The following is a 115650-nucleotide window of genomic DNA, read 5'->3' as shown; positions in this document are numbered from 1 at the left end:
AAATGAAAGGCTTTATAATTGAATATAGATGATGCATATTGTTCTTTTCACTTCTCTTTAGGACATTCAGGACATAAAAGTTAAGTGTAATATAGATGGCACAAACTCAGTTAACATACCATCTATAAGCAAGTGGATAACAATAAAGAAATGGGACTTCTTCAAAGACAACATCAATGTTCAAAGAACATATACCTCCCTTCCACAAAGGAGATGTGAAGTTAAACACAAAGCCCAAGTGAAAGAGCATAAAAACTGAACCTTTTGCATTCATAGGAGACATGGGTTTGGATCCAGTCGAATAGAATTGAACTTAAAGCTACCAATGGCAAATACAAACTTTTCAGTCCTTTTTACAGTGGATTAATGCATGCAAGCATTATGATGACATAAGCTAACTATTTGATATTTATCGGACGCTTTATTAAGCTAATTAGCATTTGAGAAAGCTAATAAGTTTAGTTGTTGAAGTCGCTAGGAGATAGATAATAGCAATCATGGCTTGAGCCTCACCTCCTATAATTAAGATAAAATTGCAAGGAACTTTGCTCATCTTCTTCTCAAAAAGTAGTTATTTATATCTTAATGCTAAACTTGGTTCTCTAACATTTATCCTACCTAATAAACTTTTCTAAGATCTTTGTAAAAAAAACCCAAATTGTTGTCTTACACTAGTCATAAATTAACTAGATTGTTTGACTTGTTAATTAGCATGCCAATTGGAGCCAATTTGCTAAGAGTTAAATTTCATATGGTTGTAGAGAATAACACAAAATTGTATCTTACCCTCACTAATTATAATCAACATCTTCTGCTGCAAAATCTAGCTTAATAATTGATAAGTTGACTTCTTTTCAAAAAAATTGATAGCTTCACACATATGGCATTCAATTTCTACAAATTTGCCGAACAATCATCATTTTACATAACGACAATTATTCGCTCCACATACTAGTGGAACGAAGTAGGATTTGAATGAAGCCATTGGGTGCAACTAAATAACTTTACTAGTGGTTTTTGGTACAAAAAGTTTTGCAAGCTTTACAGCTACATCTATCATTTTTTGCCACTAGCTTAAGTTCAGAGCTTCTAATAGTCATGCATGAATAAATACTTTATTTTGAATTGCATCACAACTGCCCATGGTTGCTTAAAAAAAATATTGTTACAAGTAAACTTCATCCAAATTGAAGCAAAAGCCCAATATTTCCAAGGCATCAACATTCTTGATCACAAAATGTTACTAAAGTTTAAAGGTGATCAAGGACACGAAAAAATCCTTTTACCCACTAATAAGCAAGGCATCCCAATTTCTTTCTCTTCTGATGTTCGCACCGTCAAATCACCGTCAAGTCAACATCGGACGGTCGAGATGATCCCCATCACAAGCCAGGGCTTATCCTCCGCTTCTTTTCCTCTCCACCACCTTCGCGACCGCGCTTTCGGGCTCTCCGTAGAACCTCCCAGAAACCAGCAGCTAATTCTCCCCTACTTCCCTTTTTTATATATATTCCCGCCATACCTCTCACATTTTCTCCGCCAAATTCCCTGAACGCCGCCGCCGGAAGAAGAGCAAGCGAGCAAGATCCTCACCGGATTCCGGCCATGGCGGCCTCGCTCTCAGCCCACTACCACCTGCTCAGCCTCGTCCCCCTGCCTTCCAAGAGCTCCGGGAGGAGCCCCTCCGTGGCGGCGCTCTCGTTCCCCGTCTCGCCTAATGGCCGGAGATCGCCGAGCGCCCTAAGGGCCCTCAGGTGGTCGGAAACCCTAGGGAGGAGCTATCGCTTCGTCTCGAAGAGGAAGGGGAGGTCTGGGAGCGGTTCGAGGTCGGTCGTCATCCGATGTGATGCGTCCAAGGATGGGAGGGTAATTTGTCTCCTCGTTGTTGCACTTTTTTTTTTGTAGCGATATTTGTTGAGTTGTTGAGTAGTTGCTGCTTAATGTCGACCAATTTGGGCTCTTTGCCTTGTAGATTTTTCTTATCTTGTTTCGTTTCATCTTAATTCGTTATCAAAGAAGGAACTTTGATTATCGAATGAGTCTTTTTCTATGTGATTTTGCTTTCTGGATTTTTTTTCTTTTTTGTTTTTCTGGGTGTCATGTTACGTAGCTTTATCCAAAGAGAGATGGAAGTACTTAATTGTGTAAAGCGTACATATTTAACGAGAACAGTGCGAATTCATTGAAGCTCTGCTTAGATATGTGAATGATAGCATCATTTGGAGCTCTAACTATCTATGATTAATTTTTCTTTGACGATGAGAGAGTAACTAGCAAGATATGGCAATGAGTCTTTAATAGCTAAAATGAAATAGTACTTGGTAACTAGAATAGCAGAAGGAATCAAACTGAACCTGTGTTGCCTAGACTAGTATAACTGGCATCACCTTATATCATTTTCCATGCTGCTATTAGTACCTCATTATTGTAATTAGTTCTTCTGAATGAAGAGTTCTGATTCTGTTTGAGCAAATTGAATACCAAGATGCTATGACCATGAACAAAATGGTTCAGATTTTTGTCTGGCATGATTATCGTGATGTGCATAAGAAATGCTAGGAACACAGTTATGATAGGTGGTCCACACCTGGTGTCAGTAACGCATCCACACCTTCATCTGTAGTGATACATGCAGTTTTCTTCTGGACTTGTATATGTTTGAGGTTCTGGGTTTTATTGGAAAGAATCCTGAGACATATAAACCAAATCTCATATAATATACCTTCTCCTTTGATAAGATATCCTGAGAAATTTACAAAACTTTAGATGCATGATAGACAGAATGTTTGGCATCAATTTAATGTTAACTTAGATGCATATTCGGCATTAATCTGTAGCCATGCTTATTTTATTATTTAACCATGCCATATTTTTTGGTACACGATTTTCTCTTGATTGTTTTATTCTGAGCAACATGTATTAAAACTTAATATGCTACAATTATGATATGAAATTACATGTACAAGCCATGCAAACACTGCATGCAAATTATTATAGCTTGCTATTTGCTCTATATTTTTTAAGTTAAAAATATTTTGACACCTTTGTTAGTGTTTGAAACAGACAAATATTTTTGACACCCTTGCTAGGGTTCAAAACAATCAAACTTAACCAAGATAAAAAATTATGTAATGGTTTATGCTTTAAAAGGGCGTTGCCTAATTATGGTCCTAGCGACCCAGGGTCCTGGGAGGGGCAAGCTGGGGATAGTCGGCATTTTTTTTTTTTTGGGCACAAAGTGTCTGCCTTAGGACTTGAACTTGTGCCATTGCTCTTGTCAGCCCAAATTATTTTATCAGTGCACCAAGCAATGACCCTTGTGTTTATGCATAATATACAATATTAATTTTTCTCTCAAAGCATGCACATAGATTAGTACATAGGCATTGCACACTGATACACATGCACACATGCATATACATAAAGATAATATGTTAGATTCATGATTTCCTTCTGAGAGTGTAATGATTGAATTTACATGTTTATTTTCATTTTAGATTACTCAACAAGAATTTACAGAAATGGCTTGGCAAGGAATTGTTTCATCACCTGAAGTTGCAAAAGAGAGCAAGCATCAGATTGTGGAGACAGAACATTTGATGAAGGCTTTGTTGGAGCAGAAGAATGGGCTTGCTCGTCGCATCTTTTCCAAGGCTGGAATTGATAACTCCCGGCTTCTTGATGCTACTGAAAAGTTCATCCAGAGGCAGCCAAAGGTTGTATAATCTGATATTTTGAGGTTGTCGCGATACTTATTTTCCATGTGTCCTATGTTCTTGGCGAACGAGGATCCATGAAGCTGAACCCAAATAGTTGGGAAAAAGCTAGAAGGCTGTCAACCACAGAAGAGGGTTTTTTTCTCTTGGTTGTCAACCAGAGTCCTTTTTGTTGCGATTATGTTTCCCTGTTTTCTTCTTTCCTTATATGAACGTAGTGCTGGAAATAGTTTCCCATATCTGACATGATTATGTTTTGTTGAAACTGTGAGTCTGGCAGATTTCAGGAGATCTGTGCCAAAATTCCCCATTGTTTTGGATTTTTAGCTTCTAGTCTACCAATTTTGGTCAACATGACCTGATCTGGTAGACCCTAAACTATTTTAAATATTAAGCCTCCTGATTTCTACCCAACCTGTGCAAGCTACAGTTATATAACTAAAACTTTGTCAGGCACCTATGTGTACCCCTATGTCTAATTTATCTTTTTTCACTTTATCTACATTTCCTTTCTCTTAACTACTTTGTTATACCTTGTGTGGTAGTTGGTACTTCATATCACTGAGTTAATAATGTTTCTATTATTTAGCACAATTACAATACTTTATATCGGTAAAACACTGCAGTGGAAAGACCAAGTTTCATCAATTCAGAGATAGCAACAAATGATGTTTCTTCAGACTTGGATTTGAACTCTTGTTTGGGTTATATCTAGTGTGTGATGGAAAGTAGTGCTGATGAATGGAATTGGAGGGAATAATGCTTAAACTTAAGAACCACTTGATATATCAATTTAGTTATTGAGATGTTTTTCTGATGATGTAGGAGGAGGGAGAGTTAGCTGTTGGGTTATCTATTGTATAAAAAGATGGGATAGCCTTGAATAAGTTTGACATCACATTTCTTAGTTCAGATGAGGCCTCTGGGTTTTGACCAAGCTGATACAAGAAGTATTTCATTGAAAGAACACTCACTTAGATTTCCGTTTCTCTGTCATGTATATTTTTGAAGGGTTATAGAAAGCATAATAGTATATATAGGTTCACAAGATCTAAATTTTTCGCTACTCTAATTGACATAGACTATGCTGAAATTTTTCATATAGCTTTATCGCTGGTATTGGTCCAGAAATCATCATATCCTGGCTCAGTTTCTTGCTGACATTATTGAAACCATGCAATCTTGTTGCCTTATGTCTTGCTCAGCACTATTTGTTCTCTTCATCATTGCAATAACTATATCAGTACAACGAAGTTTTCATGCAAATGAATCTTGTCAAGATGAAGATGAATTGTCCGTCTTTATGTTTGCTAGTGTGTGACTTTGCTTTCTGTCCTAATATTTGTTGCCATCTTTCCCACCTTTTCCTGAGTGTGCTACTGTGAGTGTTTAAGTTTATTGCGAGCAAACAATTCATAGATTTATTGGTTGTATAGATTATTTATTTTGATGTGTCTTTTCTTTAATTGAGCTGTTTGAAGTCTGTTTGCTTGGTTATATACTTCTTTTAGTGGATTTATGCATTCATTGCAGTCCCTTTTTTACTTTTTCCTAAGTTTCGACATTTGGTATTACTTGTCTCATGAATCACCGCATATCATCTGCAAATGACATGCACCATGGATCAACCTTAGAATGCTATAATACTTAAAGCATCATTGGGCTGCAGCCTGTCTTATAGCTACTATAATTAATCATCACTTTATCATCAACCATATGGTTGGTTTCATCCCAATTTTCAGTTCACAATTTTGTGTACAATCCCTTTTGCAATTTCTTACGTAGAGATCATGGAGGGAGCCAGTTTAATTTTGACAGAGAAAAAAAATGCCATCACATATGTTTATTAAATACTCATTTTTTAAGCCAATTATATAATTTTTTATTATATATAAACATATTTTTCATATATTGGTAGAGTTCTTCTAGATATTCATCACTTCTTAAGTAACCTTATTCTCATGGAGTTGTCTAACCATTGCAGGTCCTGGGTGAGACGGCTGGGTCCATGTTAGGACGAGACCTTGAAGCTTTAATTCAGAGAGCCAGGGAGTACAAAAAAGAGTATGGGGACTCATTTGTGTCAGTTGAGCATCTAGTGCTTGGTTATGCTGATGATCGGCGTTTTGGGAGACAACTATTTAAGGATTTTCAAATTTCACTTCAAACCTTGCAATCTGCTATAAAAGCTATAAGAGGAAACCAGACTGTTATTGACCAAGGTATAATGAAAGAGCTTGTTTTTTCTATGAAAATTGTTGCAGTCTCCACTGTTGTGTTGTACTATTTCACAGTAAACCTTTTTCGAATCCTTTTTTTTTTTTTTTAACTGTGGAAGAATGTCATCTTTCCCTGGAAATTTCAAATGTTATGATCTTTTCATGACTGCAAGTACTAGCTGCGTCATTGTTGACTAAATCTTTTGCCCTCAATACGTACATGATATTTTGGGATATCTCAACCTAGATAAAGCTGCCTTATCCCATTCGTAGGGCTCATGCATATTGATTAGTCTATTTGATATATCGATAAATTTTTTTTTTGCAGTTGACTTTCTTTTTGGCACTTTGCTGCATGATTAATCTTTAAAATTTAGGCTTTTTATTGGTGCAATAGTTGTTTAGGTGTCATAATTTTTGTTTGGACTGCATACCTGTATAGTTGAAATGCTACTCTACTGTACATGCATGCACGCAACAACACTCCCACAACAAGCAGGCATGCAGCAGTTACTCTCTCTCTCTCTCTCTCTCTATCCATTCTGTGTATGCGCTTTAAACAAAACTGAGATTTATCATTGTTATTTATTCTTTGACATGTTAGACTATATCTAATAAACCACTTGGATAAGTTGCAACAGATCCAGAGGGCAAGTATGAAGCCTTGGAGAAGTACGGGAAGGATTTGACTGCTATGGCACGTGAAGGGAAACTTGATCCAGTTATAGGGAGAGATGATGAAATCCGTAGATGCATACAAATTCTATCAAGGAGAACAAAGAACAATCCTGTATTAATTGGTGAACCTGGTGTTGGAAAAACTGCCATATCAGAAGGGTAATCGTATATTATGTGTTCATAAGGAAAAGTAATTATATCTTCTTCATGGTATTTTTTTCAAGTTTATGTTCTATATAATTGCCCTGATGCGTTATTTTTGACAGGCTTGCCCAGAGAATTGTGCAAGGTGACGTTCCTCAGGCATTGATGAACCGAAGGGTAGGCATTTAAGAAACCCAAATCAGTGAAGTATTCTTTATGGCTTCCAATATTTGCTCTAGAAACTACAAACATTGCTTTTTACTTGAAGTAAGACTAGGCATATTACTTTGTGAATTCACATGTGTGATAACAAGCCTTCTGGCTGCACACAAGTTTGCTCTGCCTATTGCTAATGCTGGTTATTAGGAATTCTGGTTAACCTGCTCCAGTGTTAGCATTATGTGTCATGAGTTGCACATTAGCCCAAAGTTTGTCAAGGCTATTTGATTAGAGGTTTTCTCTACAATTCGCTTAACATATCGTCTGAAAGTTTGCTTAATATGAGTTATCCAAAGGTTTGCAAGAGTTTACTGTTTTAGGTATTATGGAATTTAAAAGTTTTGGGGCATTGCTGGTTCAAGAGATCTCTTGAGAGATCGCTGTTGGCAGGATCGTTCCCGGCTGACATGCTAAACAGACTGAATTTTGCAATATCTTCTTTATGCTAGCCCTATACAATGTCACCATGTTTCTGGTAATGGGCTTGATAATCATGATATTTTGATGACGTCAATGTGAAACGGGATCGCATATACCGAATGCAATACATTCATATCATTAATGTCTAAGTTATGGAATGGTTTATGTTTTAAATGAAACTTGCTAACAAATTTTATGCATTGACTATTAACTTTCAAGATGTGAACTTTGCAGCTAACATTTTTGTACTTATCAAATAAATACCAGAAGCTGCATATAATACCAATCTTATATGGATATGATTCAGTAATGACAGCAAAATCGAAGTCTCATTCATGGTTGAACTGTTGGATTTTTTTTTTTCATAACTTATATGTACATTTCAACTTGTGCACAGCTAATTTCCCTTGATATGGGTGCACTCATTGCTGGGGCAAAATATCGGGGAGAATTCGAAGACAGACTGAAAGCTGTATTGAAAGAAGTGACTGAATCAGATGGTCAGATAATCCTATTCATCGATGAGATCCACACTGTTGTTGGAGCAGGTGTGATTTATGCCTATAATAAGTGATTCTTTATGCACAGTATGCATGGTTTTTTAAGAAATTTTATTTTTTCATAGCTGTTCTTTTTTTAAATTTGCACTCTGATTGTGTTAGGTATATGAAATGAGAGTTAACTCAGTTATAAATGTTTTACTCTGGGCTCATCAAATTTAATGACTAATAATTGTTTATGTACCTATTAATGTGGGATTGACAAAGATATCTCTTGCATATAGATGCATTTCCATTGTGTATGTACCTCTCTAGAAAATGTTTAATAGAATGGTAGACCAAGGGAAATTCATTGTTTGGAAAAGCTACTTTTTTTTTTTTTTGATAACATCATGATGGCAAAATTCTTAGTTCTTTTACATCTTTCTATATCACATGGCTAAAAGTAGCTGTTCCTTAGTTTATAGTGTCCCGTGATTGCTAATGTTTCAACTATATTAGGCATTTTTTTTGGAGAGTGGTGGAATATAGACTTGCAGGAAAGCACGTGAAGTTGAGAATTTGGCAGGTTAATACATATGCTAACATATTTTTTTAAATATAAATAACTTATAATGGATTCATTATTTTGTTAATTAAAATAAATTTTAAGTCTTCATGGCCTTATCTAATTTGCTTTGCTCTACATGATGGTTGGTTCATCGCTATGATCAAATAGTTGAAATTAGTGTCATCAAATCCCTTTATATTACTTACATCTAACTACTTGGATCTATGAGTTATTTGGTTTTCTCCTTCCCTTTTTAATTCTTTACCAGAATATAACACTCCGGATATGGTATAATGGTAGACTTACACCATATGATCGTATATGATACATTTTTGACAATATTGAAGCTAAAATCTTTTGATTTTTACCATCAGGTTTAGATCTGATTTATGACCTTGTACTGCCTTATAGACATATGAAGTATTTGTTATACTGCCATGGGCATCCTCATTCATCCTAATGGTAATTTTTATATTCATTAAATTTTACTCTATATGCTAACTAATGCTCCAAGCATTTCTATTTCAGGTGCCACGAATGGTGCAATGGATGCAGGCAATCTGCTGAAACCAATGCTTGGTCGGGGGGAGTTGCGCTGTATTGGTGCAACAACCCTTGATGAATATCGTAAATATATTGAGAAAGATCCAGCTTTGGAACGTCGGTTTCAGCAAGTTTATGTTGATCAGCCTACGGTTGAAGACACAATCTCTATACTGCGTGGATTGCGTGAAAGATATGAGCTGCACCATGGAGTCCGTATATCTGACGGTGCACTTGTGGAGGCTGCAATTCTTTCAGATCGTTATATCAGCGGGCGCTTTTTGCCTGATAAAGGTAAACTTCTGATTAAAAAGCCTCTTTTATTCCCTTAAATGAGGATGCAGGGGCACCTGTTTGCATGCTCAAAAAAAATAATATTTTTATGGACTTTGAAGAACAAACTTTATCGTTTAATGAAATGCTGAATTCTGAGATGTTTGTCTTGGCTGCAGCTATTGATTTAGTTGATGAGGCTGCTGCTAAGTTGAAGATGGAGATTACATCCAAGCCAACTGCTCTGGATGAGATTAATCGTTCTGTACTGAAGCTAGAGATGGAGCGTCTATCTTTAACTAATGATACAGACAAAGCTTCAAAAGATAGATTGAGCCGCCTTGAAGCCGAATTGGCACTCTTGAAAAAGAAGCAGGCTGAACTTACTGAGCAGTGGGAGCATGAAAAGTCAGTAATGACGCGTATTCAGTCTATAAAAGAAGAGGTACAGAGAGTTATTTCCTATTATTGTGGAATCTATTCTATAATAGATTTTGATGCATATACAGTAGCTTGTATTATTGTCAGTTTTTGTTGTTGAAATTAACCATGCATATCATCTAATTTGTCATGTTGTATACTGCCGAGATAGCCTGGTTGAGACTGGTAAGTTAATATGGGACTAACTATATAAGAAATTTACTTGAAAGAACTGTACCAACTCTTGCTATATTGTTCATGCATTTAGAATGCTGTGCATATGTGACTAATTTGTTAATTAAGAAGTCTTGGTTGTAGAATGAGGAAGTCAAATACTCCCATTAGGACTACCCTTTATACTCCCAGTAGCTTTCTGAGTTCACGGTCTCGAGCAAATAGTCCTTGAACATGGTAAGCTATTAAAGTGTCAGGATAAATTGGTAGAATTCTAAGAAAGATGTAAACGATTAATGGCAAGTACAAGGGTTGAACTTTCTCTCATACAGCTCAATGAGTAGGAAGGTCATTAGCCATACCCTCTTTATATTCAGTTGGCTGTATGTACCATTTTGTTGATATTTGTAACTAGGCTGATATTCTGATGCCCTGACACGAGCAAAAATCAGGGCATCAAGTGATTTGTGCAGTTCTTTTTTACTTGAACAAATTTGCACTTTTTCGTGAATGAGGAAATAGATATTCAACCATTATTTATTGAGTTTTAGTCTTATTATTCATCATTGTTGTTCTGCATTTGTACTACATTTTCATGTTGCTGCCTGTGACTTGGTCTGCTAGATTTATGTTTGTTGCTGACTTATTGTACATTGACGCAGATTGACAGGGTGAATGTAGAGATCCAGCAGGCAGAACGTGAATATGATCTTAATCGAGCTGCTGAATTAAAGTATGGGAGCCTTAATACCTTGCAGCGTCAACTTCAAATTGCAGAAAAGGAGCTGGATGAATACCAAAGTTCAGGGAAGTCAATGCTCAGAGAAGAGGTTACTGGAAATGACATAGCAGAAATTGTCAGCAAATGGACAGGCATTCCAGTTTCCAAGCTGCAACAGTCTGAAAGAGAGAAACTGCTGCATTTGGAAGAGGAATTGCACAAGCGTGTTGTGGGTCAAGACCCAGCAGTGAGAGCAGTGGCAGAAGCTATCCAGCGGTCGAGGGCTGGCTTGTCAGACCCACACCGTCCAATTGCTAGCTTCATGTTCATGGGCCCCACAGGAGTTGGCAAAACAGAACTGGCAAAAGCCCTTGCATCTTATATGTTTAACACTGAAGAAGCTCTTGTGAGAATAGACATGAGCGAGTACATGGAAAAGCATGCAGTCTCAAGATTGATAGGAGCCCCACCTGGTTACGTTGGATATGAGGAAGGTGGCCAGCTGACCGAGACGGTACGCAGGAGGCCTTATGCTGTTATATTGTTTGATGAAATTGAGAAGGCCCATTCTGATGTGTTCAATGTTTTCCTTCAAATACTGGATGATGGCAGGGTGACTGATTCACAAGGTCGCACCATCAGCTTTACCAATACAGTCATCATCATGACATCGAATGTGGGTTCTCAGTACATCTTAAATATGAATGATGAGACTGGGTCAAAGGATTCTGCCTATGAAGCTATTAAGCAGAGGGTGATGGAAGCTGCAAGGTCGATTTTCCGCCCCGAGTTTATGAATCGTGTTGATGAATATATCGTTTTCCAGCCTCTAGACCGTGAGCAAATAAACAGTATCGTCGGGTTGCAGGTATGGGTTCACTGCCCTCTGAATTGCTCTATGTTTATTTAGTTTTTCATAAGATATAACTCAGCAATTTGGATATCGACATTCTGGGGGTCTCTTATTGAAGATTGATTCCTCTCTCTCTCTGAGCATGGACCAAAGGAAACATTATTATTGTATTAAGTAACATCTCATATTTCACTAAAATGGTATCTCACAATAATTTCAAAAGTGAATATTTTTCTCCTTGTTTCCTCAGAATGTTTACTTGTTTATTTCTAATTTCTACTCATTTTATCTTTTTTTTATAAACTTTATTATTTGTCAAATATTTCTAAATATCAATAGTATGTGAATTTACATATGCACCCACACATTGCATACCTGCTATGCAGTACTCCAACATCCCTCGTACCAGGGCCATTTCTGAGACTTTTCTAAACATTAGAAAGAGAATAACAGCTGGCATTGATTTGATTTGCAGGATAGCGGGGTCAGTATGTATACAGTTTCAAAATATGTCATTTAGTGTTTTATTGTTGTAGATTCTTACTCAATTTCTACTGTAAGATTATTTTATTATAGGTCAGTGTGGTACCAGCCTTCTGTATTAATGTCTTAGTCATAGGTTTTAACTTATTGTATATTGTGTACTTTTTGTCTACTTGGAATATGGGGAGATGCTGCCTCTTGTTCATGTAGTGGAGAAAATTGTTTTAATCTAGAGGTGTAGCTCTAATGATACAAGTAAATGAGCGAGTCCTTGCACTGTGTTTTTCACTGACATGATGATATCTGTGTAAACAGTTGGAGAGAGTACAGAAACGAGTTGCAGATCGGAAGATCAAAATTCAGGTGACGGATGCGGCGGTTGAGTTTCTGGGAAGCCTGGGATATGACCCCAACTATGGTGCCAGACCGGTGAAGCGTGTAATTCAACAGAACGTGGAGAATGAACTAGCCAAGGGTATATTGAGGGGTGACTTCAAGGATGAGGATACCATCTTAGTGGACACAGAATTCTCAGCGTTCTCCAATGGCCAGCTTCCCCAGCAGAAGCTTGTGTTCCGGAGAGTGAATCCTGATACGTCGGATAGGCCTGCTTCTGAAGACCAGAGGGCTTTCTTGCCTAGTGTCTGATGATTTTCTTGTCTTCCCCCTTCAAAGTCCATGTAAAGATACACAGCTATGGGCTAATAAATAGCAAATGCTAATCGGCTTATTCATAATAAGATTGTACAGCATTCCCATATATTTTTTCAGCATTAAAATTCCTGAAAGATTAGTTATCAAATGAAGAATAAGAAAACTAAAGAATTTATGTCATTGCTCATTGTTCATTCCGGTGAAAACTTGTAAATGATCAGATACTTTCTTTTTGGTGGTGTGAGGAGATAGAAGGGGGCTTCTTGACGTTTTGTAGCTTGTTTTCAAGCTCAGTAGAAAAGTTGCGCTATGACATGCGAGAAATGGCTCCTATATGATCACATTTTGTCTTCATTTCTGACAATGCTTCGATCAAATGCTTACAGCTTTCTGGTATAATACAAATCCAATTTGTAGCAATGTTGGGAAGTACTGAAAACTGATATTTTTGTTGGAGGCAAAGCAAGGAAATTGATGCAAGCCTAAAGCTTTATATCTTTTGGATTCATCTCTCCACTGTATGTAGTGAAAGAGCTGATGTTGGGCATAGCTGAAATATTGGTTGTCCAACCATTTCAAAGTATTTTGTGGAGAGTGGAGACTAATAAAGTCCACCTAACTATGATTCAATCTTTTTTGACCTGAGCTTTGAATGAGGTTTATTTGTTAAATCATGAGCAAATAGTAATTGGCAAGACCAAATTGGTTCTTAACATGTAAAGGTTTTCACTTGATTCCTCAATGACATCTCCTCATCTTTCTCCATTTATGGCCCTCTTAAGACTATCATGGTAAAATTATCATACAAACCTATGTGAAAGGAACTTTATTACAAATTACGAGGTCGACTCAAAAAAGAAAAGCCAAACAAAACAAGCAGCACATTGATCGTGGTCAACGTCAAAGATTAGAAATATCAGAAAATGTCATATCAGCTCGTGATAGTAGAACAATCCCTATCCTTGCTCAAAGTAGAACATTACAATTAAGTTAGGTGGCAATCACTACACCATTACTCCATGGGTCACAGCCTAGGACCATCACCATCACCATTCAGATTGGATGTTTGTGGCCTCCCCTCATGATTGATGAAGATTACCTTGATCATAATCCTCTTCTCTGGACCCACCTATTTTAGGATGCAGATTTGATATGTTTTAGGAAACCTTTGCACATAACACCCTGCCAAATTTTAATATTGGAAATGAACTACTTCCATCCGCTCTCTGTTCCCCTCTTGGGATTACTCATTCTCTGCTGTCGCTAAGTACAAAAATAGCACTCCCAAACTGTAGTAATTATTTAACGAGCCGCTAGGAGCCGACGCGGAACGAAGAGATTCCGAAGAATTTTCGATGTTAAAGCAGATCTCCGCCATGGAGTCCGTGGGTTTCCGTGGAGAAATAAAAGACTTTCTTCTCTTTCTTCGAGGAGGAGAGAAGTTCCAGTTCGGACTCGACTGATCGGCGGTGGATAGCAGGTGGAATAAGATCCTTGAAAGGGTACTCAGCTTAATTATTTTTTTTAGTAATTTTCTTTTGAATCTGTGATTTCTTGTAGTGGTAGACATTGTTTCATCCTTCTTGAGTTGTTTTCTTGTTAAATTTTCTGTAAGAAATGTACTTGGAGGCGGCGGCTGCTGCTTAATCTTTCTTCCCCGTACTAAATTTTAGGGTTTAATGGGATTTTTTTTTTTGGGACCATAAATTTCGGTTCTTTTGTTGGAATGTTTGATGAATTTGTTATAGGGGTTTCAAGATGACAACTTTTCATATTTATCACTTGCTTTTTGATTGAAAGCAGAAAGGGGAGAGGGGTTCGCTGTCATCTGAACATGGAGAATAATGGAGAAACCGGTGATGATCCGGGCTCCGGATGGCTTGAAGTAAAGAAGGTACCCCGACACCTCATTTATTTATAATTTTCTGTTGTCCTTTTACTTATCACCACTTCTTTCTTCAAACTTATTTTTTTGTGTGGAAGTTACTGATTGCTTATTGCGTAATTGTATGTAAGCAAGGAGTTTTCCAGGTGATACCTACTGTTCTTCCTGTGTTTAGCAGTTGCATTGTTTTAACTATGTTTGACTGATAACAAAAGAATGATCATGAGGGAAGCCATTTTGTTGGCATTAGAATGTAGATTGATATTTTCTTGTTGTTATTGTGCATTCAATTTAGACCATGTTGTTTTCATTTCAAGATACAGTTGGACTTAATTGAAGCCGAAGCTTTGATTGTTAATGTTTTCTCTCTTGACTTCTTGCAGTATTTATTTATTTATTTGGTGCAGAAACACAGAACAAGCTCAAAGCTTGCAATCCAGAAGGCTTTGGGGAAATCTTCCAACATAGCCCACTCGTTTTCTCCACACTCTCAGACTTATAATAATGATGAGGCTAGAAACTTGCAGAATCGACGACCAGTCCAGCCCATAGAAGTAGGTTTTGATTGTACTTCTCATTCAAAAAATTCTTCTGCTAGTTCTCTGTTGGTAGAAGTAGATCAAGGTAAAGAATGTCCTGATAAATCGGTTGTAGAGCGGGTGAGCAAATCTCCAAAGGTAAATGTTGCTAATTCAGATGGTGGAACAAAAGCAGTTGAGGGGGTGTCAAGGAAGGAAAACATGAGCACAGTTCCCAAAATCAGGTGGGGTGATCTTGAAGATATTGCATCGATACAAGATGAATATTTTGAAGATTCAAATAATTCTGCAAAGGACAAGCATGGTGAGGTAGTGGATGGTGGTTCCCAAGAACATGGACATGCTGTAAAGCCTGATGAGTCAGTATTACATGCATCACCTTATACTTCTCTCCTAGAGGATAAGGCCATGGTAACATCTAAAGATGTGGAACAACTTCCTGATGGAATGGTATCTTCAAATGTGCATGAAGAATCTGGCAAGAATACCTTGAAGAATGTTAATGAGATTCCATCTGAGGATGTTGAGGTAGTGAATGCCCATCCATATGGAGCTTTGGGAAATTTGAAAGAAAACCATGATGGGGGTGCCAAAAAAATGGAAAGTGAAGCTTTGGTTGACTTAGGTCCTAATAATGCAAACGTCGAAAATAGTCCTTCATCACCAGTTCAAGGGATTGTAAGACATGTGCTACAGGTGCCTCATGGTAATTCTGAGAATAGAATCTTGAATAGCTCTGAAATCTCAGTCGGCAACGTGAACATGGGTATAATGGTTGGCCTAGGAGATTCCATTTTGCTTCCACACCAAAACAGTGGAGTTAAAATTTCTGTTAATGCTTCAGTTACAACTTCTCTGGAAGATCAGAGAAGGCTGCAGGATGGTGCAACTGATGGAGCTGAATTTGGAGAAGGCGAACCTGGGGAGAGCAAAGAAAGGTTCAGGCAAAGGCTTTGGTGCTTCCTTTTTGAAAATCTCAATAGGGCAGTTGATGAACTTTATCTTCTTTGTGAATTGGAATGTGATATGGAGCAAATGAATGAAGCTATTCTTGTTCTTGAAGAAGCTACATCTGATTTCAGAGAACTAAAATGTAGAGTAGAACATTTCGAAAACACAAAGAGATCCTCTTCTCACCTACCAAAAGATGGGACACCAATGACTTTAAAGACTGACCATCGCAGGCCACATGCCCTATCATGGGAGGTAAGAGTATTCACCCTGCCTAACTATTTTATCCTGGCAGAACCTTTAATGCTCATTCATACTTCACATGAACAAATTTGCAGTATACAGAAGATGAAAGGTCTGTCATACATGTATAACCGTAACAACTTTATGACTTTCTGAATTCTTAATTAGTTTCCATGTTTGACATGTACTTGCTGCACAGTTGATGCATAACAGTGTCTAACAGGATGTCATGTGATTTTTTTTGGTACTTCCAATGAAATAACATCAAATCCAGGACTTTCAGTGGCAAATGCAGTGCAGGTTAGTTACAGCGTGTAAGAGGAATGAAATTGATCTCTAGTACAAGTGATAGATAGGTTTTGTCCAAGTGTGCAAACAACAAGAATTTATTCCTAAGCCGAGGTTGGGTTGAAATTCTTTGTCAAATCATTCTATCATCTTTGCCGAATCATTCTATCTGGAGACCAAGGAATTCTTTATCAAATCATTCTGTCTTCTTTATAGCTTCTTCTGTAGTTGATTTATGAGATATAATGCTCTCAAGTAATCTTTACTCGTTTGCTTTCAGCTCGTGTTTGGACATAACCCGTGGTTCAGTTTTCATATTGCACTATAATGCTGCGGTTTATTACTAATTCCATTTGATAATTTGACAACTCTTACCGTTGCTCTAGTTTCTTCTAAAGAAGTGCATCCTTTGGTTAGTAGGGCTTCATGTTATTGCCATCTTAGAATGAGAAATATCCTGAACTATTCAACAAAAAATCTCAAGGGTTTTGTTGATGAATACAGATGTAACGATGTTCATTTTAAGTGTACAGAAGTTTTGTGATTGCATCAGGAGACTTAGAAGTTTGGTACCGTGATTGAAAACACTAGTTTATATTGGTTATCCTTTAGGGATTGTGCAATAGCTGTTTGTGTGGTGTATTTTGAATTATCATGCAACATTCGAAAGCAGCTTCGGACATGCTGGGTGGGTGGTCCTATCTTTCTATGCTTGTTACAGAAAACATTTTTAATGGGTAGGGCAATCGCGAGTGGCTCCAAGATCCAGCTTGAAAACTAGGCTTGGACTAAGATTTTAGGCCTCTTGATTTGATCAGAAAGCTACGAAGCTGGAATGATTTTGGACCCGGCTGTGGTTTATATTTTGGTGAAAAACGAATGAGGCCCCAATTGAGTCTGGGCTGGCCTGAGAAAATGCCAAGGCTTGTGTCAGATTTGAACCTGGTAACTTGGTCAGGCTCAGCTCGGGCCTCAGCTTTGAACCAAAGGCCTAGAGCTGCACCAAGGCCCCACATGGCTAGCCTAGTCTTTTGACACCTGTAGTCATAAAAAGCATCATAGTGATGTTCATAAGTTGGTGTTACCATGCTTTTTAACACAGTGTTAATAATAAGAGAGTTGGTTTAGATGCTAAATCTGAATTATATAAGAAAGATTTCCTTTATAAATTCAGTAAAATTAAACAAATTAAATGAAGTTTCCTTTGGCAGAAAAAGAAACGAAGTTGAGGCCCTAGGAAAATTTGATGTCCAAGAGACCAAGCAATCTTATCATTTCAATTTCCATAGATCTGCGGGGATGAACTGGAGATAAGCTACTGGGACGTGGGGCATTATTTGATCAATGCAAGCCTTAAGACCTCAGTGTTTGACAATCAAAAGTCTCTATTTGTTGTATCCTATTGATGTTCGGCAACTAACATGGTCCAGGCACTGAGATGAGCTTTTTATAGATGAGGATGCCAAACTGGGTCTGCTGTTAAGTGAGAAAGGTGAAACTCTGAAGTCAATAATATGAGGAATGATGTGAAGACCCAAGATAAGCTCAATGAAATTTGTGAGGAATTATTTGCAAATGCTTGCAGTTTAGTTAGACACAGCCTTTGATAAGGCTATATGATGAAGAAGAACTAATGAGGAAGAACCCACAGAATTGAAGCATGCTCTGTTGGATTCATTTAGGGTTATCAGGTGAGAGACCATGACAAAGTCAAGATTCTTACAGGTTTGGCTTGAGCCTACTTTCCAGGAATTATATTGCACAATTTACGTGATTGCTATGAATGGCTATCCATTATTTTAGCGTATGCTCCTCGGAGATTTGTAATGTTTTGACTTAATTTTTTTATGAATAATTGTTGGTTGATAGGCTTGCTTAAAAATGCCAGAAGAGTCTATTTTACAAGTGCAGGACAATTTAAATGTATCCGCACAGATAACCGTAATTCTGGAACTAATATTACATCTTGAATTTTAATACAAGCTTGTCTTTTTACTAACAAATCTTTGACCTTGATCATCAAGCCTTACACTAACCATATAAGATTTGCTTCATGGATCAAGTTGTCATCTATTGATGTTCATGGCATTTTATTCTTTATCTTCAGTCTAACATCATTTTGCTTCAAATTGGTATTGAATTCCTAGCCAATTAGGCAACAAAGGGCCTCGCCATAAAACTCATAGATGACTTGGAAAGAAGGAAAGCCTATCATATTAGTTAAACTATTTTGAATGTATGAAATTTTGGAGAACGAGAGAGAGAGAGCGAGCGAGAGAGAGGGAGAGAGAATCCTTGATGCAGCCAAGTTAGAAGATCAAGCCTTATTAGAAGGTGAAATTCTTGGTAGAAAAGATAAATTTTCAACTGTATTTGCTGTGTAATCTTAGTGGTCTTCTGAGCTTTCAGTTTGATATGGGTTTGGATTTAATCTTTAAGAGATTCAGGGAGTTGTTTTGATGATCTTGGTTATTTACTTGATCAAGGGCTGATACATGTTTCAGATGGTCCATGGGGTCTATGTTGGTCTGGCTTTTAAGTTGCAATGCCCAGTCTGCAATAGGTTGGCCTAGCAAGGAGTAGCTGACCACTATATGAAGTCCTAATTGGTCTGGCTGTGTTAATGCAATCCCACAACTATGTAAGTGTGTGAAGGGAGTTGAGTGACTAGTTTTTTAGGACCAGTCAAAGGAGGTTAGTTTCTGATTGACTGATCCCTTACTTGGTTGTCTCATATTTGCCGTCTTCTTTTATGTCCTTCCTCTATCTTTTGAGAAAACTAGTCAAAACGCACATTCAGATGCATGTAAGAATTAATCACCAATTTAAGATACTAAATCATGATAGATAAAATAAAGAATCACTGTAAGATGTCTCTTTTCCCTCTTAAACAATAATTTGTAGTTAATAATTTACTGACAGGCATCTAGGAAGATAATCCTACATTGTAGTTGTTACAAGGTCAGCCGCTTTAACTATCGCTAGAATTATTTGTATGATTCAAGTTTTTACTAAATAGGTGATCTTCTTTTCCTATGCAATGAGTGGCATGCACTCTAAATAAACTACTATCATGAAATAATGAAATAGCATTATTTGATAAAATAATAATATTGAAAACCTCAATTGTAGAAAAATGAATGATTTTGGGTTTAGTCAATGCAGTTTATTTTCACATCCATCTTGAGCTTCTCATCTTAGCTCTTTGCCTAGAGGAAGATTTACAGAATTAGCTATTGGGATGATAATCTGAAATTATTTCAATCTCTGCATGTAATATTTACATGACATGATGAGTTTGAGATGAATTACAAATAAATGTCCATTAAGATGTCCCTTCTAGTGCAGGATTTGTCTAGGGTACGTGGTACTGGTAGGTGGAAAGAGACTAGCATATTATTATCATTATCATCATTATCATTATTTGTCATCATTAGTATCATTATAATCATCATCATCATCATTGCCGTCATCTTTATCATCATCATCATCATCAATCATCATTATCATTATCACCATTATCATTATCATTCTAACTAAAACTTCTATCCAGATGTGCACTTTTATCTTTTTATCACTGCAAGCTACATGGTGATGCTACTGAAACATATTTTATATTATGTAGGTTAGGCGAATGACAACTTCTCCTCACAGGGCAGAAATACTGTCTTCATCTCTAGAGGCTTTTAAGAAAATTCAATTGGAAAGGGCTGGCAAATACATAGCAAAAGATGCAAAAGATATGATTTTTTCAAATTCAACTCATCAAGTTCCTAGTAGTTCACAAGAAACAAATAATGTGTCCTCAAATGCTAGAGAAGCAGGTATTAACTCAAAAAAGCAAACTGATGTTTTGGATGCTGATCCAGGGGATACCAATAGAGAGAAGCAGAAAATGGAGCCAACCAGGAGAAGCAAAGTGCATTCGGTGCAAATTGGACGTGTTTCTTCACAAAGCTCGTCTGCTTCTGCTCTTGGAAAGTGCAAAAGAGAACCACTAGAGCCAATTACTGAAACTGAGAAGCAGTTACCCAAGAGGGATAAAGAGTTTGCTGAAAGTAGGATAGAGAAAAATATGAAGGCCACAGATATGGTTAAAAAGCATCTTTCTCTTGCTCAGAAAGAGAAGCAAAATACAGCCCCATGGAAATCCATGGATGCGTGGAAGGAAAAAAGAAACTGGAATGATATACTTAAGTCTCCAATGAGGACTTCTTCTCGAGTCTCATATTCGCCAGGCATGAGCAGGAAAGGTATGGAACGTGCTAGAATGTTACATGACAAGCTGATGTCTCCTGAAAAGAAGAAAAAGAGTGCTTTTGATATGAAGAGAGAAGCAGAAGAAAAACATGCACGGGCATTGAGGATTAGAAATCAACTTGAAAATGAGAGGGTGCAGAGGCTGCAGCGCACATCTGAGAAATTAAATCGTGTCAATGAGTGGCAAGCTGTTCGTAACTTGAAATTGCGAGAGGTCATGCATGCGCGTCTTCAGCGTAGTGGGTCCCGCCATGAAGCATATCTTGCTCAAGTTGTAAAAAGAGCTGGTGATGAAAGCAGTAAGGTTAATGAGGTTCGTTTCATTACTTCGTTAAATGAAGAGAATAAAAAGCTGATGCTGCGTCAAAAACTTCAAGATTCAGAAATGAGGAGAGCTGAAAAGTTACAGGTTATGAGAACAAAACAAAGGGAGGATACAGCAAGAGAAGAAGCTGTATTAGAACGCAGGAAGCTTCTTGAAGCTGAAAAATTGCAGCGCCTTGCTGAGACGCAACGTAAGAAGGAAGAGGCTCAAGTCAGAAGAGAAGAGGAACGCAGGGCATCAAGTGCAGCACGGGAAGCGAAGGCTGTTGAACAACTTCGGAGAAAGGAGATTAGAGCTAAAGCTCAACAAGAAGAAGCAGAGCTGTTGGCCCAGAGGTTAGCTGAAAGGCTTAGTGAAAGTGAACAACGTCGGAAATATTACCTGGAGCAAATACGTGAGAGAGCTTCAATGGATTTTAGAGATCAATCTTCACCTTTACAGCGCCGTACTTTGAACAAGGAGGGTCAAACTAGATCTGTATCAACCAATAGTGGTGAAGATTGCCAAACATCACGCATTTCAGGTGCAGGGGATTCTGCTGTAAGACTAGTCAATGTCACTCAACAACACTCATTGAAGCGAAGAATAAAAAAAATTCGTCAAAGGCTTATGGCACTTAAGCATGAATATACAGAGCCTCCAGTTGTTGCGGAGAATATAGGGATTGGTTACAGGGTTTCTGTGGGAGCTGCAAGGGCAAAAATTGGAAAATGGCTTCAAGACCTTCAACGATTACGTCAGGCTAGAAAAGAAGGGGCTGCAAGCATAGGATTGATTGTTGGTGATATTATAAAAGTACGTTTTCTTAAATGAAACCCTTTCCTAATGATGACATTTTTTTTGTATAAAATGATTGCTACTTCCATAACTGACTAGATAATTTATATCATTGTCTTTAATAAAAAAGGTTAATCATTAGTGATTTTTTTTTGGTGGATCTGTTGATAGCTCACGCCATCTTTCGCTAATTTCCATGTCAAACAGTTTCTAGAGGGAAAGGACCTTGAGCTACATGCTTCTCGCCAAGCTGGTTTGCTTGATTTCGTATCTTCTGCATTACCAGCTTCTCACACATCAAAGCCTGAAGCTTGTCAGGTGACAGTATACCTTCTACGACTACTGAGAGTGGTCCTGTCACTGCAGGCAAATCGGAGTTATTTTCTTGCTCAAAATCTCTTGCCTCCTACAATTCCAATGCTATCAGGGTCTCTTGAGAACTACATTAAGGTTGCAGCATCTTCCAATAATGGAAACACAAACCTTTTATCAAGCAAAACATCAACTGACAATTTGGAATCAGTCACTGAAGTCCTGGATGGCTTCTTATGGACTGTGACTGCAATTATAGGTCATGCCCATTTTGATGATCGGCAACTTCAAATGCAGGACAGTTTGATGGAACTGATAGTTGCTTATCAAGTTATTCATCGTTTGCGAGATTTATTTGCCCTCTATGACAGGCCCCAGGTGGAAGGATCTCCATTTCCTTCATCCATTCTCCTAAGCTTGAATCTCTTAGCAGTCTTAACATCTCGGCCTGGAACCTTTTCTTCCATCGACTGGGAATCTTGTACATTCAGAACATCCACTGGTGGCAAAATTCAAGAATTAGAAATTTCAGAATCTCCTAATATAGGAGAACCTTCTTTGACAATCAACTCCTCTGGAGACAGCAGATCACCTCTGAATTTGCATGACTTTGCTGAATTGCCTTCAAATAAATCTGGTCAGATGTCTGGGGAGAAGTTTCTTTCTAGTGAAGCATCTCTATCAGATATTCTGGTGGGCAGGCCATTAGATGAGGAGAACAGAGAAAGGTTGTGTGGCTTTTCACTTGGTCAGGACAATGTTGATTCTACATCACAAGGGCATCCACAAACACTGTCAGTTGAAACCCAGAATGTTGTGTTAGATGAACATGCCAAATCACTTATACCCCAAAAGGATGAAAAGGACTCCATGAATGATTGTTCAGAGAAAAAAAGAACTGATGAGCTTGCAGTGTATAATAATCCTGGAAGTAGGAATACAGTTAGCTTGAAGCAGCCCATTGCTTTACTTCTTTCTGCCATAGCTGAGACAGGCCTTGTCAGTCTTCCATCACTTTTAACAGCTGTGCTGCTTCAGGCAAACAACAGGTTGTCTTCTGAACAGGTAGCTAGTTACAATATGAGAAATGTTTCTTTTGCAAAACACCATCTTCTTTCTCTTACCAATTGTACATAAAAAGTTGTATAGCTATTGTGCCTCAGGCTAGAATCTTAAGCTTCTTTCATAACTTAAATGGGTTTACTTCTTGAGTTGGTGTAAGTATACTTTTCTAAAGCAACTAGGAGTATGTGAAGTCCACAGTGTTGGTTAATTTTGCATTCTATGTTGACAAACAACTTTCTTATGTGCAAATTTATTCATTTTTAAATGTAAAAAGAAATAATTAAGATCTTGCATAGGAAATAAGTACAAGTGGATCTTAATAAGAAATGATTACTCAAGTGGAAGGAAAAATGAATATGCCAGCATGAGTAAAATTCCTAATGGCCTTAAAGCACTATTCTAGCAAGTTTGCCTTCCATCATTTGTATAGCTGCTCTGCACTTGTTAAGAGTATTTTGTTTGGGCAGTGCAAGATGAGATATGGCATACAAATAGTGATCATGTCTAATTTCAGGCTTCCTATATTCTTCCTTCAAATTTTGAAGAAGTGGCTACTGGTGTATTGAAGGTTTTGAACAATTTGGCTCTGTTGGATATTACTCTTCTACAGAGTATGCTGGTAAGTCTTTGTTTCTTATACCTTCTGAATGTTTGTTCTGTATGCTCTGAACTAGCATCCTTGCTGATTATTTCTGCATTTAAATCACAGTGCTTATGACTGTAAGTTATGATGGGACTGCATTTCCCTTTGTTTTATAAAAATGTTAAAGCATTCCCATATATTCATTGACTACAGGCTAGATCAGATCTAAGGATGGAATTCTTCCACCTGATGAGCTTTCTTCTGACTCATTGCACAAACAAGTGGAAAGCAGCCAATGATCAGGTTCCATGCAATTCTCAAATATCCAATGTACCACATTTAGTTTATGCTTTCTTATTTCATGGTTAAGTTATAGTATATTTTGTTCAGATATCCAATGATCAGGTTGCATCCTAAACTTTTGTTCATAGTAACTTTCCTTATGCAATGTATGGCTGCTAAAAGCTTGTTAGGTATTGTAGAACTGCTACCTACCATTTCAGTTAGTAATTCTTTCTATCTGTATAAAGAAATACTAAAAATTTCTTAATTTAATATACCTTTTGGTATGAGACAGCCACTGTCAAGATTAAAATAGTATATCTTAGCAATTAACAGGTCAAAATAATGTGATTTTAAGCATGTATTAATTGATAGCAATCGTCCTTCTGAATAGTAGCCTCAGCTTGCAAAACATTGATTCAACGGTAAACTGATTCCGATTTTGTTGTTGATTGTATTGCCAGTTAATCTAGCCTTTTTACCAGTATAGAATCTTCTTTGTTACATGCTGAAAACAATACAAACACAAGGTTGAAAAATGGTCTACTGTAATATGAATTGAGATTACGGAGCATAACATCTTCAGCTCAACATCTTCAGCTGCTTGAGCTGTTCAGCAAATGCTACCAACTCATAAATCCCATATTAAACAAGACAGTTGTTGCATTATTTGTGATAATTTGGGCATGCCTTTCGACTAAATTTCACACTCTTCTGCCTAGGATACAATTGTATCAATTTCTTTTTCTTCCCTTGAATCTCTTAATAGAGGTGTAACTTGGATGGTTTGGGTTAAGGCCCAAACATGAACAGTGCTACATCCCCACGCTGTGCAACCTGAACTGCAAGAAGTTGACTGTGAAGGTGAACTTGACTTGGCTCTAAAAATTTCTATACAATATTGGGTTGGGTTTGGGGTAGGTCATGTCAGGTTAGTTTCAATTATACTGTAATGAAATAGGATGTCCATTGTAAATCTTCATTATATTTTAGAATAACTTTAATTGGTTTGTGATGGGTTGAGAGCATCATGTAAATACGGGCAACATGGTTAGGGTTGGCTTGGATTTAGTTTGAAGCTCTCTAAAAGCTACTTGGGTTGGGTTTAGGATGAACGAGTCTTAACCTGAACTTGTGCAAACATGAAGGGTATCCTTTTCCCGTTCAAGTTTTACCAAAGTTAGTTTTTTCCCAACTAATAATAGTTAGGTACTTGCTGACCTAATTAGGTTTGGCAAGTTTTTGGTTACCCAAGCACAAATTACATACTTAGCTCTTGTAGATTGCGTCAAAGCTTAGTAGCAGGATTCTTTTGTTTAGGATGGCACACCCACTTTTGAAACTACCTGGAAACTCATCACTGCCCTTGCTGCCTATGGTTTCTTGTTAAATTTTTTGAAGAGACCCACTTTCCCATACCCACACCTGACCTGCTTCTGTATCTAAGCATCAAAGGCACTGGATCTTACTTGTATCTGCTTCACTTGCACCAGAGTCTTCTTCCTATCTCTGTATCAGTTTTCTGCTGCTCAATCAGACATCCTCCACTATCATCAAAATCTATCAAGGTTTTAGATTCATATGGAATGGAAAACCTTGGCAATTGAAGTCATCCACTTATTCTGTTATCATGTTCAAGATCAATATCATGTGATTTTGAAATTGAAGCAATGAATAATTATTTATGGAAGAAAAAGGAGACCACCATATAATGGATTTTTTTTTTTTTGTTGGGAAGACAATATAATGGATTGTTATTGCTGTTGTTTTTGTATGCAGACTTCTATAATAAGCTCTTTCTTCTTTCTGGAGTCCACTTTCCTGCTCTCCCTTGAATTTGCTTTTGCAAGTGTTCCTAGTCATGCTGCATAAGTTAGAAGTATAAGCTTAGAGGGCAATTATTTCCTGCAGGATGAAAAAGATTATTACACAAGCTAGTTTAAATCAATCTTTAGGTTTACATATTCATCTAACATGTCTGCACCAATCTATATTCCATTTTTGCACCTTCAGTTTCATGCCATTGACTGTTCTTCCAAGCATCAAGATGTTCCATCAATTCATGTCTTGGTACCACATTCTTGTGCTTTATATAGATGTCGTAGTTGATGTATGAGGATAATATATGGTGAATGATATGCATATTGTATGAAGGCAATTGTTTTCATTTTTGCTTTTTTTTGGTAGGTTGGTTTACTTCTGCTGGAATCTCTCTTACTTCTTGGTTACTTTGCTTTATTCCATCCTGGAAATCAAGCAGTTCTTCGGTGGGGAAACAGTCCAACCATACTTCATAAGGTCATTGTTATTCACTGATGGTGTTTTATGTAAAGCTTTTGGAATCTTTAGGAAAATTTAATCTAATCTGCTTGATCAAATTAAAACAGGTCTGTGATCTGCCCTTTGTTTTCTTCAGCGACCCCGAGTTGACCCCCATTTTGGCTGGCACACTTGTGGCTGCTTGTTATGGGTGTGATCAGAACAGAGGTGTAGTGCAACAAGAACTAAGCACAGAAATGCTGCTTTCTTTGCTAAAGTCCTGCAGGCAGGGTTTGCTGTCTGTCCAATCTGATTCATTGCCACAAGATGGTAACGCAGCAAGTGATCCATCCGAGGGTAATCAAACAGTTGCAGAAGCTAGAAAGCCTCAAAGTGAAATTCCTGTAAGGTCAAACCGTAGAAGTGCACGAGCTTTGTTGGGAAAAGGAAGTGTTTCTGCCAGCAGCATTAGAGTCAGCAAAACAAAGATTCAAAAGACAAAGACGTGTGACGAGTGGGCCCTCAAGCACAACCTACCAGCCTCAGAAGCTTCTTCTACTTTCATGTTGCATCGGAGATTTTCCAGCTCTTTCCTGGATAAAGCAGAACAATTCTTTTCAGCTGAGACCTCAAGCCCTCCAGTGTAACTTGGTGAGCCAAATTTTCAGGACATCAGTCAACTCTGGATGTCCGATGTTCAGTATGCTCTCAAATAGAAATACAAGGTCCGAGGGATACCATCAATTTCAGAATGCTCTTAGCTACAGCTTCAGCACTTTTGATTGGCGGATCAAGATAGTGCTTCATGGACAACAAGATTTTCAGTAAAAGCTGTTTTGGTATTTGTTGTTATCGGCTGATGGCTGTGTACTTACTAACGACTGAAGAGATTCAGGGAAGCAGTAATTAGTCAACACTTGTAAATCATCATTATCTGGTTGATGGACTATATAAACATGTACTGAAGGTCCAGATGATTTGATCATCAGTTATGCTTGGGAGATGCAATCTGTGTTCCAAACTTGTGGGACTATCTAGAGAAAAACCTACAGCTCTACTAATGTCAAGAAAATAAGGGAAGACTTAAAAGTTTTCTTGAAGCATTAGCAAATTCTAGCAAGTATACTCTAGTTACAACAATATGTAGATTCTCTGGTCAATGTTACATGTATAATCCCATCCCCAGATTGTATGAAGGACAGGTACTTTTTATAGTCAACAACTGTTGCATTTCAAATTGTTTGACATTGTCATTGCTTGATTTTTTGACTACCCTTTCAATCTTATGGGAACATTGTGAACAGCCTTTGGCAGATCTGGATTATATTTGAATTCTCTCTGGTTGGTAAGCATGGCTGAATCACATAAGTCCCACCCATTTCACCTATAACTTGGAGTTTGCGGTTTGGAGGCTTTATTTCCCAATGTTATATCTCTTCCTTTTTCTAATCTTTTTTTCCCTTGGAAAAAAAAAATCTCCATTTAGGAAGAGGAAGTTTTATTGCTTATAGAACCACATTGACAAGAAGTCGGGGAGGGAAACATCATTAGCTGGTTCTCTACATGAATTGAAAACCTTCTGGTTCCTTGTTCCTAATGTTCTTTCAGACATTCGTAGCAAATGGAATTTATTTTGTCAAAAAGCATTCAAGTGCTATATTCTTCTGATTTTGCGGTACATTCCAGCACACCTTAGAAAAAAAATGCAAGATCTTGGTCAATGCCTCAACTGAGTTCCTCGGGCTGAGATAATTATTAGAAACAAATAGAAAGGCTAGAAAACAGGGGAGCGGAAGTTTGCTTAAGGGCTGTCTGGATGCTTCAGATTGATGCTTTCCAATCCAATCCAGGCATATCCAACCTACTGCACCATAATCATATGCTCCATCTCAGCAATGGTCCTAAAGTATATTTACAAGTCATCAAACAAACACAATTGATCCATAGAAGATGTTATACAAGCTATAAAATAGCAGTCATGCTAAGAAAATCAATTTTATGCTGTACTTTGTGAAGCTTGGTACTCAGTATACTTGCAATGTATGTGAAATGTTCCATCCTATCAAGCACTCTTTCTTATCATTAGACACTTCACAAGCTTCATCCCTTCCTTGGCAGCAAAATTCTGATGCTACTCCCTCTTCTGTTCACAGTACTACAGTGCTTATGTTCTGATTCCGTGTTTTCTTGTTACTAATTACCTGGTTGCTTTGCAAGTGCCATGAAGAACTATTTGATGCTTGCCAGTTCTCGAAGTGTTGCTCTCAACCATGGGAATAGGCTGTTTTCCCCATCCAAATGCATAGTTTGTTAACGAACTCCATGACGCGGTCCTTTTACTATCCAGGAACCAAAGGCCTCTTCCTCTTGTATCTCATATATAGGAAAAAGCTAGCTGCATTCCTTGTTCTTCCCTGTCCATGAAAGCTGCAACCATAGTGGCCATTTGTCAACCTGTCAAGGTCGCTTCCTCTCATCCAGACATTGTGCAGTACCATCAAGCCCAGGTAGAAGGTTTACACTTTGCTGACAAGGGTACCCTCAAGGAAATACAGATGCTCTACTCCTGTGGACGTTTCATCTTGTCCTGCATGACATAATGGATCATTTGAGCAGGCACAGTTAATATGCTGAACTGACTCTAGAGTGGTTATTGCTGGAATCTTTTGCCTTCCCCATATCATAGCATTATGAGGAATTCACATGTGACTACCATTAAATAATGTCTGATCAGGTAGCTGGTTCGGGACGGTTATATGTAGGTTTAGTGATGCAGCTTATTGTCGGGTTTGGTATGAGAAGCTTGAGTAGTTGAGTGTCATACGCTTTCAAACGAGACTGAGATTTAAGCATTTCTATGGCATGTGTTGAGGCACAACAGCAAGGAAAAAACATATAAATACTAGTGTGCGCGCCTGGTTTTGTATTATTCAGACATTTTTGGCCCAGACTGTAAAGGAAAATATAAATGTGAAAATAATCAGTCCAATAATTTTTACAATATAGAATGTCTCATGTTCATATAAGATCAGAAAAATAAATAGATCCATACAATTTCGGAATTAAACATACTGTTTAAATGATTTAAAAATAATATAGAAGCATTTAAACAGTTTAGGACAAAACATTAATCAAAACTGTTAAATTTTTATCTCTGTTTTTTAACTTTCTCCTGGTACTCAGCACAAGATATACTGATCCTTTTTGGTTAATAGCTAGTCTATTTGATCTTTATTTTACGATCTCTTCACTTCAGAAAATAACACTATAACCCTTTTTTGTTCGAAAAATAGTCCCATATGACTTAGACTTATAAAGAAAATAAAGCATTCTACTGAAAAAAATGGCAGTATTGCTAGTTGAAGCATATAAGCCAGAGCTGTGAAAAAGTTACCAAGACCTCTTTGCATAAGAGCCATATAAAAATGATTTATCTGCAGCATAGTTCCATGAACATATTTCAAGATAATGGAATCAAAACTGAAAACAACGAAAAAAAATGACCTTCGAGGAAAAGAGTCTAAAATTCAATGATATTATTATTAGTTCTAGGCAGATCCAGACGTGATCAAAGGAAGTTCCTATTTGCCCCCCATATGTCAATTTTTTGTTAGCTAACATTGCACAGCAATTATTCATTATAGTTTGTATTAAATCAAGATCCTGTTCTTGGATAATTAAATGAATAAAGGCTTAGAATCCAAGGTTGACATTGAAAATTTACCTATACATGCTACCAAACTTTATTATTTGGCAGGTGCTGCAGCATCAATGCTCTTGTTCTGCCATCCGGTTTAAGGCCAATACTGCGCATCTTTGTATACAACTTCTTTGCTAATGTGATCTTGCCTCGTAAACAAAATCCGTGAATAAGTGCATTGTAGAGGGATGAATTTGGTTCAACACGCTGTTACATCAAAATAATAATAATAATAATGGTTAAAATATCGATTAACAATTTATGATGCCAAAATAAATGCATATATAATGCTTTTAATCATGCTCTCTTTTATTTTATAAGTGAACAATAGTGACACAGCACAAGGATCATAACCATAACCATTGACCCTGTCCCAGCCAAGGGTTTTAAGTACTGATGCTGGTCGGCAAACTGGTCACCTGCTGGAATCATACATATTGTGCGATGACTGTATAAAAAGAAGAGACTTTACTTTTTATTAAAATATAATAAAAAAATATTTAAGTAGGTGTTTCCCAACCAATGCTGTGTCTTGAACTGGCCTTGCATGATACATGCAAACAGCAAGGCTGGCACTTGAAAAACTGTGGTCCCAACTACTAGGAATTAACTTTATGAATCCTTATTTCCTGATGATTCTACTAAGTGCTATCTCTTCGCTTCAATGCTTGTTAAAATTTTGAATTAGCACTTGTCTCATGATTAGAAATGCCTGGCAGACCGCAGAAAGAGCTCTAACAGAATTAGAGATCACCTACTAGAAAGGGATAAGTAAAACAATTATTAAGCACAAAAAATTTAAAAATAATTTAAGTCCAAAAATTAGATGTGCACATTGCCAAACTATCTAGCTTTAGGAAAGATATCCGCAGACCTCTCAGAGAAGCACCTGAATTAGAAGCTTGAAGGAGAGGACCAAGAAACAATTTATTATAGAATCAAATTCCATGTGAAGCTTTACTGACAAATCTGTTTTTTTGTCTCTATCTGTTTAGAGCTAAATATTTAAAGAACTCTGCAGATCAATGTTTCAAATACCGCTGGAATGGGCAGTAAAAATGGTACTGTACCAGTAAATATGGATACGCAATAATTTAAGTGTCTAACATGTCAAAAAAAAAAAAAATCAAAATTTCAAGTGTGCAGGTAACACTTATAATGGGATTGGATTTGTATTTTGGTTGGATGAAGGACTACAGATTGCACCCTAGAATAACTCCCAGCCTCTTTGTTCAATCACCAATTAGCAGGCTCAAATTGCAGATTACTAACATGGGGATAGCTGGCAGCTTAGTTTTAAATAACCACCGTCTCGTTAGCTCAGGAGGCCTGCTGTCAATATAATCTCCTCCACGAATTTAGAGTACTGTTGCAGATTGTTTGAAATTCAGACAGAAACAGATCCTTCTCTTCCAATTCGACATGTACGACTACCAACAACGGCGAGGTTTTTGCAGCTCTGCTAATGTGATCTGGAGGATGAAGGTCCATTAGAAATCAAGATCTTCATTTGGTTGTTCTCTAAGAATCGGCTCCTTACTAAAGATTATCTAATCAAGAGCAATATATATTTAGTCATCCCCCTATGCATTTTATGTGAGACACAAGTTGACATAGCTATACATTGCTTTTAAAATGTCATTTTGTACAACAGGTGTAGAAGGGCTTGTTCAGTATTTGGGACACCAAGAAGAAGGACCTGGAATTATTTAGTTTATGGGCTAAATGGAGAGAGGATAACATTCGAAGGGACAACCTTGGACTGGGACATGACAATAGCAGAACTGTTTTGGAGCGCTTGGTTAGAATGGAATTCGAGTCTTCACTGCTATCAAGAAGCTTGTAGAGGAGATGAAGAGGAATGTCTGGTCTCTGGTTCCTACTGGTTATCAGAATACACTTTTGTCTGATAGGGATAAAGGCAACCAGTTTCTAAACAGGAATCAGGGCAGGTCTTTTACTTGTTTTTGTAGTCTTATTCTTCTCCCTCTGTTCACTTGTTTCCTGTGGTTAATTTGCTGGACCTGTTTGGTAGTCAGCATATGGTGTGTTTTCTCATTTATTCCCTTAATGAATTTAATGGGTTTCCTGATCTTCTCCCTCAAAAATACAGAGAGGACTTCTAAATATTTGAACATGATTAAATAAATAAATGATGTAATTTGGAAACATGATTGTTAAATCAATTATACTAACCCTAGACTAACAAGTTATAGCTCTGGATCTTTGACTGCTTTCTGTTTTAACTTTTAACATTCCAACCATGTGCTGTTATATCTTTCCATTCATCCCCCATCATTCTATCATATTTTCCTATTAATGTTGGAACTCTATGCGTGCATTGAACAATACGCTTCACATTAATACGATGAAAGACATTATAAAAAGAGCAAAATATCATTTCATCCATGTATACTGATCCAATTCAAGTGTATGATGGTCATCAAAGCCAAATATGAAGGGGAAATTGCAACTTAAAGCATGTCAAATTTCATGCGACATGCCAAGGTGTATCTTTGAACTTAATAATCATGCAGAAAGAAAAAAGATAGCATGGCAAGTGTTGTGACATATTTTAATAAGTTGAGAATGAAATTATCGAGATGGTATGAAAAATAAAATGCATAGTACCTCCAAGATTTCCTCCACTTCTGTCCAAAGAGATCCCCAAATACAAGTTCTTATCAGTGATAGGTATGTGAATGTATCTGGAGCACACTTCCTGTGAATCATATGCTGGTAGACTTGCAGGGCAACTTTTGGCTCCCTAGCAACCTCACAAGCACCAATCGCATGATTATAAGACACAGTGGACATTTGCATTCCACTTCTTTCCATCTGGCATAAAAGCTGTAATGAACGCTCCCATAAACCAAGTCTTTGACAAGACATCAAAGCAGTGTTACATATATGAGCATTTAGCTGAAAGTGCTGTTCTGTTTTAATCCCCTCAAAAAGTTGTAGGGCATCAACATATCTCTTAGACCTGTATAAGGCACAGAGCAATGCACTCCATGTATATGTATCAGGTGTGTGCCCCAAGGACTTCATCATATCATAAATACTAAATACAAGTTCTCCTTCCCCAGCCTTTGCAAGGCAGTTTATCATTGAGTTGAAGGTAATAATATTTGGCTTGATTCCATCGTTCAACATTTTTTGAAGAATGTTGAGAGCCAATGCCCAGTTACCTTCCTTAGTGCAAGAGGCGATTATTGCTTTCATAATATCCTCATTTGGTTCCAGCCCATTCTGAATCATTTCATGGTAAGCATCGACTGCTAGTTCTGTCTGACCACACTGCACAAAAGTGCTGATGAGCAGGTCATAAGTAATTTTTGTCCCTCTAAAAGCATTCTGCCTGAGTTTTCTCCACATTCTCTCTGTCTCAACCCAGTTCTTTGCTTTTCCACATACCGATATCATTGTATTGTAAACAATAGCATCAAACTTTTTCTTTGATATGCCTTCTTCTTCCAATGCATCAAACATTTTCAAGGCAGAATCACAACCTTGAGTGCTGGCAACAGCCTTGAGTATCAAGCTATATGTATGGCCTGTAGCGATTTCTTTCTTTCTTATCATCTCAAAAACTCTCAATGCATCATTAAGTGATCCATTTCTCAAGAGACAGGAGACAAGAGAGTTGCAAGCATGTGCATTCGGTTGAAGGCCAGAGACTTCCATTGATGCATATAATTCCAAGGCACTTCTGACTTTATTAGATCTGCTAAGGCTCAAAATTCTTTTTGATAATGTCTCTTCATCCCTTTCATCTAAATAGTGCAATTTCACTTCAGAAAGAATGTGCTCCCTCTCTGAGCTAGCGGAAGATGGTCTATTTCTCAGTTCAATAATAAGCTCCTCTGGAATAACTGGAGTCACAAAAGGCAGCTGTATGTCTTCATGATTATTAGTGATGAATTGCTTTGCCCGATTCCATGTGGACATGCCGACATCTTTTTCATAAACAAATCCAGCTTTAAAACTCGAAAAAGTTACCAGATTGTCCCTTCTTTTAGGGAAGAGGAGACAATTAATTCCTGACATCTCCAGTGGCTTGGATCCGTTCCATCTACCACATTTGACCATCATAGACGATACCTCCGATTCATCCACTGTAAGGATATCTGGACAAAATCTCTCTTTGCCCAATAGGAAATTCAGTCGATGGTAGCAAAATGGTACCTGGGATCTTTTTCTTTTGAATGAATTTCTTTCTAAAGGAGAGCCATAAGGTGTTATGCAGATTGCAGGGAAACCATGCAGCAACATCATCATGTCTACAAAGTGAAAGAGATAGAACCCAAAAGGATATGTCTATGAAAAGGCACTTTGGAAGAGACTAAACATTTTGCAGCATCTCTGTTCCCAAAGAAAATTATAAATTAAAAAGAGAACTATATCAGCTTCTGCCCTCCAAAACATCAGCTTCTACCCACCAAAAGAGAACTATATCAGCCTCTACAATTTTACAAACGAATGTGACAACAGCTGAAGCACGTCCAATTCTCAATTACGACAAGGATACCAGTTTGAATGGATTCGAGCCTCCTATACCAGACTATTGTGACTTCCAAAAAAACGAAGCAGAAGTTATACCCATCACCAAAACAAACCTTCCATAGCTTCAAATATCGGGAAAGATGTCATCTTGTGGCTAAGATTGGGACCCGTCTCAGCTTCTAACCTCCAAAAAAAACTAATTTTTGTTATAATTATAGAAACGAATTCGTATCAAGTTGGAAACTTTAAGGCCTCTAACATTAAGAATATGGGATTCCTTTATATTCCCCAAAAGATATCAGATTAAAAAAAACAGTTACGAAGCATCAAACACATGGCAGGCTTAGGATAAGACCTGGGTATCATTTGTACTCAAGCAGACGAAAACTTGCAAAAGAGACAGGGCCTACGACACCACTTGAGGGAGCCAATCCAAACTGGTTCTTCCCACAAACTCGGAGAAATTCTCGATTGCCACCCGATAGCAGGCGCTGGTCCCTCCCTCTCTCTCCCTCTCGCTCGGAGAGGAATGGAGGAGGTGAACTATAAATATCTAGTAGAGGACCGGTCTTAATATCCCATTGCATGGACCGGCATAAGGGCGGGTCTGAGTCGGTTGAATCGACTGGACCGGCTAAACCTGGGCCGACTCAACCGAGACGTGGGAATGAGCCCAGCTAGGGATAAGATAATATATAGAAACTATAGGGGTAGTTCTATATACACCCCCCCTATTGCTCAGGACACCCCCCAAAAACCAAAAAGAAAATACCCAAACTAACCTTTAGTGTAATTACCATATTGCCCTTGAAATTTTCTCATACACCCCCCTTCCTCCTCCTCCGTTTCGTTAGAAAAAAAAAAACACCCCTCAAACCCCCCTTAAACCCCTCCTCCCCCGTTCCCCCTTCTCCCTCTCGTCGCCGGCATTCTCCCGATCTCCGACCACCTCGCCGGCTTCTCCCGGAACCACCTCGCCGGCTTCTCCCGAAATTTTTTTTTTTCACGGTTCGTGCTCCGTTCGGCACTGGATCGCCGAACAAAAGGCTTCTGTTCGGCTGAACAGTGCCGAACAGAAGCCTTCTGTTCGGCAACCCTCAACCGAACAGATCTGTTCGGCTGCACAGTGCCGAACAGAAGGCTTCTGTCCGGCACTGTTCAGCCGAACAGAAGCCTTTTGTTCGGCGATCCAGTGCCGAACGGAGCACGAACCGTGAAAAAAAAAATTTCGGGAGAAGCCGGCGAGGTGGTTCCGGGAGAAGCCGGCGAGGTGGTCGGAGATCGGGAGAATGCCGGCGACGAGAGGGAGAAGGGGGAACGGGGGGGTTTTGGGCGTTGGCGAGGTGTTTTGGAGGGGAAGAGCGGGGTGGGGGGGTTTGGGGGGTGTAGAGAGCAATTTAGGTGAGGGGGTGGGGAGGGTGGGGGGTAATTTAGGAATTTTTAATTTTTTAGGGGTGTCCTTAGCAAATGGGGGGGTGTAGAGAGTATTTAATTTTTTTTAAATTTTTGGGGGGTGTCCTGAGCAATAGGGGGGGTGTATATAGAACCACCCAAACTATAGAGTTGTATAGAGTTATATATTTGGGTTTTTTTTTTTTATGAATACCCTCCAAAAAAAAATTAAATTTGCATGAATACCCTCTTCAAATTTTTATTTATTTCTGTACCTATATAAAATATTATTTTTACACAAACATGCCTAATATAACCGTTCTTCTAACACCGTTAATAAAATTATATTTATTTTAATTAACAATAAAATAAAATTTGAAATTACTTTTTTGTTCTTTGTCATGATCGCTTTATAAATTTTTTTTTACACATCTATCTATTGAAAATATTTTAATTATTTTAATTTGAAACTGTTAATTTTATAACAGCATTAAATAGTATGGGTACATATGAAAAAACAAGAATAACAAAATAAGTGTTTTATGTAGATATCGATTTTGGAAGAGTATTTCTGCAAAATTCGATATTTAGGAGGGTATTAATGTAAAAAATCCTATATATTCTGGGCAATCCGATGCCGCGTTTCTGAAAACGTAACCCGGCCCGGCCTAAGTCTAAGCCTGCCCAAAACCGGGTCAGGGCAAAGTTTTCTACGATCCAGGTTACCCATCATCTCAAGTGTTATCTTGTTGGTAATCTAAAAGCACCTTGCTTCCAGATTCGGCTTAAGGGATCCTTGAGGAAGTTGGAGATCTTGCATGGCTCGGCCCTGTAAAGGTTGAAGTAAACTATCATGGGCAATTTCGTTGCAGAGTTCCTAAAATTACCAAGAACCAGTTGATAAATTTAAAATATTGCATATTTTGAATTGCATGACATGAGTTCAAAATCTTTCCTCTCATGAGATTATTTTCGACAGTTCTTTTGGGAGGCTCATTGCATGCATACCCAAACATGCACTTTGGCTCGAGCTTGTCTTGGGTCCCCAATTATTATCTAAGCTTCGAGCCTATGTGTATTGGGTGCAACATGGTTGTGTAGGCTGAATTTGGCTAAATTTGTTCTTCGTCTAATTACTTTGGACTTATGTTTTAGTGAATGTTTAGGCTCTAACCTAACTGGTGTGGATGAAGTTCACGTGTGTAACTTTGGTTCATCCATCTCCCTTGTTCTTCTTGTTTAATTTTCTCAGTGCCCATCTTCCTCTTTCCTTTCCGTCACTAGTTTGAATTTAACTAGTTTCTAATGGCTCCTTTTCCACACTTTTCACTTCTCTTTTTCCTAACTTAATTGAGAGGGTTTTTTGGCATTCTTTGCCCTTCTTTCTCCAGAGTAGGTTGCCACCCAGTGGCAGAGCCATGTTTTAGTTTTCTAGGGAGGAACAGTAAGATTACACTGAACAAACAGAGTCATATCAAGGCAAAATGGCAAGCTAATCATTGTCATGTCCCTCCAAAACATGGTTATACTATACCGTTCGATTCAAACTGGACAGTACAGAACATACCGTACCATACCAGTTTGGTATCGGTACGAATGGCATACCAATAGTATGCCAAAAAAATTTCATACTATACCGTACTATTATGGCACCAGTATAAAATCTGGTACCGAGACGGCAAATCTTGCTCTAAAATAAATATAAATAGGCAAAAAGATGAGATTGTAGGCAAGGCAACGTGATGGGTTCCATGGCGTCGATCAGGGCCAACCTGCCCTCAACCAATAAATATAAGACACTATTCCTCTTTACCTAAATTTGCATAAGTAGACGGCTAAAATAAGTTCTCTGCTATAAGATGTGCTCGGTCACCACTCACCATCCAAGCCATTGTAAACTGAAATACCATTTGACACAACACAATTAGTTTCCAAGGGGCCAGCATTTGAAGCCCATTGCAATTGGTGATGAAACTTCTGAGCACAAGGGGGAGAGGTACCGGGATCACTACATCTGTCGTTGAAGGGGTAGACTGATTCTATTTTGCTGCTGCCTTCCTTGGTTCCCAGTAGCATATGCTCCCCAAACCAGTGAGTTGTATCAGTGTAGTAGTAGAAGGGCTATCACTCGTCAGGCAACTCAATCCTGCTGATTTCGCCTTTCCGAGATTACTGGCAGAAATAATGAAGTTTCGACAATTGAACCTGCACGGCAGGGTAGAGCTTGGACGTAAAAGAAGTGCATACCTGCTTTGTAGCAGGAACTTTTTTAAACCCTCGAGAAGACAATATTGTAGACGTAATTATGTAGGCAGTGCTGAAAATGCAGTATATTTTCGTAGGACAGAGTATTTCTCTCCTCAGCTCTGAAATAGAACCAAAAAGTATTTCCTTTTTCTACATCAATTAGCTGCACATTAATTTTATTTGTTTTGTTTTCTACTCGGGCACTGCAATGATCTGCTAACTCAAACAAAGAACATTAATTTCCGTAAACAAGTTGGCTGCAACAAAAGGCATGGGAACAATGAAGCTATATAGCATTCGCAAAGTACTTTTATTCAGATGCATTTGAACAAGAATATGTCATACCTTTAAAATCCAAAAATGAAAATGTAAAATACTTGTCGTAAATCCAACATTTTCAGAATGGACAAGGCGTGATCACAATCACAACCATACAGGACAGCATAAATATTACAAAACACCGATGTATGCCGGCTGTCGAAGGTGCCAAGAAGGCAATTAGCGAAGCATTTTGCTTCATCTGCTGGCGGAGCACTCATGTTCCTGGCCGTCAGGGGTATTGCTTTCCTTTCTAGAATATGCACTGCCAGGGACCTTAATAAACAGAGGCGACCCTTCAACAGGCTCCACCCCAACCTCTTTTCTTCCACTCCCCTAGAAAGATCATAAATTAGAAGGCAACGGATTATGGTGCCAATCAAATAATTCCAGCAGTAGTTATAAACTACATGAAGAGTTTGACATGAAACTCAAATAAGAATTAAGACAAAACTAAGGAGCTCAATCCAAAGACGAATTAAATTACCATATATGACGGGGACAAAGATATATACATTGGCAAAGCTAATATCATATTCTCAATTTAGCAATAGCAGGAATCATGGCTTAATGCAGTCCGACCTAAATCAGTAGCCTAGTTCTTCACAACAAAAATAAAGTGGTGATGCATGATACTGGCATTTGACATTCAATTTAGTTCAGCATGATATTCTACAAAATGTACTGCCAAATGGTCTTAATAATATAATCAGTAACATATTATGCAATTATTGCATATGAAACACTGCACAAGCAAAAATGAAATTAGCAGACTGATAGTGTAGGTACCAAAAAATAAAAGAGAGTGTATAAAAAACGTAGCTATATAAAACTGGCTGAAGATTAGTTTCCAAGTGAAATGCCCTCGAGCGACATTCTACAGTAGTGTCATTTTCCAACGTTTAATTGATTAACCACAATCTAATCCAGCATAGCCACCACTACACCCCCACTTCTTTTTGTGTGCGCTCCAAGGACCCTAGACCAACTCTAAGGCTAGGGCAACTATAAAATCAAACCTAAGAAGATATTAAATCTAACAGGTTTAGTTGGCAACCAAACATAACAAAATATATGCACAACAAACTAACAAAATGAAAATAAGAAGTAAATTAGCTTTGCCTTCGATTTTCCAGAATGCAGGGCAGTTTCTTTGTCCCTTGAAACAATATTATGGTGCCAAAACAGTGATAAAACGAGTAATAAAAGTCCTTCTAATGCTCAAAACTCAACCATCAAGATTCAATACTAACATCACTAGAGTTGGCTGGTTTGATATTGCTTCCATTTTCAAGCTCCTTCATGGCAATCTTGAGCTGTTTTTTCGCCCTCATCCTCATTAAGCATCGCTCAGCCCGTTGAGCCTTGGTGACCTCAGAATGACAGGCCACACATAGGGTCCTCATATTCTCCAATGTACACTCCCCTGCCAATGTTTTGACTTCAATTTTGACTTCTGAAACTACAATACCAACCAGATGTATAACATGGAGTCTGGACCTTGTCTTTATAAAATATCATACCTCCTCCATTATAGACTGGTACTATATGATCTGCATGCCACGCATTTCCTTCAATTGGTTCATGAACGAGTTTATCAAGCCTGCAACATTTCAAGGACTAACGTCATCTCTCAAGTTAAAGAACTTTATTGAGCAGTTCTTAAATATTATTAACAAGAAATTTCATATGAATATGCTTGGGGTACTCTGTTCATTTTAAACTCTTGCCACAATTCACTCTCCCTGTCAAGTTCTCATCTTGCGATAAAATTTCATGGACACTATACTTACTGCTATGTGCTACTCCTTTTGTAGCACAAGCTAGCAGAAGAAATGGAAAAACAACACAAGGTAATTCCATTATAGAGCATGGAAAGAATTTCTCCTTGTGTGTATGTCTCTTTTGTGTGAACTGACCCACTTATGTTAGCCCACTGAAAAAAAAAATGTTTGTTAGAGTGAAAAAATGTTATTAAAAATTGAAGGAAAAATGATAGCATTTCTAACAGAACTAGCACTCCCATGTTTAAGAAACTCCTTTGTGCAGACCTGCTAACATAGTAATATTGTTTTACAATGTTTCAGCGTTCTCCAGTGTTATTCAGTAAAGCTACTGCACAATGCTGGTGGTTGATCCTTCAATACTTTATTCTAATTTCATGTCTCAAATATACATCAAATACCAGGTATATTTCAATTAGCATGGTTACATGTCAAAAACCAAGCATTTTAAAACTAGATAAATTTAAACCAAAACAAAGACCCACCTTTTTTTCCTTTTTCTTTATACAGTTAGTTATGTCTTTCTTTATACATTTGTCAGGCAATGTTTTATTTGGGAGATATTAGAAATTCATTTTGATGGAACAACTACTTTATGCACTCGTTTCCAAGCAGAGAAAGAATGAAAAAAGCAGTATAATTATTCAAACAGCAGGTGTAACATATCTAACAGAAAGACAAATAAAGAGAGATAAAGAGTCACTCATATATGATAAACAGTTAGTCCAATCAATTGTCTGTAATAAACCAGTCATGCCTTACCAAAGAAGAAAATATACCAAGTCATGACTATGCATGATTCCTAATTTACCATTACGTTCACAATTTGCTAACTATACAAGATTGATCATTTTAACCGAAAAATGTACTCATGAATTAAGCTAAAAGACTGTAGAGATGAACAGTACACAATCTGCAAACAGAATTAACAATAAGACAAACATACAGGCATGGAAAATACTCACAGCTTCTTCTTACTGGCCAAGTTTGGAGCAACCTTCTCAATGTACTTTTGCCGATTTTTAATAGACAAATGTCTTATACATTCTACAAGCTTGTGACAGTCGAGCTTGCACTGAGCACATACACCGTGTTCTATTTGGAAGAGTGCCTGACATTAAACCTCCGTATCAGACAAAGTTCATCATAAGTAATTTTGAGAAAATCTCAAGCATAATCCAAAATAGATATGGCATAAAGCAAAATGTATTTTTAGAAATGCCAGATTTACAGTGAGTTTTTTGTGTTGACCAGAATATGTGCACATACCTCGCGAAGGGCTCTTTGACTGGTTCTCACTCGGTATTCTTGAAAGCAGCTCAAATTACAGAACAGATCCTCGAAATATTCAGGAGCCTTCGCAAGCTTTCCACTGCATGGAAATAGTTCATTAGTAGTCAAATAATAAAGCATCAATCGAGCTTAAACCCCATAATGAATCTGAACCTACTTGCAAGGTTTTTGGCAAAATTTACACAGAGGTATATCTCCAACCATCCAGGCCTGAGTATACTCTCTCTCCTTTGCGGTGCCACCATGCAGAGCAACCTTCTTCCAAACAGCATGTTCTGGTAGGGGACGGCTAATATCACTTAGAGGGGTAACACGTCTCTTACTCCCACCTTTCAGCAATCCCTGAAAGAAAATATTCCACTAATATCTAAGCCATGTTATCAGATAAATTGGTACCAATGATATTACATGAGTGGGAGAAATCCAAAAGTGGCAATGTGGAATTATGTGTTATCCACAAGCATGACTCAATAAAAAGCTAAGGCTAAATTTTTTAATGGCAAACAGAGAAATCAGATCATAATGAAGAATACATAGTCCAACTCCACTAGAAAAGAACTCTCATTTGCAGAAATAGATACTTCCTACGACAGCAAATTTGAGAAAATAAATTATGAATAATGTAAAACTCAAGTCTATCCAAATTGTCCCTGACAATAGGGTGCGCCATGCATTTTTACTCAAGATGAACAAAATCCTGAAAATAATTTAATTATTTTAGTACTTTTCTTAGTCAGAGCATCTTGCACATCCCTTCCCATAACTTCTTAAATCATGATATACATGAATATGAAACTGCAGCTTTTTCTCTTTACATTCAGAAAAAAAGAATGCAAACTTATTCCGAGGCTATAGTAGCTACTCTATTTGTTTGGTGCAATGTACCAACTTATTCACAAATAATGACTAATCAGATATGCATGTTAACATTTTTTTATTTTTAATAAACTAATTTTATCAACATAAGAGCACAACATTCATGCTTCAGATATATGATTAGAAGTTACATACGCTGCATCCGTGGTTGACACTCTCCTTTAAATAGCAAAGCTCAAGGCTCAGAGGAAGTTGTAATGGTCTGCCATGGAGCTTCTTCCGCTCAATCGGTCTTAAATCATTCCACTCTCCAATGAATGTCTTGAAGACATTGTAATATGCAGGATTTTCCTTCAGGAATTGTGTAGTTGTTTCCTTATCTATATCACCAGTTGAAAATGCCATTGACTCAAGTTCCTCCGCCCGGAAATTCTCAAACAATGGTCTAGGCCTGGAATCCTTTCCTTGAACGCAAATATACAAGTGAACCCGCCCTGTATATTGGCTCACCTAAAGAAGAGCCCCCCAACACCAACCCCGCACCCCCCCCCCCCCCCCACAAAAAAAAAAAAAAGAAAAAGGAAACAACATCAGAGGATGTAGTACTATAATAGATCAACTGACCTGTGGTTGAGGAAAAACATGGACGAGTAGACAAGCAAATTGAAGGGCTTCAACAATTCAGTAATCTGATGTAACAGGATATGAAATGCTTAACATGCACATCTCCAATAAGCAAGAAAACTGTAATGACTTGAGACTTTTGTTAGGAGACTGGCTAGCTTTGAAAAATACAGTTACTGGAACAAAAAAATAGATTGAGAACCATCACATTTGCCTCAAGAAGCTAAAACATCTGAATAGGTGAATCAAAAACTAAGCCAAAATTATAGTGTCCAAAGAGAAATTTTCAGAAATATGTTGTTTACACTGGAACATATGCCAACAAGAGACTTACCTATAATATCTACAATTTATACCCATATAACAAATTTGAAAGTACTGATAGGCAATGTTTTAAAAGATTGAATATGGCAGACGGGTGGCCGGCAGCCAGGAGGCTGCCTAGCACCGAGGTGCTAGGTAGGACTTCAAGCAGGTGCCTGAAGGTCAAGGCAGAGCACATATGAAAATATAAATAGTAAATATAAAAAGACATACAAAAAGATGGTTATAATCCAATAAATGAAGCATGACTTGCCGAGATATAGTAAGTCAATGGGAAGTAACAACTTGACAACATCCTCTATGCTTGAAGATGATGCAAAATTTTAAGATGAGTTCCAAGGCTACCACACCTAAGCTGACTGTCTTGGCAGCAAGGATGGATGCATATTCAACCTTCCATCCAAGGCCTCATAAAACACGTCACTAATCATCTCATAAACAGTAAATAAATACACCATAAACATGGTAAGACCAATAGGAAAGTCCATACCACTACCAGGGCTACAAATGCACTAAGCTGTTCATGTACATCCTGGACTCAGCTCAATAATAGTCTGGACTGAGCTTATGTGATTAAGAAAAAAGTGAAGCTTAAGCCTCATTTACACAGGGACTCATGGAGTCATAGACAAGCCAAGTTTGAATGCTCTGGGCTCACAAAAATAAATAGAAGCTTGGGCTCAGATCCACTCGTTCAAGAAAAGTCAATTTGGAAAAACCCAAGCTTGAACTTATTTTTGCTGAAGGGCATGTTTGAAGTTGCTTCTGCTTTAGAGAAAGCGAAGGAGAAGCTCGAAGGAAGGTTATCTAGCTTTCCTAAAAGCACTTTTTGACCTTTTTCTTCTTGTAGTACTTTTTAGATGATACTGCCAAACAGTCATATTTTTTTAGAAAAAGCTTTCTTCACTTGAAGTCACAAAAGCACTTCTTTAAGCAATACCAAACATGCCTAGGTGCTTAGAAGGCCTAGCCTGCCTAGGTAGTGCTTGACTAGGAACTCTTCCAACAAAGGATGTACAAACTCCCTTTTTTGTTTGCATTGTTCTTACTTTGTTTTCACTAGTTTGACTGAAATAAACTTATTTTACATAAATTAGATGTGAAAATAACATAATCTAAGCCTCTAAGGTATATTTCAATTTGCTCATTTTTCCCTATCTTTCCCCAAGTCCCAAGCAGATGTCTCCCTCATCTCTCTATGCTAGGGCAACTGAGCAGCCCCCCACCAACTATTGATTAATTATCCACTTACGCATCACCCAATAGAGATTCTCGTGGAGCACAGCAGCCGTCCAATAGGCTGTCAAGAATTGTCGACTACCCAAAGGCCTCTTAAAGTTTTTCTTTCAATTATTTCCCAAACTTACTCTTTTCCTTTCTTTTTCCTCTTCTCATATTACTCTTCTTACTCTTTCCATTCTCACTTGAAAGATCCTTTTTCTCCTCTTCGTCCTCTGTTCTTTTCCTCCGTATTTTGTCTATTTTCCTTTTTTAACTTCTACTTCCCTCCTTGTTGCAATCCTTTTACTTTTGAATGTAAATGCGGTATTCCAGCTATAACTTATGAGCTTTAGATTTTTTAAAGCCTTGTCAAATATATATATTTCAAATTAACTTTAACAATTTGATTTTGTTATCGCATACCATTCCTATATTGGACTTAGTCGATTAACATGAAAAGAAATCATGCCGCCATTTGTAAAAATCCAAATTCACCATTATAGCATAATAGGAGGTTAGATTTTGTGTACAAAGGTTACAGGAGGTTAACTTGTTAGTCACAAGGCAGTCCACCTTGGCGCCAAGGCAGTTAGGGTTCCCTATTTACTAGGGACCCCCTACCCACATTGACAGCCTTGGAGCTAAACTCAAACTTGACTCAAGCTTGAATATCACTGTTATATAAAAAGACAGGCCTGAGCAGCCCAAAGCTCATCTCTTTTGCAACCAAGCCACTAAGATATAATTCAAGCTGAATTTCAGAGGTCAAGGTGGGTAGACTCAACTTTCTAATGAAAGAGCTTGTGATGTTAGACATTAACCATATTACAGTTATCACCAACCTCCGGTCCTATTAAAAGTGAGGAATTAATTTTTTGCCTTCTTAGAAGCAAGAACTAAAATTAAACACTCATGTTATGTTCAAAGAGAAGATTGAAAAGTATAACTTGCTTTCAAACAACCTCTTAGATTTCTTACTCCAAATGCCCCACAATACTGCTTGCTTAAAAGGACCATGTCTTCTTCCTAAATCTTTATACTTTATAAATGGTGTTCTAACCAAGGTCCACCGTACCGGGTCCGGTAGGCGTACCGGTTGCCTACCGGACCGGTACGGGCCGGTTCGTACCGTGCTCCGGGCGGTACGAACCGGGAAGCTCTTCCCCGCCGGAACCGGGGAAGAAGAAGAGAACCAGAGGGAGCGCGGGGAAGAGAGGGAGCGAGCCCACCTTCGGCCGCCATCGGAGAGCCGCGGAGGGGCGTCGGAGGCCGGTGGGGGGCGGCGGAGGCCGGCGGGGGGCGGGGGAGCCCGCGGGGGCGCTGCGGAGGCCGCGTTCACTTAAAAATCCCCAAATTAAAAAACGCGGCCGCGTCCCCTGTTTCTTTCGAAACAGTGACGCGGCCGCGGCCGCGGCCTCCGCAGCGCCCCTGCGGGCTCCCCCGCCCCCCGCCGGCCTCCGCCGCCCCCCACCGGCCTCCGACGCCCCTCCGCGGCTGTCCGATGGCGGCCGAAGGTGGGCTCCCTCCCTCTCTTCCCCGCGCTCCCTCTTTTTCTCCTCGTCTTCTTCGTCTCCGGCAAGAAACCAGCCTGTACCGGTTTCCACGGCTCCGCCGTACCGGTAGCTGGCCGGACCGGTTTGTACCGGCCCGTACCGGCCGGTACGGGCCGGTTCGGCATACGCTGGTTCTAACTAAGTAAAATATATCTCCATATTCTATTCATTCCTTCATAAAGCTCGCTGCAGGATCACCAACTGCATTTGCAGATGACATTTCAAGTCGAGTTATAATGAAACCAGATAGCAAGTGTCTCGCTCCCACTTGCAAGTAATTCTCTAAAAAGATGCAAATTTCTTCAACAATACTTGATAAGAAAGTCTAAAAATTTAGACAGCTTAAAGAACTGCAAACTTTTCCTTGCATCCACCCCCACCACCATTCCTTCAGTCATCTTCACCTTGAGACGTGAAGCATGCTATGATCAGAGCCTAACAGGCTCATTCTTTGTATTTAAGCCTCAAAAGAAGTTAAACTTAATAAAACTGTCTATAGTGACCAAGAACTTGAGAGTTGGATCACTTATTTCTCTGCCAATACTGATAGAACGTCCATTCTGCATATGTGTAGATTAACAAGTTAACCTCCTGTAACCTTTGTACACAAAATCTAACAACTGTAAAATGGGACAAAGTGATAAACACATACTGGAATGCTAGAATGTGTTACTTATACCCAATAAAGATCTGAGACATATATGTTCCTGTACTTTGGCAATACAAACAGCATTAGGCTTCCATAGAACCTAATATTAACTGCTATTCAGGAACTTTAGATTATCAATGATATTAACATGATTGAAAATTACCAGGACGTTCCATCATGTAGTAGAAAGGTACACCTAGAAGAAAAACTAGGAAAATAAAAAGTAAATCCATATAAAATAAAAATGCTAGCAATTCAAAAGTATTCATGCTTTCACAAAAGGATTTACCTCAAAGCGGAGTGACTCTGTTTGGGTATGATTATTTGCATCAGCCTCTATAGATACATGAGAATCACCATCAATATCATTTTGCAATCCAGCATGCATTTTGTCAGCCTGCATTATTCAAATTAACGTAGCCTTAGATGACGCATTACATCTTGTGATTGTGCAGCACCAAGTACAATAAAGATAACAGCAACAGACTACATTTGAAATTCAATTTTTTTGGTCAAAAAAACCACCTTTGGGGTTGTATTATCTGATGAATTGAGTTCTGGAGTGCCTTTGTCAAGTTTGCAACTAACAGTGCCATACTGTCCACCTTCTGTAATTTCTGAGCTATTGCCTTCTAAATTTTCAAATATTCTAGGGTGCATCTCAATATCTGAATCTTGACTGTTCTCAGCCTATCAGTGCAATTTTGGCAATTAAAAAACAAAATGGAATTAAGTAATTAAACAAACTCAGATCATCAGAATTTTGTATAACATATCAAGACACAATGTTAAAGTTTTCTTGGTCAGAGGCAGCAGAGGAAAGAAACAAAGTTCGACCTCAAATTGGAGAGGAAATGTTCCAATACAGGACTTGTTATCTGCTTCTATGTGCTCCACAGTACTATCACATTCTTTGAATCTGCAGTTGTATGTACTGATGGCTAGCATTGTCTGATCAACTGTACAAATTTCAGAATGTGTCAGATTTACTTGTAAAAAAATATAACATCTAAATTGCCTTATAAAAAGGTTTTATCAATCATATTGATGAATTTCTAAAAGATTATACCTGAATTTATTTTTGTCAAGTCATCAGTAGGAATGCTTTCTGGATTCACAATATTAGAATCATTGCCACTGTATTCTAGGTGGAAAATTCTGTCAACCTGGCAATTTCAAAATTGCAGAAATGAAGGGCTTACAAAAAAAAATACATTTAGTAGAAATAATGAAGACATCAAAAAAGTCACATGAACGAACTCAATGTTTAAAAAAGAATTCTGTGTTCTATAAGACGTGAAAGAATTGGAGATTTCACCAGCTTGGCAAGACTCAAACTTTAACACTTTAAAGAAACCATGGCAAGAAAACACAAATCATATGTCACCTCTATCTCTTTAATGGCATCCTTCTTTCCATTCATCATGGATGAAACACGAAAAAGACTCTTGTTTAGGTGCAGCCAATGTGATTCATCTGATGTATACTGTCACACATTGTACCTTCATTAACAACGCAACAAACCAAATCTAACCATTTGGATCAACTTGTTGAAGAGTAAAATACCTTTGCACAAAAGATGTATATGTTGACTGCATTGATTTGTCCTCTCCTATGAGCTCTATCTTCAGCCTGCAATGGGTTACAAACACATACATACAAAAAGAAACTTAAATGTAATGAAATCAAAAGAATAGATCTAGCGAAATAGCTTAGGATTATAATCCTATGGGAAGTTTTAAAATGATCTAATGAAAAAGTTATATAGATGGAACATACTGAAGCCATCAACAGAATTAAACCAATGGCAGTTGTAGATAATCCTTTTCCTTCAGGGCATAACAACTATAAAGATACCCCCAGAAGGCACTAATGCGAGGCAATTTGGCATGTATACTACTTAGCACATGTGATGCATGACTGGTTCTGATGAAAGAAACATTTCATGGATGGCTGATGTTATCAACAGCCAAAATCTGGAATTCAATTTTTTTCCATGAGGATTTTTCCTTTTTTAGTTATATAGATTGATAGATATACTCCTGTTGTTGGTTGATGTAATTCTCTCGATCTTCTTTCTCAACTATAATAAATATTGTCTAAAAGGAGTTCTTTACTAAAACAGATGTACTCATAGGAGGTGAACTTCATGCTAAAATCCAACCATGCTGAGGCAATAACATTACATACTGTAGAGATAAGAGCATTTGATATAAGTCATGAAACAAGGTCCGCCGTACCGGTACCGGACGGCGTACCGGTGGCCGGCCGGACCGGTACGGTACCGGTCCGGTCCGTACCGGCCGGTACCGGTGGTTTCAAAAACCACAGCGCGCGGCGCTGTGGTTCTAAAAAAAAAAAAAAAAATCGTACCGGTGCGAACCGGCCGGTTCGCACCGGTACGAGGCCCGTACCGGCCGGTTCGGATAAAAAACCGGAAAATACCGGTTTTTTATCCGTTCCGGTACCGGTCTAGGACCGGACCGGTACGTACCGGTACGTACCGGCCCGTACCGGCCGGTACGGGCCGGTACGGCATTCCATGTCATGAAACATGTACAATATGAAGTTCAATGTGTAGAAAGTCAAAAACGGTGTGGAATATCCTAAAAGTTTTAAAGCATTTTTTCCTTTGTTGCATGAAGTATGAACATAATATGATGCAATTGCTGCCAACTGGGTAAGGCATCAAAACCTGGCAAAGAGAGTGACAAGTCTACATGAGTCAAAAACTAATTTCTTGAATCCTCGTGAATTGATCAGAAAGTTGGCAGGTCAACTCAATTCTCAAAATTCTCTAAGTTTGTTAAATCAGAACAGATTTGACCAGCTTTTTCAAAGCTAAAATCCCCCCCCCCCTCTCTCGCATACACACAATTTCAGATCTTCTATTTTAACGACCAATCCAAAAGTTTCCATGAAAGGATTCTCAGTTCAGCATTTATTTTTGTATATAAATTTTATCAAAGTCACTGACACTAGATTGCCACACATAATGTTCTAATTAACAATATTAGGCTATCAAGTTGCAGAACTAAATGAATCAGGACAGACAACAAATGATATTTTCAGCATCAAATTATTCATACAATAACAGCTAAGTAAACCAAAAGAATCAACCTGAACCATTTCTGATGCAGACTTAGGCAGCTCTAAAAAAATAACATTTTGAGCAGATGAAAAGTCTAGCCCAACACCCCCAGCAGTTATCCCAATGATTGCAATCTTAACCTGATATGGACATGGAAAGCATGGTGACAAGTTAGACAATTAACAAGACATCATATAGAGGCTAATATAGTGGAAACAAAAAGTGTGGGATTGAGAATTTGCATCCATCAATCTTAAGGTAAACTATAAATTTACTTACAAAAGATGTTCTATAACACAACCAGAAGTGAAAGGTTTCATCTTGCTCATGCAACTACAATTAAAAGAACAAAAAGAAGACCAAAATATACACCTCGGTTGACAGACGAAAAGCTTCAACAGCTTCTTGCCTGTCTCTAGCCAGTGTTCTGCCATCAATACGGACCAATTTGATTCCTTTCTCAACAATAAACTCCTACAAGAGTCAAATAAATAAAACTAATAAAGCAATCAATTGAATTAAATAAGTTCTTTTTGAACAAAAAGATTACAGCTCAAATTGGGGGAAGAAAGCATATAAGTTAACTTTCAATGGCTGTTGTGTAAAATTAGGATGTGCTTCATCCAATCCTTCATCCAAGATTTGACCCATATAAATAAGGGTTTGAATAGAAAACAACTTGATATTTAGAAGTCCCCTTGAAAGGATTTAGTAAATCTTGCAACCAGCTGTCAGCATGACATCATATTCCTGGCCAGGACAAATTTAGTCAAGAGAGGAGCATCCCATGAAATCTATATGGTCAAGTGGTGCATAGGAAGGTCTATTGTATTGGATGCAGTCTATATTTTAAAATTGTCACCATGGCCACCTGGCTGTCCACCTTGACAGGCCATTCTACGGTTGCCCAGACACGTGCTTTAATGTTTTGTTTCAAGTTTGAATATGGAGGATGAGATCAATCTATGAATATTAAATATCACCAAGCTTGTACTCCCACTGAATCACTACTATTTGATAATGTTATGACATTATGTTATATTCTTTTAAGTATAGCTTTTTTGCACTTTTCTCATATTTATTATTATGTGAATTATTATTTACAGGCCACCTTGACCTGTAGGTGCCCACCAACTATTTTAGGTGCTTGGAGGCCTCATGGACACCAACTTACATTGTTCTAAAATGTTGATCACAGTTTAAGCTCATGAAACCAAGGAGCAACCCTCCAAAATTCCCCTAGACTTGCAAAGAGTCAAGAAAAAAGGAGTACGATGATAACTTTTGATATACAAGCTATGTTCATCTCGAAGGCACAAATAAGTCAAAATTCTAAACAAAATGCAATCCGCCTAAATCAAGATATCTTACCATATAGAACATGCTTCATGGAATTCTTCTCACCAACTAATTAGGTGCATAAATGGGAATGAAAGAATATTTTGACTCAGATAAGGTCAAACTCTAAGAATGTGAACTTTAACTAACTACAATGCATCTTTTAATCAACAACTTTCCAAAATGAATTGATCAAAAAGTAGAGAAATGATTTTTATCCTTGAGATAACTTTGCTTTCAAGATACTAGTCATGGATTCTGGATTGTAGACCACAGATTATAGGTTATAAGAAACACAATGCCATGAAGACTGCGTTATTTTTTATGATTATTTGTCCATACAAAGTAGGTCCATACTAGATGGTTAAAACTGATATATCAAAGAGCAATAAAAGATTCGCATGAACATCTATTACTGATAAAAAAAGAATCGAAGGATCTGGTTTAAATACTTATTCATAATCTTAATCTCACAGTATTTGGTTCTCTTGCATGCACCACTCGACCAACAATGTCTAAATCTAGTAAGTTTGTCTATCAAATATCTAGTCTATAAACAAACTAAATATTGCATTTCCAGTCTGTCGATGACTTCCTAAGCTAACTGGCTATTGACGTTTCTTCAACCTAGACACCAGTCAAGCAGTGTCAGTGCAATATACATAGCCCCTGATTAAAAACATGGAACAAGTAGTAGTAGTCTTAACCACTCATCATTAAACTCTTCAGAAGGTACACCAAAAGATATAGGGTTAGAGAGAATGCACAAACCCTACATGTATATAACATTTCATAAATTCATCCTCTCATGGTAAATCAGGTTACATGCAGCCCATGGATGAAAAAATACACCTCAAAGAGACGTTTATGGCAGTCACTGGAAAAGGAAAATCCTAGTCATTGAGTCAAACACTAGTAAGAAGTTAAATATGCCAAGACCTGAAAATGATAAATTTGCAACTGGCAAGAGTTATAACTTTCAATTTCTGTTTTTCCAAAATTAGTGTATTAACTTGATAACAAAGTAAAATTAATTATCTATTTGAATTTAAATACCTTATCATTAATTAAATACACTTCACATGATATAGCCATTAATTAATCAAGAACCTTTAAATTGTGGAACATGAAGTCAATGTCATATAGTTCATCCCATTATGACAAAAAACTTGATCCTCTGAATGGTTACAAGTAAAACAAAAAGCAGTATAAGTTTCTCATCATCATTCACCACAGGCGAAAATATAGATCTAATTATAATATTTATACAGGTTTCACCTTTCAAACTAAGATCAAAAGAAGTGGAAAAAATGTTGCACTGAAAGCAAGTTATCTTTGTACCAAAAAAAAGCAAGTTATCCTATTTTCCCTCTCTTTGGGATACCTGAGACAAGCATCGCCATCTAGATCCGAGATTTACAAACAACTATCTGTGCTAGGGACATGCATAAATTGCGATCTGAGATGTTAAAACCTGGGTCAACAGTAACCCAAAATACAAGTCAAGGGGCATTCACATAAATAAGATGACTCTAAACATATGCCAGCAGTTGGAAGCCAGATTTCCTTTAAAAAGAAGGCATCAGAAAAGGTGTAAAAAGGTCCTTGTATCTGCAAGAATTTTATACAAGGTTTTAAATACCAATACCATGTTTCCATCGGAATGGTATGGTATTGTTACGCCACTCGTACAGACACCACATGCATACTAAAATTGACAGTATTAAAAAAAATGAAAAACCATTAGTATCGACCAATACGGTTAGCACGGTATTGTCAGTAGACACAAATATAGCCTGGTACATCTGGTACATACTAGTAGTAGCATGGTTTCGCTGTTTCAGCGCCCATACTGTACCAATTTCATGTTAGAACTGTATGATATTGACGATATCGATTGTCTTGGCGGCTTTTGAATCCATAATATCATATTTATACTTCACTCTTTTAATGGATTTCAAATACCAAACTGAAAATCCACATTTCCTTTAATGGATTTTAAAAACCAGAATGAAAATCCATAACCATTATAAAATAAAAACTTAATGTGCATGTCCATGCATTGCCATAAAGATCACATAAATTTGTAGATGTAAATCAAGCTCATGAAGTGGAAGTAAGTTCCCTTGAGAATTTTTCCTGTCGCAACCATTCAGCAAATCAACAAATTCAGATAATTATCAACAATGTGGTTACGACAACAAGTTAACGACATGACCAACACCTGAAAATCCTACATTAGCACAATGTAATAACAAGCCATGTTCCTTACGACCTTACTTCTGTATCATATCAAAACAGTAAATAAATAAATCAAGATAAAAGACTAACCTGAATCCCATCTAAAACCTTCAAATGATGGGCGAAAATTATAGTTTTTTGGGAACCAAATCCCATGTCCAAGCTGGCAGCATCCTCTGATTCTCTAATTATCAAATGGTTGGAAAACCATTCACGGAATCCAGATAGTTTTGCAATGCCAATTTCTTGATCGGAGAGGAGTTTTGGAGTTCTTTTACGGTCATTATCTGAAAAAAAATGCAGAAAATAAGTGAAAATTAGTGAAATTCAACATGTCCTCTAATGGCATAACCAGATTAGTGCTTAAAAAGGCATGAAACCCCTAGCAAACTCCAATGAGCTGAAATCTTCATTACTGCATATCAAAGTCTGCAATCTCGGTACCGGGCACCGTATCAGTACCGGGTATCTTATCAGTTTGGTGCGGCATGGTTCAGCAGTATCAATACCTTATCAGTTTGGTGCAGTATGGTATGGTACACCTCTGTGCCGAAATAGCTCCCCAACCATTTTTCTCAATTTCCATCATGGTACGCTTTGGTACGGATAGTACACAGGTCGGTACACCTCGGTACAGGTTGGTACACCTCGGTACAGATCGGTACACCTCGGTATGGGGCGGTATGTTTCGGTATAGGTCGGTACACCTCAGTACAAAACTTGTACCGACTTGAAGATGTGTTTCGTATTAGTTTTCTCTCGGTACGGTATGCCTCATACCTGACGGTGCGCAGCTATACAGCAGACCATGCTGCAAATAATAACTTTCTGTAGCTTTATAGTACCATCAAGCTGGATTTAGTTCAAAAGAACCAGAAAATACAATAACATCTACAGCTAACTGCTGGTAACAACATCTGACAGATTCATGAATGCAATAATAGAGACATGATAGCAAGACACAGAAATTATGCATATAAATTAAAAAATTACCGCAAGAGATATTACACTTCACCAATTTCTCATCTCCATCAGCATTACTTTGGTGACAGCAACAGTCCATCAAACATACCTCCTGGTGTTCCTCGTTAAGAGAAATCCTTTTGCATACCCTACATGTTGTAGTTGCTAGGAGAATATCTGCTGCCTTCAGCTTCAACCTGATGATTTGCCGACGCTTTGGAGGCAGTTGTGCCAACACATGCTCCTTCAAACGCCTTATCTATAAAATAAAACCAGCTAGACCAGCATTCAGCGAAAAAAGCACAACGACATTCCTTAAACATGCTATTAGATGTCAACTAAGCAGATATGTGATGCAGCTGATCTCAAGAACATCTAATCATCAAAATCCCTTCAAGAAGTGTTTGAGAAAGAAAAACAACAGAAACAAAAATGAATGCTTAATAATAACACCACTAAGTAACATGTACACGTACACCATATAGCCAAGATCAAATGTGATTCTAGGTTTTCCATCCAATGACTAAACTACCGCATCACAGCATGAACATGTGGAAATACTTCCGCTGTTCTGCATCTAGCCGCAGCAATCCTCCTTAAACATGAATAATTCACCCCAAATGAAACACATTCTGACATGAAGGATTCACATGGCACCTTAATCACTACATGAACTCAAACATCTTCATGCAGCTAATAACCACTAACATTCCTCCACCACCTCCTCCTTACAAACCAAATGCTGTCCACCTCTCTCTCTCCCTCTCCCTCCCTCTCTCTCTCTCTTGTGCAAGACAAATGAAGAATAAGTCTAAATAATTCACTTGCAGCTCCGCATTTAATGCGTATCCTGCAGACATAAGACAAGAACAAGAATACTAATTCACAGAAGTCAACCGTTCAATCAAGGATAATCCAATTCCTAATGTTATTACTATCAAAGATAATACCTTTTGGTTTACAAGCTCTAACACTCTATACACTGTAATTCTCATCCAGGTGCAACCTCCACTAATCTTTCACTGTCATACTAACTTCACCATCTACAAACTATCCACTTTCAGGTTTTTATATACCAACATCTTAGACTACCTAAACCTAAATATATGTTCATAAAGATCAGCAATTATATATCTCAAACATATTTTCATTCTAACTTGCAATCACTCCACGTACCATATGGTCCAAAAACAATCAATCACCTTCTTATCCACTGGCATACAATGCATATACACACACACACACACATATATATATATACATATATCCATCCATATGAGTGTGTGTGCGCATTATCATCATCATCACAAAGAAAACAATAATTTAAGAGGACAAAATTAAAAGTGAGCCAGAAGGAAAAAGGTGAAAGAGGGAAAAATGAAAAAAAAATGTGAGAGCAAGCCATTGAGACAATTGCAGATCAAATTAGTAGATATTTAAAAAGTGAGTACTAATTGCATAATCTACTAAAACTTTTGTAAGGGTAGTCTTTTCATATCATAATCAACTAGCCTCTTCCAAAAATTTTGGAATGATATTCTTTTGAGAAATCTAAAGATGAGAAAAACAGTAATACAAAAACTTTGAGGATAACCAAATAACTCAGAAAATTAAGCAAGTGGATGCAACAACATATATGTGGGATTCATAAAAAAATCAAGAATACAACAATTAAGGAGCATTACAAAAGACAGCATCACCGTATGACAATTAGATAAGAATTAGTCATATGAAAACAAGATCAAAGGTACCTATGATGGCATAAGTAAAGGGGATAAGAACAAACCATGAGGGTTTGCCTAAGCAATACATTCAACTCTCCCAGTCGAATGCCTTTTGAGAAATCCTGCAAGGATTTTGATTGATGAGGATTGATTCAAACAACAAAAAAAGAATCACAAAAACATAAAACAAAATAAAATACTTGAGCCACCAAATGACACAGAAATAAAAACTACTCTAACAAAAGGAAACTAAGCAGAAAAGAACTTAAGAGATTGTGTAGCCTATTGGCTTGCCCTTGAGTTTTGGGTGGCCTTGCATGCTTATTGCCATCTAGGGAAGGAGAAAATAGTGAAGTTTTACCATGCATGCAGCTAGCATATTGTACATCTAGTTGCTATAATGATGTAAAGTTGTAAACAAGGTCCGTCGTCTCGGTACCGGATCCCATACCAAAGTCACACTAACACTATATTGGTACAATATGGTATGGTGCGCCCCATACCGCCCGGGTTGGGCTGGTACGACGAACCATGATTATAAACAATAAGATCTGCATTTCAGAAACAGGAAGACCATGCGGTAAATATTTATTACTTACTCTCAAGGTACCTTATAAATTTTTCCCTGGTGGCCTTTAGCAAGTGTCATTAAGCAATAATTCTTCGCAAATTCAAACTTATCCTTTCCTAGCAATCGAGGCCTGAAGTTTGAAAAATGCAATAGAAGAATTATTATTAAAACCTTACCATCTTCTAGCATTCCTCAATTTTAAAGACAACAAAGATACAATTATGAGCAAAGTACTCACCATAACATATTTATTTGATGATAAATGTCATAAGGCCTATGATCACCTAGGAGAAACCAAAAATAGATTAACATTGCAAGTTACTTTGATAATGTAGTCAAGTTAAATCCAAATATGCAAACATAATCATGAAATCAACAAGAAAATTGTTCAAGATTTTCTCACCATTTTTTGTTTGTATATATAACTAATGAATCTCCATATTTCACGATCCAAAATAAGTGTAAAGTTGTGAATAAAAAAAATAATCGAAAGGAACTCCTTTTCTAGTTTTAACCTTGTAAGTTGGCCCTTTTAAACAGACGCAGCATATATAAGAATCATGGAGGTAAAGAGAAGCTGATTATAATGTCATAAGGACTGCATAGAAAAATGAAACAATAGTGAAATTGGTGATTAATAATTCTAAATCATTTGGAAGGTGTCATATAATTATACAAATGGCTGGCATTTCTTCACAACATATATCCATCTTGTTTCTTCAGATTTTTCATAAATTTCACTTATTTTAATTTTTTGAGAGCTTTTACTAATGGAGGGACTGTCCAAAATATCATTTGAATGTTCATGCTGAACTTTTAACTGCTTGATTTAGTAACACTGCCTTTGCCTTATAATAAATTCAAATTTGCGTTTGAAAATTAAAAAAAAATAGTTTTCCAAGAATTTGATGATGAATTTTCAGCCTACAACCTTCAGCAGAAGACCTTACAACAATCTGGGGAACCATGTTACCTCCCTAGCATGAGTAAATGTCTCAAACATTTCCTTGTGAAAATTTCCTACTTGGTGATCTGCAGTCCCTACTTAGCGTTAAAATGATTGGAGGACTCAATCCCTGATAAGTAGACTTATCAATTTCTTAGAAAAGTTTGAATTTAAATCAGAAAACAGCAATATAAGAAGGAATTTGAAAGTTAATTCATATACAACCTTGACAAAGAAGGTGTTCCAGAGAGTAGAATGATGCGCTTGACCTTTGCTGCTACTTCCAGTACAGCTTTTGTCTGCCATAACATCGAAACTGTTGTCACCAAAATTATTATACCTATATGGCAATGATGATGACTGAAAGGATGTCGCGGTGAGAACTTCAACACTCCAAATGTATTACATACTACAAATATATCTAATATTACAATTCAAACAAAAATCACAGGATGCTGCATGACCTTAGTTACATGGATTTGGGGAATGACTGTCAGGTGTCATTGCATGTCTAAGTGTCAGATCCGTCTAAACTACAGGAACTTCTACTTGAAGACCTATAGTCCAAGCATCCTGTTTATTACTCATATTGAAGTACTGGGCGCTCTAAGTCTTAGGTAAATTGTAGGGTTTATGTAATATAGTGCATAACTATGAGACAAGTGACATGCGACACCAACAAAAGGAAAGCCAAAGAAATAGTTCAAGCATAGAACATAAAACATAACTAAAAGAGCCCCCAAAACTAGAAAATACTTAAACCCCATAGAACACAAGCCAGATATGTGGGTCACTGGCCTTACACAAGTACTAGTAGACCTACCATATGGCCGACTGTGTGGGGACTGGGGATCATGTTGGCTCCATACATTGCAGCCGCCAAACCTCATATCCATATTCAAGGACATGTCAAGCCTCCACGACCATATTTTAGAACAGTGGCATTGAGATCAAACCTTAACATTGGTTTGATAGAGCTTCTAGCACGATCCATTTCTGTACTAGGTAAAATATCTCCACGATGATGAGTGCCCTCAAGTGTTTTAAAAGCCACATGACACGCAGCATAGGTCAAGCATGCCTCAATTCACGAAGTTGATATGACATGATCATAACAGTTGATAACCCAGACAGACCAGTGAACAAATTTTAAAGGCATTTTTCTTGAACAAGACTAGGCTTTTATAAGACCAGAGGACAAAGAAAGAATTTCAAAGCCAACCACAATAATTAGAGATGGCTCTTTCTAGTCAGCAAGTTCACATGTTTTAAAATCAATTTCATAAAGGTCTTCACATCTTTTTAATCAATTTCGCAAATTTAGCATGTGACATACTCGGAAAGCAAATAGAATGGCCTTTCAACTAGTGATAGTCATATTAAGCAAACTACCATGTCAAGTACAAAACGACCACAAAAAGTGCACAAATAGACAAATTTTGAAGTCATAATTGTCCTAAAATGCCTTAACCACATGGTGTCATCTGTAGAAAACCTAACTGGCAGCCCTTGCCCAGGACAGCAAATGAACCAATCTGTTCAGTTCAGGCTTGGCTCGGCAAGGGATCTTCCAAGCTCGCTTCAGCTATAAAAAAGCCAAGCTATAACATTTTTTAAAGCTCGGCTCAAAAGGGAGCTGAACGTGAACACCTTAAGTTTGCAAAACTAAGTAGAAGCTTGGTTCAGCTTGATAAAAAGCTTGTTCGAGCCCAGTTCAAATGAAAACCGAGCTAGAACATACATTGTGAAGCCTGGCTCAAGCTCAATTGCCTCTTTCTTATAGCAAGCCAAGCCTGAGCAGTCTACTAATGGGCTTGGCTCAGAATATGGCTAAGCATCTAAGCATTCAATTGCCTATCAATTTACCAATTATGCGCAATTGGCTACCTCAAAGCAGTGGATTAACATACAACTTAGTGTATGGTATCAACTCTAATTGTTTGGACTTTGGACCCAAAAAAGTTGCACGTAAAGAGACAATTTATTGCTCCATAGGAAAGTCAGACCACCGATAGAGATAATGGGGCCTTATACAAGGACCTCCTGAGAGGAGGGTTTTGAAGAAGCATTTAGCTAGACCCTGGTTTTCTCCTAAAGCAACTCTCAGTTCTTCGATCTGGCTGTTTATTCCACATAAGCTGTGCATGTTTTGTATTATTATATTGGTAGGTGAATAAGTGAATTAAGTAAACAAAAGAAAAAAGAGAATTGACACTTGGTAGGTTAAAAACGGAATAGAGCAGTAAAGAGAACCAAGATCACCAATTATCTTCTATATGGAGAGCATGCAATGGAATAATGATAAAAATATTGGCATATTCAATCTTCGGTGACCAACTACTGCAAGCAAGGAGTTTAACATGTAAAAGTTATGATCACGAAAAAGAAGGTTAAAAAAGTCATCCCAAGGATTATAGCATCACATAACGCTTGTACCAATGAAGGGCTTCCATAGCACAAGCATGTTGCAATGCACCATTGGATATAAGGACAAGAATCAGCATAGCAAGATATACCAGAGTCACACTAACATACCATAGAGAAATAAGTTTATCTTGAACTATGCTATGGTGACAGACATAAATGTCAAAGAAATCTAGCATGTTAGTTATATTAAAGGTGCTATATCATATCTAGTGTACAGGTAACATGAATTAGAATTGTATTAAATTAAACAAACAAATAAAAGCTTCATCCTCAAAGAACATAAATCATTTTCAGATAGCTTTCCTTGTAGACACGTGCAATTAAATTGCATGCCTACCAATATCGATCTGCGTCATAGCATACAATTGGCATGTGCTACAAAACAAGCTAATACATATCAACATGGTTGAACATCAAAATGCAATTCAAGCTTTTGCTAGCACTATGAGACATGGTTCATACTTGCAATAATAAAACATTGTATATAACAATAAGGTACATGTCTAGACATAAACCCTTGAATGAAGAAACTGACATAAATCCTTCCAAGCTATTCTCAGTCAAAATTTTCAGTAGAATTTTGATCAGAAAGATAAGAAGCAAAATAAAATTAAATTATCATTTCCCCCAATTTCTTGCTCAAAAAAAAAATGCAAATATGTTCCGAAAATACACACAAAAAAGTTCGCATTTAGACCATACAGGAAGCAAAATCATCATGTGAAACATTAGTCAGCATGCAAAATACAAATCAAACTCAACAAGAATAAAACCTTTGAAAGCAATAGTTCACCACCAAGACTACAAATATTATTAATTACAGAAGCATATGATGTAGTAAATTAAATAAATGCAAGGCAAGCAGCAAAACTGTATTTTTTTCTGGTTAGGTTTCTAGTGAAATATGCCCCACTGATTATGATATAACAAGAAAACAAGTGACGCAAAGGCCATAGAGAAAATGTATAAAAGTTGATACCCAGCTTCAATTTTAAGGCATATATGGCTTACAAGAAAATGCATACATATAAGTAGTCATTTGCTCCTTAACATGATACCTCTTCTGATTCCAATTTTTGCTTTGTGCAGCGTAGATTGTGTGATTCATCGATAATCATAAGTGCCCACGCCCGCTCTAACATACTCTTCCGGAGACGGTTCAACATTGTGTATGAAATAACCACTACTTTTGGAAATCTTTCCAAATAGTCAAGATTATTTCGGTGACCAAATACTGAAAATCAAAATAAGACAACAGTAAACATCTATCAACAGTAAACTTGGAACAGTTCCACACTATGTAACAAACTTAGTAATGAACAAAGGTAGACACCTGAAATTTGTCAAACACAACCAAAAAGTTTCAAAAGGATAAATACTACAATCACATGCATATGTGTAACACTAGTAGTACATTAAGAGGAAGAGAAGCATATACAATGGAAGAAAACAATTACCAAGATAGGATTGCCTTTTTTGTTATGATATGTATGCCTACACTTGTTAATCGCATTCGTGATTTACTCAAGTGGCTGGTAAAGATCACTAGAAACCCTCTCCTAATGGAGGCCTTGGTTCATGTCATATGGGTTGCTGAAGTTCATCAGCACATGTACCAGCTTTTAACTTATTGGCTGCAAAGCATGGTGAGCGATAACAGTCTGATAGTAGTCATAGAAGGAGAAGAAGCAATTCTGATGGTTGTGGCTAGAATTCAACCGCAAAATTGCATCAAATTTTTTTCTTGATAGCCCCATGGAATGTTATCTCAGTAGTACATGGCGCGGTGATGCACATGTGTCAAAATCCTGTGTCCATAGTCTGGATCTTATGATCCAGATCAAAATAGCCCTAACAATCTGGATCTCATCCTTGGATTGTGATCAGTTAGGATCATATGATCTAGATCTATATTAAGCAGCACACAATCCCTTGGAACAAAAGATCCAATTTGATAATGTTATTTTCATATCAAAACATGTGGAACCCATTTTAATAATTTATCAGCTTACATGGCCTTTAAAATTATTTGTTTGTCTCTAACAAGCTAAAGCACATAACGTAGCAAACTCACTAAGATTTTCAACTTCTAAAAAGTGAAGGCGACAAGAAGAAGAATTGGAATTTATGGAGTTAAGATCAAGATTCAGAATTCTCATATTTTTACAATCACTTGTTAAATCTGATTCCTTTTTTTTCCTAAAAACATTCTACCTAGAAGGCTAATTGAATTGATAGGTTCTATATAAATATCCTAGATAACTATGATGCCTGACTTACTAGACATGCTATATATGGATTCATGATAGTGGAGACAAACTTCTTTTATGTATGGCATTTTATTCTTCATTCATGTACTTTATAATTTACTCATTTTTGAAATATCACTTTTTTTATATTTGTAAGCTTTCTGAAGAAATCAGAAAGATCTTACAGTGCACAATCCAATCCATGACCTAATCCAACCTAACTCCCTCTATAATTTACAACTTGATCCTGATTTTAACAGCATTGTTTAGACAGATTAATAGGCAATCATGTCCCTTAGAAAACCAGCACTCCCTCCACCAATTGCTTATAAGCCAGTACATGCACGGAATGTCAAAAGAACTGATCCCAGGTTTTTCTACTGATGCCATTCCCTCTATAAACAATCACCCCAAAGAGGTGAAGACACTCCGACTACAAGACCATACTTCCTCAGAATTGCATAATATACACTTATCGATGAAGCATCAAAAGCATTAATTATTATTGGTCATTTATGGCATTTGCAGAAACAACATTGTCCCTTATGTGATGCGATGGTAAGCATGCAGGCTACTTATATTATTTGGGTTTGTTTATATAACAGATTTCAAAGAATCTACACCAAGTTATGATCCTTATATTTTCCTTAGTTGCAGATCAACCCATTCCTAGAAAAATAGATGCCATGATAACCATAATGTCTTTGTTATTGTCATAGCCATATCCACTACGTAGCCCCTTTTATTTGGATGTTAGATTTTACTATATACTTCAATTATTTATTCATAAATTTCTTAAATTACCCCTGAATCTGTGTAATAGCTTATTTTATCTCCTGCCAGGCTAACTCAAAGACCTCATCTTTGTAATCACTAGGATCAAAAGGTTTAATGCCATAACGTGATGGGAAAAATATATGTTATTTTGTATTATAAACTAGAAAAGCTTATATAATCATGCAGAACAGGATAGGTATTTTCCAATTTCAACAAATACACTACCAGATGGTAGCTGGGAAATTTCTTCTAGACATCCACATAGGAGAGGCTCCAAAATTAAAGTGGAAGAACAGATGACCACAGTGAATATTAGTGTAAAAGGCAAGGTGAGTTAGTGTTTTAAAGATCAACTCAATCAGAACTAATTATCGTTACCATTAGCAGAGAAATTACATCACTAACCATTCACAATGAAAAGCATTTAGTCTGCTCGAACAAAATATGAAAAGAGAGTATGCCATAATGCAGCTTGCAGTAAAGCTTCAATGCTTCAGCAATGCTACGCTTTATGAGCACAATAGAACCACAAAGCAGCTCCTCATGCTCTTCAGATGAACTTTGTATGATTCGGTATCGTTTGAATTTACTAATATAATCTCCAGGTAGATCAAGGCCCTGTTTGATTGGAGGATAATCCCGGAACAGGGGTTTGTTATCCCATTATCCTGCCAAACAATCGCTTTTCGGGAACCAATTTTGTATCAGTCTATGCAACTTACCCAGCAACAGGTGGGGGAGTTATTTTTTCTCTCTCACTTCTTCCCCACTCGTTCAGTTAATCCTACAAACTTTAAGCAAACAACTCTTCTCCTACCAGGAATAAGAGTAGCCTGAAGGCACTCCGAGGCATAAGGATAGTTATTCCTAGCTTTTCCATCCGACTATCTAACAGGCTTACAAGAAGTAGAGGAATCTTGTTCTTTTGACTCAGATCAAAATTAGTAATTGCCATGGTGTCTCTGGACAACCAGAAAGAAAAACTGTTTCTGGTACCAGAAGTTCTTTCTTAGCCATTTTAGCACTGTTGTTGAAGTAGGAGGCAAATATAATTATATTTTACAGGATATAGCAAAAGATTTTTTTTTTCTATAAGCATCCTCAATTGATTGGCTTCGGAAAAGCATGCTAGCAGTTCCAGAAACTTCCAGAATATTTAGCTTATATAAGCCGCGCACTAGAGCAAATTATAAATGAAAAGATAATGAAGAAAAGAATATCCGCAATCCAGATTATCCTATTAGTGGCACGATATAACGGAACCATGACTGCAGAATGCACATAAAATCGGTAATATATAACAGTAGCTACACATAAATTCTGGGAATTTCAGGGCTTGGAGTTGGCTAAAAACAGCCAGGAAATTGGCAAAATTGATGGGAGAAGCCATGAAAAAATGCAATGAAATCTGTGACACTGGTGTTAAGAGCCTCACTTGGAGGTGTGATGCTAAATGGAGGAATAGTTATTCTTCAAAATATGTATGTTGAAAAAATCAACTTAAAAGAATCACTCATTCAGATTCAAAAAACTTGACAGAAAAGCAGGCTTCATTTCAGCACTAATGATGGTATATGGCTTGCTGAACCTAAGGTAAAGCAGGACATGTGCAGCGAGCAACCAATTGTTTCAACAATTTGTCCATTTCATCTAGTAGATTTTCCATGGTAATGAGAAAAATCTTACAAAACCAAAACAGGAATTTAAAGCAAAACCATAACTGCACATGCAGGTCCTCAAACTCTCTTCAAATTCATCTTAGGTATGAGATCTTAGAAAAATACCAAGATGGATATCATTTGGTAGGAGGGGAAGCCAGTGCTCTAACTCCTCTGCCCATGTGTAACGGAGGACAGCTGGACAGACTACTAGTATAGGGCCTTCATCCTTGAAACAACATGCTATTGCAATTGCCTGAAAAAAAATAGGGAATGCACAAAAAAATTTCATATCTACTATGGGTTAATTCAGCATCATGCTACTAGAAAGAATGTTTAACATCACAAGACGAGTTAACAATGTTCTTCTGCACATTATTAGCTAGTTTATAAAAAAAGAAAAAGGAAAAGAAACTGTACTACAATAAAGAGGCAATGTAGTGGCCATATTACATGTAGGGATCAGTAACTTTAGGCTAATTTTTAACAAGGAATTAACATAACATATAAAGACATCAAGTTGGGATTGTAGTTTGTAAATTGTTCCCTATCAACGTATTCTACCAAAGGTGGCATCCACTATTATACATGGCTTACAACTCAATCCTTGCAACTTCTGCACATGTTTCCTCATAGTAGCCACTTGGTCAAGCATGACCAAGCCATGGCTAGATCAAACCATGATCTCTAAGCACAAGGGTGGGCCAGGTCCCTGCCTTCTAACTGCAGCCCAGGCCAACAACTCAAACAGGAAACTGCCCTAATTTTCTCAACAACATAGCTTAACCAAAGGCCTACCTTGATGTAAAATGTTTTTAAAGTATCGACCAGAGAAAAGAGAGTTCAAATTTAGGGCCTTTAAAGGTTCATACTAGTTTAAGAACTTGGTGGTCCAATCTAGCTTAAAGACTCCAAGACAAATTGACTTTAGTGATTTAATTGTCCAGATTTGATTAGTTGTATTGAAGCATTTGCCCGTTGATGACTTCATATGAACCCTGGAAATTTATATAGTACATTCGGATACCAACCTTTTCTTTTTTAATTTAAAGACCTAGAAAGGACTTCTAAATCTCAAGTTTCACTTCTGATTTTAAGAGCTAGAAAGAACTTTAAAATCCCAAAGTTTGAATATTGATTGCAAAATCTACTTTAGATTTCAAGTTCAATTACATATTCCAAGGCCTGCGCTGGACTTTCAGGTAATAAAACTGATTACTATTTAATTTTTGAATCTACAAACAACATTGAAATCCATGATTTGGAAAATTTGATATCAGAATTTGGAGATAACTTTTAGTTCCCCCATTCAAATGAAATCTAGAGAGCAGTATCAGATCCCATAATCGAATTCATCAGTTCATTAGACCATGTGTCTACCAAGTTGACCGTGTGGACCACCGATCCCTATGATGACAATGTGAGTACAACTTTTGGCTTCTATGCAGCTTCCTTCAAGGCCACACATTTGTCAGCATTGTGAAATTAATTTTGAATTACAAATGCTTCTCCTAAACAACACATTTGTTAAATAAATCAGCCAGTTTCATCAATCCTCAATTTTATTTTTATAGGTTGCAAGCCTACTGCATAAAATTTCTCACCTACTTTTCTCATTCTCTTGCAACAATCAATACTTCTAGAAATTATCTAGTAAAGTGGTTGATTTATTATTTAACATCAAGGAATTCATATATTTCTCATTTTCTTATCTAACTTATGCAAAAAGTTGCATTTTAGATGTTTCATAGAGTAACTTCACTATAAGTATACAATATCTTCTTTCATCATATCAAGCCTACACCAGCTGTAACTAGGTCTATCTTCTTACAATTGTCACAAATAATAACATGGAATTTCTACTGGTGTTAGCTCTAAGTTCGCAAGTGCTTACAATTTTCATACAGAATCATAAAATTACTATTGATATTCAAGAGATACCATGGAGTACACAATAGGATAGTCAAATGCTAACATGAGCTTTGTTTAAATGCTTAATAATATTATACATGAAAAAATTGACTAATAAAGACCTAAATTTAAATAGAACTAAAACAAAGTAAATGAGATGTGGTTTCCTCAAACAAGAGAAATGAAGCTCCAATCAACATTGATGGTCAAGAAATACTATTTTGTGATCATGAATGTTATCCTGGAACAAACAAAGAAAGGTATAAATTCAAAGTAGAGCCAAGTAGAAAAAGTACAAGAGCAGTGTAAAATGATATTTCCTCAATGCATTACTTTGAGATTAAGCAAAAATTTTGCCAAATGGAAACAAGGAAGGCAAGCTGGATTATCCAAATACATTGGACAATAACAAGGGTTCAAAAACAACAAAAATCCGGAATGGAGAAATTTAAGGCGAATTATTGGTAAAACAAGGTAGATTAGGATAAGGAATGAACATATCAGAGGAAGCACTAAATCTTCAGCAACTGAAAGACTGAGTTATAGAGCACTTCGTATTTTGTATTGTCCTGCAAAAAAGAGACCTAGAAATGCTCCAATGTAGGCTCTGATTTGTATTAAAGAATTACGTGACTGGCAAGGAAGAACTAATACAGCAAGGGTGGAAGTTTAGCACATATTTAATAAAGGTATGTAATTCTAGTGCCTGTCCTAGAAATGATAAGTGAAGAAGGATCCACATAGTTGAACATAGATAGTTGGGATAGGACTTACAGTGGTAATTATGATCAGCAAAAATGTCAGACCTTGTACATTTCTAGACTCTAATTATATTTTATTTTTTTATTTTATTTATATTATTCTTATGTGAGGGCTTTTAATTTTGTGTTCATCAAAGGTACTAAGAACTAGTGGCATTAGACTAGAGAATAAGACTTAGTGCTACATGTTAAGGATTTGAGACAATGAGCTTTGATCAATCTTAACTCTAAATACGTAGAATTTTTGAGTGAAAACAATTTTACATGAAAGTAGACTTCAAGAGCTTTGAAATGGGTAGCAATTTTGGCATATTTAGACAAAACAACTAAGTTATGAATTTTTGAAGTTGGACCTGATGTACAGACATGCTACAGTGGGTTATATGGGTTAACGGCTTGTCATTGAACCTGAGACCAAATTTTTCTCTATGTTAATAGGAAACCCTACTTTTCTCGGTGTTACATTTAAAAAGAAAGAAAAGGAAAGCTCAGCCATTGAGAGAAAAAAAAAAAAAAGAAGGAACAAGGGTTGCAAAGGCAATTTGAAGGAAAGAACAAAATCTTGATTTTTGGAAGAAAAAAATCTTGCAGAGGGCTTCACTGATTTTGTTTTGGTACAAAGGGCTCCATTAATTAAGGTATGCATGGTTCATAACTTATTGTGGAGAGGTGGCGTATCGATTGGCTTTACCACCGGCTTTATCCAGTGTACACAATGTTTTTCATGTGTCAATGTTGAAGAATATGTTCCAGATCCGAGTCATGTGGTAGCATATGAGCCATTACATCTTCAGGAGGATTTGACCTATGAGGAGTTTCCGATACGAATGGTGGACAGAAAAGATCAGGTATTACAATACCGAACCATTCCTTTTGTAAAGGTACAATGGAATAATCATACGAAAAGAGAGGCTACTTGGAAGCTCGAAGAAGAGATGAAAGTCAAGTACCCACAGCTTTTTGAAACCTCAGGTATGTCAATTTTGAGGACGAAATTTTTTTAGGGGGAAGAATGTAAGGCCCGCATGTGGTTTGGGCCAGCCTCCAAGCGAGGCGGCCCAACGCATGAGAAAGCGGGGAGGGAGACTCCCGATTGGCTCCCTCCCCTGTTTTCAAGCTCTTCTCCCCTCCTTCCGAATCCATCAGAGGGGAGGTTATAGGGTGATAAAACCCTACCAAATCAGGGAGATTTCCTCTCTTTCTTTCCCTAGGGCATCAACCGAGAGCCCTTCCACACACAAAAAAAAAAGAGAAGGAAGATTGGAGTTCTACCTTGCCGCAGGAGGGATCGGACCGTTCGAACGTCGATCCGATCGGGAGGACCTCGTCGCAGGCAAGGTGAGCACCTTCTCCTCCTCCTCCATCATTTTTGGCCATTACCTCTTTGGGAATGTAGCCGGGAAGTCGCCGGATTGAAGGAGAAGCCGAGCCCTGTTCGGCCTTCTTCTCTCTCTCGTTCCGGCCGGCCGTCGCCAGGCGTGGCACCGCCACAGGCCGAGGACCGTGGGGCGTCGCCGGCCGTGGGCCACCTGCTGCCGAACCCTCTTCTCCCCTTTCCGTCGGGAAGAAGGAAGAAGCGAGAAAGAGAAAGGGGCTTCCCATTCCCTTTCTCTTATTATATTTCCTTCTCTCTCTAGTTTATCTCTAGGTTGGGTTCTCTCTCTCTAAACTTAGATCCAGGGAGATTAGTGTTTTGAGGGTTCTGGGTTGTCATTTATCCTGAGTAAATTTTAATATTTACTTGATTATGTAGGGGAACAATCTATTGCACGAGAGGATGCTGAGCGGAGTCCTGCGCATCCCAGTTCCTAGATCGCCGTAAGGGCGGGTGATTAGTCTGTCTGAGTTTGTCAATAAAGGGTACGAATCCTTGTACGCCAATCCTGCATGATATAAATATTTTTACATCATATGTGTTTGATATGCTATGATCCAGACAAAGCAGAAATAGTTTTATATTAAATTATATTTTGATCGTGTTGGCTTGTGATTGGTAGTATGATGGATGCATGTATGTGTATAACTTATACCTGCATAATTCAATTTATGAATGTGGTGGTATGGACTAACCATGTTATATTGGTTGCTCTGTCACGGGCCGGAAACATGACCATGGTTAGTCTAGGTCGGATATAAGATGGAAAAAGGGAATTGATGTATGTGTGTGAATTGATTAAATGAACAGTGACTTTGGGCTTATCTCGTTAGTATTGATTGCCCCATCACAGGCTGGAAATGTGATATTATCGATTGCCCCGTCACAGGCTGGAAATGTGATACTATCGATTGCCCCATCACAGGCTGGAAATGTGATACCATCGATTGCCCCGTCACAGGCCGGAAATGTGATACTATCGATTGCCCCGTCACGGGCCGGAAACGTGACCGGGGTGTAGCCCAAAATCGGAAAGATAATTGATCCGGATCAAGTTAATATAGAATGAAAAGAAAAAGCATTAAAAACATTAATTGAAGATTTTGAGATATCGTATGACGTATCACACTTGAGTGGCTGGACTTTTATTGACATTTGACTTGCATATTCATACTGATTATTCGAGCTTTTCGATAGCCGGTATATGATTTTATGATATGTGCATTGGTTTGTCGTGGTTTCTAAATTAATATTATTATTATGTTGGTATGGATGTGTAGGAATTCTTACTGGGCTGTAAAGCTCACCCCCTCTTCTTCTTTTTTTCTCTACCAAAGTTGCAGGATGCATAGATTTGGATGGGATGGGCGCAGAGTGCAAGTACCAGAGTCATTAGTTAGTTAGTTTGTTTATCCTTCTTTGATGTTGATGAACTAATTTGTTTATTTGGACATGTCGGATTTGTCTATTTGAATTATCAATTTCTTGTGGATTTAATGAAATTTTTGTTAATCATAGGCCTTGCATGATCTTTAGGGCACTGCTCTAGGGCTCATGCGGCCGGTCGCGTACCGGACCCGGGTGCTGGGTTCGGAGCGTGACAGTTTCAGCCATTAGGATTCTCCAGAGTATTAAATTACTATCTATTTTTAAGTTATGTTGAATGTATTCAACTGAGCCCTTGTGTTGGTTAACTTAGAGTTTAATTTTTGCCGATGATTTTTGTATGTATCTGTTCAACATGTAGAACTTTAAATCTGAAAAGTACCAAGATTTAATTCTATTTACAGGAAATTATTTTATATTTATTTCAGAGTGGCTGTTTGCAAGTTAGTATACCTGTAGGCTAAATAAGAGAACTTTTCTACAAAAGCTAGACTTAGAATTTTTTAACCAAATTTTTATGTATTGGAGACTTAGATATGAATTACTCCCAAACTGAGTAGGGTAAAAATTCTAATCCTAGGTCAGCTTTTCATGATAACTCTCTTTGCTGCCAGCAATGGCAGATCTGTAGTAATAACAGAATTGGTTATTTTTAATAATGCATTGATTCCCTAGAGACCCAGGGACTGTTTGGAATTGTGATGGAGTTACTATTGGACCATAGGAAGGTTTAATTAAAAGTTGCCATGATAAGGGATTATGCTATAAAGTGGTAAAACTAGTTACTCTAAGTTAGAGTAAGCAATTTTGAATACCATTTATTGAATATAGTTTTAGATGATTCTCTTTTTAGAACTTAATTAACAGTTATTTGAGCTTATCCGGATGCTATTAGTGAACAGTTTACAAGAAGAATAAGAGTTGTATGTAGGTGTTCATGATAGTCTATTTTTTCCTTTTTTTTAATATACTTTACTTGGTAACGTCATTAATAATTTACATTATGCATTTATATTATAAAATCAGATTTCTCTATGAAATCATACGGATTAAGAAAAGTGTTTTATAGTCAAATTATCTGTTTTTAGTTTGAGCATTTTTTATTTTAGCAATTAATGCTCATAATATGTTATTAATTAAATTTTGAAATTCTTTCATATAAGTTAAAATTATTGTGGTTCCAATTTGACTTGGCTTGATACTTATGTGCCACAAATATTTTGAGGTTAGAATTATATATGCGACTGTTGTACTGGCCAGCAGGGACGGTGTTGTTGCCCTTCGATACCGATGCCTTATTGTGCCCCAAGCTATGGGAAGCTTATGATGTGCCCATGGGAGCCTATATGCTATATTTAGTCTATGTATATCCTAACCTAACTCTATGCTTGTTAACATGTTTAAATGGTAATTTTTGAGTGAACTATTTGACACTGCCTTCTTTCAAAGATTGAAGGAAGCCCACTAATATTAACAATTACTCGTGATAATCTTTTTGGAGGAAAAAGTAAAAATATTTTATTATCAAATTTCTATCTTCTAGCTAGATTCTATTTGATATTATGAATATTTGTTTAGAGATAGGGCTTTGCTATTTAAGATGAGCAAATGATCAAGTTGGTGGAAAGCTGCATGTAAGGAAATTAGTTTGATATTTTCATTTTGTCAACAGTTTTGTACAATGATTGTTTTCTTATGATCATGGTTGGCGGAACCATTCCGAACCGCTCAATTCAGAGCGTCCCGAGCCGTACCAGCAGTGGACCGGAATGGTTCCAGCAATAAAACCGAGATGGCGACAAAGAGGGAGAAGGAGAAAGAAAAGGAGAAAAAGAGAAAGAAAGAGCAGAGGAGGAAAGGAGAGGGAGAGGAAGGAAGAGAGAGGCCGGCCGGGGCAGGCCAGCAGAGGCCGATGAGCCTCCGCCTCCTCCGCGCGGCAGCTCCCTGGCCTCCACCTCCGCGCGACGGCTCCCCAACGCTCCGCTGGCTCTCCACCGGCCTCCCTCAGCCTCTCCCTTCTCTCTATTTTTCTCTCTCCCGTTCTTCCTCTCCCCCACCTCTACTACGTCGGTACAGCGCCGGCATGGCACGACGCAGGGCCGTAGCGATCCGTGCCGCCGGGCAACCAGTCCGGGGCCCGGTACCGGCACAACAGACTTTACTTATGATTTTATTCTTTGTAGTTTTGGAGAGATAAGTCATCTTTCTAGAAATTATTTAGTTTGTATTTTGGAACTGAAATTTCTCGTGTAGCAATGATTTCATTGATTGCTTATACATTGAGGATTTAGTAGCTTTAATTGTCTTTTCATTTATATAGTGCTAAGAAATTTGATATTTTATTTAAACATAAAGCTGAAACATTTTGGAGTATTACTTATTTTGCTGGTTGAGTTCTTTATATTTGATTATCGGTGTTGCATTCTGGACCATTAGTGTTTTTTGGTTCGGTATCATGACAAAACATCCTTAACTATAGAATTCCTTCCTAAGCAATAGCATTCTCCTTGGATTCCAATTACCAGCTTTTGGAGTAAAATTGAGAGTCATATACCAATAAGATAATATAAGGTAAAAATAAAATTTAGCCCAAGATTCCTCACAAGACAAACATTTCAAAGAACACAGGCTAAAGGATATGAAGTAGTTTAAGACATATAGTACTATACTGGCGGTAGAAAGCAGACCCCAATATGACACAAGATCTCACCTGGATAGTCTTTCCTAGACCCATTTCATCTGCAATAAGGCAACGCCCACCTCTTCGGAGGCCGAACCTCACGCCATCAAGTTGAAAAGGGTGCAGTGCATCTCGTAACTTTTTAGGTAGTCTCCCTAGTAACTCATCAACTTGCTCGTCAGAATAATGCCCCTCCACAGAAGGCACCCAATGATTACCAACACACTGTGAAAATTTTTGGACAACCATTTGTGTAGTATAAGGAATGTCTTGCAACTCAAACCCTTGTAACTTCTTTAGGCATCTCAACACCATGTCATAATCCTCAAGCTTAAACACAGAAGTCCTCCGACCACCCTGGCTTACCATCGGGCAAAATGGTACGACCTAATCATATAAAACAAAATGAAATGAACCGTGAACACCATGAAATGACAGACATTTGTCATTTAAAGAGTGAATCAATGACCTAGATTCCTTTACAAAAGAAAATCTTGGCAATGCTGAAATCTTTCTTAACAAAATGAAAAGAACCATGAGCACCATGAAATGACAGACATTTGTCATTTAGAGAGAGAATCAATGACCTAAATTCCTTTACAAAAGAAAATCTTGGCCATGCTGAAATTTTTCTTAAAAGAATCCACGCAAAACAAAATCAAGAAAAAAGGCGCATTAAAAACTCAAATTTTCAGGAATAGAAGAGAGAAATTTAAGCTTCAAGAACTTCAAGAAGAATATGAAAGGATAGATATGGCCAAAGGGCAAACCGATGAGAGGGAAGCCTCGATGATCCGAAGGCACTCCAACTCTCCAGGAAACGGAGAACCCCGAAGAGGCTCCGGCGTGACGGAGAACTCGTTGGGAGAGCAAATCTCAAGGACGACGCGGAAAGGGGAGAGCGATGGCGGCGGCGGCAGCGGCGGCGGCAGCTCCGGCTTCTTCTCCGGTTCCGACGCCAGGCGTTGAATTTTGCAGCACTTGAAGAGCTTCCACGCCCCGACGTCCGGCATCTCCGCCGCGCGCTTCCGCTTCTCGAGAGCCGCGAGCCGGTTGGCCTCCGCCCTTCGCTTCTGCTCCTCCGTGATCTCCATCGATTCACCGAGGGAAAGGAAGCGGGTTCCGAGGATCCAAAGGAACACAGGGACAAGTTCTCTGTTTGAGCGTCTCGAGATTAGGAATTTGGGAGTGGAAGGGGCTAGGGCTTCAGAAGGGCGAAGAAAACATGGCGAAGCGACACGAGGTCTTGATTTCGAAATGGGAACTGGGGGAAGAGCGGGAGGATCTAAAAGCCGGCAAATAGTTTAACGATTTCGTCGTGATCTCGGTATCGGCTCAAATTTTAGCCGTCGGATCAATGGTCTTACTGACCTCCTACACGATTACTAGTTCGTTTATCATGGTGGTGGGCTGCTGTATTATTTTATATTGTAGATAAAAAATAAATTTTATATTGTAGATTATGTGTTATTTTTTTTTTCATTTTCAATGACTTGCATAAGAATTAAGAACCTTTTTAGGATATTTCTTTTCATTGTTGGACAATAAATGATGAAACTCAGTAGAACAAAAAAAGAAAGAAATTAGAATTTTTTTTGCAAAAAAATTGGAATTTCCGCTATAAGATTTGCTCGTAAAAACAAAAAACTAGTGGATTAAGATCACTACTCGATGTTAAAATAATTTTTTTGCAATTTAAAAAATTGAATTTAATAGAGTAAATTTTTTTATTGATTTTTCTTTGTCAACTAAAAAATCCATAGGAGCATATGTTTTACTTAAAAAAGAGTATGAGCAAAATGGAAAATGAGATTGTTGCCCAGAGATGGTCACCCAAGAGGGGGGTGAATTGGGTGTTTTAAAAGCTTTTGACTAATTAAAAATAAAACACACGAATATATGCACTAAAGTAAAGAAGGAGGAATAAGAAAGGTCAATCGCAAACACAATGTTTTATAGTGGTTCGGAGCTTCCACTGCTCCTACATCCACTCCCCAAATCACCTTTGGGAATTTCCACTATAATCCAAGATTACAGTACGGTAGTTTTGCGAGTTCACTACCCAACTCGTTGTTTTACACCGGGCTCACAACAAACCCTAAAACCCCCAATTTCACTTAGGCTTGGGACGCCTTTCCCTTGTTCCAAGTCCCTTGACTGGAACAAGCACCACAACGAAAGAGTTTACAAAAGAAAGGAAAAGCTCTAAAAAGCAAATATTGCAATTATGAACAATAGAACCCGGAAGAATCCTTTTGCCGTTGGAAGCGTGGGAGATATTGATTCTTCCGATGTGGAGCGCGTAGGATTGAGTGTGAGCTTTGAATCCCAAGCGCACGAGAGTGATTGAGCTTGAAATCACTTGGGAAGCTTGAAAACACTTGATTTCTTCACTTGAATGCACTCACTCCCTTGAACTTTTCTTTCTTACTTCTCTCTTGAATGATCTAGCTTTGGGTTGGTGAAGAGTTGTTGAGAAGCACTTAAAAGGTCCCTTTTATAGCCCAAAAAAGCAAATATAGCCGTTAGAGACAAAGTAAAAAGGATTTGAAATTCAAACCAAACCTGAAAAGCTGTCAGTCGCGTCCCAGTCACTCCGGGGACGTCTCCACTTCAACGGGAGACGTCTCGGCTACAAGATTTTACTTTTTCCGTTGTCTGGGGTCGACTCGGCACTTTCAGGGGACGTCTCGGCTTGTTTACACTTTTTGAATGGGGACGACTCCGCTGATCTGGGGACGACTCCTCTTCTTTATCTCCGAAGAACATGTCCTCTGGTATTTTCTGAGAGAGTCGACTCCGCTCCTTCAGGGGACGTCTCGGGTTGTCTGCACTTTATGCATGGGGACGACTCCGCTGTCTCAGGGTCGACTCCGCTTCCTTATCACCCAAAAAACCATTCTCTGGAAAACCCTGAGAGAGCCGTCTCCGCTATCTTGGGGACGACTCGGGAAGTCTCCTTTTTACTTGCGGGGACGACTCGGCTTACTGTGGGGACGTCTCGCGCATATCTCTTGAAAACCGCCTTTCTGCCGCCACTGAGAGAGTCGACTCCGCTACTGAGAGAGTCGACTCCGCTAACGCGGGGACAACTCGGCAGGTGTCGGGGACGTCTCCAAGTGTGCCGGTTCTTCCTGTTTGTGCCAGAGACGTCTCTGAAACTATCCGGAGACGTCTCGGCTGTCCCTGATCTGTTTTCTTTAACTCAAAATATTCTTCAATAAATTCATAAAAATTATGGGAACTTGCCTAGACATTTCTTAACAATATTCTTAATAAGACACATGAATTCCTCAATTAAATTGTTAAGATATAATGGAATTTTACTCTAGTGTTTTGTATTCATCAAAATCTATTAGGGGGTCAACAATCTCCCCCTTTTTGATGATGACAAAACACTGAGTATATGCAAAATTTGAGATTTAAACATATACACAGTATTTGATCAGATGTACAAGTCTAATGTTTTGATTAGAACTAGATACAATGTGCATCACTCAAAGTATTCAATTTTCAGTTCTTTCCTTGTGCATAAGATTGATCTTTATAGTTCTTAAATGATTTTAGCATATCAACTGAATTTGAATCAAGTTAAAATGAAGTATTGATGCTGAGGATAATTGAAAGCTAGATTCTTTTTGACTCCCCCTTTCTTTTCCAGAAGGGCAATTATCTTAAGGTCAATATTCTTCAATTTTATCTTTTCTAAATCAACTTTGGAGTATGATTATAAATTTTGCATTCCATATTCAATATCCATATATATAACTGCTCCCCCTTTCACTATCTCTACATTCAATATCTACCCTCCCTTTTTGTCATCAACAATGAAGGGGACAAATTATCTCTATATTCAATATATTCAGTGTTCATTTTACTCCCCCTTTGATATTCAGGTTGTGCTCCCCGTGTTTCATATGCTTTGATACGTTGTGCCAAATCTGAATACTTAATGTATGTTATGAGATTCTTATGACACATCAAGAGGCACATTCACATTCATAGAAACACATACATAGAGTTGGCAATGTACACAGTTTTCAAAAGGGATTGTATTCATGTATCATTGTGAACCTTTGAAGTCAGTACATAGTCAAAAAGAAGAAATCATTACAAGTATTGATTTCTAATACAAAAGTGTTTCAAAAATAGCCTAGGATTTACAAAAAGAAGATCCTACAAGATATCCATCATCGGCGACGTTGCTCATGGGCCCTACCAGCTGTATTTTGTTCATAAACCTTACAAGCTGCATCTATGAATGTGTTGATGGAATCCATGAGGGTCTTAAATTGATCTCTCTGTGACTTGTGGAAACCTGCCACAAGTGCCTCAAACTCTATAGTTGCCATTTCAATTCTTCCTCTGAGTTGGGCAACTAAGGTGCTCACATTGCCATCTGGTTTTGTTAGCTCTTTAAGACTCTTGGAAATGCTCTTCAAGCTGTCCTTGAGCTCTAATGATCTGATGGTTTGGGTGGCACCCACACCAATTATTTCTTGTGTTGTAGCTTCAATTTGACTTCTAATATCCTTCATCTCTTGTAGAAGCCCTTCATGTGAAGCTCTGATGGGGGCCAACTCTGTGGAGATCATGGATCTCATCTCCTCCCTCATCTGCTGGCAAATGGCAGATGCTAAGGTGCGCATCTGATCCTCTGACAGAAGGGAGGGCCTACTAACTGGAGGAGGTGGTGGCATGGATGTGGAAGGTCCAGCTGAGCTGGAGGAAATATCAGGGATATCCATGTGGCTAGGTGGAGGAGAGTGATGGTCAGACTCATGATGTGGGATCTCAGGCTCTAGGATTTGGGTTTTTCTCTTTGGTACCTTGACCCACGATCCATCTATCTTATGAAATTCCATTCTTCTCATTGTGCCCTCATTGTAATAGTCGGTGTTTCTCAAGGGCTTTGCAGGTTCATTTGTTGGAATGGGAACCTTGAAGTGTTTAAAGATTAAGGTAAAGATCATGCCATAGGGTAAACTAAACCTAGAATACCTATGACATAGGGCAATGTAGTTTAGCATAAGTCTAGGGAGGTTTAGGGGTATCCCTAGTAGGATATGGTGCATTATAACTAAATCTCGCTCCGAAACAAAATCGAAGCGACCGGTTTTGGGAAATAGGACCCGGTTGACAATACTTAAAAGAAGTCTCATCTCTGCATTTAGGTCCTGGGAATTGACAACATCAAGAGGGCCGCAGTCCTCTCTTCCTAAAAGTAGATTTAGGGCTGATTCCCTTTGGGGATGTGAGGTTGGAGCCTCACCGTCCTTAGGAATTTGTAAGACAGTGGATAGGACATCTTCATTGACTTCTACTAATGTCCCTCGGACATATGCAGTGTACCCTATGTCCCCTAAGGCCATATTGCTAAAAAGTTCTCTAACTAGGCCGGGGTAGGTCGAGGTATTGAGGGTACAAAAGTGCTCCCACCCTTGGGCTCGGAGTCTCTCTCCAATAGAGAACCCCTCATGATCTAAAAATGAGAAATCTATGTACCTTCCGGTCGTGACTGTGCGATTTGCACAGGAAATAGTCGTGGTTGGCGGAGCAACCGGAGGAGACGGCGCGGAGGGTTCTTCCCGCCGTTCCTCATCGTCGGCCGCTGCCCTAGGTCGCCTTCCACGGGTCGTCCTAGCCTTCTTTGGTGCCATGGATGCTAGGGTTTGTGATGGAGAGCAAACGGAGGCTAGGGTTTGAGGTGGAGAGCAAATGGAGGCTAGGGTTTTTCGTTTTGGTCGGGGATGAAGGAGAAAGCTCGGGTCGGCTCGAGCTATTTCGACCTATTTTAAAAGCCCTCATTCGGTCCCCGAGACGTCTCCACGACTAAGGCGAGATGTCTCCCCTGGGGGGACGTCTCTGCGATTTGCCAGAGACGTCTCCGGCACTGAAAAATTTCAGACTAAATTCTATCTTCTCCCAATTTTTGTTTAATCACCCTAATCAACATGATCTCTTTTGATAAACTTAGAGTGAATTTGTTTGTGATCCTCCCCCTTAATGATACATCCTATAATAATTTGATAATAATTTTTGAATTATTAATATTGAAATGAGGAATGTTTGACCAAATTTCGAATACCTATGAAATAGGCTCTGAAAATATCTCCATGAAGAGTCCAAGGGAGGGTAACCATCCTCCGGAAAGTCAAACAGTTCGTCATTTAGCTTACATGAATTCATGTTTTCACTTATGTTTACCTTGAGGTTGATTACTAGTTTGCGCAGCAAAACAATGCAATACAAGTTCAATTCATTTGCTAGGATCATACAAGCTCAAAGCATTCCTTAAGAAGTTGAATCTTTCTTTACAAAGGGGCTTTGTAAAGATATCAGCCAATTGATTTTCAGTACATACATATTCAATCATCACATCATTTTTCAGCACATGATCCCTAATAAAGTGATGCCTAATCTCTATATGCTTTGACTTAGAGTGTTGGACAGGATTTTTTGTTAAATTAATTGCACTTGTATTATCACATTTAATTGGTATATTATCCATTTTGATACCGAAATCTTCAAGTTGTTGCTTAATCCAAAGAACTTGGGCACAACAGCTTCCAGCTGCAATGTACTCAGCCTCAGCTGTAGACAAGGCAACTGAATTTTGTTTCTTGCTAAACCAAGAAACCAAATTGGCACCCAAGAATTGACATGTGCCACTTGTGCTTTTTCTGTCGAGTTTGCACCCAGCAAAATCAGCATCGGAATAAGCAATTAAATTTATGTCAGATTGTTTAGAATACCATAAGCCTACATTAGATGTCCCTACTAGATATCTAAAAATTCTCTTAACAGCTTGCAAGTGTGATTCCTTAGGACATGCTTGGTATCTAGCACACATACAAACACTGAATAATATATCTGGTCTACTAGCAGTAAGGTAAAGTAGAGAGCCTATCATACCTCTGTACAATTTGCAGTCTATACTTTTACCTTTTTCATCTTTGTCAAGCTTGCAACTTGAGCCCATGGGTGTGCTGATTTCCTTTGCATCCTTCATCTTGAATTTTTCCAACATTTCCTTGATGTATTTGGACTGACTGATGAAGATGCCCTCCTCTGATTGTTTTATTTGTAGCCCAAGGAAGAAGTTGAGCTCACCCATCATGCTCATTTCAAATTCTCCCTGCATAAGCTTGGCAAACTCTTGACAAAGACTGTCATTAGTAGCACCAAAAATTATATCATCCACATAAATTTGTACAAGCAATAAGTCATTTTCTTTTCTTTTAATAAAGAGGGTTTTGTCTACATTTCCTCTCTTAAATTTGTTCTCAATTAGGAAATTGCTTAATCTTTCATACCATGCCCTAGGAGCTTGCTTAAGTCCATACAATGCTTTATGCAATTTATACACATAATCTGGATGTAAGTGATTTTCAAAACCTGGAGGTTGTCCTACATAAACTTTCTCCATTATATAGCCATTTAAGAATGCACTTTTTACATCCATTTGATAGAGTTTAAAATCCATGAAGCATGCATATGCTAAAAGCAGTCTAATAGCCTCTAACCTAGCAACAGGAGCAAAAGTTTCATCAAAATCTATTCCTTTCTCCTGATTATATCCTTTGGCCACTAGCCTAGCTTTGTTTCTTATTACTATTCCATCTTCATCTAGTTTATTTCTATACACCCACTTGGTGCCTATGATTGAAACATTAGGGGGTCTTTTCATTAGAGTCCAAACTTCATTTCTTTCGAATTGGTTTAATTCCTCTTGCATAGCATTCATCCAATTATCATCTTTTTCAGCTTCTTCTAGTGATTTAGGCTCTATTTGTGAAACGAAAGCAAGATAATTACTAGTGTTTCTTAAAGAGGATCTAGTTCTTATACCTTGTGAAGGATCACCAAGGATTAGATCCTTTGGATGACCATGTGCATACCTCCATTCTTTGGGAAGATCTTGATTTCTTGAAGGAGGTTGATCTTCTTCATCTCGCTGATTTGTATCTTCTTTGATATCATCCTCATGTTGTTTGTCTTGAGTGGAGAGTTCCTTCATTTGGTCTTCAAGTATACCTACATCACCATCTTCTTCTTTTCTAGAAGAATCTCCATTAGTTTCATCAAAAACAACATGAATGGATTCTTCAACAACGAGAGTTCTCTTGTTGAAGACCCTGTATGCTCTACTAGATGAGGAATAACCTAAGAAGATCCCCTCATCTGATTTAGCACTAAATTTACTTAGATTGTCCTTTCCATTGTTCAAAATAAAGCATCAACAACCGAAAACATAAAAATAACTTATATTAGGTTTCTTACTTTTTATCAACTCATAAGGTGTTTTCTTTAAGATGGATCTAACTAAAGCACGATTTAAGATATAACATGAAGTATTTATTGCTTCAGCCCAAAAATACTTTGGTAGATCCGATTCGCACAACATGGTACGAGCCATATCTGCTAGTGTGCGATTCTTCCTTTCTACCACCTCATTTTGTTGGGGTGTCCTAGGTGCCGAGAAGTTGTGATTGATACCATTTTCTTCACAAAATTTTTCAAAATACTGATTTTCAAACTCGGTACCATGATCACTCCTAATTGCTTTTAGTTTAAGATTGAGTTCATTTGAAACCCTATTATGAAACTTGATAAAAGCGGAAAAGGACTCATCTTTGTGTGCAAGAAATGAAACCCATGTAAAACGTGAAAAATTATCAACAATTACAAGACCAAATTTCTTACCCCCTAGACTAGCAGTTCTAGTGGGTCCAAACAAATCCATGTGAATTAGTTCTAAGAGTTTTGATGTTGAGACTATGTTCTTAGACTTGAAAGAACTTCTTGTTTGTTTCCTTAATTGACATGCAGCACAAATTTTATTCTTTTCAAAGTCTATTTTTGGTAGTCTTTTGACTAGATCCTTTGTAATTAATTTTGAGATTAAATCCATGCTAGCATGCCCTAACCTACGATGCCATAACCAACTAGTCTCATTGACTTTGGGATTCATGGCTACAAGACATTGGCCATCCTTCATGGTGAGATCATCAAGATCTACCATGTAAACATTTCCATGCCTATGTCCTGTGAGTATGATCTCATTATCAATTGGACTACTAATTATGCATAGTGATGATTCAAATGATACTTTAAATCCCTTGTCACAAAATTGACTTATACTTAATAAATTATGTTTTAGTCCATTGACTAACAATACATTATCAATAAATGAGGAGGGTGATATGGAGATTTTACCAACACCAATAATTTGACCTTTAGCATTGTCTCCGAATGTGACTACTCCTCCTTCTTTTGATTCCAAGGTGACGAAGAGACTCTTGTCACCGGTCATATGCCTTGAGCAACCACTATCAAGATACCACATTCTCTTTTTGTTTCCGGCTGCAAGGCATACCTGCAAAATGATCATGTGAAGCTCTTAGGTACCCAAGTTTTCTTGGGTCCTTCGTGGTTAGTGTGGTTGGTTCCCTTAGGCACCCATACTTTAGTTATGTTTTTAGCTTTCATAAATGTACTCTTGTTAGTTTGGATCTTTCTTTGAATACAAGAGTAGGCTTTATGTCCATTCTTCCCACAATGAAAGCATGTAGGTTTTTCAGTTTTTACATTTTTTGCTTTTACAAAGAAATTCTTTAGGTATTTTTGTTGTGTGTTAGTTTTATATCCTAATCCGGCTTTATTGAAAACAGCTCTTTGATTTGAAAGAATAAGATTTAATTTTTCAGAGCTTTGTGTGAATTTTTCAACAATTGGTTTGTACTTATGTACCTCATTCTTAAGATTCAAATTTTCTTTAACTAGTTCTTCCTTATCTTTTTTAAGGGATTCAACATTTTGTGCAAGTGAGGTATTATTATCAAGTAGGAATTTTACTTTTAGATTTAATTCCTTAATTAGTGTTTTTGCCTTTTCATTTTCAATGCTAAGTTTTGAATTTTTGATTTCTAGGTTAGTAGTGTTAATATTTTTAACGCTCTCATTTTCAATTAATAGGTTTTCAAAATCTTCCTTTAGTTTTTGATTGGAGGCTTTTAACTCTTTATTCTTTGCTCCTAACATACTACAATCACCCATAAGTTCTTGAAAAGCTTCATATAATTCTTCTAAAGTAAAATTTATAGTTGGGTTTTGACATACCTCGTCGTCTTCGAACGCCATGAAGCACAAATTGGCGGTCTCTTCCTTCTCTTCCTCGGAGGATGATGTGTCACTATCATCCCATGTTGCCTTCAATGCCTTCTTCTTCTCCTTTCCAAAATACTTCTTTTGTTGAGGGCATTTGGAACGAACGTGTCCCGGTCTCTTGCAATCATAGCATATGATTGGATCTCTTTCTTTTTCCTTTTCTTTTTCCCAATCATTTCTCCCTCCAAATTTCTTTCTTGGAAAAGGTTTCTTTCTTCTCATGAATTTCTTAAACTTCCTTACTATCAAACCCAAGTCCTCATCTTGGCTTTCTTCTTCACTCTCACTACTCTCTTCTTCACACACACTTGAGGTAGCCTTGAGTGCGATTGTCCTTTTCTTCGGCAACTCTTCTTCATGTTGCTTCATTGTGAGCTCATGCGTCATCAATGAGCCCAGTAGTTGTTCTAATCCCAAAGTGTTGAGGTCTTTGGCTTCTACGATCGCCGTGACCTTTGCTTCCCATGCTTTCGGCAAAGACCTGAGAATTTTACTCACAAGTTCTGGGTTAGTATAAGATTTACCCAAACTCTTTAGACCATTAATTATATCGGTAAAGCGAGTAAACATGCATGTGATGGTTTCATTGGGTTCCATCTTAAACAACTCATACTTGTGAACTAGAATGTTCACTTTAGACTCTTTGACTTGATTTGTACCCTTGTGGGTAACTTTAAGCCTATCCCATATTTCCTTAGCGGAAGTACATGTGGAGACTCTATTGAACTCATTTACATCTAGAGAACAAAATAATGAGTTCATGGCTCTAGAATTAAGTTGAGCCATCCTATCATCATTCTCATCCCAATCCTCCTCAGGTTTGGGAACTCGAATGCCATTAACCATGTGTGATGGTTCTTGTGGTCCCTTGACTATAACCCTCCACAAGGCATAGTCTTGTGCTTGAATGAAGATTCTCATTCTAGTCTTCCAATAGGTATAATTTGTCCCATTGAAGAGTGGAGGTCTATTGGTTGCTTGCCCCTCGGCAGGAACATTGTTAAAGGGTGTTGCCATCTAGATCTTTGGCTAAGACGGTTAGGTCTTTCAAGAAATACACAGAGCACCCGCTCTGATACCACTTGTTGCCCAGAGATGGTCACCCAAGAGGGGGGTGAATTGGATGTTTTAAAAGCTTTTGACTAATTAAAAATAAAACACACGAATATATGCACTAAAGTAAAAAAGGAGGAATAAGAAAGGTCAATCGCAAACACAATGTTTTATAGTGGTTCGGAGCTTCCACTGCTCCTACATCCTCTCCCCAAATCACCTTTGGGAATTTCCACTATAATCCAAGATTACAGTACGGTAGTTTTGCGAGTTCACTACCCAACTCGTTGTTTTACACCGGGCTCACAACAAACCCTAAAACCCCCAATTTCACTTAGGCTTGGGACGCCTTTCCCTTGTTCCAAGTCCCTTGACTGGAACAAGCACCACAACGAAAGAGTTTACAAAAGAAAGGAAAAGCTCTAAAAAGCAAATATTGCAATTATGAACAATAGAACCCGGAAGAATCCTTTTGCCGTTGGAAGCGTGGGAGATATTGATTCTTCCGATGTGGAGCGCGTAGGATTGAGTGTGAGCTTTGAATCCCAAGCGCACGAGAGTGATTGAGCTTGAAATCACTTGGGAAGCTTGAAAACACTTGATTTCTTCACTTGAATGCACTCACTCCCTTGAACTTTTCTTTCTTACTTCTCTCTTGAATGATCTAGCTTTGGGTTGGTGAAGAGTTGTTGAGAAGCACTTAAGAGGTCCCTTTTATAGCCCAAAAAAGCAAATATAGCCGTTAGAGACAAAGTAAAAAGGATTTGAAATTCAAACCAAACCTGAAAAGCTGTCAGTCGCGTCCCAGTCACTCCGGGGACGTCTCCGCTTCAACGGGAGACGTCTCGGCTACAAGATTTTACTTTTTCCGTTGTCTGGGGTCGACTCGGCACTTTCAGGGGACGTCTCAGCTTGTTTGCACTTTTTGAATGGGGACGACTCCGCTGATCTGGGGACGACTCCTCTTCTTTATCTCCGAAGAACATGTCCTCTGGTATTTCCTGAGAGAGTCGACTCCACTCCTTCAGGGGACGTCTCGGGTTGTCTACACTTTATGCATGGGGACGACTCCGCTGTCTCAGGGTCGACTCCGCTTCCTTATCACCCAAAAAACCATTCTCTGGAAAACCCTGAGAGAGCCGTCTCCGCTATCTTGGGGACGACTCGGAAAGTCTCCTTTTTACTTGCGGGGACGACTCGGCTTACTGTGGGGACGTCTCGCGCATATCTTTTGAAAACTGCCTTTCTGCCGCCACTGAGAGAGTCGACTCCGCTACTGAGAGAGTCGACTCCGCTAACGCGGGGACGACTCGGCAGGTGTCGGGGACGTCTCCAAGTGTGCCGGTTCTTCCTGTTTGTGCCAGAGACGTCTCTGAAACTATCCGGAGACGTCTCGGCTGTCCCTGATCTGTTTTCTTTAACTCAAAATATTCTTCAATAAATTCATAAAAATTATGGGAACTTGCCTAGACATTTCTTAACAATATTCTTAATAAGACACATGAATTCCTCAATTAAATTGTTAAGATATAATGGAATTTTACTCTAGTGTTTTGTATTCATCAAAATCTATTAGGGGGTCAACAGAGATGCACCAATTGACACTAGATTTAAAATGGTTTGAACCATTGCATTTCATGAACGAGATTTAGATAAAATTTTTCATTCAAGGCTAGTCCTTAGATGTACATCATAAATGGTTGATGTCTCATATGATTATTTTTTATCGTACATAGATTAGTGATGTCAAACTTTTAGGCTTTGTTTTCGTTGCTATGAAGGCGAAAGAAATAAAGTTTGCTAGTGATGATTGTTGTTTGATAATAAAAAGAGTACATGAAAAAAAATTAAGGTGAATATCTAGAGAAATTGTTTTCTAACAAATCTAAAATTTTCCTTCTTCGCTGTTGGGAGCAAGTAAAATATATACACGTGGCTCTATAAAGCTTATCATATTTTAACCATTTTGTCAGCAACTTTTCTTGTAATTTTGTTGCTTCGACCAATTATATAGAAAGATACTCGTTTTTTTTTATTCTTTCCTTTAGTTTCTTTTTTTATTTCTTGATGATTATGTTTCTTTTCTTTCATTTTCTTTGCAAACAGGTGGATCAAGTTAATGCCTTTTGATTTTGAATTTGTAGGTGAAATTTAGATGCAACAAGTTAGGAAGGATCCCACTTCTATTATTCAACTTGCACTCACTTAGCATTATGATAACACTAACTTGCAATACCTTCCTTGAATTCAAGAAATTAGCCAGAAATTAGTGAAAGAACAAATGAATCATTCTTTTCCGAAGTTGCCCTATCATTGATCTATCTATGATTCTATATGAATGAAAACTCTTGGGTGATTGGTCAGTCTTCAAATAAGTCTAATATCCTACTAGATAACACTAATTTTGAGTCTTCTGGGCCATGTCATTAGGAGGAGTCTCACAATAATTATGTATTTTTCCCTTCTTCATTATTCTCTCTCACTCGTAGAACCTCCAAGCTCTAATGATAATCGGATTTCAATTTGTTTTCAAGTTTTTATTAAGGTCCAATTTAGCACATGGTTTTAGTAAGCTAACTCGCTAAGGTTTCATAATTTCCAAAACTAAAATGATTCATATCATGATAATCGCTGACAAATTGCAATGTGAAAGAAGTACAATACGGAAAATGAATGGCTAATTTTGAAAAAAAGAAATCCAATCACATTTGAAATAAATATAAATTTATATTTATATTTAGTTAGATTGAAACAAAACAAAAAAATGGAATATTGGTTGGAATTTTGGAACTCAAATAGTAACAATCATGAGTTGAAAAGAGTAATGCACAACCTAGTTCCCTGCAAATCATCATACTAGAATCCTAAATAACATAGACTTGGATCCATCAAGGCATAGAACAACCTGAGAGTGCCTTAGAAAAGAAAGTATAAGACAGAAAAAAAAAAGTACAGATATTCGTATCTGAAAACCAGTCAAAACAAGCATTTCCATTTTCCACTGAAAGTACCTGAAAATCAACATTGCTTCAGCTTCCAGAGTCACATTTGATTAATTTTAATATTTTCTCAGTACTTCATTTGTCTCCTATCAATCATAATCCCAAAAATGCCTCTTTACAGATAAAATTCTTTCACTAAACAATTAAAATGCCTGCTGCTTCTTTTTATAATCTACAGACAACATACTTTTATCTGTTTTTGAGGCAGGTTTGTAACAAGGGAGCACAAAAAGACGACAGATGAGACAAGGTAAAAGGGGCATCTTTCTTCAGTCTTAAAGCTATCTTTTCAGCCAAGGCAAAAGACAACAGCATAAAGAAGCATCTGAAACCCAGGCACAATGCAAAAGAGGGATGCCTACCTTCATCCACCAGCTTTACAGATACATATCAGCACTTGCATGGCAAGAATACCTCGCCTTGCTTGTTCACCTTAGTTTTTCCTTGTTCATCACCTCTGTTAAATAATATGGTACACCTATCCTGACTTTGTTTCCAAGCTTGGCCTTCAATAAAGCCCCCATGGATCTCTTCCTCCTCGAACCCATCAAACTCCTGAGGGCTCCAAACGTAAACCGTGTTAGATCACCAGAATGGACAATGTGTTCAAACCATTAAGGTATTTTCCAACAACCGCAATATAAAGCAAGTACACTTTATTTCTAGGCCGTTCCTCTTTTTCTCACTTTATTGAATGAATTTTTTCTTCGTAATATTAAAGGTTGAAAGAAAATGCTCGGTGAACCAGAATCGGTAAAAATGGCCCCAAATAATTGGGAGAAGGCTTGATGGTTATGGTTACAATTATAGTTAATGGTTTTGTCCCGTGCTACATATTAGCCTTCAATCCACCAAAAGTACATATATTTCAAAACCTAGCATAATATACTTATGCAATACATACTAATACCATTAGAGGTACCATACTGGTTTTATATAATACATATATTTCTAGGACATTTCTTTCACCCACTTTTTTTTTTTTAATTTGAAGAGTCAGAGTGTCTCTGTGACCTCAAACATCAAAAGGCACAATATTTATCCTGAATTATGAAACTGATTTCTTTTCTTATTGTTGCATGAATCTTTTCTTCATGATAATAAAGGTTGAGAGACGCTCGGTGAACTGGAATTGGTAAAAATGGCCCCAAATGGTTGGGACTAATGGTTATGGCTACAATTATAGCTAATAGTTTTGTCCTTTGCTATATATCAGCATTCAATCTACAAAAGGTACCTATATTTTCAAAACCTACATTAATATACTTATATTAATATCATTAGAGGTAGCATACTAGTTTTATTTCAGTTAAAACTAGCATGGTTTCTCTCTCATGATATTCATATGTATTATCAAAAATATATCAGACATCTTATAGAAGTACTCCAAAAAATGGCAACACAAGTTGCTACTTCAACTGCTTATGCAACAAATCCATCTGCATGTCCTTTTTCTTCCCATGGCCTTCCTTTTATTAATTCATCTCCCGATTCAGACTTTAATTTCTTGTTAGGGTACGATTTTCGGTTTAGGAGAGGAAACTGAGGACGATCGCCACAATACAAGAGAAGGCAGGCTACCTCTGCAGAAGAAAGTTTCCATCAGGGAAGGTATTGATATCTGATTGTTCTTTTCACCTATCTCACTCAAATAAGGAATTGCAAAAAGCCTATACTTATGGTAATATAAGCTAAATTTTATTATTTTCAAAAATAAGAAAAAGTAATTAATGTGATTGATCTTTCAAGCCAGCTACAAATATCAATCTTCTTTCTAACAGTAACTAATCTTTTCTTCAGGATGACCATGCCCATCTATACATAACCCATGTAACCATCTCGTAGGCATTTTCTCACCACTTGGTTTGCCCACTGTAGTTTACATGTAAGTTTTAGATATTTATTTGCTTTTCTTAACCTAATTACAAGTATATTTTCCCATCAACCACACGATTAGTTCTAAACAAGAAGAGAAACTGCATCATCTTTTAAATTATCCTGATTACAAAAAATGCTTGCATTTTCTTTTTCAATGCCATGCAAGTCCTCAAAACTTGTAAATTCAATATATACAACAATGCAATTGCGGTCATGCTCTAGAAGAAGTATACAAGGAAACAAAAATTTTGCTTATGCAGAAAGAAAGAAGACACAAAACTGGTTCCAGGGGCAATTCTCTAGCCAAATGAGCAAGGTAGATGATGCAAGCAATGGTGAGTTTGAGACTGCCATTGCAGCAGCTGCATACGCTATCACGCTACAGGAAGAAGAAAGTTTGCTAAATCAGAACAAGTCTGTTGAAGAATCGGGAAGCACTTTAACCAAGACCAAAAGCAGAAGGGAAGAAAGCTTGAATAAGCCAACTGATAGCAGCAAAACTTCTAGATGGCTTAGTGGTGAAGAGGCAAAAGATGGCAAATCCCCAGGTACATTTTATCTTTTTTGTCCACCTTGCAAAATTCACTAAAACAAGGCTGAGTCAATGTAGTTATCAGTCAGTTACCAACTCAACTACATTAGTAGTTAAAATAGTTGCATGTAGCATCAACTTTCTCATGATAAATGCAAAGCAAAGCAGAAAAAGCAATTAATTTTTATCTCTAAAATGAATGTTTAACAAGTAACAACACACCCAGTTTCAGGTGGCCGTTCTATGAGAAAGTCAGGAACGTTAGACCTGGAAGATTCTGCTGCTAATCACAGAGTGGCAGAAAAAGAAAGGCACCCCACTCCTACAATCAAGAAAACACCTACTTTCTCCGACAAGTATCTAAATGACACAGGTAGCAAAAATTTTGGACGTGGACAAGATCAAAGAGGGCAACAAGAACCATCCATGATAAAACCTAGAGTTTCATTTCCTGGAAAAGGAGATGGGGGTGAGAAGACAGCAAACTCCTATACAGCGGAAACAAAAGCAGATGCCTGGGAGAAAGCAAAGATGGCTAAGATAAAAAAGCGGTAGCTATGATGTGTTTTTAATGATTATACAACATAACATAAAATGCTTTGATGTCATTGCATCTTGCTCCAGGCTCCAGAAAATGAATTTCTGCAGTATGCCTAATTTCAGGTATGAAAAGATGAACGCCACCATTCTGGACTGGGAGAATGAGACGAAGGCGAAAGCCAAACGCCGCTTGGACCGAAAAGAGGTTTAACTTGACTGACCTAGAATATATGATGCAATAATTATATTTTGCCTCTTGTTTTCCCTCCATAGATATGGCCACGGTCAACCCAATTATATATTTATTTGGACCAAGGTCTGTTGTGCCAGCACCGGGAACTGTATCGTTGTCCGGCGGCACGAGTCGGTGCTGGCCCATACTGTGCCGTACCGGGCCCGTACCGAGGCCGGTAGAGGGTGGCAGAGGCCGACATTGGTGCAGGTGGCAGAGGCCGGCGTTGGTGCAGGTGGACCCTGTTTCATTCTGCCAGCCCTCCGCCACCCTACGCCGGCCTCCCTCCCTCTCCCTCTCCTTCCCTCTCCCGCTCGCTCTCTTTTTTCTTGTCTTTCTCCTCCGGCGACGGTGTCTTGGTTTCTTTGCCGGAACTATCTCGGTCCGCTGCCGGTACAGCTCGGAACACCCCGAACCGGACGGTTCGAAACGGTTCCGCCGACCTTGATTTGGACCATAATGGTTCTGACACCTTGATGCACCATTGCACCATAATCTTGGTTAAGTTTTCATAACACTCGAAGAAATGTCGGCTGCCTACAATCAGTGAACCATGGACCATGATAAGCAGCTGTGTAGCAAGTCAACCACAACACAAGATTCCTAAAACACTTCAAGGGAGACAAGAAAATAATCTGTGGAAGATACAATGGACAAAGCTCCAGTTTTTCAAATAACTTGCTCTTACTATAAGGGTAGATTGAGTCCAAATTGAGAAATGATCTTTAGTAGATGATCCTTATAGGTCAATGCACTGAAAAAAAATACATCTGTTAAACACTATTTGTTGACTCCTACGCCAAAGCAGACAACATCCCAGTATCAACTAAATTTTACATGAACTATCGTCGCCTTTGGCCCACATGTCCAGGGCATTATATAAATCCAAACGACGGCCAGAACTTTTTCTCTAGTGCTCTTCAACCAATATATCATTATTTAAGCATCTCCTCATACAAAAAAATAGTTTGCCAAAATTAATGAAAGCTCTAATCTGCTTTCCTACCAAAACTCTCTTACACTATAAACCCCTCTTGCTTGGCTAGAGTAAGCCAACTTCTCTAGAAGGCCACTCACAAATTCAAGATGATTTTCCTTTTTCATCCAAGTATGTTCCTTGATTCTTGTTCATGCTCACATTCACAGAAACACTTCCAAGATGACTTTGCCCCATATAAAAGCATGCTTTCACACTATAGATAAGTCATGGTCTATGCATTCCAGAGAAAGCTACAAATATTACAAAAGAAATTCCATAAGGGCATGTTTGGATATTCCTACAAAACAGAATTGGGCTGAAAGTCCTGTAGGATTCGTAGATTGGGCCATCTATTCAAACATGGCCCTGTATCAACCAAATACCACCCAACCCAAATCCTATGGGAAGAAAAAAAAAGACCTCCATAGGTCCTTTTTTTTTCCTGCAACCAAAAGGCTAGTATTTGGGCTGTGGATTTGGATAGGCTCTTAGAAAATGCAAGATAAATAGGCCAACAGGCCAGATTTCTACAGGATTCTCAGCCCAATCCTGTAGAAATATCCAAATAGGCCCTCAAAAGTGAAAGAATCCTTACCAAAAAGATAAGTGACATAAAACCACTAGAATGTTCTTTAAGTCAAGAAAGCTAAGAATCTTACAAGAGCAATTCCCTAAGAAGTGAAAGAAACCTTACCAAAAAGATAAGCGACATAAAACTGCGAGAATGTTCTTTAACTCAAGCTCCAGACACTTTCCAGTTGCAGGCATTTCCCTAGAAGGTTGTCCTGCATTTCTTCCAGTAAACTTTATGCCATTGCAATCAAGTTCAGGGCCACATATCCTGTGTGTTAGACCACTGAAAGTGGCAATTTTCAATCACTTTGAACGATACTGGCAATATAGCATATGTATGACGTCTTAGCTGACAAGCTTAAAGCAGAAACTAACTACATTTGCGGAAATTGCAGGGAGAAACGGGACCGAGAAAGGCAAGAGCATTAGAAGAATATCGTAATGAGATATTAAAGATTGATCAAATCGCTGGTAGAGCAAGAGCCGATGCAGAAGAAAAAAAAAGAAAGGATGAATATAAGGCAAAGGAGAAGGCCAAGAAGATTCGATCGACAGGGAAAGTTCCCCGCGCATGCCCCTGCTTATGATAAATCACTTAAATGGTAGAAGAAGCGTCCTCACATGATATCTTATCTGTATTATTTGGAGGCAATTTGCTTACCAATACTCTGCTGAACAATAAAGCATAGCAAAGCTAGGAAAGAATCTTATATTGAGTTGAAATTTGGAAGTCATGTATATCACATACAGATACCCTTGAGATTAACAAATGAAACAGGAAGCAGAAACAAAAGATAGCGATGAAAAATGAAGAATGCACAATTGCACACGCTTCTAGACAGAAAACAGAAAAAATTAATCCCAAGGATGACAAAATGCCACGAAACTACATATGCAAAGCATATTTTTACACATGGGTACATGGAAAACAGTATGATAATTCAATTACAGTGATATTGGGCTATGACTATCACCTAAATTCTTTCATTTACGCAATAAATAGAATAAGAGACTAAAGAACAGCTTTCTCTGTGCTTGCAGATCCAAAAGATAAACACCTATGCGATCTGCATACCCTGTTACATATGATATGAGAGAAGATCCCTGCATCACCTTTCTACGAGATCTTTCTTGAACAGTAACCAACATGATCCACAATGTAATGCAGCAATAAGGAAGTATCCTAATCTTCAATGCTTGAAAATCTGCTCAATAAAGAAAATAACATGTCAAAGGAAATGTAGAAGAAAAGGAGATCAGAATGTTCCCCAAAACATCAAAGCTAAATATTAGTTTACAAAACTGTCATACAAATTCAAAATTTATAGAACACCATAATTTATATTTTCTTCACAGATTTTCTTTTTTGGATTGTTACATTTTTTGAGAATATTTTGCATATACTTAATTCAGTTTCATCATATCATATAACATATTTAGATTAATCAACCCAAGAAATTTCAAACATATAGACAGATAACCTTCATTTGATGGTGGTAAATTCTATATGCTCCAATTACTTCCATAATGTTGGCAAATTGCACTCATCGTTATAATAAGAACAAAGAAAGTTGTTTTGAAGAGATTAACCCAATAGTGCATGGTATCACTGCAATTTGTTTAAATTTAAATAGCAGCAGAAAAAAATGAACACAAGATTTACAAATGTTCATTGTTAAAACCAATCTTTTTTATTTTTTACTCTTTTTTTTTTTGAGTTAGTAACATTCTCAAATAGATACCTGGAATAGATACCTGGACAATTAGGTCTACATGGAATCAGATGCATATTAGTGAGGCTATGAAAACTACATTTTATCTCACATATTTTACAATGTATCAAATGAGGAGCTTCAGTGGACTACTCACGTCCCCAAAATTTAAATGGTGGTGAGGAAACAAAGAGTGATCAGGAGGATCACCTGTGTCAAATTCTGAGCATCACTCCAACTCTGACACCTCCTCCGAGTCTGAGAGTGGTAAGAGAGTGGATATTCCAAGCATATGGCCATTGAGGCATACATAATACTCTATGCAATCATCATAAGCACCCAACCTGCAGGAAGCACTTCTTGGTATCATGTTTGCTTGCAGCATGCTCCACAACTTTGCTTTACAGTATGGACACACCTCTGTGGGATGAAACTTTGCCTGCCTGTCAATCAGCATCTTCCTAACTCTTGAAAAAGAAAACGACTTGAAGACACCACGAAAAAAGCCCACATCACCCTCCTCTCCCTGATCAAGATGCTCGCAAGGGTCTGATACATACAGTACATCTGTTCTGCATTGTGGAATAAGAAAACTTTTCCCTGAAGTCCTAGAAAACCGAGTCCTGTAAACAAAGTGACCTGGGATATGGATGGTATTAAACAGACCCCCTTTGCTGCAACCTGAACAATAGATGAGAAGCTTCCCCAGTGCTTTCCAGTTTCCATCAACACTGTGGCTTCCACTGGACTGCAAATCTAGCATCATCTTTGGAGCCCTTGTTCGGCAAAACTCCTTCCATAAAACCCGCTTGGCAACCTCATCAAACCATTTGCAAACACACGACATTGCAGCAATCAATCTGGGGTTCCAATTTAGGTGTTGAAACACAAGAAAAATTGCATCCTCACTCAGATGACCTTTCATACATATACAAGTTGATGAGTGTGTGCAGCGGTACTGCTTTACGACCAACATCATTCCACCCTGTTACAATAGGAAAGAGCAAAAAAAGTTGCCATTTATTAACTGATCAATCTTGAACACATTTACAACAAAAAAGGGGGGCAATTAGTTTGTTGATGACTCTTGGTTTGGCCTACAGAAAATAATCCGATAATGGTTCAGATCGAAAATTTTCATACATGTCATGCATCATAGGCTTAACAAGAAGAACAGGCATCGACAAGAACCAAAATTCGCTGCATAAGTAAGAGCATATAGGTAGAACACTAAAGAATCCGCTCATCAAATGTTGCATTCCTACATCCTGACTGGATCAAGATAGAAACCCACCCTATTTAATCTAATTTATCTTCATGCTTCAGGTTCAATGGAATAAGCATATAACTATGATTTGCATGCAGCTACAGAATGTTTCGTCAAGCAAATCATTTTTTTAGTGAAATCTCATCCATAAAAGAAAAACATATACTTGCCACACCCATATATTAATCTCAGATCCTTAACCAATTCCATCATCCTACACATTCAGTATTGAAGTTCATAGAAAAAAAATAGTAGGTTCCCAACTCCAAAATCTTCGATCCCACCAACAAGATGGAAAAGAAAATCTCCAATCCGTTGTTTCCAGGTTCCCCATACAAAATTTCACAATCTAATCCCATATCTTCGTGCATCCCCATGCTTCCAATCCATCAAAATTCCAACATTCCTCTCCGATTCCTGTTTCCTAACGATTCCCACAATGCATGCAAGATCCCATCACATCTCCCCCTCCCCAACGATTCCCAACACATATCACACCACCCAACCAAAGGCCCTACCGAAACCATCAATCCAACACATACACCCAGAAAAATCCAAAAAAAATAGCGAAAAACTTCTCAGACCCCAAACAGCACAAAAATAACCAAAAAAGGCGACATTTTTCACAGAAGAAACAAGAAACTCAATCAATCTCTCACCTTTGCCGCAGAAATTTCCCTCTTCTGTTCCCTTGCTCGCATCCGAGAGCGAAAAGGGAAGAAAAATCTCTCTCTTCCCCTCTCTCTCTCCTCTTTCTCCCTCTAGAGCTCAGCGAGCGAGAGAGAGAGAGAGAGAGAGAGAGAGAGAGAGAGCTAAGAGCTAAGAACTAAGACAGATCGGGGCTCGCATGGCGACAGGGAGGGGCAGTAACAAAAAGCCCCTCGGGAGTGATAGAATTCGAGAAATGCCACCGTGTCCATGAGACGAGAATTTGTTACCCTTCGGGGGTATTTTCGTCTTAATAAAAATTTCGTCACCCGTTCTCCGATGCTCTCCAATTGGTCTTCTGGAGAGGAGAGAGAGAGAGAGAGAGAGAGGCGGTTTTTGAAGCCCGGGATACTGTTCCGTTATGTCGGCGGTACACGGTTTCTAACCGTGTACCCCCCAGCAGAAAGGGTCTTCCGAATTAATCCAATCAGCTGTCTTGTATGAACAGCAGACAGCGTTTTCGTTGCTTGTATATTTCGTTGTCACATATCATAAAATACTGTTTACATATGATTCAGATCTTAGAATAATACTTGTAATATGATTAAAAGATTTATCCTTCCACTTACCACTAAGATTTATCTTTGTAGCGAGATATTTAATGTCTTTCTAATCCAAATTAGGTTGCATTTTCAAACCTTAGAATTATAATTCGCAATATCAGTTTGAATCGGACGGAATGAATATCCTGTATGGAAGACATACCGACCGAAAATTTTTCACACTATATTGTATCGATACAGTACCAGCATGGTACCAAACGAGGTGCAGTAATAAAAATAGTGACAAGCTAAAATAGTATTTTTGAATGGGTGACATCTTTTGAACTCTTCTCATCAATGCTAACCATTACTTTCTCTTATTTATTTTCTATTTGCTACTGTCTTGAATCCTTCCCTTACCATTCACTGGCTAGCAAAAGGGTGTATTCTTGGAATGCAGAGTATAGGAGATTAGACAAGAGAATTCCAACTCTCTGGATATTTATCCATCTCGACGCACATTTAGAATGACTCGGACTTCTGCTCCTGCATCACATCAGCAACTTGGGCAGCTGGGGTCTGACGTTCCAAGTTGGGAAGTGGACTGTGCAATTTGGCAGTCCTGGCCACAAGTGGGCACAGCCCTACCCTCTTATGAACTGACAAGTCGATGGGGGCTCAACCAAGTTGCATTAAAAATCTTTTGTTGATCGTGATGGAAGATGGCTGCTCCAATTTAAGGAGTCAGGGACTTGCTCTAGAGAAGTTTCTTTGGTTGAAAGCTTCTAGTGGGGCACACGGAAGGGTAAAGTTTTTATAGGTAAGACCACAGTTTTCCTTGTTCAAGTTAGATTAGTTTTCTTGCAGTGATTTAGTTTGAAGACTTGATAGGATTATTAGAGTTTTGAATTATGTATCTCTCCTTTTGGAGTGATGTAGCACGCATTCCATTGATTGGAGGCATGTAAACCACCTAAGAGTGTTTTAGAAGGAAGTGCTCGAATAAAATAAAAATGTACCACCGAGGTGGTAGTACAGTTGGAATGGGGCTAAGGTTCGAAAAGTTCGGGCGTCGATTAAATGCGGAGACCAGATGCCCTCCGCCTAATTTGCCCGGTGGAGTCGCCATTTAGTCCGCCGATACTGAGGTGGTGCTGGGGTGACGTACTCACACGTGGAAGGGCTGCCACACTGATGGGGCTCCCCACGGGTCGAAAAGGCTATGAGTGTATTATCTGCCCGCATCAGACATTCTCTGGTGGAGGGGGGCCCAGTGGGGGCTGCTACGTAGGTGGGGTTAATTCCCCTCCCTCCTTCTTTTTCCTAGCAAAAATAAAATAAAATAAAATAAAAATGCAGAGATACAAATATCATTAATTACATGGTGTGGGGGGACAATCAGAAAGAGATTTAGCAACATCTCATGTCAGTATCTTGATAATTCTAGACCTGTTGATACTAATTACTTAAAAAGAAGCATAAAATTAACTATGGAACACATGCATTCATAACGCAAACCCATTCATACATATGTAAGTGTTGATGTCCAAATCCAGCCGGACTGCGATATGATGATATAGAGGCATGGAAGGCGTAGATCGATCCGCTCGGTCCACGGTGGTGGAAGATAGTGTGCCAATCTATTATGGAGAGTCATGGATCCGCACACAAAGAGGAGACAAAGGCCATTTAGGTGGCTCCAGTCGAGCCTCCTCCAATGCTCAAATTAGATAGAGATTTGGAATAATAGTGAGAGATAACAAGAGAAAATATAACAAGAAGCATTAGGGTAGAGTGATCTTCTTGGATCATTGAGCCTTGAGTGCCTGGCTTGAAGTGCTCGGCCTGAGAGCTCAGTCTCGGTCTTTGGGAGCTCCCTTTAGGAGCTCGGCCATTAAAGACTTAACTATCAGAGGCTCGGCCATTAAGAGCTTAGCCTTAGGAAGCTCAGCCTAGGTATGCTCGGCTTGAGAGCTTGGCTTGGAGTGCTTGGCCTGGAAGCTCGATCTAGGAGCTTGGCTTGGAGTGTTCGTTCGGCTTAGGAGCTCGACTTGGATAATGCATGGAAACTTGGCATGGAGTACTCAATATGGAAACTCGACCTGAAATGCTTGGGACGGGAGCTCAGCCTGGAGTGCTCGACGTAGGAGCTCCTCTTTTTTGGATTAAAGTCCTTCCTTGTTTGGATCCCGCCAAAAATTTATTTATTTTTTAATTTAAATTTTTTTAAATGCTTGCCGCATGTCGATTTGTAATGGTCGGATTAGATTTAGGCCACATCAATAAGTCTTAAAAGGAAAAAACAAAATTTGGAAGTTATAATCAGAGTGCCCCTAAGATGCAGATTTTCTTTGCTCAAAAGAAATCATGCAGATTTTCTTATTTTAGATGTACGTTAGGATGATTGTATTATCAGGAACAATGCCTAACAAGCTGCGAGATCAATAGCAATATTATTCGGAAACATGGAAGAAGTTATTACATTGGAGGCTCCGAATTTCCATGCTTATATTCATGTTTGCCTCCAACACCATCATGCACTTCTGAACAATCAAAAGATATCAGAAAGTTATATGCACTGCAAAGAAACCTGTAAGACTATCCAATGGACTAAATTTACCCTTTGTTAGCCAATTAGCTAATAGGTTACTTCATTTCAATAAATAGAGAAAGCTAGCAGGCAGGGAAAAAGCATCCTATTAGCAATAAGTCCACTATGTATTTGCAGTAATGGATAAATTTTTATATAATCAAATACAATAGCATGCCACAGGACAGAGGTAAATATCTTTACAGATATCCTTTCAGAAGATAATGGAATAACAACTTTTTTCCTGGGAACTCCCTAGAGAGAGAGCTCTAGAAATAGTTGCATGCAGGGGAGACATCTCTGGCATACTCTCCAAAGTAAGAACCTGCCATTTGTTTTCATTCGGAGGACTATGTCGCATGACACCAATTGGTTATGTACATGGATTAAACATTTCCTATATGCCGATGAAATATCATTCTAATTATCAAGGTATAACAAAATACCAGAAATCTTGATCACCCAATCTAGTAGGTTTGCTAAGCTCTGATTTCAAACTTGACAATTCAAACTAGCATCAAACTATGGCTCAAAATCACCAGTAGCAGATTCAAACTGATGAAACTAGTTGGTTTACTATCCTCAAAAAGAATGAGTAAGGTTGCCCTCTATACATTTAAATGTGTATAAATCAAGAATCACATTAGAATCCGAAAAGGAGATTAAAAAGAACACAGTCACACCCATGTTTCCAAGAACAAACACAAGCTGACAACAAGATAACATGCATACCCTGTAAAGCTTTTCAGTCCAACCTATCTTTCAGTCCAGTATACTTCTCTTCGACATAGATCACATTATACATAGAAGACATACACTTTGAGCTTCCTGTTTACCTGAGAATTTCAACCCTCTTAGTCATGAAATCATGAAGTCACGAACACAGAATGAGTTTAATTTTATCTCAAGGTTGGCCACCTAAAATGCATAGACTCATCAAATCTAATTCACAATATGTCAATGAAAGTCCTGTCAGAAAAATGTAAATCGAAGTCATGATCAGTAAGCCAAAGGGGAAAAGTTTAAGCAGAAGAAATATACAGATGCATAAAACATCATAAAATCTATCCCTCTCTAAAAGAATTGTTGATATTTGGTCGCCATCATTTATAAATATACCAGAAACTACATGCATGTAATTTGCAACATCCAACCTTCTCTGTAAGAAACTCAAGGCCAATTTACTTATGGAATGAACGATCCAAATACACTCATTCAAACAAATATCAATCCACCTAATGTTACTGGGCTTATTAAGTACAGTTCCAAGAAGAAACAAATTAGCATGAACTAAAGAATAAAGAGAATAAGTCCTTCCCAGCAACAGATATAAAGCAAGACAGCACAAAATAACACATGCGAACTCCAAACCTTTTCAATCCACGCTACTTTTCTCGACATACATCTCTTCATTTACAGATATACACACAAGCCTTTCCATAAATCCAACTTCACATATACTTGTAGAGTCGGATCTTATATGATATATACTCAAGACATTCTGAGTTATATTTAACAATATCTGACCACGAGCATTCCAATAATCATCATGCAAAGACAGTCACTTTACTACCAACTTAGGCTGTAGATGCTGGTTTGCCATCCTGGAGGGAGATCACAGTCTCGAAAGCGCCCACCAAAGCCTTCACCTTGCTCCTCCTGGTCTCTACCAGCTTACTTGCAGTTTCTTCAATCACATTATTGAACAAACTCTGCGCCTCTTTCTTCCCCCTTGTATCTTGATGCCTCAGGACCACACCTTGAGCTTGTGGATTTGGATCATTTGAGACATCCATCGCATTCCTCCGCCTAAAACTTCTCCTCCCTACTAGACGAACATTTGAGTTCTCACCCACCACTCCTCTTCTCCTGAATTTGAGCCTTCTTGGACCATTGCTCTCAGTCTGGGGTTCAATTACTCTACCTCTCCTAAACTTCAATCTGTAAGGCGCAGGAATATTATCTTCTGGGTGAACGATTGCAGTTCTTCGTGGTCTCCTTCTGTCTTCACCCTTTGATAATTCATCACTGCTGTTGCTTTCTGTTTCCACATCATCAAATAGTGATTCACTTGATTTACTAAATCCAGACACAGATTCAGGTTCCTCAACCTCCTCCTCATCAGGTGAAATTGATTCTAGTGTCTGGTGGCCATCAGATATTTGCTGCATGAAATCCAAATCAACATTCTCTGCTTTGGACTCAATGACATACAATGTTTCCTCCTCATTCCCATCAATGTCATGTTCAGCCTTTTCAACCTTTTCTCCACTATCACTTGCAGTATTTTCAACATTTTCTTGACCTTTTACAGGAGCAGCGAGCTTTGCATTTCTATGTTTCATCAGTTGCAAGTCTGAGACCCCATTACGAGCAGACTTGGCAGGCAAAGAAGCTGTTGTTGGTTTTGATACTTTCCCTTGTCCACCTTTTGTCACTCCCTGAACCTTATATGTCTTGTCCTCCCGATTCCTTCGACTAGCTAGACCTGCTGAAGGAGTTAATGAGCATGCAGACTTTACCACTGGAGTTTTCTTTGCCTTCAAGGAGATTTCAGGTTTAGCAGAGATACTAATACTCTTGGGAGGCACCGATGCCTTTTGCTTAATAATAACTGGTTTAGCAGCTGTTACAGGTTTCTTCACAGATATCTGCCTGAGCAATTTGGGCTTAACTGATGCTATACCTTTCTTGGCAGACAACACAGACTTTTCCTTCATGGTACCAGGCTTCCCACGCGCATCAACTTCGTTGCCATGGGACAGATCTTTTTGCTTCAAAACTTTGGGCTTGTTGAGGAATGTTTTTGACTGCAGTGGGGTCTTCTGTTTGATTATCTGCCTCTCCTTTCTGCCACCTGTATTGAGGCTTTTTAACTTTATCTGTTCATTTTCTGGGGATGCAGGAAGAATTGCCTGCTTGCCAGGCACAATGTTTTTATGGCCAGGTGACAGAGTCTGCAACTCCTTGGTGACACGTCTCTCCGACAATCCAGGTCCCTTGGTTGTTGACAAAGCCTTATGCTTGATGGCTTTAGGTTTATCAGAAAATTCAATTCTCTGCGTAGGCGAGGACTTCAGTTTCCTTACAGGTGTCTTGCCTCTTTCTCCAAGATCCAAAGCTTTTGCCTCATTTTGCTCTTCACCCGTGACAATATTATTTCTTGATCTGCGAAGAAAGGAATGCCTTTCCTTTCCTTCGAAATCATGTTTCCTTCCATACTTACAAAAATCATGGCATGACTTTATAGAAGTTTGGAGATATCGAGGCAGAGGCTTTTCATCACTGTTTGAAAAAGAAGGTGAACCACTAGGAGATGTTTTCCCTGTCCAATTTATCCTCTCCCCTCCTTTAGGCTTAACAACCTCCAGGGTTACTGAGATAATACCCCTATCTATTGCCTCGTCGTCCATTGGGAGAAGGTCAGGATCTCGATTTGCCGCAGTTAAGATTGCATGCCACTGCAAAATGTTCCAAAGTCCTGTTAGCAAAGAGGTGGGAGAAAATGAATGAAAGAGAATAATTTAAAGAGTAAAAGGCATAAGTTTGGATAAATTATCCAATGTTTCTAGCGATAATTATGATTTATAGGATACAACAGAAAAATGAATCAAAATCTACAAAACATTGTTTTGTTTGCTAGGTTCAAAGAATTAACATCCAGCAAGGGACCGCCGCAACAGATCAATCATACAAGGATTTACGGGATATCGAGCATATTAAATATCATTAGAGATGGGCGGTTTCATCCGAAATAAGGTTCTTTCATACTTCTCCCAATTTTTCGAGAGATTGAGGCTGAAAGTACTGTCTGCATTACATTCTTTCACTCAACAAGCTTTAGTTTTCACTGCTGAACTAGCAAAGGATGCCTTGGGACCGTTCCGACTGATGATCCTATCAAACGTAACTTGCAAAGCTGGTTTACTAGATATAAATAACACAGTTGATTATATAAGAATTCTATTGAAATTAGAGGTGCAAACTGGATGATATCAATACATTAAAGTAAGGCCATTTTCAGAAAACACATAGCAGATTGTTTGTCTTGTAGTAACATAGGCATGCGTGTATATTTTAACCTGATCTACACATAAAAAACAAGTTAAAATAGCAATGCCCCCCTCACCCCAAACCCCCAGCCCCCACCCCAAAAGAGAGGAGAAGGGAAAAAATTAGAGGTGCAAACTGGATGATATTAGTCACTGCAGTAAGCCATTTTCAGCACATATGGCAGATTGTTTGTTTGCAGTAATGTAGGCAGAACAAGGTCAATCCCAAAAGGGAGGGGAAAAAAGATATCTACCCACACACTCACACACTCACACAAATGAAGCCAGAAAAATGAAAGGCTAAGAGAGTTTCTTAGTAGCACCTGGTATATTATTCTGAAACTGAGACAAAGATGACTGCTGTGAATCCTTTAATTGCTTCTCAACCTGAAACACAAGCAACAAACAAAAACTTATGCATAATCTGATCAGAACTTCTTCAGAAGTCTAGTAAGACATAAAAATGCAGATTTTCTTTCAATCAATCGGGTGTTAATGCCAACACCAAGATAACCTTCATTTATGAGTGATGATAGAAAGTAGATTTTCCTTTTGCACTCTTACAATTAAAGAAAGGATAGCATCCAACAGTTTATTGAAAGATATAGATAATATTTCGCAAGATCATAACAGTACAAACAATATTATAGGATAGCATCCAACAATTTATTGAAAGATATAGATAATATTTTGCAAGATCATAGCAGTACAAACAATATTATAGGATAGCATCCAACAGTTTATTGAAAGATATAGATAATATTTCGCAAGATCATAGCTGTACAAACAATATTATAGGATAGCATCCAACAGTTTATTGAAAGATATAGATAATATTTCGCAAGATCATAGCAGTACAAAGAATATTATAACAGCCATAGAAACTATTGGTGAAAGAACGGTTACTTCAAAACCTCTCAATATGACCATGGAAACACAAGAAATAAGCAAAGTTGAGCCATTCATAATCTAAAGCAACGAACTTCCGCAATCTTTCATCATCAAGTCGAGAAAAAACAACCCTGAATCTTCAACTAGCAATGGAAAAAAGGAAAATCAAAGACCAACTTTTATGCTAAGGCTCATCAATAACATAGACCTAATCTATATTAAGAAAGAGAATTTATGACACTAAATACAGAAAGGAGAGGGGCCACCTCATTTGAATTAAAAAGCAAACAGCAGCAATTTTCTCCTACCCAACAAAGTCATACTATGATGCAACTGAAACAAATGAGAGTAATAAAACAAGGCATCAGAAATGAGATAGTTCTGCAATCCATTTCATTGAAAGAATGAAATATGTTAAATTTCAAAATGTTTAGAATACTGAATTTCCTCAAACCAAGATTTTGTGTCATTTACATCATTAAGATCATCACTCGGAAAAACTAAAATAAATGAACTGAGGTGATATTTATCCAATATCCAGATCAGGGAAGCAAAGAAAGAAAGAAAGAAAGAAAGAAATATAGAAGAATCTTACTATCCTTTCTAAATCAGGAAGGCAAGAAAACTTGAAACATAAGAAAGTATCACCATCTTTCTTAAATACCTTCAGGAGATAATGCGATCTACTAAAGTTCATCAGTTCAAGAACATAAGTTCATTAAATAAATAAATAAAGGGAACACAAAACTAAGAAAATTTCACCATCTTTATAAATATAAATACATATGATATATTAAAATACATCAGTTTCAAGATCATGCGTTATAATATTCACTCTTCCCGGCTATTACAGAAAGAACAAAATATATTTAAGAAGCCTTGAAATCAAAAATTCAATCTCTTCATCTAAATGAACTAACAAGTTCCAGTAAGAAAACAGAACATAATAAAGTAGCGATAGCTTTCTATCCAACAAGAATCAAACCAATGACCTAATTTAGATCGAAAAGAAACCCATCAAGATCCAACCATTTTTCAATCAACTCTCATCACCATCACCAAGAAATCCAAAACCCAAACGGACTAAAAACAGATTTCATCGATCAATCAAAAGATTCAGTAAAGATCAACAGAAACAAGCCAAGAACAGAGAAAACCCCATCTTAATTTTTACCAAATCAGAAGGACATGTTCAAATATTGTATCAGCTCAAGTAAAGCAACAAAGCACAAGAAACACCAATCAAGATCGTATCTTTGCAAAATTTAATTTACCATCGCAGAGAAAAAAAATACAAGAAAGCAACCAACACCAATATCAAAAACAAAAAAAAAGATCCAATCTTTAATCAATAAAACCAATAAAGACGTAAAAAAGGCGCCATACCGATCATCACAAACGTCAAACATATCAAGATCGCATCTTGAGGCAATTCCGATCACTAGAAATCCAAGAAAAGAGCGAAAAAGGGCCTTTCGAGCTCAGAAAAAAGCTGAAACCACGCATCAAGATCGTACCTTTCGGCGATCCCCGTCACCAGAAAGCGAAGAGGGAGGAACCCATTTGAGGACTCCCCCTCCTTCCCTCCTCGGCAAGAGCAAGGCCGGGGCCGGGCTCCTCCCCTTGGAGATCGTGCAAGCAACGTCAGTGTTTTTTTTTTAAGAGTAAAGAATGCGTGTTTGTTGGCGAGAAGAATAACAGAAGCAAGCGGAAAGTAGCGGAGAGCGAGAGAGAAGAGAAGGCGTCGCCACCAGCCCAATATGAAACGGTCCGAAATGCTCAACTCCTGAAGTCTCCCGTCTCTCTCTCTCTCTCTCTCTCCTAAGAGTCCAACTTCTCTCTTTCTCTCTCTAGATCTGATCTAAGATACGCAAATAAAAGAAAAAAATCTAGGAAAGTTAGATTTGGGGTATTGTTAGTTGTGAAAAGACAAACAGAGAGGCGACCGCGAAAAGAGACCACAGCTTGAAGGAACAACACGGTGTGGGTCCCGCCAAGGGATTGCGGGAATGTGAGGCTGGTGTTTGTTTGGGAGAATTTTGCTGTCTTGATTAGGTGGGACGTGTTACTTAGTAAGGGGGGTTAAGAAGGGTTTGGGGTTTTTTTTAATTGACTTAAATAACTTTAATTTATTGAAAGCATGTTATGAAGGATTGGGGTGTTAGTAGATGCCTAACTTTTCCCACGCCATCCCCTTTTAATCAACATAAATGATACCCATGCCATGGGCTGAGTGGTAGTAAAAATAAAAATATAATTTTATATAAAAAATAATAAAAATTTAAGATATAGCAAAAAATAAAGATGTGATATTAATCTTTCTAATTGGGATGGTTGCTATAGCATGGAAACATATTTTTTTTATGAATATCCTTCTAAATATCGAATTTTGCATGAATACCCTTTTAAAATTAATATTTACATGTATACCCTCATAACAAACTTATTTTTGCTATTCTCGTAAATTAATATTTACATATTTTTGCATATGTACCTACGCTATCTAACACCTTTAAAAATTAATGGTTTCAAATTAAAATAACTAAAATATCCTTAATGGATGGATGTGCAAAAAAAAATTTTATGGCAATCGATCGCGATGGAAAACAAAAAAATAATTTCAAGATTTTATTTTATTTTTAATTAAAATAAATTTGGTTTTTATTAACGGTATTAGAAGAACCATTATATTAGACGTATTTATGCAAAAAAATAGTATTTTATGAGGGTACAGAAATAAATATAAGAGGATATTCATGCAAATTTGAATTTTTAGAAGAATATTCATGCAAAAAATTCTATTTTTTTTATGTATGTGAATTTCTGAAAAATAAGAAGTAATTTTTTTTATTTTTTTTGAGGAGTCCCATAAAAATCTAATTTATTTTAAAAATATATACAATTTTTTCTTTATCTTTAAATTTTGGAGAGAGGTTGAGTTTTTTTTCTTATTTCTATTCAATAGATAGGTAAGGAATATAGTAGATAGGTGCTCATCTGCTATAATTACACATCCTTGTGTATGCTTGGGTACTGAAGTGAAAGAATACAACCTTGAGCACTCCTTCTCTGGGTTAGCCTTAATTAAAATATATACTTTAGGAATTTAAAATTAGTTCTTGGATTTCTATCAACTTTTTCGGTCTTCATAGTTAAAAAATAAAAAATAAAAAATAAAAAGGCTATAATGAGGCTTGATGTGATAAGGAAGAAGATTAAAAGATGTGGAAGAAATAGAAGGTGAAGTGACTCAGAAATCGCCAGGTAGCAAATCCGATGTGGACTTGTCTGGGCTTACGGGTCGTGCATGCATTTCAGGGACTTTGACTCTCTCCATGTTGACCTCAACGTACCTTGCATGAGCATCAGAAGCCAAGCAGACTTGAATGAATTCGATCCCAAGGAGACTTGACTAATTGAAATAGTCAATAGAGGGCGAACCCAACTAAATCCAAGTTGGAGAACAAATATATTACATCAATTTACAGTAGATTTTTAAAACTTTCTAAGAACACAGACAGCAACAGCGTAAATTATAAGAATTTAAAGATGGATTCTTTCCTAAATTTGTGATTTATGGGATAAAATTGCAGTAATCTGTAAAATATCAAAAAATTGCAGGTGGTTTCTAGAGGATGATGGCTAATAATTCATGTAACCTTTTGTGGAGTGTAGCAAAATTCAAGGACTCATTAGGTCCACAACAATCAACTCCATTGTCATAATACAAACTCCCTACCTAGTCAACTGGCTTTCCACATCTTCACCCTCTACACCTTACAAATATTCTTATTTATGGGTAATAACTTATGATGCAACCTGCAGTCCATCTATTTTAAGCAAATTTGGTTTTGGAATAAACGGATCCAAGTCATAAACAAGTCAACCTAATCTAATCAGTTTAGTAAACAAATCAAGTTCAGATTTTAGAGTCTTGACTTGATTAAGCCATTTTGACCCTCGAGTTATGACCGAACATCTTTAGCCCGCTCAAAATATGCATAATCTATTTAAAATCCATAAATCCCAGTGAAAACCTACTTGACATGTTTAACTCGTCTAACCTCATTCAAACTACCACCGAAGAGAAACTTGATAACCAGTTTCTATGTGGATAAGACTCTTTAAAAATATCTCTATCAACCAACTTCTTAATATTGGGTTCACCATGCATGGCTTTTTTTTCTTTCTAAATTCCTAATCCCCCTAAAAGTATACATACCCAATATGGCAACTAGAAACTAAAAAACTGGTCCCTGGCCCTTTGGTCTATGGAGAAACTGTGTTAAAAAGATCTTTATTAAATGGGTTATACACGTCAGGTTGGACAATTTGATTCACTGAAAAAGAAAAAAAAAAAAAGAAGTTAGGTTTGGATAGATTTTTAATCTATTTAATAAGTGGGCTCAGATTAGTTTGACCAATTTTTTCATCTAACCTTCATGGAACCCGACTTATATCTGACTCAACTCTCTCAATTACCATCCTTAGTCTTATTTTCAATGGTTCAATAAGTACATCTTGGTTAATATGCACAATGATACTAAGGCCATGTTTGGAATTGTTATTAGCAGTTACGGGTGCAAATAGGTTGGGTCAGATGCTCAAACTGGGTTGACCCTTTGCACGCTTTTGTAGTCAAAGTTACGTTCACAGTTTAGCACCTCCTTGGTATGCCTCATACACGTCTTTCCAAGAAACACACAGAAAGAGATAAGAGAAGGGGGGAATTTCCCAATCATCTTTGTTTTCTTTCATGCACATTTGTGTATCTTGACTCTAGGCTATGCGACTTCCATGTTTGAGCAACATATTTCTTGCTCTGGCCTTTTCTCTCCAAGACAAAAGACAAAAGAGAAGTAGAGCATAGAGATGAGAATGCATTTATTAAGTATAAATTCTTTTTTATTATTTTTTATAAAAATTGAGAAACTAAAAAAATGGATCAAAATAAAGGTATGAAAATACCAAACTTAGGTCATGGCATCCAATGCCCGATTACTTTCTAGACTTGGCACCCTTTTTAGTCAAATAAGGTTTATAACCATCCATGTTTTGTTTTATTGCATGCCACATTTCCTTAACATCAGTGTAACCCATCGATCTTAAGGTGGGGGATCTTGACCGATGGAATGTAGTAGTTTTTTTTTTCTTAAGAGGAATGGATAATCATCTAGGTTCAAATTTTTCTCAAATTTACCATCCAAGAATTAAATCCCGAGTTGAAATGGCCCAGGCAAAGGAGAGCATATGTTAGCTACATCAAGCAAGAGAAAGAAAGTAAGGACATATCTAGTTAGGAGGAGAGATGTAGAATGGAAATGAACATAAACAACATCCACTCCAGCTGTTTGATTAGCGTGAGTTCTATTCTCATTCTCATTTCCTCTGAAATGAGAATGCCCCAATCTTCGAAAAAGCTAATCCTGGCTCTCCCCACAATATTCAAAATCCATTCTACTAGCTTTACTTTAAGAATTTTTTTTTTCAAAAATACTATTCTATTTAATTGGTTTTCTAAAAATACTATAATTAGTCATTCTGATTTCAATTTCAGACACGGATCAAATATGTCGAGAAATATAATCATTATAATTCTTATTTTAATCCATTCCGGTTCCGATTTAGATCGCGAATCAAATGCACCCTAAAAATCTACTAGAAGGATGATCAGAGTGCAGTTGGATACATTGCACAGCATGATAGAGCGCCCAAAACTCAACAACAAGCAGTAATAGATTGTTTTTCCTACCATTTGTTGACTAAAAACATAAGCATCATAATTTAAAAATGTGACCACCATCGCTTAGCAGATCATAGTGGAAGTGTCTATAGTTTCATGCTGAACTCATCATACCCAAGAAATCCAAAAGGAGAGATAAGAACCATATCAAGGAGAAAAATTAAACCCAAACAAAAATAGCCATACATATACTCAAAAAGGAACTAGATATATCATACATAGACCACCAGTACAATCAACAATCACAAGCCATGAATCAAGAAAGCACTGTCATGCACAATAGCCCAATAACTGGAACAGACAAATGATTCAAGGGCTTTTTCCATCAAGATGACCACATTTGATTCCCAAAGGTGGAGGAAAAGAAAAAAGTAACTGATCCCTCAGTCAAACATGATGCCAATACCTTGAATGACATGTATTACTCACCAAGCTCCAACCGATCTATGGGCAACACAACATGGAGTAACCAGTAACTAGTTGTCCAAAACAACATACATTGAGCACCTGACCATGCACCAGATGACTATTTTGTACATCATTGCAGAGGAAACCTGCATGACAATGAATATATTCCATGCGCTTCACTGGCTAATAACCCTGTCAACCTCTAGCTCTGGTTTGGATGGAAGGAGAAACCACTAGGTAAAGATCTCTTTGACAAGCCAATCCAAGCTAGGAAATGCAAAATATAGTATGAAAAAGGATGGTAATGCAAACAGGACAGTGACAAGGATGTACAGGGCTAAAATGGCAGCACTAGCAGGGATGGCATACAGGACTATGAGAAGAAAGATGATTATGAGTGGGAACTTAGCAGTTACGCGAACAAAGAACGCAAGCGATTTACGTAGGGAAGCATGGATCCTCTCTGAACTGAAGTAGTTACTGACTAGGCCAGCATGATTCTGATCGGCACGGGAGTGTTCTGCATGCATATTTGGAGCTCTTTGTGCGCTGTGATGGCGGTAAGCATTACTTGAAGGGCAGACAAGATGGTGCTCCCCACAGACTGAGGACTGAGACTTCACTCTATTGCCATTCATGCTCTCTAACATCCAGAGTAGGAAGTAGTTTTTGCGGGGAAATGTGAGATTACCCTTGTAAACCAGCCGAAATGACAGAAGATTGCACCATGGGCAGGAGATGAAGAAAGGTAGCTGGATTGGTACAGTTGGAAATTTAACAACAGCCCACTGAAGTCCGAAGACGCAATTCTTGCATAAGGTATGGCCACACCACAAAACGTAAGGCACATTCTCGACAATATTAAATGATTCGCAGCATATTGGACAATCCAGACCTTCTTCTCTGCTGGTGCATGAAGAAACCTCATCATCTGAGCAATCAAGATTGGATGCGCTTGATTTTTGGTAGGTCTTCTTTGGGCTTAAACTTCCGGCGATGGCATTTGATGCAAAACTCCACATTGCGATTGGTTGATGGAATGTCAAACTTAGGCAACTATGTCAATGTGTAGTATAAACAAAAAACCAACAGATGGATACGATCTCTAGATCCAATCTCAAATCTGATATAAATTCTCAAAATCCCCTACAACAAAACCTGGAATACAAAGGCAGGTAAAGGGATGTAAGTGATGGTACCATAGTGAGATTTCACAGAGGAATCCGCCACCAAACAAGCTTAAGATGGGTATCACATACAAAAGAATTGTTATTTGCACAAGCCAAAGAAGGTGATTAACAGGGATATATATAGACACCATACATAGCATATAAGCAAGAATACATTTGTTTGATCTTATTGTTTTCATTCTATAGCAAAACAAAAATATATAGCAAGAGCCATAATGTATTGTGGACAATCTATCCAATGCAATACAGCATATGAAACCAGCTTCATGCCAAATGAACTGAGAAAAATAAGAAAATGAAGTTGAAGATGATTGCATGGAGATCAGCACAAAAGGAACAAAAATGTGCCGCAAGGTGTATCATTTAAAGCAATGTATCCAAAAAAAACGCTAGATAGCAGTCACCAGCAAAACATCAGATGGAAGGTCACAAGTCTAAATAAGATTTAACCCACTATTGCTTATTACCATCAACCAATCTATTGCTTATTACCATAATACACCATTGGCTATATCCCATGATTCACAGATTTCTACGGATTACAACTTAAGTTTTTAGGCAATATATCATCTTCAAGTGAAAGATCAGATAATATTCACTAATTACAACTTAATTTGTCAAGCAATACAGACTTTTTAAATTCACATTATATACCATACAAGATTAATTAAAAATCCCAACGGTTCAGAAACAATAAACGAAAAACAAAAAAGAAAGGAAAAACATTTTAAAATCAGAATCCAATTAAGCTCGTGCAGATCATCATACATCCGAAAAAATTAAGGATAAATCCATAGAGAAACACCAAAAGGATCCAGAGAAACACATTCAGGAAATGGAAAAAAAACCCCCAAGAGATCCAGACTCCATGTCAAATCCATCAACGAAGAGCACTAAATTCAGGGAGAGCAAAGGAGGTATCCGCCAGAAACGCCGCCAGAAACAATAAATCGGGGCGTTAACCTCTAAATCAACAGTAAAAGAGTCTCCTTTCGTGCAGAATTGATCTCACTCTCTAAATAAACCCCTAAAAAAACCAAGATTTTACCCAAAAAAATAGCCTTTTTTTCACACCAATCAAGTCTATATCAAAAGGATTGAAATTAGATAGTGATATTACCAATTAGCGGTCGCGAGCAAAGGGATCGTGGGATCCAGAGGAGTGGAAGAAGGACGAAAGAGAGAGGAAGCGACCGGCACCCCTCCATATCTCTCTCCTCCCCCCTCCCTCTCTCTCTCACGGCTCGGACGAGGCGAGATTCTTCGCTCCTATAGAATCCAAGTTACTTGAAATTACTGGATTAGACCAATCCTTTCGTTCAATGACGGATACATCCTACACGTGGTCCGGACCGTCCGTTTTATATCTAACGGTGAGATGAGGGTGCCGACTGAGATAAGCACAGTGGCGTCATTTGTCCTGGACCGTCCGTTTTATATCTAACGGTGAGATAAGGCCGCCGACTGAGATAAGTCCAGTGTCGTCGTTTGTCCTGGACCGTCCGTTTTATATCTAACGGTGAGAGAAGGGTGCCGACTGAGATAAGTACGGTGCCGTCGTTTGTCCTGTTCCGTCCCGTTGCCACGTAGATGTGTTGTGCCTTCCGCTCACCGCCGGTGAGCGTATATTTATAATTCTCTGTGCTTCCTTTCAAACTGGCAACCGCTTCTTAGAGTTGATGTGGCAAGGACAGGTGGCAGATGATCTGGGATTTCATGCCACGTCAATCTCGACTATATGCATAAAAAAATAATGCCAGAGTAAAATAATCAGCCCTCACAACCAACCTAACTATTATCTTTCATAATATCATAATTTATTTAGCATATTATAATTATTATATATTTTTTGCAGAGCCGTTTACTCTATTTTATTTTAGTTAGATGAATAAGATGAAAAATTTCAATTTTTTATATAATATGTATGTTGTTCACTTGGCTACACTCCAATGAATCTTTATTTAAGTTTGATCAAATTTAAATTGGACAATAAGGGTTTCATATCGACAGTTTAAGCTGTTGGATGTCGACTGCTATATCTAAACCACTTACATATTAAATTATATATTTTGGAGGCTCTTAGCTTATGCATCAAATGATTAAAAAATTGAACTATTTAAATAACACAAAATAATGTATTTTTCTGTCTAGCTGTTTTATAGGCTACTAATTACCAAATCATTTGATTATTAATGTATAATCAATTTAGAGATAATAGATTATATTAAATGGTTTAGATTATTGATGTGGGATCTTTTTTATCTAATTTTGACCAGATCAGATATCTCTTTATATAGATAGATAGATGGATAGATATTTGTAGTCGCTACTTGTTGATATGTTCCGAAAGATACAAGAGTGGTTTATTGCTGCCTCTTTTTGGACCATGTCATTTTCCCAGTGTTTGAACTCCTTCAACAACCTTGTTTCTCTATTATCTTCTACCTCTTCTTTCCCTTGTCTTCACTCCTTCCTTTACCATTCTTGGTCGATGTTTTGAATATGGGTTGTTACTTCCTTCTCTGATGAAGTGGGTGGAATTTTGTCCTGCCTTCAAGGAGTGGGGAAAAAGAAAACACCAACCCAACAAGTGGCTACAAATCAACATATAGGTCAGTTTGAGAGGCATCTTATGCAGCCATCAAATGTGATAGGTTAAATATTCTTGCACATGAATGAGTTTGTGATAGGTTAAATATTTTTTGCAGCACAAAAAATAGGAACAAAACCAAATAGTAAACATAGCCATGCCCAACTAAAATGGGAGGAGGGCTCCACCACATTTGACTATTGGAGTAAATGGATGCCAATGTAGCTATGTAGGATGTTTTGCCATGCAAGACAAGATAACAAGGCCAAGCCGTTTGCTGCTAACAGCAGAGATCCATATTAGAAGTAAGCATGGTCTAAATAAAAGCTTTGCTACCAAGCAGCTTTTCTGCAAGTATAGAAGCTTTTTTTTTTCTTGAGATTAAGTGTGAAGACCCATGCGCACATGTATTTTACATCGGTTATTTGCTTGGTAGATCTTGAATACTTATACAGAATTAAAGAACCCAAATAATACCTTCCAGCTAGTCATTTTGGACGAGGTCCTAGGTTGTTACAAATAGTATAAAGCGATCCGACCCATAACCTATGTGGACTAGGAGATACTGCAGCACGGATTCATTGAGGCTAACCACGAGTCGATCATAGTGTTTGTAATTAGATTTGAATAGATTTGCACTCTTAGCCTGACAAGAACGTCAGGGCTTAAATGAGGGGAGTATGTAAAGACCCGTGCAGGATCAAGAAATCCAAATAATACCAATCGGCTAGCCATTTTGGGCGAGGTTCTGGATTGTTATATTAAGGTGATTGCAATAGAAAGTTTTACCTTGAATCGAGGGGCAGAACTTAAGGTCTCCATGCCACTGTGTATTGGAATCTTCTCAAAATGAACTTGAGGAAGAGGTGTAATTTATGATGGCGAAAGCTAGTTATTGCGACCGCAATAGATAGCGATATAAATCTGTCTATGGGGGCAGAGGGAGCTACAGCCTGGAGCCACTCCAATGCTCCAAGACCTTTATGCAACAGTCCCATCTTAGATACCACTTCCTTATCTATCTCCCTTAGTATGTGGAAATCAAAGAATTTCTTTGGCTAGCAGGCAACTACTTCACTTAAGTAGTGCCCCAGCTTCATAAATTTATCCTTCCAATAAAAATCCTGTCTCCTTAAAACTAATCTTGCTAAGATGTAGATGGATACTTTATTTGTTTATTTATTTATGTTCACTTATAGTGCATCCCTCGGTGCTGGAACATGGCTAATTATAATATAGACGGGTTTCCCTCTCTTTTTTCAAAAATATGAGTCAATAGGAGAAATGAATATAGCTATAAAAAAAAAAAATTGCTAGCTCCAATGTATCTATTGCTGCCGATCTTGGGACATCAAGGTGGACCGCCTCCTTAGACCTATGAGATAATAAAAAAGGGTGAGAGCTCATCAGATTAGCTCCGAATGAATCCTCAGGTGCATAAGCTAGAGAGGATTTTATGTAGAAACAGAGAAGGCAGAAAAGAGAACGGAGAGATAGAGTCTCCCTTGGTTAAGATAATTTTTCGTCACTTTTTCTAGAGGGCTTTTGAACATGTTTATAGCTAGGGTCTTGAATCTTCTAGGATCGTGTCCCAACGAACTTAAAGTGGTGCCACTGCTTATGTGACATAACATCTTTGGAGATATGCTATAACAACCTAGCATGTGGTGGAATTGCACGTGCCTTTGAAGCTGAAAGACTAAGTTGTTTCTCTTGTGGGGAGGATTATGCTCGGCTCGGATTAGTATTTGAGGTCGCTAAGCTAAGTTGAGAGGTGCCGACCTCAGAGGTCGGACACCTCTTGTCTCCTCGGCTTGAACTTTAAGTTAGTCCAAGCAGGGCCACACTAGAACGTCATGAAGAATTTTTGGATATGTCTAGACTATCATATGAGTCGTGAGCTGTAACAACTAAGGACCTTACCCAAAAAGCTAGCCAGAAGGTATTATTTGGATTTCTTGATTTTATATAAGTATACAAGATCAACCTAGCGAATAACCGATATGGAACTAAATACACGTCCGCACGAGTCCTCACATACTTCCCCCGTTTAAGCCCTGACGTTCTCGTCATGCTAAGGGTTCAAATCCATTCAAATCTAATCATAAACACTACGATTGACCCGTGGTCAGCCCCAATAGACCCATACTACAGTGTCTCCTAGTCCACATAGGCTATGAGCTGGGTCACTCTGATA

General features: G+C 37.9%; 8 protein-coding genes and 1 long non-coding RNA gene across 18 annotated transcripts; 3 read left to right on the top strand and 6 right to left on the bottom strand.

The window, feature by feature from the left end:
- Positions 1 to 1442: 1442 nt before the first annotated feature.
- LOC103709261 (chaperone protein ClpB3, chloroplastic) lies at positions 1443 to 12747 on the top strand. Of its 3 annotated transcripts, none has more exons than XM_039127527.1 (10): positions 1443 to 1866; positions 3498 to 3716; positions 5701 to 5938; positions 6568 to 6772; positions 6880 to 6934; positions 7794 to 7944; positions 8975 to 9283; positions 9442 to 9707; positions 10519 to 11445; positions 12229 to 12747. In XM_039127527.1, the coding sequence occupies exons 1-10, from the start codon at positions 1606 to 1608 to the stop codon at positions 12559 to 12561; spliced, it is 2964 nt and encodes a 987-aa protein (XP_038983455.1). In that variant the 5' UTR covers positions 1443 to 1605; the 3' UTR covers positions 12562 to 12747. The 3 variants fall into 3 exon arrangements, with proteins under 3 accessions (XP_038983455.1, XP_038983456.1, XP_008792748.1); XM_008794526.4 differs by having other exon boundaries at positions 1444 to 1866; positions 6577 to 6772; XM_039127528.1 differs by lacking the exon at positions 3498 to 3716.
- A 1121-nt stretch (positions 12748 to 13868) lies between these two features.
- On the top strand, positions 13869 to 27583 carry LOC103709262 (S phase cyclin A-associated protein in the endoplasmic reticulum-like). 6 transcript variants are annotated; one of them, XR_604421.4, is made up of 9 exons: positions 13869 to 14069; positions 14371 to 14461; positions 14836 to 16197; positions 20099 to 21853; positions 22043 to 23196; positions 23727 to 23831; positions 24009 to 24098; positions 26265 to 26375; positions 26465 to 26708. XR_604421.4 is itself a non-coding variant. In XM_039127526.1 (9 exons), exons 2-9 carry the CDS (start codon positions 14402 to 14404, stop codon positions 26551 to 26553), a joined length of 4713 nt encoding a protein of 1570 aa, XP_038983454.1. In that variant the 5' UTR covers positions 13872 to 14069; positions 14371 to 14401; the 3' UTR covers positions 26554 to 27583. The 6 variants fall into 6 exon arrangements, 5 of the variants coding, with proteins under 5 accessions (XP_038983454.1, XP_008792751.2, XP_017698861.2 ...); XM_039127526.1 differs by having other exon boundaries at positions 13872 to 14069; positions 22043 to 23212; positions 26494 to 27583; XM_008794529.4 differs by having other exon boundaries at positions 13880 to 14047; positions 14860 to 16197; positions 22043 to 23212; positions 26465 to 27583.
- A 606-nt stretch (positions 27584 to 28189) lies between these two features.
- On the bottom strand, positions 28190 to 35080 carry LOC103709263 (pentatricopeptide repeat-containing protein At3g29290). Its single transcript, XM_008794531.3, has 3 exons — positions 32668 to 35080; positions 30061 to 30243; positions 28190 to 28923 (listed from the first exon to the last, which is right to left on the bottom strand). The coding sequence occupies exons 1-2, from the start codon at positions 34315 to 34317 to the stop codon at positions 30070 to 30072; spliced, it is 1824 nt and encodes a 607-aa protein (XP_008792753.2). The 5' UTR covers positions 34318 to 35080; the 3' UTR covers positions 28190 to 28923; positions 30061 to 30069.
- Positions 35081 to 38455: 3375 nt separating this feature from the next.
- Positions 38456 to 74115, bottom strand: LOC103709264 (DNA annealing helicase and endonuclease ZRANB3). The gene is made up of 25 exons (XM_008794532.4): positions 73632 to 74115; positions 72892 to 73248; positions 64875 to 65004; positions 61123 to 61298; positions 57863 to 57936; positions 56930 to 56965; positions 56731 to 56821; positions 56183 to 56242; positions 54427 to 54655; positions 53524 to 53720; positions 50227 to 50328; positions 49884 to 49994; positions 48330 to 48395; positions 48151 to 48249; positions 47833 to 47929; positions 47601 to 47722; positions 47289 to 47453; positions 47053 to 47160; positions 42588 to 42902; positions 41734 to 41918; positions 41553 to 41655; positions 41249 to 41394; positions 40023 to 40102; positions 39753 to 39925; positions 38456 to 38835 (listed from the first exon to the last, which is right to left on the bottom strand). Exons 1-25 carry the CDS (start codon positions 73953 to 73955, stop codon positions 38698 to 38700), a joined length of 3684 nt encoding a protein of 1227 aa, XP_008792754.2. The 5' UTR covers positions 73956 to 74115; the 3' UTR covers positions 38456 to 38697.
- A 12974-nt stretch (positions 74116 to 87089) lies between these two features.
- LOC113462867 lies at positions 87090 to 92220 on the bottom strand. Of its 2 annotated transcripts, none has more exons than XR_005512227.1 (2): positions 91942 to 92220; positions 87090 to 87641 (listed from the first exon to the last, which is right to left on the bottom strand). It is a non-coding gene; the product is annotated as an uncharacterized LOC113462867 (long non-coding RNA). The 2 variants fall into 2 exon arrangements; XR_003386122.2 differs by lacking the exon at positions 87090 to 87641 and adding an exon at positions 89048 to 89549.
- Positions 89089 to 92608, top strand: LOC103709267. 2 transcript variants are annotated; one of them, XM_026805493.2, is made up of 4 exons: positions 89089 to 89512; positions 89729 to 90047; positions 90160 to 90241; positions 92216 to 92608. In XM_026805493.2, exons 1-4 carry the CDS (start codon positions 89098 to 89100, stop codon positions 92405 to 92407), a joined length of 1008 nt encoding a protein of 335 aa, XP_026661294.2. In that variant the 5' UTR covers positions 89089 to 89097; the 3' UTR covers positions 92408 to 92608. The 2 variants fall into 2 exon arrangements, with proteins under 2 accessions (XP_026661294.2, XP_026661296.2); XM_026805495.2 differs by having other exon boundaries at positions 89723 to 90047.
- Positions 92609 to 92617: 9 nt separating this feature from the next.
- Positions 92618 to 95797, bottom strand: LOC103709265 (EID1-like F-box protein 2). Its single transcript, XM_008794533.4, has 3 exons — positions 95459 to 95797; positions 93743 to 94517; positions 92618 to 93025 (listed from the first exon to the last, which is right to left on the bottom strand). Exons 1-2 carry the CDS (start codon positions 95498 to 95500, stop codon positions 93762 to 93764), a joined length of 798 nt encoding a protein of 265 aa, XP_008792755.2. The 5' UTR covers positions 95501 to 95797; the 3' UTR covers positions 92618 to 93025; positions 93743 to 93761.
- Positions 95798 to 99745: 3948 nt separating this feature from the next.
- LOC103709268 lies at positions 99746 to 103800 on the bottom strand. Its single transcript, XM_039127525.1, has 3 exons — positions 103789 to 103800; positions 102955 to 103018; positions 99746 to 102060 (listed from the first exon to the last, which is right to left on the bottom strand). Exon 3 carries the CDS (start codon positions 101990 to 101992, stop codon positions 100157 to 100159), a length of 1836 nt encoding a protein of 611 aa, XP_038983453.1. The 5' UTR covers positions 101993 to 102060; positions 102955 to 103018; positions 103789 to 103800; the 3' UTR covers positions 99746 to 100156.
- A 5625-nt stretch (positions 103801 to 109425) lies between these two features.
- On the bottom strand, positions 109426 to 112104 carry LOC103709269. Its single transcript, XM_008794539.3, has 2 exons — positions 111984 to 112104; positions 109426 to 110831 (listed from the first exon to the last, which is right to left on the bottom strand). The coding sequence occupies exon 2, from the start codon at positions 110693 to 110695 to the stop codon at positions 109907 to 109909; it is 789 nt and encodes a 262-aa protein (XP_008792761.1). The 5' UTR covers positions 110696 to 110831; positions 111984 to 112104; the 3' UTR covers positions 109426 to 109906.
- Positions 112105 to 115650: the final 3546 nt, after the last annotated feature.

The sequence above is a fragment of the Phoenix dactylifera genome, chromosome 6 (genome assembly GCF_009389715.1).
Source record: "Phoenix dactylifera cultivar Barhee BC4 chromosome 6, palm_55x_up_171113_PBpolish2nd_filt_p, whole genome shotgun sequence".
Classification (NCBI taxonomy): Eukaryota; Viridiplantae; Streptophyta; class Magnoliopsida; order Arecales; family Arecaceae; genus Phoenix; species Phoenix dactylifera.
Note: the sequence above shows the minus strand (reverse complement) of the source record. Positions and strands in the feature narration are given on the sequence as shown.

Coding starts and splice junctions, on each gene's coding strand:
- LOC103709261 (XM_039127527.1), top strand. CDS start 1,606: ATGGCGGCCTCGCTCTCAGCCCACTACCACCTGCTCAGCCTCGTCCCC. Junction 5,939..6,567: donor CCAGACTGTTATTGACCAAG/GTATAATGAAAG, acceptor CACTTGGATAAG/TTGCAACAGATCCAGAGGGC. Junction 9,708..10,518: donor TTCAGTCTATAAAAGAAGAG/GTACAGAGAGTT, acceptor ACATTGACGCAG/ATTGACAGGGTGAATGTAGA.
- LOC103709262 (XM_017843372.3), top strand. CDS start 14,402: ATGGAGAATAATGGAGAAACCGGTGATGATCCGGGCTCCGGATGGCTT. Junction 16,198..20,098: donor CACATGCCCTATCATGGGAG/GTAAGAGTATTC, acceptor TATATTATGTAG/GTTAGGCGAATGACAACTTC. Junction 26,376..26,464: donor GTCCAACCATACTTCATAAG/GTCATTGTTATT, acceptor AAATTAAAACAG/GTCTGTGATCTGCCCTTTGT.
- LOC103709263 (XM_008794531.3), bottom strand. CDS start 34,317: ATGATGATGTTGCTGCATGGTTTCCCTGCAATCTGCATAACACCTTAT. Junction 30,244..32,667: donor AAGTGGAGGAAATCTTGGAG/GTACTATGCATT, acceptor TTGATGTAACAG/CGTGTTGAACCAAATTCATC.
- LOC103709264 (XM_008794532.4), bottom strand. CDS start 73,955: ATGGAGATCACGGAGGAGCAGAAGCGAAGGGCGGAGGCCAACCGGCTC. Junction 42,903..47,052: donor CAGAGTCACTCCGCTTTGAG/GTAAATCCTTTT, acceptor GCTCTTCTTTAG/GTGAGCCAATATACAGGGCG. Junction 41,919..42,587: donor GTGTCAACCACGGATGCAGC/GTATGTAACTTC, acceptor ATTTTCTTTCAG/GGATTGCTGAAAGGTGGGAG.
- LOC103709267 (XM_026805495.2), top strand. CDS start 89,098: ATGCTTGCATTTTCTTTTTCAATGCCATGCAAGTCCTCAAAACTTGTA. Junction 89,513..89,722: donor AAAAGATGGCAAATCCCCAG/GTACATTTTATC, acceptor CAACACACCCAG/TTTCAGGTGGCCGTTCTATG. Junction 90,048..90,159: donor ATGGCTAAGATAAAAAAGCG/GTAGCTATGATG, acceptor GCCTAATTTCAG/GTATGAAAAGATGAACGCCA.
- LOC103709265 (XM_008794533.4), bottom strand. CDS start 95,500: ATGCGAGCAAGGGAACAGAAGAGGGAAATTTCTGCGGCAAAG. Junction 94,518..95,458: donor GGGAAATTTCTGCGGCAAAG/GTGAGAGATTGA, acceptor CTATTGTAACAG/GGTGGAATGATGTTGGTCGT.
- LOC103709268 (XM_039127525.1), bottom strand. CDS start 101,992: ATGGACGACGAGGCAATAGATAGGGGTATTATCTCAGTAACCCTGGAG.
- LOC103709269 (XM_008794539.3), bottom strand. CDS start 110,695: ATGTGGAGTTTTGCATCAAATGCCATCGCCGGAAGTTTAAGCCCAAAG.